Source organism: Rhinoderma darwinii, chromosome 3 (assembly GCF_050947455.1).
Source record: "Rhinoderma darwinii isolate aRhiDar2 chromosome 3, aRhiDar2.hap1, whole genome shotgun sequence".
Taxonomy (NCBI): domain Eukaryota; kingdom Metazoa; phylum Chordata; class Amphibia; order Anura; family Rhinodermatidae; genus Rhinoderma; species Rhinoderma darwinii.
The window spans coordinates 251,105,133-251,249,311 of record NC_134689.1 but is presented as its reverse complement, the minus strand read 5'-3'; the positions used below and the strand labels follow the sequence as shown (position 1 = coordinate 251,249,311).

At 42.3% G+C, this 144,179-nt stretch overlaps 1 protein-coding gene across 1 annotated transcript; it reads right to left on the bottom strand.

Moving 5' to 3' along the window:
- Positions 1-30,791: 30,791 nt before the first annotated feature.
- Positions 30,792-106,903, bottom strand: ARIH1 (ariadne RBR E3 ubiquitin protein ligase 1). Its single transcript, XM_075857723.1, has 14 exons — positions 105,491-106,903; positions 90,335-90,402; positions 88,064-88,208; positions 81,502-81,594; positions 79,946-80,001; positions 74,930-74,996; positions 72,401-72,507; positions 59,589-59,631; positions 58,196-58,267; positions 55,592-55,722; positions 55,288-55,345; positions 44,723-44,983; positions 42,899-43,011; positions 30,792-31,525 (listed from the first exon to the last, which is right to left on the bottom strand). Exons 1-14 carry the CDS (start codon positions 105,779-105,781, stop codon positions 31,441-31,443), a joined length of 1,590 nt encoding a protein of 529 aa, XP_075713838.1. The 5' UTR covers positions 105,782-106,903; the 3' UTR covers positions 30,792-31,440.
- Positions 106,904-144,179: the final 37,276 nt, after the last annotated feature.

Below are 144,179 nucleotides of genomic sequence, written 5' to 3'. Positions count from 1 at the left end.
TCAATAGCTTGGTGTGAGGGCTTATGTTTTGCGGGAGAAGTTGTAGTTTCTATTGGCACCATTTAAAGTACCATATAATGTACTGGGAAACTGGGGAAAAATGATTTGTGCTCTGAAATTGGAAAATACTGCGGTTTCTCCATAGTTTTTTGGGGGTTTTGTTATTACGGCTTTTACCGTGCGGTAAAAATTACATCTTAACTTTATTCTGCGTCTCTACGATTATGGTGATATCAAATTGATAGTTTTTTTTAATATATATTTTACTACTTTTACAATGAAAAAACTATTTGTTAAAAGAAATTATTGTTTTGGGGGGGCGGAGCCTGGACGCTGAAGTGAATGGCTGCCTGATCCTACTGCTCCTGCTGCATCACTGGCTCCAAGCGGCACACAGCATAGCTAACACAGCACCTTTACCTCTCCTGCACACCATCGACTTCAGGTACCTTGCCAGGTACTGTCCCCTGCTGTAGGGGGTGATCACTTCTCGTATTTGAAAGGACTCAGAGCGGAGACCGGAGCGGCCGCATGCACCAGGGTGTGCAGTACAAAGGTAATCCACTTCCATCTAGCGTCCCCTTCCTCATGTAGAATATATGGAGTGCCTGCCGGCAAGCAGAGCCCTTGTTTCCCAACTACCAAAATTAAAATAACAAGTTTTATTTGGTATAGACGACCATAAACAGACTACATGAAGGTTAAAATTCCTGGTCCATTGCTGATTGAGATCAGTGTAGACACTCGAAAAAGCAAGGTGCTAGCGACTGCAGACCGCAACACCACGCTGGAAGTTAAATTACTAGAGAATCAGCAAGACCAGAGATTAAAATTCAAAAAAGCCCCCCCGACATGTTTCGCTACCGACGTAGCGTCTTCAGGGCTATCGGGGCTAGTGACAGCGAGCGGCGGAATCCACAGACCTATATGCACAGGAAACCATCTACAGCTGTGCCTGCAATTAGTTGAGAGCCAATCAAAAGACGAGCGGAGGGCCACGCCTCCACTCGGCTGACTGACTGGATGCGATGCCGGCGCGCATGCGCAGTAAAGGAAAAACCGGAGATAGAAAAAATCTGGTGGTTACAAAGATGTTGAAATTCATATAGGCGCATGCACAATAAGATGCATGCAGATATCATTAGGTAAGATGTAATTGCTAAGATAGTACATGACCAGCAGTCAAGAGAAATCATTTATAAATGAATAAACAGATAGTTATGGCTGCAGTGCAATGGACTGCAAAAATGATTAGCACGAGTATGAGCGATGTGTGTATAATGCCAACCATAAAGTACCTACAATACCTAAGAGAGCCCAAACGATGGATCCAGCGTGCCTCCTCCTGTAATAACCTACGGTCTAAGTTACTCATGTATTGACATCCCTTCACCTAGGATCATTAACCCCTTCCCCCTTTAGCCACTTTTGACCTTCCTGACAGAGCCTCATTTTTAAAATCTGACATGTTTCACTTTATGTGGTAATAACTTCGGAATGCTTTAACCTATCCAAGCGATTCTGAGATTGTTTTCTCGTGACACATTGGACTTTATGTTACTGGCAAAATTTGCTCGATACATTCAGTATTTAAATGTGAAAAACACCAAAATTTAGCGAAAAATTGCATAGATTTGCATTTTTCTAAATTTAAATGTATCTGCTTGTAAGACAGGCAGTTATACCACACAAAATTGGCACTAATTAACATCCCCATATGTCTACATTAGATTGACATCGTTTTTTGAACATCCTTTTATTTTCTATGACGTTACAAGGCTTAGAACTTTAGCAGCAATTTCTCACATTTTCAAGAAAATTTCAAAAGGCTATTTTAACAGGGGCCAGTTCAGTTGTGAAGTGGCTTTTAGGGCCTTATATATTAGAAACCGCCAAAAAGTCACCCCATTTTAAAAACTTCACCCCTCAAAGTATTCAAAACATCATTTAGAAAGTTTCTTAACCCTTTAGACGTTTCACAGGAATTAAACCAAAGTAAAGGTGAAATTTACAAATTAAATTTTTTGTTGTTGCAGAAATTTATTTTTAATCTATTTTTTTTTGTAACACAAAGTTTTACCAGAGAAACGCAACTCAATATTTATTGCCCAGGTTCTGCAGTTTTAGGAAATATCCCACATGTGGCCCTAGTGTTCTAATGGACTGAAGCACCATCCGCAGAATCAAAGGAGTACCTAGAGGATTTTGGGCCTCCTTTTTATTAGAATATATTTTAGGCACCATGTCGGGTTTGAAGGGCTCTTGCAGTGCCAAAACAGTGGAAATCCCCCAAAAGTGACCCCATTTGGGAAACTACACACATTAAGGAAATTAGCTAGGCATATAGTGAGCATTTTGGCCCGACAGGTTTATTGCAGAAATTATTGGAAGTAGGCCGTGAAAATGGAAATCTACATTCTTTCAAAGAAAATGTAGGTTTAGCACATTTTTTTTCTCATTTCCACAAGGACTAAAGGATAAAAAGCACCGCTAAATTTGTAAAGCAATTTATCCCGAGTAAAAAAAGACCCTATATGTGGTAATAAACGGCTGTTTGGACAAACGGCAGGGCTTAGAAGGGAAAGAGCTGTTTGGGCACGCTGTAGGGCTTTTGAAGCGTAGATTTTGCTTGGTAGTAGGTTTGAGTATTGCTGGTGTTTCCGTTTATAATACAGGGGCATTTGAAAGCTGGGCAGAGTACATCAGGGGCATAGTCAGGTGGTATAATAATGGGGTAAACAATGAAATAATCCATAGATGTGTGTTACGCTGTGAAACAATCATTTCTGCACAGGCCGGTGTCGCACTGATAAACGGGGTCTTTACTTATCCCCCTTTTGGTCCACACTCCGCACCTTTGCAGTTTGGGGAATTTTGCTAGGAAGTGTTGACCTGGTATAATACGGGCACCCTCGCTTCTAGCAGATATGTTTGGGCCCCCCCTTCCTGGTTCCCTAATTTTAGGGCCCCGATAAATCGCCTCTTGAAACAGGCTAAATTTTCCCCTCTGATCTGCACAACTGCATTATTTCCTGACTTATGGAAGCCTTAAAGGTACAGTGTCATCACAAATTATTTTTTTATATGTTAAAGATGTTAGTGCTTTATTAAAAACGTTTATATTCATTTGTGTGTTTTGTGTTTTACTTTTTCTTATTTTTACACTTTTTCTTCCCTATGGGGGCTGCCATTTTTTGTTCCATTTCTGTGTGTCGATTAACGACACATACAGACATGGAATACTGCAGCCACAGTCCCATAGGGACTGCGAACGGCTCCCGTCCCATTGACTGCAGTGTACGGCGTCTGTGTGGGAACTGCGCATGCGCCGCTCCCACACAGTCCTATTCGAAATTGGCGCCGTCCGGCGCCATTTTCCTGTGGACCGGAAGTCGCGGCCGGACAGTAATATTACTACTTCCGGTCGCGGCTTCCGGATTTGTGCACTTGCACCAGCGGCAGCAAACGGAGCGGACGGGCCGGAGGGAGCCGCGGCGGCAGGAGCAGGTAAGAGATTTCAATGTATGTTCGTGTTTGTGTGTGTTTACTACTGTATGTAAACCTACTACACTGTGGGTTAGCTCAAAAAATGGCGACACACAGTGTAGGAGGTTACATCGTTCAAACCCCTCGTTTATCCCGGCACTAGCCAGGATAAAGGAGGGGGGGATGCTGAGAGCTCACTAGAGCGAGGGCTTTTAACCCAATGTTGCAATGCTGCAATTTTGGGAACAGCTCCATCTAGTGACCAAAAATGGGTAGTATTATAAATTAGAAATAATTTATAATATTTCCTGGACTCGTGCAAAAAAATAAAAAAAATTTGAACAATGTTTAATCACCCACACACTAAATGTTTAATTTTTTTTAAAAAAACATGTTTTTCTGGCAACACATTCCCTTTAAAGGAACAGTGTTACCACAATTTTTTTTTTAATATGTTAAAGATGTTCGTGCTTTATTAAAAACGTTTGGATTAATTTGTGTGTTTGTGTGTTACTTTTTCTTATTTTTACACTTTTTCTTCCCTATGGGGGCTGCCATTTTTCTTTCCATTTCTGTATGTGTCGATTAACGACACATACAGACATGGAATACGGCAGCCACAGTCCCATAGGGACTGCGAACGGGTCCCGTCCCATCCACTTCTGTGTACGCCGTCTGTGTGGGAACTGCGCATGCGCCGCTCCCACACAGTCCAATTTGAAATGCGCGCCGTCCGGCGCCATTTTCCTGTGGACCGGAAGTCGCGGCCGGACAGTAAGATTACTACTTCCGGTCGCGGCTTCTGGACTTGTGCACTTGGACCAGCGGCAGCAGACGGAGCGGACGGGCCGGAGGGAGCCGCGGCGGCAGGAGCAGGTAAGAGATTTCTATGTATGTTCGTGTTTGTGTGTGTTTACTACTGTATGTAAACCTACTACACTGTGTGTTAGCTCAAAAAATGGCGACACACAGTGTAGGAGGTTAGACCGTTCAATCCCCTCGTTTATCCCGGCACTAGCCAAGATAAAGGAGGGGGGATTCTCAGAGCTCACTAGAGCGAGTGCTTTTTACCCAATTTTGCAGCAAAAAGCAATGTGGTTGCTTTACCACATGCAATGCTGCAATTTTGGGAATAGCTCCATCTAGTGACCAGCAATGGGAAATATTATAAATTAGAATCTAATTTATAATATTTCCTGACTCGTGAAAAAAATAAAAAAAATTTGAACAATGTTTAAACACCTACACACTAAATGTTTAATTAAAAATAACAAAACATGTTTTGCTGGCAACACATTCCCTTTAACTAATTTTATTTTTTCATAGACGTAGTGGTATGAGGGCTGTATTTTTGCTGGATGCACTGTAATTATTATTGGTACGATTTTGTGGTACATGCGACTTTTTGATCACTTTTTATCCTATTTTTTGAGAGGCAAGGTGACCAAAAAACAGCAATTCTGGCATAGTTTTTTTTAGGGTTTTTTTATACAGTGTTCATGCGTTATAAATGACATGTTAACTTTATTCTGCGGGTCAGTACGATTCCGGCGATGCCAAAATACCACATTTTTTAACAACTTTTTGCACAATAAAATAACTTTGTAAAAAGAATGTATATTTTCTGTCGCCATGTTGTGAGAACCATAACTTATTTATTTTTTTCGTAGACGCAGCTGTATAAGGGCTTGTTTTTTTCGAGACGAGCTATAGTTTTTATAGGTACCATTGGATACATGCGACTTTTTGATCACTTTTTATTTCAATTTTTGTAAGTCAAAGTGACCAAAATACAGAAATTCTGGCATTATTTTTTACGTTCACCGCGTGGAATAAATAACATAATATTTTTATAGTTTAGGCCGTTACGGTCACGGCGATGCCAAATATATATGGTTTATTTATTTTTTTCAATAATAAAAGACTTGATAAGGGAAAAAGGGCGATAGTTTTATTTTATTACTTAAAACGTTTATTATATTTTTTACAACTTTTTTTAAACTTTTCTTTAGTCCCACTAGAGGACTTGACGGTCCAACATTTTTTTTCTAATACATTGCACTACCTACGTAATGCAATGTATTAGATCTGTCAGTCATTCACTGACAGCAAGCCGATTAGGCTTCGCCTCCAAGCGGGGCCTAATCGGCTTCCGTAAGATAAACAGGAGGCCATTGTTAGGTCTCCTGGTGTCATAATAACAGTCGGCAGTCGTGCGATTGCAAGGCACAGCTGGCGATCTGCTAGCAACCACAAAGATGCAGCGATCGGATTCGATCGCTGCATCTGAGGGGTTAATGGCAGGGATCAGAGCTAGCTCCGGTTCGTGCCGTTACTAGTGGATGTCAGCTGTAACATACAGCTGATATCCACCGCTGATGACGCCAGCTCATCTCCCGAGCCGACGTCATCTTGGCGGCTACAGAAGCCTTTCAGGCCCGCCTCCGGGTGGGGGCTGGAATTTTTCCGTGCTAGGCACACCGGGAGGCCAGTATTAGGCCTCCGGTTGCCATTGCAGCCACCGACACCCCGGCGATTTCATTGCTGGGGTGTCGATGGGCTGCAAATACCTTAAATGTAGCAATCATTTTGACGGCTGCATTTAAGGGGTTAATGGCGGGGATCGAAGCTAACTTCGGTCCCTGCCGTTACAGCAGCATGTCAGCTGTCAGATACAGCTGACAACCGGGGATGATGGCACGGACTCCATGCATTTGTCGTAAGTATACGACATTTTGCGGGAAGCACTGGTTTTCCATGTCGTATACTTACGACAAATGTCGGGAAGGGGTTAAAGATTCTCCCAACAATAATTTAGAGCTCATCTGCCCGCTTTTGAATCATATTTGTGGGACATCTTGCTGCGGCCTAGTGTGGCCTCTGAAGAACCGGTCTAAATTTCACTCTGGACCTACACGTGCTCTATACAGACTTACACTGTATAAACAAGTTTCAGTAAGACATTAATAACTTTTTCTACTCAACTTGGACAAACTTGTGCTCCTAAACTAGGTGCAGAGTTTACTGATGCAGAGTTTATTGGAATAATTGCTGAACAAACAGGCTAAAGCAGTCAAAAGAGATAACAGTACCATCACCCTTTCTTTAACTGCTTTTCCATCGAACACGAAGTTGGTGCAACACGGTCAAAGTGACTTCATAAGTAGCGATACATATCTACATTGACGTCACACTTTCTTGCTTTATATTCTTAAGTGACAGGCAGCATGACTAAACGCAAAAGTAAAATCGCTCCCCGGAAACTTATGGAATACTTTGGAAATTCAAACCAACCATTGGATGAGGTCTCTGTGTCAGCCACCTCACCTACACATACCATGGGGCCTATTTCACCTTCACAAGAATTATTCCAACAACAGGAGGTTGATCAGACACACTCTGGGGAGCAATCCCTTGACAGATGGTAAAGAGGGTCACAAAAGAAGGTCTGACCTCTCGCCTACGGTCTCTCCACTTAATAAAGGCCCGGCTGGGAAAAAAAGTATGCAACTAGACGAGGTCCTATTATCTGATGCCGCTGTACATTCTCAATGTGACCTGAGTCAGTTTCCCTCCTCTGATGCTGCTATTACAGTGGACAATCTCAAAAACATGTTGGTTCTACTGCAAAATGGTATTAACAGCAGTGTGTCTTCTCTAGTACAGAAAATGCAATCCAAAGTCAATGCGTTGGGAGATCGTACTGATCACATGGAATGTAAAATGGAAGATTTTTCAAAAGCACACAATGAACTTGTGGATGCACATAATGCCTTAGTGGAGGAGGTTAAATGGCTTAAGACCAAAGCAATTGATACTGAAGATCGTTCATGACGAAATAATATTAAAATTAGAGGCATCCCTGAGGAAATACCGCCCTCAGAACTTTCGCTTTATCTAAAACGTCTATTCCTCACTATTGTTCCTACCTTATCGGATCTGGACTTGACTATTGATAGGGCCCACCGGCCTAAATCCAAAGCGGCACCAGAGCGAGCACCAAGAGATATCCTAGCTAGGGTCCATTTCTTCCATATAAAAGAGCGCTTTATGTTTGAAACTAGAAAAATTGGTACTTTACCTGCTCCTTTTACTACAATATCTCTTTTTCCAGACCTCTCATCGGCCACCCTGCAAGCTCGCAGAGACTTCCTCCCAATAACGAAACCACTGAGAGAGCATAATATCAAATACAAATGGGGATTTCCTACTAAACTCCTTATTACACGGAATGGTACCTCCTTTACGGGTTCCTCACCAAGGGAAGGTTTGTTACTGCTGCAAAAATTGAATATCTCCACTACTGGCTCTTCCTCTCGTCAGGAGAATGCTCACCCTCCTTTGCCCCTTCCTGCAGAATGGCAATCAGTGGGATCCCGCAACCATCCCAGCTGAACAATTTCCCTAATTGTTGACAACTGATGTGGTCATCTGTTGATGTAATATATTCTGCTATGTTAGCCTACAATAATTTCTAATGTAATTTCATTGAGCCTTTTCTGATGTGTTCTCTCTCCCCCCACTGGAGACTTCAGTGCTTGATTGGCACTATGATATTTCGTTGTTTATCTTTGTTTATGTTATCTTGTTCTATATTATTGCGCAACTGATTGTATATTATGGCTGCTATTTGTCCTATACTGGATGGTTGTTCAATAGTGCTCATAAGCTGACTTACAGGTCTTTATGTTTTGCTTTTCCGGCCGTCCCGTGCTGGCATTTCCATTCATCTCCTTGGCATTTTTATTACCCTCCCCATGGTTATCTGTCTATCTTCCATGAATGTTAAGGGACTAAATAGTCCCTTTAAATACAATTTAATATCGAAAGAAACTAACAACCTTCGTTGTGATATATTATCAGTTCAGGAAACACACTTTCACAAAGATAAGACCCCTAAATTCTCCAACAAACATTTTCCCCACATTTATACCTCTTCGTGTTTAAAGACTCAGTAGCTTTCAACTTTAAATCACTGCTACAAGACCCGCAAGGTAGATACACTACCGTTCAAAAGTTTGGGGTCACCCAGACAATTTTGTGTTTTCCATGAAAACTCACACTTATATTTATCAAATGAGTTGCAAAATGACTAGAAAATATAGCCAAGACATTGACAAGGTTAGAAATAATGATTTTTATTTGAAATAATAATTTTCTCCTTCAAACTTTGCTTTCGTCAAAGAATGCTCCATTTGCAGCAATTACAGCATTGCAGACCTTTGGCATTCTAGCTGTTAATTTGCTGAGGTAATCGGGAGAAATTTCACCCCATGCTTCCAGAAGCCCCTCCCACAAGTTGGATTGGCTTGATGGGCACTTCTTGCGTACCATACGGTCAAGCTGCTCCCACAACAGCTCTATGGGGTTGAGATCTGGTGACTGCGCTGGCCACTCCATTACAGATAGAATACCAGCTGCCTGCTTCTTCCCTAAATAGTTCTTGCATAATTTGGAGGTGTGCTTTGGGTCATTGTCCTGTTGTAGGATGAAATTGGCTCCAATCAAGCACTGTCCACAGGGTATGGCATGGCGTTGCAAAATGGAGTGATAGCTTTCCTTATTCAAAATCCCTTTTACCTTGTACAAATCTCCCACTTTACCAGCACCAAAGCAACCCCAGACCATCACATTACCTCCACCATGCTTGACAGATGGCGTCAGGCACTCTTCCAGCATCTTTTCAGTTGTTCTGCATCTCACAAATGTTCTTCTGTGTGATCCAAACACCTCAAACTTTGATTCGTCTGTCCATAACACTTTTTTACAATCTTCCTCTGTCCAATGTCTGTGTGCTTTTGCCCATATTAATCTTTTCCTTTTATTAGCCAGTCTCAGATATGGCTTTTTATTTGCCACTCTGCCCTGAAGGCCAGGATCCCGGAGTCGCCTCTTCACTGTAGACGTTGACTCTGGCGTTTTACGGGTACTATTTAATGAAGCTGCCAGTTGAGGACCTGTGAGGCGTCTTTCTCAAACTAGAGACTCTAATGTACTTGTCTTGTTGCTCAGTTGTGCATCGGGGCCTCCCACTTCTCTTTCTACTCTGGTTAGAGCCTGTTTGTGCTGTCCTCTGAAGGGAATAGTACACACCGTTGTAGGAAATCTTCAGTTTCTTGGCAATTTCTTGCATGGAATAGCCTTTATTTCTAAGAACAAGAATAGACTGAAAGCTCTCTTTTTTAGCCATTTTAAGAGTTTAATCGAACCCACAAATGTAATGCTCCAGATTCTCGACTAGCTCAAAGGAAGGTCAGTTTTATAGCTCCTCTAAACAGCAAAACTGTTTATAGCGGTGCTAACAGAATTGCACAAGGGTTTTCAAGTGTTTTCTAATCATCCATTAGCCTTCTAACACAGTTAGCAAACACAATGTACCATTAGAACACTGGAGTGATGGTTGCTGGAAATGGGCCTCTATACACCTATGTAGATATTGCATTAAAAACCAGACGTTTGCAGGTAGAATAGTCATTTAGAACATTAACAATGTATAGAGTATATTTTTGATTAATTTAATGTTATCTTCATTGGAAAAAACTGTGCTTTTCTTTAAAAAATAAGGACATTTCTAAGTGACCCTAAACTTTTGAACGGTAGTGTACCTGGGGTTAATCTGTGAGATCAATAACGTACTCTACACGTTCTTTAATGTATACTTCCCTAATAGGAGACAGACTCTATATTTCCGCTCCTTGTTACCTAAGATTCGGGAATTTGCACAGGGTCTCCTGGCTATTGGAGGGGATTTTAATATGATTCCTGATGCCGCTGTAGACTCCACTTCTAGTGGCAGACAAACTTCTAATTTTTCCTCGACCTTATTGGAGGAAGGCTTGTTTGATGTGTGGAGATGCCAACATGGGGGAGAGAGGGATTATACTTTTTTTCTCTCAACTGCACATTTCATATTCCAGGATTGACATACTATTAGTGTTAATAGAACACTCGTACAATCCCAATCATCGAGTATCCATAATATCACTTGGTCTGACCATGCCCCTATATTGTTATGTCTATCTGAAAAATTCTCCTCGCCTTCTCTTTCTCAATGGAGGCTAAATGATTATATTCTACATCACCCTGACCACAAATAATTTTTACGTAACGAGTTATCTAAATTTTTCTCCACTAATTTGAACTCAGTCTCCTGGCCCCACATACTCTGGAACGCTCATAAGGCGTTCATGAGAGGACTGTTGACTAAGGCGTGCTCTTTAGTTAAACGTAAAAGGGAAAAATATGTTTTTGACTTAACAATACTCATACGGGAAACAGAAATAAGATTGCCCTCTCTCCCATTTTAGCCTCTGAACTACGATCTTTACGTTTGAAATTACAAACTATATTGGCTTCCCAACATGACATTTTCCTTAAACGTCTACAAATGCAAACCTATGTGCATAACAAAGCAGGGGCCCTCTTAGCTAAGAAAATTAAACAGACCTCCTTACGTTCTCGGATAGCATATCTCTTAGATGTCTGAGGTACTAAAATAATTGATCCTATGCAGATTGCTAATCAATTTCAATCCTATTACAGTTCCCTATATAATATAGGTCAGGACCCCTCCACAATGCAACCCTCTGAGACTGATATCAATGAATTCCTAGAATTTAGTGTCATTGCCGCAGATCACCTCAACTCGCATACAAACTGTGACAGCGCCCTTTACTGTCCCTGAAATTACTAAAGCTATCTCTTCGCTGAAGCTATTTAAGGCACCAGGCCCTGATTGTTTCACGAATAATTATTATAAATACTATGGATCTATTTTAGCCCCACACCTCCTTGAAGTATATACTAAAGCAGCTGATAGTGGTAGGTTCCCTCAGGAACTGTTGGCTGCTACTGTAGTTACTACAGGAAGGAACCTACCGACCCGGCTAATTTTCATCCAATTTCCCTCTTCAATTCAGACGTTAAAATATTTGCAAAGATCCTGTCTAATAGAATTTATCATATTATTCCCCATTTAATTGACCCGGATCAAGTGGGGTTTGTGGCTGGTCGACAGGCAGGCAAGGAAAGTTCATGAATCTTATCAGGTGGGCGGAGATTTCTCGGGTGCCTTCTTTGCTACTTGCCTTGGATGCGGAGAAGGCATTTGATAGAGTTCACTGGGGATATTTGTCTTGAATTTTGGATAAATTTGGCTTCAAAGGGTTTATTAAGTCAGCAATATTAGCATTATACTCAAATCCGTCGGCTAGGGTCTTAACCTCAGGATTCCTCTCTGATTCCTTTACAATTAGCAACGGGACGAGACAGGGATGCCCTTTGTCCCCAATTATATTTGCTATGGTTATGGAACCGCTAGCAGAACTGATCCACACTAACCCTGATATAACTGGTATTCAAATAGGCCCTTCAGTCCACAAAATTTGACTTTATGCGGACGATGTTTACTCTCAATTTCCCAACCTCTGAATCCCTTGCCTGCCATTCAGGAATCTATCTCTAAATTTGGTAGGGTTTCTTATTACAAGGTGAACTCGTCCAAATCTCAGGTCTTAAATATAGGGGTTAATCCGTGGGATAAAGCAGCACTACTTGATAAATTTCCTTTTAAATGGCAGCATAATCATATTACTTACCTGGGTGTCTCCCTCACAAGACCAAGCTCAGCTTTATTTACTAAAAATGATTTACCTTTACTCACCAAAGTTACCAAACTATTGGATAGTTTCTCTAAAAGCATGATTTCCTGGGCAGGTAAGATAGCCAGTCAAAATGATGGTTCTGCCTGTTATACTGCAGAGGAGTAGCTAGGTTCTCCTGCACCCGGGGCAAAGATTCAGATTGGCGCCCCCCCCCAACTTATTTCCCGACATCTCCTTCCCCCTCGCCATGTTTGCTTTCTCTACCAATCAATGAGGTGTAATTGTTTTTCACAATTTTTTTTAATGTAACTCGAGTATAAAAGCATTTCTAAATTTTACAAGCGATGTAGTTCTATAATGTAATTAACATAAAAATAAATTAAAAGAAAATAAATTAAAGAGGCCACACACAGCCCCCTGTAGATAGCGCCACACAGCCCCCCTTGTAGATAGTGTCACACACAGCCCGCTGCCCCTTTGTAAATAGCGCCACACTCCCCCCCCCCCTTGTAAATAGTGCCACATTCCCCCCTTTTAAATAGCGCCACACTCCCCCCTTGTACTTAGCGCCACACTGTGAACAGACCGGTGAGCGGTAGCCTACCGCTACCACTCTCCGCTCTGCCTGGTGTGACTTACCGGAGGAGCCGAGGAGGTCTTGCGGCGCAGGCAGCAGCGGAGTTCCTTCTGACTAGGGTCAGTGACAGCCAGGGCCGGCCTTAGGTTGGATGGTGCCCTGTGCGAGACTCTCTTTGCCGCCCCCTACACAAACCAAAAATTAACCACATATATGGACACGCTGGAACATATATACTGTACATACATAAAGATGGATATTTAGACATACAGACAAATATAAATACACACATTCTGGAATACATACATACAGGTAAATATATAGATGTACAGACACATATACGCACACACACCGGCAGATAAATACACAGACTGGAACATATACAAATACATAAAAGGCACATATATACAAGCACAAAGACACATTCACAAACAGACCCATATATACCCACACAGGCGCATATGTACACAGCACAGATAATGTAGTAGATGTTGCCTGCAGTCCTATGTAACACCACAGATAACACAGTGATAACTCTCTGAGTACAGATAATGTAGTAGTGTTACCTGCAGTCCTATGTAACACCACAGATGACACAGAGATAACACTCTGAGTAAAGATAATGTAGTAGATGTTACATGCAGTCCTATGTAACACCACAGATGACAGTGATAACTCTCTGATTACAGATAATGTAGTAGATGTAAGAGACAAACACATGCAGAGACAGAGACAGACAGAGACACACACACACACACACTGTAACATATACACATACTAAGACAGAGACACACATTACACACTACACACACATATACACACAGACACTCACTGTAATGATGGGGGTAGGGAAACAGACAAGTGAGCCCTAATCTACCCGCCACTCAGTCCCTGCCTACTTGCAACGACCCGCCCTAGGCGACGGGGTACAACTGGGCGACGGTCCCTACGCTCAATAAGTGCACGACAGACAAACAGACAAGGGTACACAGAAGCTAAGGGAAATAGGGCAGTTGTCCACGGCAACACCGTGAGCAACAAGAGTGGTGAACGAGCCGAGTCAAACCAGGAGTGTACGAGGTACCAAACGCAGAGCAGGAGAGTAGTGAACAAGCCGAGTCAAACCAGGAGTGTACGAAGTACCAAACGCAGAGCAGGAGGGTAGTCAATAAGCAGGGTCAGTATGAAGCAGGGTCAAATAGATCAAGAAGCTGCAGCAGGGCCAGGAAACCAAATGAGAAGAATCACAAGCAAGGAGGAACAGGAAAGGCAGGTATAAATAGACAGAGGGCGGGAGCTAGCTCCGTCTGGCCAGGCTGTGATAGGCTCTCCCACTCCTAAGCCTGCCTTCCTGAGTGGTGGAAGATGGAGTCAGTCTCACAGACATAGAAGCAGGTGCAGACTGATTACCTATGGGCGTTGACACAGATGCTGTGCCTGGCAGATCCTTTACACTCACGATGTCTCCTTGCTGACAGTTCAGGATGGGCTGTGGGCGGAGCTTCCTCTTCTGCTCGTCGGCTGTGTGTAACAGGAGAGTAGAGTAGAGGCAGATGCTGGAAGGCTGCAGCACGGGAGTGGACCTGTCCCCTGACCTGAGTCATCTGACCTCATGTCACTGACGTGAGGTCAGGTGACAGGTAAGGTGACTGGACTGGTCCACTCCCTGGCCGTCACAGACCCCAGTCAGAACGCCGCTGTGTAAACATACGGGGCGCCTATCAGCAGCGATCAGCTGCTCTTCGGCGCCCCCCTTCCCTTGCGCCCGGGGCACATGCCCCGCCTGCCCCCCCCCTAGCTACACCCCTGTATACTGTATATATTCCGTACTGTCGTAATACCAGTTGCAAATACTTACCTGGCCAAACTCCAAAGAACCCTTACAAATTCTTATTTGGGTTGGGAGAAAGCCTCGAATAAGATTTACTACTATGGTTAGACCTTGGGCATCCAGGGGCATGGGAGATCCCGATGTCAAAAAATATTATTATTTCACAATTCTCACTCATTTAAAACAATGGTGGATAGATCATAATAAACTTTGATGGGTGGAAATTGAAAGAGTGGCCACTGGGTTTCCTCTTATCTCTCTCTTGTCACTTGACAAACCCGGGCACAACGTAATACATAATTGTATCCCTTCAATTGCACCATCACTCACTGCCTCAAAATATCTTACAGTGTCTACACCTACATCAGAATGTATACAGTTGACCCAGTTACCACTCCGTTATCTTTGTTCATATTCCCCTGATCTTAATTTTGATGGTTGGGAGAAGGCAGGGATACTTAAAATTGGTTCCCTTTATGATTCCACATCCCTACTCTCATTTCAGACTTTAATGCAACAGCACAATTTACCCAAACAGGATTTTTATAAATATTTTCAAATCCGACATATCTTACAGTCTGTACGATTGGATACCCCGATGTTCATTCACTGTATAAATTGATATAAATATAATTGTGCTCCCACAATATGAAAAAATTAGAAGGTTCACTGAAGTGACAACTGAGTAAAATATACCTTTTAATAGTAACTCGTTTTAAAAACAGGGGTAACACACCACTGTGAAATGAGCCCCACCGTGAAAATTAAAAAATGTATTAAACAGAAAACACTGAGTCATTATGATAGATATATCTCAGTGTTTGTAACAATATTTGTCTGGAACCAGCATATATCCTGGGCACAACAATAGTACAATCCCCAAAAGAAGCACCAGTGTCCGAAATAAATCACCGGATCTCCTAGCGCTGGGTGTAACACAATGTTACTGTCCCCTATGCAGACATTCCATATACAATAAATGACCCTACGCGTTTCAGATACTCATCCTCAGGGGTCCGTATCTTGGTAACTCTGGCCTCATCACCAGCGATAATAATGTTCAACAGCAGATATTCTGCTGTGCGTCACGGGAAGATGCACGTATCGATGTCAACGGCATGATACCCCGATGTTCCCCTCTAGTGCCTTTAGTCTTTATCAGTATACATTCAAAGCAAGGGGGTCTCTTTATTTTACTCTGTTACACACCCTCACACATTGCTAAAACCGGTCTACCTTCAGAAATGTGAAACAGATTTAGCCCTTGATATTTCTCTTTAAGACTGGTATTCTGCAATTTATTGGGTTAAAAAAATCTCCAAAGGCGCTAGTCATTGGGAAACTGCTCATAAAATTTTACTTAGATGGTATAGAACACCCTGTCAAATTGGTAGAATTAACCCATCATTCTCTCCCTTGTGTTGGAGGGGTTGCGGTAAAGTGGTTGCTTACCTACATGTTTGGTGGGATTGCCCATTAGTATTATCCTTTTAGACAGCCACATTTGCTTTTATTGGCAAAGTAATTAATTTCAATGTTTCCCTGTCCCCGGCCCTCGCCCTTTGTTTAATTGGTCTTTGCGAAATTCCACAAGGTTTATGTTATTTAGATAGGTCATATCATTATTGCAGCTAGATTACTCATTGCTCGGACATGGAAATCCTGTGTTCCCCTGACGGTAGCAGAGCTGATTAATCTGGTTAATTTCGACTACACCATGGAAAAAATGGTGGCGATTCAGCTTAATTCTGTAGGCAAATTTACAAGTCAATGGTCTACAAGGTTTGACTTTGTGACATCGGGAGCTTCTGTGCCTGCTATTACTTCAACTTAAATGATTCGCCCTCCGCTTATATATGTAAGGCCCCATGCACACGAACGTAAAAACGCCCGTAATTACGGGCCGTAATTACGTCACGTTTTTACGGACCCATGGACTTCTATTGGCCACGGGTACCTCCCCGTATGCTTACGGGAAGGTGCCCGTGCCGTTGAAAAATATAGAACATGTCCTAATTCAGGCCGTAATTATGGCACGGGCAGGCCCATAGAAGTCTATGGGGCTCCCGTAATTACGGGTGACTACGTGTGTGCACCCGTAATTACGGGAGCGTTGCGAGGCGACGTCAGGGGATAGTCTCTGTCCAGGGTGCTGAAAGAGTTAAACGATCGGCAGTAACTTTCAGCACCCTGGACAGAAACTACCGATCACAATATAGATCAACCTGTAAAAAAAAAAGACCTTCATACTTACCCAGAACTCCCTGCTTCTTCCTTCAGTCCAGCCTCCTGGGATGACGTTTCAGCCCATGTCACCGCTGCAGCCAATCACAGGCCAGTCACAGGCTGCAGAGGTCACATGGACTGCCGCGTCATCCAGGGAGGTCGAAAGAGGGACGCGTCACCAAGACAACTGCCGGGTAAGTATGAATTTCTTTTACTTTTACTGCGGAAAGGGCTGTCCCTTCTCTCTATCCTGCACTGATAGAGAGAGGGGTTGCCGATTAGTGCAGTGCAATTTTGCAGCGAAAACGTGCCCGTAAATACAGGTGGAATACTGGTGACACCGAACCATAAATACTGGTGCAATACGGGTCGAATACGTGTGACCAAGGACCCGTATTTACGCCAGTATTTACGGGAGGAAAAAAATACGTTCGGGAGCATGAGGCCTAAATCTGTGTAGTTAAAATGCGCTCCTGCCTTCGTTCCACATATCTCCCTGTCAGATCGTACTTACACTCTCTGGGGAAGCACAGATCACCAAGCCACCTTCCGGGCGCTGAACCCGATCGACCGGTGAGTGCATGGACAGATTTGTCTCAGTAATGGGGAAATCCAAGACGCAAAGCAAATCAGGCCGCGTGGCTGAACAACCGCCCAATATGGCGGACGGACCTAACCCGCCTAGTGTCTCACCTGAACACTCGGAGCTCAGCTCCTCACAAGTACTGGGAATAGGTGACACATCCTGTGTCATTGATTATAAGCAACTGGCGATACAGGTGGCACAATTAATTACCCCGGAGCTGCAGGAATCCCTATCTAAAACGATAGAAACCTCATTGTCACATCTGCATACCTCTGTGACACAGCATGAGGAACGTCTAGATAAGCTGGAACTGGCCATTCAGAAGATGGATTCTGGACTTGTGGATTTACACCAACACGTACGAGATACCCGGTTGGAGAACAAGAAATTGTGGGAGCGGGTTGAGGATCTAGAGAATCGCTATCGGCGCAGTAATCTGCGTATCGTCGGCTTACCGGAATCGGTGCCATCTAAAGATCTGAGACGTCTATGTGAGCTGGATCTGCCGGCAGCTTTGGGCATCCACCATCCATGCAGGGTGGAAAGAGCTCATAGAATTGGCGCTGATCTGCGTGCGGCAAAGTTGGATAATCGTAGTGATGTGAATACAATGAGAGATCGTCCGAGGCAAAGTAATTGTAAAGTACCTAGATTACTCTGACAAGATGTCTGTTCTCAAATCCTTCAAGAACAGAAAAGATGGCTTAGACTACAAAGGTCATCGTATTCTTATTTTTGGAGACTTCTCGGCGGAGGTTACTAAGAAAAGGCGAGCATTCTCTCAAATTTGCTCAGATCTGTACAAACGCCAGATGAAATTTGCTTTACTGTATCCCGCGGTTCTAAAAATTTTCCAATCGGATGGATCTTTCGAATCGTTCCAGTCTCCGGAAGAGGCCCTTGCAAGCTTGAAGCCCTCGACTTCGAAGGATTCTCCTACGCCCCCTCCTCACTCGGCCCCTGGATCTCTAAGGCAGAGCGTAGAAGACAGTCGGGATATTACTACAATTCCTCCATCTTCTCCGAAGCCCCAGCGGGTGGGTCGTCTGGTTTCAGCTAATACCTGACAAGATTTAGATGTCTAACACCGAAGGACAGAGCCATTCTTCATTCACCGATGATTGCCTGATTTAAGTCGTCTTTTCTATTATCTGCCAGATCACGTGAGAATGGTCTGTATGGCGGGTATTCCCTTCTTTTGAGCCTTGTCGATATGGAAGATGTGGTATGGACATACTAACTGTTTCATGATGTTCTTTATTCAGCTACCCCAGTTGATTTTACTTGGGTAGGGGGGAACGAAAGGCTACTGAATGTAATTGTTCTATGATACATAACCTATATGCTTTTTTGGTAGTGTATTTCTGTGTGTCGGAAATAAGCGAAGTCTTATTGCACCAATGGGTGGGACATAAGGTATTAATCCACACTCTCAGTGCGGGGATTGTTCTATTGTTTCCAGTTAAAAGGTTGATCTTGCAGTTTATATTGTGGGAATCCATACTCAGGGGCACCTATATCTGTACCGTATATTTAATTGCTCTTATATGAGAATTATATCTTGGAACGTCAAAGGACTCAGGTCACCACATAAACGCATGATGGTACTGCGCCACCTGAAGCGTTTGCGTGCAGACATAGCGCTCTTACAAGAAACGCATCTGTCAGAGACAGATTTCTTTAGGATGAAACGGCTATGGGTAGGCCAAGTATTCGGATCCCCGGCTGTCGATTCGAAAGCTGGAGTTCTTGTTCTTATACACCAAAAGTTCTCCTCTACAGTGTCACAGGTGTCCAGGGACTCGGAAGGTCGCTGGGTAAATGTGCTACTTACTAGCTCCACAGAACAAATCAGTCTGTACAATGTCTATGGGTAGCTCATCCTTTTTTCATAATTTAAGCACTACAATTGGAGCAGACCGACATCCGCATAAAATTTTAGGAGGCGATCTGAATGTCGTTTTACACCCGAGTGAAGATAAGACCAATGCAGCTCAGGGCGGGAGGGTCCCCTTGCTCACAAGTGAAACGATATTAAAAAAAATTCTTACAGCCACCGATTTGACTGACATCTGGCGATTACATAACCCAGACGGCGGCGAGTATTCCCATTATTCACATCCTCATCAATCCTGGTCTCGCATTGACTACATGTTAGCATCTCCACTTTTATTGCAACGAATGCGAGGGTGTGCAATAGAGCAGATGCTTATCTCGGATCATTCTCCTGTATTATTGGAAATACATGATTGCTTCCCCCATGGTACTGATTACTTATGGAGATTTCCATCTAATCTAGCTATGGAGGAATCTTTTCAAATCAAACTTAAAGGATGGTGGCAGGAGTTTGAATTGACAAATGGAGCTCATGCAGTCAACACTCAGCTTTATTGGGATACAGCAAAGGCAGTCATGCAGGGTCACATTATGGCGTATCTCACCAATTTTAAGAAAGTTACTAAGCCAAAAATTTAGACGTACAGTGCAACTCTCAGGGCATCTTACACTCTTTTCCAGAATTCGCCTTCTCCAGTTAATAGAGAATCTTGTAAAAAAGCCAAAAGTGACTACGAGTTATGGTTAGATAAGGGTGAGAAACTGAAGCGCTCGGCCTTAGAGGCGAAATTGTTTCGATTTGGCAATAAGGCCGGCAGTCTCCTGGCTAGACTCTCAAAAGGTCCATGGTCACACTCTGTTATTGCTAGGTTGAAGGATCAATTGGGTCAGATGCAGAGTCACCCCAAACAGATCAATTCCATTTTGAGGGATTTTTATGCCAACCTATATGCCAGTCGCCAGAACACACCTGGTGTGACTCCTCTTTCTTTAGACTCCCTAAATTTACCTGTTCTTACTGAGGAAGAGAAAGTCTTGTTAGATTTCCCAATTACGGAAGATGAGCTCAAATCTGCTATCAATTCCTTGAAACTCAATAAAGCGCCAGGCCCCGATGGGTATACTGGGGAATATTTCAAAGCTCTGAGGGATCAAATGGCTCCATGTTTGCTTCAACTATATAATGGATACCTGTCCGGACAGCCGATTCCACCAGCCTCCAATGTCGCATATATAAAGGTTTTGCCGAAACAGGATAAGGATCCTGCTCTAGCATCATCGTATCGACCAATCTCGTTAATTAATTTAGACCTGAAATTGATGTCTAAAATAATGGCAGATAGACTTGCCTTCATTCTCCCCAGGTTAATTTCTCCTAGCCAGGTGGGCTTCGTTAAGGGCCGTTCAGCGGTGTCAAACATACGTAAAATTCTGCTCATCCATCCCCAGCGATCCTTACCGTGGATGCCGAAAAAGCTTTTGATATGGTGGACTGGGGATGGTTGGGCAGGACTTTAGATTCCATGCACATTGTGGGCCCTTTTCGCACATACTTGACAGCACTTTACACAGAACCGTCAGCACGGGTATACACTCCTGGTTTCCTGTCACCCCCTATTCAAGGGCACCAGACAAGGCTGTCCGCTTTCCCCTCTTCTTTTTAACATTGCCCTTGAACCTTTTATTAGAACATTGGAGGCTGATGGGGATATTCATGGTATAACAATGGGCTCGACCGTAGTTAAGGCGTCATATTTTGCGGATGATGTTTTGGTCTTTTTATCAGACCCGCTTGGGGATCTTCCTCTGGTTTTTGACCTGCTGAGGGCCTTCGAGGCCTCCTCCGGATTTAAGGTTAATGTGGCGAAGTGTGAACTCCTAGATTTGTCTCTGACACGAGCCTCATCTAACTGGTCCACCCTAAACATCCCCGTGACCATTGCCAAAAGTTCGATAAAATATCTGGGAATTCATATAGGCCTTACCCCAGACTCCATATATACTCTCAACTACCCTCCCCTGTTGTCTAAAATGGTTAATGAATTAACGAGATGGAGCAGCTTGCCCTTATCTTTTATGGGAAAATGTCATTTACTTAAGATGATAAGCTTTCCCAGATTGTTGTACCCGATGCAGACTATACCCCTTCTCCTTAGACACACTGATATTCTGAAACTTAATGCTGCCTTTACTTCCTTGATTTGGTCTCAAAAACGACCAAGGATAGCGCTGCAGAAGCTTATGCTACCCAAAGACTTGGGGGGCCTTAATTTCCCTGACCTCCGTAGGTACAATTTAGCATGCCTTGCTCGTCATGGGATAGACTGGCTGCAGGCATCTAACTACTATTCCAACTATTCCCTAGAAGCAGGATTGGTATACCCGCTGCAGTTATCATCGTTATTGCATACTGCTTTTGGTATGCTTTCTGACAATGTGAGACGACGCATATTATTACGGGACACTATAATGGCATGGAAGTCCCTTAGGTCTTCATTTAGGCTCCCTCAGCGCCTATCCCCACACATGAATCTATGGGGACACCCGGGTTTCTCACAGGGGAGAGAGAACTCTGATTTTCGGCATTGGCGCGCTTTGGGCATCACTACACTTAGGCACATTCTGCACCCTTCTGAAACTCATGTATTGAACTTTCAGGAATTAGTAGATACTTTTAATGTCCCTTTGCATCATTGCGGGGACGCTAGGTAACTTGAAGCATTTGAAGGGTTAAACGGCCAGGAACAGCGTGATCGCTTATCTTTCTGTATGGTTCATTGTGATACAAATAGACAGGAGCGTACCTAGTTGACATAGTAATGCTAGATTGTTCCGTCATTGCCTAGAAAGTGTTCGATGGTTTCATAGACAGACACAGGATTGCTACTGGTTATTTTCTGAGCATGCGCAGATAACTAGTCTGACACAGATTAATCCGACACGCACACTGTTCGCTGGTGAATGACGTAGTAGCGGTCCGTCCAGTATTCAGATGTCTGTTGGCTGACAAACTGGAAAATGCATGGTGGATGGATCTGGTATTAGTAAATCAGACATGTTCACTCTCAGGCTCTATTCACATGAGAGGGTGGGAGTGTTTTTCTCAGCCATTTTGCATCCTGAAATGTTCTGGGCCGTTTTTCTGTTTTTAACGGACGACTTTGACCCATTTTGCATCCGTTTTTTCCCTTGTCCATTTTAAAAATGGATGAACTTCATTTGTCAATGTTTTGCCACACACTTCCCTCTGTGGATAATGCCACATAGCCCCCTGTAGATACTGCCACGCCCCAGTGTAGATAATGCCACACAATGCCTCTATAATGACACAAAACCCCCTGTAGATAATGCCACAAAGCCCCCTGTAGATACTGCCACAGCCCCCCTGTAGGTAATGGCACACACTGCCCTCTGTAGGTAGTGCCGCACAGCACCCTTGTAGATAGCGCCACTGTAGGGGACTGCACCAGGAAAAGTCCTTGACTTCACTGTCCATATATGGACAGTGACTTTTCCTGGAGTAGAATCACAGGCCAAAGCTATGGCCAGTGATTCCGCTTCACGAGAATTCCCTGACGTCACTGTCCATATATGACGTTGGCCGCTGTGGCTGAGGATTCCGCTTCAGGAGTAGGGGATTGCTCCAGGAGCAGTCCCTGACATCACTGTCCATACATGGACAGTCATTTCTCCGGGAGCGGAATCACCGGCCACGTCGCCGGGGATTCCGCTTCAGGAGTAGGGCACCGCTCCCGGAGAAGCCCCAGTTGTTACTGTCCATATATGGACAGTGAAGTCAGGGACTTTTCCTGGAGCGGAATCCTTGGCCACAGCTTCGGCAACACTGTGGCCGGGGATTAGGGATTCCGCTCCTACAGGGAGCAAAAATACCTCCTCCTCCACTTCGCACTGTGAGAAGAGAGCAAGCGGCAAAAAGCACAGCCGTCACTCGGATCACATCCAAGTGGCAGCCGTGCTTTACACGGCCCCATAGACTTCAATGGGAGCCGTGAGAATGGCCCAAAATAGGGCATGTTCCATTTTTTGACGGCCCGGTTTGTGAATAGCCCCACTTGGGGTCTATTCTTCCTACTGCGGCCGTCACATGGCCGAGAATCCGTTGTGTGTATAGGGCCTGCGTATATGAACGCTGGTTTATTCAGTGATTTTTCTCCTATACAGTTCCCCAAATGTGAGTACGCTTTGGCATTAGGATTTAGTTATCTTGCCTAAAAGATAGGACTGGTCGATTATGACCTAAATCAAAATCACGATTAATTGAACATGTAACCTCAATTACAATTAATGAACGATTATAGAGGCCACGCCCTTATTTTACATACCAAAGCCATTTTCATGCCACGCCATTGAATTAATATATTTCCCTCGGAGCCTGCTGAATACTACTGTATATAAATACCCCCTGACACTAACGCTCACACAGTATTATGCCCCCATAGTTGTGCCCACAATATAGTGCCCCCATAGTTGCCCCCACACAGTATAGTGCCGCCCCAGACAGTATAATGCCCCATAGTGCCTTACACAGTTCAATGCCCCTAGTGTTTTCCCACACAGTATAATTCATCCATACCAGCCCAGAGTATAATGCCCTCATATACAGTATAATGCCCCTATTGCTGCCCCGACACAGTATAATGCTCTATAGTGCCTCACACACAGTATTACGCCCCTATAGTGTCTCCCGACACAGTATAATGCCCCTATAGCTATTCCCAGAGTATAATGCCACATAGCTGCCCCACGCAATATAATGCTCCTAGTGTCTCACCACAGTATAACGCCCCCAGAGTATACTGTACCATACAGTATAATGTCCCTAATATTGCACCCCACACAAAATACCCCCATAGCAGCCCCCCCCACACACACACACAGTATATGGCCCCCATAGCTGCCCCACACACACAGTATATGGCCCCCATAGCTGCCCCACACACAGTATATGGCCCCCATAGATGCCCCACACACAATATAATGCCCCTATAGAGCCTCCTCGCACAGTATATTGCCCCTATCGTGTCTCCCCACACAGTATAATACCCTTATAGCTGCTCCTACAGGGTATAACGCCCCCTTAACTACCCCACAGAATAATGCCCCTATAATGCTCCCGCACAGTATAATGCCACCACACAGAATAATGCCGCATAGTGCCTAACACAGTTTAATGCCTCTCTAGCGTCTCTCCACAGTATAATGCCCCATAGAGCCTCACACAGTAGAATGCCACTATAGCTGCTCCCAGAGTATAATGCTCCCATAGCTGCCACCACAGTATAATGCCCCTATAATCGCCCCCAGAGTATAATGCCCCGATTGCTGCCCCCACACAGTTTAATGGCCTCATAGCTGATCCCACACAATATAATGCCCTTATAGCTGATCCCCACAGTAAAATGGCTTTATAGCTGACACACACACACACACACACACACACACACACACACACACACACACACACACACACACACACACACACACACACACACACACACACACACACACACACACACACACACACACACACACAGTAGCTGCCCTCCACCCCTAGCATAATTCCCCCAGAATGCCTAATAAAAATAATTAAATACTCACCTAACCCCATTCCCATCATAATTGATGGAGATACCTCGGCAGGTTTTCTCCGCTCTGTGCCGTGTGTGGCAGAGCGCAGGCAGGAACGATTATGTCACTGCATCCCACCTGTATGCACCAGACCGCTCACGGTGTGTTACATGGTGAATGGTGGAGCAGATGGCTCCCTGCTCAACCATTGGATTCAACTGTATCTACTTCCTGAGGACGCAGATACAGTTGAGATCAGGAGATAACCGAAAAAAATAAAATGTGTAAGATGACGTTGATTATCTGCGCTGAAATTCGGTTTTATTTTGTTTAATTGCCCAGCCCAACTACGAGATCATAATTAAAAATGATAGTGAGGGGCTTGCCATAATGTTGTTATATATATAATTGACATGGCTGCTTTGACCTTATGACACTTTTTTAGAAAACACTTGTCTCACTTTGTCGATGTTATTACTGTGTATAACATATAGGTGCACGGTTTTGTGGCTTGGGTGTGGTCGCTGCTTGTCTTGCAGCACGGAGCCATTTTTCCTCCCTTTTGCCAGGCTGATTATTCGGCATCTTGAGTCTGGAGCACTATTAGAGGGCCAGGCTATCTCTGGATGAGGGCATTTCTGAATGGAGCGCTGTGTGCCACTGTTGTGCCTACTTACTGTGAGTGAATAGCAGCAGAGCTGCAGTAACCCAGAACAGCAGCTATATAGTGTTCGGATGCCTTCTGCTTCCAGCACCGAGGCAGCTGAAAAAGCTGATTGGTGTAGGGTTTGGGTGTCAGACACCCACCGATCATATACTGATGACCTATCCTGTAGATAGGTCATAAGCATAAAAAACAGCCCCCAAACTTGACAACCCCTTTAAGCCATGGAAGGGACACACAGCTTCTAAGAACAATTTTATTCACTTTCTTTCAAAGCAGTTTTAAGCCCTAACTGAAGACAAGGGTCATTTGTTTACTAGTAACTCTAGGAATAGAGATGCCTCTTCCAGACCGAATAGAAGATTTTCTTGTAGATTAGTGAGGCCTTTTCGTTCTGTGGAAAGGAGGTTTAGAAAGTGTAATAATGCTTCAGCAGGCCAAAAGAAGCCTGGATATCCCTTATCCAATACATTTTGGCACCAGGATCTGCCAGTTGGAGCAAGATTGTTTAATTTTATTTTTTTTTCAAGCCTGGCCAAGGTCTACTATAGATTTTTGGGTCCTTAATATTATTGAATCAGGCTACCACATAGAATTCACCTCTTCTCCACGAGCCAGGTTTCTAGTAAATACCTGAAAAAAAAAGTCCTTTAGGTGTCCTCCCTCCTAGACAAATTCCTAGCAAAGGGGCCTTAGAGATTTTTTTCATCTCATAAGAAGGGTTTCTACTAATCACATTTTTCCATTGCAGAAGTCAGATGGTAATTGCCATCTCATAATATATCTCAAGAGACCTCAACACCCCTCTAAAAAGATAGTTCAGGATGCAAACTTTGATAATGGTCGTTTCCATGGTCTAGAGGGGAGACCTTATGGCCAAACTAGACTTAGATGAATAGGCACATACAGATACGCATCCTTTTATCAGTGGTAGACTTAAAAAAATATATAAAAAAAATAAAAAAAGTGTCCGCATTCATCATCTACAGTTCAGAGCCCTGCCCTTCGGCCTCTCAGCATCTCCAAGAGTGTTCACTAAGATTTCTGTTGCAGGGAATTTTCAGATCCCCTTATCTTGACGACTGGTTCTTATAGGCTCCCTCTGAACAATTTCTCTGGGACGACATCTAGAAGTGCCTCCTTTATATTAGAGAACATGAATTCCTGATAACCCTTCAGAGCTCTCAATTGTCCTCAAAGTTTCTCTGCCTTATAAAAATAGACTCTTGGACAATGAAGTTTCCTCCCAGCAGAGAATAATTAAACAGTAACCTCTGTGGTCTCTCATCTGTTTCAGAACACTCTCCCATTGATCAGGTCGTTGATGAGGATTCTAGGGTTTCTGACTTCCACTATAGAGGCTGTACTGTGGGCCAGAGCCCCTCTGAGATCCCTTCAGACTTTCCTGCTAAGAGCTAAAGACGAAGACCGTTCAGAGAAGGTGGACTCAGAGAGCATATAATCTCAATAAGATCCTGCCTTCCAATGTTCGCAAGTTGCAGGGCGCATATGTGAAGATACAGTCAAAACAACCTAGGTTCAGGATTTTACCTGAACAAGCTGGGGGGTATCAGGAGCTCCTTACTGAACAGGAATGTGCCTTACTCATGCAGTGGGCAGAGAGGAATTTTTCAGACACTTTTGCTGTCCTTTCAAGAGGAACGAACAAGATATCTGCATATTTCTCATCAGTCTTTTGCCCAGGGAATGGGAGCAGAACTTCGAAGAATTACAGGCGATTTGCAAGTGAGGTCTTTCCGCTATAAACCTCATGGCTACGAGGTGCAAAACCAAGATCAACAGATTTTGCTCACTTTACAGGGCTGATCTCCCATTTGCGCTGGACGCATTCTTCATCTTGGAGCGGGAGTCTGATGTATGTCTTTCCGCCACTTTTGATTATCCAGAAGATTTTCAGAAAGATCAGAGAAGGCAAAGCAGATGTCATAGCAATTATTCCCTTCTGGACAAGTCTCCAGATTTGTTAGATGGCAATAGGTTCCTTTCGATAGATCTACCAGCCAGAAAGGACCTTCTGCTACGAAAAGATTTTCTTCACCAAGGCCTAGATTGTCTCCACTTGATAGTTCAGAGGTTGAGGGTGTAGCTGTCCAGCAAACGTTAATCCTAGCATGTTATTTTCTACTCTCGTCTTCGCATAGACCTACTAATAAGTTTTATCAAAGAGTATGGGACATCTTTAGTAAATGGCGTAACTAGGAGAACAAGTTACCAGACTTCAGACGTACCAGAGGATATTTTTTTTCAGCAGGGATTGATGCAGGCCTCAAAAGTAAACACCCTGCGTGTACATTTTCTACCCATTGATGCCTTTGTGGACTGTAAATTGAATGGTTCTAAAAGATTCTTCAAAAAGTTAGTTATTAAGACCAAATATTACATCTCCTGCTCCAATTTGGGATCTTGCACTAGTTCTGAAGAGACTTACTTCTCTTGTTGTGCCTTTGGATCAAGTTCATCCTAAATTCCTGTTTTGGAAGACTTATTTTAGTGGCCATCGCTTCTACTAAGAAGGTAGGAGAGCTTCAAGCTTTTTCTTTTGAAGAGCCTTATCTGAAGGTGTTTCCAAACTCTATACGTGTGAGAACTGTGCCCTTATGCTTACCTGAGGTACTCTCTGATGAGAATTTAAACCAAGAAATTGTTCTTCCGGCCTACTTCCCTAATCCTCAAAATATACAGAAAGAGGCGTCACATTTATTAGATGTCAGAAGGGCTGTTTGTACCTACCTTCAGGGAACAGGAAAACGTAGATCTTCAGAAAGACTTTCTACAATTTTGTGGATCTAGGCAGGGGCAGTATGCTAGTAAAGCTACCCCTGCCAGGTGGCTTACAGCTTCTATTTTTGAATGTTACAAGTTAGGTCTTCCTGCTCATACCACAAGATCTGCTGCAACATCCTGGGCTGAGCTTGCAGAAGTCCCTCTTCGTTACATTTGCCAAACAGAATCTTGGGCCTCAGGACATAACAGAAAGCAATAAATATGAGAGTGATTCAGCCTTCAGCACCAGAGTCATTAATAAGGCAATACCACCCCCCCCAATCATCATTCTTCGGCTACTTTAGTCCCTAGGTGCTGCCAGGGACGACAAGGAAGAAAAATGGTCTTACCTCGTTTTTGTTTTTACTCGAGTCCAAGGCAGCGCCAAATTATCCCCCCTAAAAAAAAGGTTTAAGTATCTTCTTTTACTCATCAGTTTACACCATATTGCAGGTGTGTCCTTTTTAATATAATGGCGGTGGTGGCGATGGTTACCTTTAATAAGTTAGGGTAAAGGAAAATGTAATACCCTGGGTGCTGCCTCAGACTTGAGGAAGATAATTATTTTTTTTCATGTAGACGATTTAGAAAGTTGCTTAATTTTGCATTTCGGAAGCAAATGAAAACTAAAAACATTTCAGTGTAAAAGGTGAAAATTGCCTCTTAAATCCGCTATTAACAGCATTTGTGAACTATTGGTATGCAAAGGATTCATGGGACAACCCCTTTAAATCAACAGTGCAATATTAAAAAAAGATAAAGTACTAAAAGAAATCCTGAAAACATTACGAATATTTTTTTTTGGGGGGGGCAGGGTAGTAGTGGGGAGTTGAAAAACACTGTTCTAGACAATACTGTGCATAAGAATTTCAGAAAATCTGCAGTTTGCGATCCTTAAACCCCTTTAGGCATACCATCCCACAGCCAAAATCGCTCAGGTCGCAATGTTTTCCCATTCCGGTCATTGGTCTGAAAAGCATCCTTTTGACCATTTCTGCCTGCTTCTGTGCTGCAACATGACAGAGTCCTTAGATCCATTATCAACTAGAAATATGGTCCTACCTAAGGGATTGTTCACACAGTTTTTTTGGCGCGGAAACCGTCAACTACGCTATTGATTCGGTCCAAACACCGGAACCCTGTCACAATGGTGACAAACGGAAACCTTTAGCAAAGTTTCCGGCACCATTGAGATCAATGGTATGCAAATGGAAGCTAAGGTTTCCGTTTGCCCTTTTGTTGAGGAATTAACCCGACGGAAAATCTCCGACAGAACACCCTTAACGGAAGAGCAACGCTGATGTGAATACAGCCGAATACACACAAGTTTGAAGTACTATGTAAATATAGCAGTTATACTAGTATCTTGCTTATAAACAAGTGGGGGTGACATCTCAGGTCCATAAGGCTATGTTCACACAGGGTATTTTGCAGGAGGAATATCTGCCTCAAAATTCAGTTTGGAAGTTTGAGGCCGATTTTCACTGAGTTTTTCGCCCGCGGCCATTGAGCGCCGCGGGCATAAAACAGCGCGAAATACGCTTTCTCTGCCTCCCATTGAAGTCAATGGGAGGTCAGAGGCGGAAGCGCCCGAAGATAGGGCATGTCGCTTCTTTTTCCCGCGAGGCAGTTTTTTTAAAATCAATGAGAGGCATTTTCGGGCCGTTTTTGCCGAGTTTTGTGACACGGTTTCCGCGTCAAAAAACTCGGCAAAATACCCCGTGTGAACATAGCCTAAGATAGGTTTCTGACAAAATATTGAAAATACTTAAGTAATGACCTTGAGCGGTGATCTATTGACAGCTCCTTTATTACTCCAGTCAGCTGTCATTTTGCTGTATAGAGGTTATCTGTTAATTCAGGAATATTCGGAGGAAAACAATTTTCACTTTTAGAATGTCTTATAGTGATGGCCTTCCCAAATTTAATAAAAAATATGTTAGCAGCTTTTGAAAGAAAACTTTCAACAACATATGTATTACACTTTTAACAAAATCTATGCTTTGTATTTGGTTTGATTCATCTGTTCAAATGTATGGTTTGCTTAAATATCAAAGGCAAAAATAATAATTTTTACCTGCTGTACAATGCTCACTATTCAGAATGCTGCAGGCACTCTGTAGCATCAAACTAGTAAAGTCACTCAATACAGAAACAAACTGCAAGAAAGTAATGTTCAGTTCAAGCAAAATGTCCCCTCACTCATTCCCATTTTGATCACTTCAAGTAACATAATAATAGATTACCAATATCTAGCAGAAATCCACTCAATCACACAAAGCGCTTCCCTGTAAATCACAGCCAGATATAATGCAACGTACGCAACCAACATTCTCTACCGAGTTGATATTGTGGCAACTGGGGAGATCTTTTTGGACTGTGTAGACACATTGGCCAGTCAAAAAGATCCCAGGAATAAACAGCACAGCCAGGACCAATGATCTTTAAGAAAGAATAAATATTTTTTTTTCCTGTTTTGTACTTCAACATGATGCAAACACCATGCGTCCCACCTCAACTCTTCTCATGCAGATGCACTATTTACAAGGTTGAAAAATACTGCTGTCTTCTGGTCAGTTTAATCTTGTTTTGTGTTTAAAAGTCATGTACAAAGCTATTTTTTTTTTATTTTTTTTTCTTCTATTTTTTCAACTTTTCAAAGCATTTCAGCTCCAACCCAGGAATAGAAAAGGTGCGGAGGGCAGCCTGAAGATAAAAGGAAAATCGAGAAGAAAAAGGGAAACTGGCAGAGAAAGCAGACTGGTTTAACAGGAGAGACATAGGCAAAAAAAAAAAAAGGTTGGCAAGGTGGTATGAAGAACGAAGGGAAACGTTCGAGGGGAAATCAGCCTGATTATGGCAAGCCAAAGTTAGGAGAAAGCATTTGCAAATAGCTGAGGTGCTGCACACATTTTAACCCCTTGGTAATCAAAGTAACTAGCAATGCCTTATCAAACAATTTTACATGCAGATCAGGGCTTTCCCAGTCACTATTGCCAAGGGGTTAAATAAGCCTACAATACTGTCAAACCACTGCCTCTGCTAACTGCTTTCTTTTTATTATTACAATATAATTTACTTAAACTTTCTGTTAACAAAAAAAGGGGGAAAAAAAACATTCTGGCAAGAGATGAGAGCAAGAAATTGGAAAGTAAAACGGCTGAATGTGCGAGGACCGGACTCATGGGGTAGAGATGCATTTAATTGGATTTGAAATCTAGTGTCAGGTGGCAACAGAGGTTGGTCTGTGGAGATGGATCAGTCCTCAATATATTCCCACAAGTCCTTCTCGTAACCTTCGTGCACATGAAGAAGCAGAACCCGCCTCCTACTCTCGCAGTATCTAAGGACAGAAAGCAAAATATTAGGCTCGTTTACAATGAAAGTATCTATTTAATGCATAGGGGACGAATACAAAAGCAGTACATTGTGTATTGTAAGGGGTTGTCCAAGGTTTGGCAAGATCTGCTTGCAGTGATTAGACATACATTTAGAGGATGACATATCTAGACTTGAACTCCTGCTCAAAGTAGAAGTTTGCGACGACCCATCAGTGTAGGCAAGGCTTTGGTTACACCATGCAGTGTACTCTGTTTAACCCCTTAAAGGAACAGTGTCACCAAATTTTTTTTTTTATATCAGTTTTATGTTAGGGTTTTATTAAAAACGTTTATATTTATTTGTGTGTTTGTGTGTTACTTTTTTCTATTTTTACACTTTTTCTTCCCTATGGGGGCTGCCATTTTTTTTCCATTTCTGTATGTGTAGATTAACGACACATATAGACATGGAATACGGCAGCTCCAGTCCCATAGGGACTGCGAACGGGGCCCGTTCCATCCACTTTGGTGTACGCCGTGTGTGTGGGAACGGCGCATGCGCCGCTCCCACACAGTCCGATTTGAAATGCGCGCCGTCCAGCGCCATTTTCCTGTGGACCGGAAGTCGCAGCCGGGCAGTAAGATTACTACTTCCGGTCGGGGCTTCCGGACTTGTGCACATGGAGCAGCGGCAGCAGACGGAGCGGACGGACCGGAGGGAGCGGCGGCGACAGGAGCAGGTAAGTGATTTCTATGTATGTTCGTGTTTCAGTGTGTTTTACTAGTGTATGTAAACCTTCTACACTGTGTGTTAGCTCAAAAAATGGCGACACACAGTGTAGGAGGTTAGACCGTTCAAACCCCTCGTTTCTCCCGGCACTAGCCGGGATAAAGGAGGGGGGGATTCTGAGAGCTCACTAGAGCGAGGGATTTTTTCCCAATTTTGCAGCATAAAGCAATGTGGTTGCTTTACCACATGCAATGCTGCAATTTTGGGAAGTGCTCCATCTAGTGACCAGTGCTTGGAAATATTATAAATTGAATCCAATTTATAATATTTCCTGACTCGTGAAAAAAATAAAAAAATTAGAACAACGTTTAATCACCTACACACTAATTGTTTAGCTAAAAAAAACAAACATGTTTTGCTGGCAACACATTCCCTTTAAGGACGCAGCCTAGTTTGGGCCTTAAGGCTCAGAGCCCATTTTTTTAAATCTGACATTTCAATTTATGTGGTAATAACGTCGGAATGCTTAAACCTATCCAAGCGATTCTGAGATTGTTTTCTCGTGAGGCATTGGGCTTTATGTTAGTGGTACAATTTGGTCGATATATTCAGTGTTTATTTGTGAAAAATTGCAAAATTTAGGGAAAAATTTGAAAAAATAGTATTTTTCTGAATTTAAATGCATCTGCTTGTAAAACAGATGATGGTTATACCACCCAAAATAGTTACTAGTTCACATTTCCCATAAGTCTACTTTAGATCGGCATTGTTTTTGAGCATTATTTTATTTTTCTTGGACGTTACAAGGCTTAGAACATGAACAGCAATTTCTCATATTTTTAAGAAAATTTCAAAAGCCTTTTTTTTAAGGTACCTGTTCAGTTCTGAAGGGGCCTATGTATTAGAAACCCCCATAAAACACCCCATTTTAAAAACTAGACCCCTCAAAGTATTCAAAACAGCATTTAGAAAGTTTTTTAACCCTTTAGGCATTTCACAGGAATTAAAGCAAAGTGGAGGTGAAATGTACAAATTTCATTTTTCTTGCTGTATTTCAATGTTATTCTATTTTCTTTCTGTAACACAAAAGGTTTTACCAGAGAAATACTACTAAATATGTATTGTCCAGATTCTGCCGTTTTTAGAAATGCCCCACATGTGGCTCTAGTGTGTTCGTGGACTAAAACACAAGCGACAGAAGCAAAGAAGCACCTAGTACAATTTGAGGCCTCTTTTTTATTAGAATATATTTTAGGCAGCATGCCAGGTTTGAAGAGGTGTTGAGGTGCCAAAACAGTAGGAATCCCCCAATAGTGACCCCATTTTGGAAACTATTAAACAACAAGATGCCAAAGGCAAAAACGACCCTATTTCCCAACTACCATTAAATTGTATTTAGAATCTTTAATGTGCTATTACAGCAAACAGACATACAGACAAAACCAACATAAAGGGTAAAATTATCAATGCATGGATAGGGTCAATAGCCGTTCGTGGTTGTGGCAATGTGCATATGTGTATGCCGTTTGTATAGTCCCTGTTGGTAACAGTGTGCCGATTGTATAAACAATAAATGTAGCAGTGACACGTGTGTCTATCGTCCGTGTCTACAGACAGACTGATACAGCAAGCACCGACACCGGATTTCTCGGCAGTAAGATAGTTAAGTTGCTAAATTGCCCTAATGCCAGCATGTATTAAAATAGAACAGAGAGCCCCCCCGACATGTTTCGCTACTATGTAGCGTCCTCAGGGGTTCATGGGGCTACTCATACCGTAGCCCCATGAACCCCTGAGGACGCTACATAGTAGCGAAACATGTCGGGGGGGCTCTCTGTTCTATTTTAACCCCTTAGTGACCACTAATACGCCTTTTAACGTCATTCACTACTGGGCTTTAGGCTAGGCTGACGCCTTTTCACGTCAGCCTAGTCTAAGTCCTGCACGGGTCTCCCGTGCAGGCAGGAGCCGTGGCTCTGCTGTCTGATGACAGCTGAGCTCCTGCTCCAACACCCGCGATCGAAGTTTACTTCGGTCGCGGCCGTTTAACCCGTTAAATGCCGCCGTCAATAGCGACCGCGGCATTTAACTTTGTTTACAGAGGGAGTGCGCTCCCTCTGTTACTCATCGGCGGCCCGCGAATGCAATCGCGGGTCTCCGATGGGGTGTCATGGCAGCCGGGGGACTGATAAAAGCCCCCAGGTCTGCCCTGGACATATGCCTGTTAGGACGCGCCGGAGGCACGTCCTAACAGATTGCCTGTCAGATTTACACTGACAGGCAATAATGCTCTGGTATACGAAGTATACCAGAGCATTATAGCAGCGATCGGAACATCGCACAGTAAAGTCCCCTAGTGGGACTAATAAAATCAGTCAAAGTGAAATAAAGATTATTAATAAAAAGTACAGTAAAAAAATAAATAAAACCATTTTTTTCCATAAAAAGTGGTTTTATTTAGTAAAAGTGTAAAAAAAAAAAAAAAGTACACATATGTGGTATCGCCGCGACCGTAATGACTCCATTAATAAAGTTAATATGTAATTTAAACCGCAAAGTGAACACCGTAAAAAAAAATTTTTTTTCCATTGCCCCCCCAAAAAGTCATAATAAAAATGAATCAATAAGTCCCATGTACCCCAAAACAGTACCATTCAAAACTACGTCTTGTCCCGCAGAAAACAAGCCCAAAAAATCACTACATTGATGGAAAAATAAAAAAATTACGGCTCTTGGAAAGCGACGATGCAAAAACAAATAATTTTAGTTCAAAAGTGTTTTTATTGTGCAAAAGTCGTAAAACATAAAAAAACCTCCACATATGTGGTATCGCCGTAATCGTACCGACCCATAGAATAAAGGTCACATGTTAATTACGTCGCACAGTGAACGGCGTCAATTTAAAAACGCATAGAACAATGGCGGAATTTCAGTTTTTTTTTATAATCCCCCCCAAAAAGGTTAATAAAAGTTAATATAAAAATTATATGTACCCAAAAATGGTGCCATTAAAAAGCACAACTAATCCCACAAAAAACAAGTCCTCATACAGCTATGTAGACGAAAAAATAAAAACGTTATAGCTCTTTGAATGCGACTATAGAAAAACGAATAAAATAGCTTGGTTATTAGGGCCTAAAATGGGCTGGTCACTAAGGGGTTAATACATGCTGGCATTAGGGCAATTTAGCAACTTAACTATCTTACTGCCGAGAAATCCGCTGTCGGTGCTTGCTGTATCAGTCTGTCTGTAGACACGGACGATAGACACACGTGTCACTGCTACATTTATTGTTTATACAATCGGCACACTGTTACCAACAGGGACTATACAAACGGCATACACATATGCACATTGCTATAACCACGAACGGCTATTGACCCTATCCATGCATTGATAATTTTACCCTTTATGTTGGTTTTGTCTGTATGTCTGTTTGCTGTAATAGCACATTAAAGATTATAAATACAATTTAATGGTAGTTGGGAAATAGGGTCGTTTTTGCCTTTGGCATCTTGTTGTTTAATTGTTATATTAGACCTGCCAACTACCAAGGGTCCAAACCTTTTTTCATTTTGGAAACTACAACCCTCAAGGAATTCATTTATGGTTATTGTTACCATTTTGACCCCATAGTTTTTTCACAGCGCGTATTTGAATTGGGCTGTGAAATTAAAAAAATGACCGTTTTTCCAATAAGATGTCATTTTTTATAAAAATTTCTTATTTTCAAAGGGAACAAAAGGCCCCATTTTGTTGCCCAATTTGTCCTGAGTGCGGCAATACCCCATTTGTGGTGATAAACTGCTGTTTGGGCCCATGGGAGGGCTGAGAAGGAAAGGAGCGCTATGTGTTCTTAGGAGTCCAGATTTTGCTGGATTGGTTTTCGGGTGCCATGTCGCATTTGCAGAGCCCCAGAGGTATCAAAGCAATGGAAACCCACCAAAAGTGACCCCATTTTGGAAACTACACCCCTCAAGGAACTAATTTATGGGTGTTGTGACCATTTAGATCTAACAGTTTTTTCACAATTTATTTTAATTGGGCTGTGAATTTAAAAAAAATTAAATTTTTTTCCAATAAGATGTAGTTTTGGCACAAAATTTCTTATTTTCACAATTTGTCGTGAGTGCGGAAATACCCCAATTGTGGTGATAAACTGCCGTTTGGGCCCATGGGAGGGCTCAGAAGGAAAGGACCACCATTTGGCCTACTGGGGATTTTCTGGTGCTAAGTCATGTATGCAGAAGCGCCTGAGGTACCAGTACAGTTGAAACCCCCGAGAAGTGACCCCGTTTTAAAAACTAAACCCCTTAAGACATTCATCTAGAGGTGTAGTGAGCATTTTGACCCCACAGGTACTGTGTAAAAGACAATGCGCAGCGGATGGTGCAGAGTGAGATTTGCAATTCTCTATACATATATGCCAATGCAGTGTCCTATATATTGTGCCCAGCATGTGCCACCAGAGATATACACCCCATAAACTGTAATGTAGGTTCTCCTGGGTACGGCAATACCCTACATGTGGCAGTTAACAGCTGCCTGGGCACACAGCAGGGCCCAGAGGGGAAAGATGAGGGGGGATAAGCTCTGTGGAGTGCATCAGGGTAAATAAAACTGGGGTAAATTAAAAATAAAGGGATGGATACATTTTAAAACCCTTTCATACAGAGCCCTGGTTTTTCGGGACACGTGTCATATTGATATATTGTGTCCTTCCTTATCCCCCTCTTATAGCAGACTTTGCACCTCTTTTGACTTTTTCCCTTCTAGCCAGATTGGGGAACTTCCCCTGGAAAGTGTTGCCCTGGTACGATGCGTGTGGCCTCGCTTCCAGAAGTACTGGGTGTCCCCCTTCTTGGTCCCTAAAGATTAGGTTCTTGATAACCACCTTTTGAAATTCCAGGAACGTTCCCGTCTGGCCTGAACATCGACATAGCACGTACACATTGTACAATGCCATCTGTATGATGTGCCCGGCCAGCTTCTTATACGACACCGTATGGCGCTGCAGGGCTTCAGGACTTGATCTGACTAGTCCACCAATCCCATGTACCTATTGTAGTCAAGGATGCAGTCTGGTTTGGGGGTGTCTGTACTGGTACATGGGTACTGGTGTGACATCTCTCGTCTTGTACTTGACACACAATATGTTGCTGCTAGATTGTGCCCTGCTCTCACCCCTTCTGAGTGTTTGCCCAAGCAGAGTCCTAGGGAGGCCTCTCAGATTTCGTCTAGCAATGCCGCATGCCGCAGTACTTCTGGAAACGAGGCACCTGAAGAGTGGGACGCTGGTATAAAAATTATCCAGGTAGAGGTGGTAACGCTGGTCCAGCAGTGGGTGCACCAAATCCCACACAATTTTTGCATTAACTCCCAGTAAAGGGGGGCATTCTGGGGGCTGAATACTGGTGTCCTTCCCTTCATACATCCTAAATTTGTAGGTATACCCTGATGCACTCTCGCACAGCTTATACATCTTCACGCCATATCTTGCCCTCTTACCCGGCAAGTACTGGCGGAATTGAAGCCTCCCTTTAAAATGTACCAAGGACTCATCAATAGAAATACACTTCTCGGGGGTGTATGCTTGGGAAAACCGGGCACTGAAACTGTCTAATAGGTTTCTCCGTTTATATAAACGGTCAAAACTGGGGTCATCTCTGGGTGGGCACTGCTCATTATCAGTATAATGTAAGAAGCAAAGTATTGCCTCATTTTTACTTATTTTTAGGTTCCAGTTCAGTCCTGAAGTTGCTTTGAGGGGCCTATATATTAGAAAACCCTAACACACACCCCATTTTAGAAACTAGACCCCTCAAAGTATTCACAACAGCATTTAGAAAGTTTATTAACCCTTTAGGTGTTTCACAGGAATTTAGAGCAAAGTAGAGGTGAAATTAAATTAATTTAATTTATTAGGCACCATGTCCGGTTTGAAGAGGTCTTGTGGTGCCAAAACAGTGGAAACCCCCCAAAAGTGACCCTATTTTGAAAACTAGACCCCTTGAGGAATTCATTGTAGTTTTCATGGGGTGAAATGCGACTTTTTGATCAGTTTTTATTCTATTTTTAAGTGGAGTGGTGACTAAAAAACAGCAATTTTACTATTGTTTTTTATTCTATTTTTTTTACAGCGTGCACCGTGCGCTATAAATGACACATTCACTTTATTCTGCGGGGCGATACGATTACGGCGATACCAGATGTTTATAGTTTTTTTTATGTCTTTTTATGTTTTTTTATGCACAATAAAATACATTTTCTAAAAAATAATTTTCTTTTTGTGTTGCCATATTCTAGGAGCCATAACCGTTTTATTTTTCCATCAGGAAAACCGTGTGATGACTTGTTTTTTGCGTAACGAACTGTAGTTTCGATCAGCACCATTTGACTTTTTGATCTCTTTTTATTCAATTTTATGGGAGAAGAAGTGACCAAACAATTGTGATTCTGGTACGGTTGATTATTATTTTGTTTTATGGCATTCACTGCGCGGGATAAATAACATAATTTTGTAGTTCAGGCTGTTACGGACGCAGCGAATTATGTATAGTTTATTTATATATTTTTATTAATAATAAAGGACTGATGAGGGAAAAAGGGGGATTTTTACTTTTAAAACTTTTATTTTATTATTTTTCCACAACTTTTTTTTACACTTTAACCCCTTAGTGACCAGCCCATTTTAGGCCCTAATGACCAAGCTATTTTATTCATTTTTCTATAGTCACATTCAAAGAGCTATAACTTTTTTATTTTTTCGTCTACATAGCTGTATGAGGACTTGTTTTTTGCGGGATTAGTTGTACTTTTTAATAGCACCATTTTAGGGTACATATAATTTTTTTATTAACTTTTATTAACTTTTATTAACTTTTTTTGGGGGGGATTATAAAAAAAAACTGAAATTCCGCCATTGTTCTATGTGTTTTTAAATTGACGCCGTTCACTGTGCGGCGTAAATAACATGTTACCTTTATTCTATGGGTCGGTACGATTACGGCGATACCACATATGTAGAGGTTTTTTTATGTTTTACGACTTATGCACAATAAAAACACTATTGAACTAAAATTATTTGTTTTTGCATCGTCGCTTTCCAAGAGCCGTAATTTTTTTATTTTTCCATCAGTGTAGTGATTTTTTTCGACTTGTTTTTTGTGGGACGAAACGTAGTTTTGATTGGTACTGTTTTGGGGTGCGTGGGACTTATTGATTCATTTTTATGATGACTTTTTTGGGGGCAATGGAAAAAAATTGCAATTTCGCCATTGTTTTTTGCGTTTTTATTTTACGTTGTTCACCTTGCGGTTTAAATTACATATTAACTTTATTAATGGAGTCATTACGGTCGCGGCAATACCATATATATGTGTACTTTTATTTTTACACTTTTACTTAATAAAACCACTTTTTATGGAAAAAAATGGTTTTATTTATTTTTTTACTGTACTTTTTATTATTAATCTTTATTTCACATTGGTGACTTATTTTATTAGTCCCACTAGGGGACTTTACTGTGCGATCTTCCGATCGCTGCTATAATGCTTTGGTATACTTCGTATACCAGAGCATTATTGCCTGTCAGTGTAAATCTGACAGGCAATCTGTTAGGACGTGCCTCAGGCGCGTCCTAACAGGCATATGTCCAGGGCAGACCTGGGGGTTTTTATCAAGCCCCCGGCTGCCATGACACCCCATCGGAGACCCGCGATCGCATTCGCGGGCCGCCGATGGGTGACAGAGGGAGCTCACTCCCTCTGTAAACAAAGTTAAATGCCGCGGTCGCTATTGACGGCGGCATTTAACGGGTTAAACGGCCGCGATCGAAACTTCGATCGCGGGCGTTGGAGCAGGAGCTCAGCTGTCATCAGACAGCAGAGCCCCGGCACCAGCCTGCACGGGAGACCCGTGCAGGACTTAGACTAGGCGAACGTGAAAAGGCGTCAGCCTAGCCTAAGGACCCTTAGTGACGAACGTTAAAAGGCGTATTGGTGGTCACTAAGGGGTTAATTTGTCCCACTAGGGGACTTGAGGGCAGGAGGCCCTGATCGCTATTCTATTACACTGCACTACATGCGTAGTGCAGTGTATTAGAGCTGTCAGCTATTTGCTGACAGCAAGCATAGTGGGTCCTGACTTTGTCAGGACCCACTAGGCTTCTGTCGCTGGCGTAGCCAGAGTCAAATGTTAGTACTCTGGTTGCCATAGTAGCCATCGCCGGCCGCTATCGTGTAGCGGGCCGTCGATTGTGGATTAACCCCTAAGAAGCCGCGATCGGTATTGAACGTGGCTTCTAAGGGGTTAATCGGCGGGGATCGCCGCGATCGGTCCCTGCACACTGAGCTGTGATAACCTGCTGTCGGAAACAGCAGGTATCACAGCTCAAACACGCGCCGGGGAAAGATGGCGCCGTGTTAACTCAGGTCAGTACTATTACTGAGCTGAGCGCAAACGATGTGCTCAGCGCAACGTAATAGTACTGAGCTGAGCGGGAAGGGGTTAAAAGCGTTGTATGAATACATTTTTAAGGGCTCATTCAGATGAACATGACTAACGTCCGTGTGCTGCGCATGTAAACCACACGCAGAACACGGACCCATTGATTTCAATGGGGCCGTTCACACATGGAGTTTTCACACAGCGGGAGTCCGTCGCGTGAAACTCACTGCATGTCCTATATTGGTGCGTTTTCACGCACCTACACGCTCATTTAAGTCAATGCACATCCGTGTGCGTTGCGTGATTTGCGCATTAATTCAATTGAAAATAATTTTAAAAAAGTGCTTTGCATAAGATGCATACCGCAACACACACTGACCAGATCCACGCGCGTTTTTCACAAGCGTGAATCTTATACACTCGTGTGACTGTAGCCTAACTTTGTATAAAAAATACATAAAACCTAGGTTTTGTATTAATGGACAGAATAGCACGAGATTCTTGATGTATTGGGATGTCCTTCCAATTCCCTAACAATTATTCTAAATTGTCAAGCAGTAGTTAAATATTATACTGGGTGGTAAAACCGGAATTAAAAAGGTAAAAAGTTTTTATTTTTTTGGTCCTCTTGCCTGGGTAGAGAAAAAAGAAAGAATAAGAATGGTTTAAAAATGGTGTCTCTCCTGGCTGTATAGGAGAGCAGTTAAGAAATACATTTATAAGTTTTATGATGGACAAGCTTCATGCACTGTTTTTGGACATAAACGAATAATAAAAACGAGTGAAATGAAAAATTGTCACGCAATAGGCACAGCAGGTCGCCCTGATAAAGATGGAGCTTTCAGCCTCTGTGTGAACGTGTATTCTCAACCTCCAAGTGTGCAGTAGTGCTAATGGAAATTCTCAGCTTAATTTTCAGGAATTATATTTTCAAAAAAATGTCAAAGTAATATTCCAAAGTAAGCTCACTGGATGGAAGAGGGGCTTCAGGAGAGTTCTTTATTCAGAAGTAGTTATAGGTTTCTAAATATCGACTGATTCAAGGAAAAGCCTTGATGAGTGTCAGAACACAAACTTTAGAAGTCGTTTTCCTGCTTTATTATTTTCAGTCAAGTCAGAAGGTCACATTGGTGGGCAGTCAAGGAGCTGGGAGTTACAGAAACCTATGATTGCTCTCCTAGAACCAACTGATGTGACCTCCTGACATTTGAATATTCTAAACCAAAGATTAGAGAAAGGCAGTCAATTACATTCACACAATCAAAAAACATAGAAATAACGCAATTTAGTAAGAAATATGTTTAACCTATAATTAACAGTGTTTTTGCCACAAACGACATTTATCACTTGCCCACAGGATAGGGAATAAGTGTATGATCGCTGTGGGCCCCACCAAAACTGGGAATGGGGGTCTAAGCCCGGAGCCCAGTTCTCCTGACTGCACAATGACGCACTGGCTGTCAGCCACTTTAGACTTTGAATGGAGCAGCAAGTTCAACCTCTGCTCCATTTAAACTCCTCCTCACTGCGTCGTGCAGCAAGGAGGAACGGGGGGACTCGGGACTATCGTAGGGGAGGGGGTCAAAGTGATCATACATTTATAACCTAACTTGTGGATAGGTGACAAATGTACATTGTGGAAAAACCCCTTTAACCTTCTTACAATAAGCAAATTACATCATTTGTGCTAGATAGCAAGAGTCCTAGGTAGCAAGGAAAATAAGAATGAGTAGATATTAGTCTACAAGAAAGGAGAATAAAGACAAACTCGTCTGGCTTCACACATTACTAGAGCTGGCCATACACTAGTGATTTAGGATCTCTGAAAAGGCAGATTTAGACAATTTTCCGCCACAGTTGTACTTTTTTCTTGACACATACAAGTGTAACAGACGCTGCAGACAAATAACTGTGTAAAAGTGATCTACCATATTGTATTTTTTCGGTAGTTATAGCATGCAATCCTTGGAAAGTCGTTCATCACAAACAACAAACCTGTATCGCATAAATAGATGCCCAGACCAAGCCACCGATTAAGGCAGAGATTTATCGCCGAGTTGTCGTTTTAACTGTTGGCATTGTCGTCCAGAACATTAACAGACCAACGGTGAACAAGTTATTCAGAAAACGGATGTCTAAAATGACTATTGTATGGCCAGCCTAAATGGTACTTTAGATAGAAAACACACATTATGGCAAATACCAATAGGTACCAACCTGTACTTATCTTGTACTTTTTGCTTAATGTCTTGAAGGGAATCCTGGGAAATATCCCGTTCCAGATATCCAGACAGAACTTCTGTTGCATTTTCTAAATCTGCCTGATTATTCTACCAAGAAACGCTAAATATTAGATTGTGTTAAAAAGATAGTACTTCCCAAATATAATTCACATAACACTATGTTAAAGGGAACCTGTCACCAGCATTTCACCTATTAAACCAGCACTACCTGGTGGTAGAGGGGGAAAAATCATTTCTATATAACCTATAATTGTCTTCTTAGTCGGCTCCGTAGCTTTAGTATTCAGTTTTTTAGTGTTCACACACCGTATGCTAATGAGCATAAAAGAGTCATATCTTTGTTTGAAAAAGAGTCAAATCTTCATTTGAAAAGAGTCAAATCTTTCCGAGTTTACCCCGCCTCCTTACTTTTGATTGACAGCTCCTCGCCTTCCCCCAGCACACAATATCCCGCGCTTGTGCATTGATGTCCTCTTCTGGTGTGTGCGAATAATGGGACACCGGATTATTATGATAAAAGGCGCGAAATGTCTGCAGATCGTTATTTACAGTCAGAGGAGTTTAGGAGACGCGATAACGGCAATTAACTTTTTATAGCAGCGGCCAGTGAGGGATATATAAAAGTTCAATAGGTGAAATGCTGGTGACAGGTTCCATTTAAGCTACCACTGACTTTAAAAAACATGTACATCTTCATTACCATGTATTTATTTTCTTTATTACTCCAATGCATCCAAAATGAAAAATAAATTAAGTTCAAAATCAGTCTTCATTTTAAATGTCCTATTGTTCTGTGCCTTCAGCTGTTTGTATGTGCTATACAGACCTATGCATCTCCATGGTAATAGACAACAACCCATAAGTAGTTTTCCTAACATACATATAGTATATTAATAGGGAGTATGGGACAGATAGAAAGGAGTATGACTGTAGGACAGACTATGGAGACACATGCCTGAAAGGTAGCAGTAGACAAAACCAGAACACATTTTTAGTGAAGGCTATTTGCAAATTTGCGTCATTTTTTGCATTTTAGATGCATTGGAGCAATAAAAAAAAAAAAAAAAAATGCTTGTGAAGGTGTACCTATATATTTATAATTCCATAACACGTTAATTACACTACACAAGCCACTATATAATTTTTTTTATAAGTAATATAGGGTGCGCCTGCAGCCCAGACTATAGTGCCTTGTTATGTATCTGTTCTCAAGTGTCAGTTTTTATGTTATTCAGCTCTAACAACTAGGGCAGGGTAGGATAGCTGTAGAATAACATGTAGTATATGCACTAAAACATCAACCTATTACCTATGACAGTGAGTAATAAGAGAAAAAAATAAATAAACACCAGACAAGGTTTATGCTGGATATATACAGGCAGGTCATCATATATCCAGTTCATCGGATTGAACATTCAAAAGTGTGAAAATTGAGGGAGATGACAAAATTATTGAAAAAAATTGTTTTTTTTTTAAAGCATAGTTGCACTAAAGTTAACTTCCAGTTTCTACTTAAAGCATAGCTCCACTTATGAAGCATGCTGGGTCTCCTGCAGGAGAGGCAGGTGGTGCTGGTCCCTATGCAGGTGAGTATTCAACATCCATTGGTTGCCTTAGCAAGCACAACCCCACACCCTGCCTCCCATTGTCTCCTGCCATTAGCTTTAAACTTCAGACTGGAGAATGTGTGTACTACAAGGTGGAGCTGCACTTATATAGTGACTAGAGGATAGCTTTCATATCAGTAATAATCACAAAACGCATATTTTATCCACATAACTCATGTAATATAACTAACCTCAAAGATAATTGACTGGTTGTTCTTCTTGAGGTAGAACGCGAAGACATAAGTGTACATGAGTGTGGAGCGGCACTGGCACAGAACGTCCACAGCCTTTTTTAGAAACTGCACTTCAATCCATGACATGTTATGTTGCTGCATCTCCTCCATCTTCTGCTTGACTTGGGCATATAGCTTGTGCTCAAATCGCAAGCTCTGCATGTGGTTCATGTAGCGGTTGCAGTAGAACAGATATCTTTGTAAGGCTGCTCTGGATCGCTGTGCCAGTGGAATACAGTACAATGATGAGCTCTTTCTCAAATTAAAAAATGCAAAATCATATTGGACATTTATAGGAATATTCCAGACAAAGAGAAAAAAAAACTAACATAAGCAGTGCCCATAAGACCTACCTAACCCCCCCCCCTCTCATTATTGATGTTAGTTACAGCAACTTAATTTTTCATCAGTAGGTTATGCTGGTAAAAGCGGACTTCTAGAGTTCGTTGTGTCACATCTAGGTATAGATTATACCCACAGCTCTTCTCCCTGAATACGTGGTCATGCTCCACTCGCTTGTTTCCCAAGTTCTATGCATAACATTGTCTACTTCACACTCGCTGCACAGACTCCTCGCTGCACAGACTCCTCCCTGCTCTCTTGGCACATATGTTGCATCAAAACATCCAGATGAAGCATAATTGCAGGGATGGTACTGCAGGTCCTGTATCCTGCTTCTCCCAGGTAGAGCTTCATTTATTTATGAGAAAGAAAAAAAATATTATTTTTTCTCGAACCCAGTCCAAGAGAGAGCCCAGTGACTAAGTTGAGAAATACTGTTCATGTTAAATTAGCTTGAACAGGCTTCTCTACAGTTGCAAACAGGCAAGCTGTCTTGCAGCTGCAGGTCTCCGCATAAATAGGCCTCAGAAAACCAGAAAAGTGCTGAGAGGTAATGTAGTCATTTATACATTAGTGATCGCATGCCTAACTTTGCATATGGAGACAGAAATTTTTTTATAAAAGGAAAACTACAATAAAGGGAGAAGGGAAACACAAATCCCCTATGAGATGTCCCCTTCCCCACGGCATTGTTAGGAAAAAAAAAAAAATGCCTGCTTTCGCATATTAAAGGCTATGGACACCTTTGCACTGAATTTTTTTTTAAATCGTTTATTGATTCCAGAAAATTAGACAACTTTCTAAAAGTGTTCTACCAATTTGCCGCTGTAGAGTCTGTGCAACTCCTGCAGATAACAAGCTGTGATGCTGCTCCTAACTCAAATCAGTCAGTTCACTTTTCCTGACCGGCTGACATAATCTGCTCTCTGCAGGGAGGGGGAGGTGGTTGTACACGGCAGATCAGGTAGTGTAGTGGGGGAAGTGTCCACGTTTTCAGGGGGGGGGGGGAGCACATAGGCTGTCAGTATCAGCTGATGAGTATCAGAGTGTAGATACGGAGGAAAGCAAATGGAGAATCACACAGGCTAGTGTAGAAAGAATATATTACCTATCAACTCGTCCTGAGCTGCAGGTGCTTGCCACATTAGGACAAGCATTCTCGTCCTGTGCGACAGCCAGTGTGTCCGCATGATCAGGAGAGGGCCAACAGCTGTAAATACAAAGCCGCAGCTCCGCTCTGACAGATAGAAGAGAAACCACTTCTCTCCGCCGTTAACCCCTTGAATTCCGCGATCAAAGCCGATCACGGCATTCAAAGTGAACAGGAGGAGGGGGGGGACTCCCCTTTGATACTTGTGACGTAATCGAGGACCATATTCCGTTAGGGCATACTGAGGTATGCCCTAACCACTGCCTGTGTACAATCAGTTCACAGGCTAATGCATTGGCATATAAATATATGCCAGTACATTAACGTTCAAATATAAAAATCAAAATGACAAATTCCTCCATGTAATGTTAAAAAAACAAAAGTAAAAAAAATACACAGAAACACACGTTTTTACAATTAAAAAAACAAACAAACTTATAACATATTTGGTATCCAGGACCGTAACAAATGTGTAACATTTACGATGATCGGTGTATGGTGTTAAGAAAAAAGCAAAAAAAAACTTCAGCGGAACGGATATTTTTCTGCATTTTTGCCAAAATTATTTATATAAAATTAAATAATGTATATGTACCAAAAAATGGTACCTACATGAAAGTACAACTCGTCCCGACAAAACAAAGTCTCATACAGCTACTTTGTACAAAAAAAAAATAATCTAAAAAGTTACGAGCACCAGGATGCAAAAGATAAATATAAAAAAAAAATTGTTCTGTCCTCAAGGCCAAAATTGGCCGTGTCCTTTTTTTTTTAGTTAAACAGTTAGTGTATGAATGCTTAAACACTGTCCAAATTTTTTTAATTTTTTCACGAGTCAGGAAATATTATAAATTAGATTCTAATTTATAACATTTCCCAGTGCTGGTCACTAGATGGAGCAATTCCCAAAATTGCAGCATTGCATGTGGTAAAGCAACCACATTGCTTTATGCTGCAAAATTTGGGAATACTCACTCGCTCTAGTGAGTTCACAGAATCCCCCCTCCTTTATCCTAGCTAGTGCCAGGAGAAAGGAGGGGATTGAACGGTCAAACCTCCTACACAGTGTAGTAGGTTTACATACAGTAGTAAACACACAGTAAAACACGTACATACACAGACCTAACTTACCTGCTCCTGCCGCCGCTCCCTCCGGTCCGTCCGCTCAGTCTGCTCCCTCCGCTCCTCGTGCTTGCTTCAGAACACAAGTCCGGAAGCCGCGACCGGAAGTAGTCATCTCACAGTCCGGCCGCGGCTTCCGGTCGACATGAACATGGCGCCGGATTTCGCTCTAGCGAAGACCTGACTTTTGGTCTGTGTGGGAGCGGCGCATGCGCCGCTCCCAAACAGACCCCGTACGCTATAGTGGATGGAACGGCTCCCGCTCGCATTCTCTATGGGAATGTTTGTGCCGTATTCCATCACTGTATGTGTCGTTAATCGACACATACAAAGATGGCAAAAAAAATGGCAGCCCCCATAGAGAAGAAAAAGTAAAAAAATATAAAAAAGTAAAACACAAACACACACATAAATAAAAGATTTTATAATAAAACACTAAATGCAAATTGATATCAAATTTTTTTTTTTCGTGACACTCGTCCTTTAAGGGGTTAAACCAGGAATGCCGTATACACAGAGGCGTAGCTATAGGGGTCGCAGCGGTCGCAATTGCCCCACGGCCCCCCGCACCACATCAATAAAAAGTTACTATAGTAACTCGGGCCGCGGGCCCCTGTTACTATAGTAACTGACTGTACTTCCTTTCCTGGTTCCGGATCGCAGCGGAGGTCCTGACGTCACAACGCTACGCCCTGCGCACAACATCGAGAGGACAGAACTTCCGCCGCGGCTGAAGAGGAAGGTAAAATTAGTAACCCTGACTGCTAAAACGGATTGGCGGGGTCCGACTCCCGGGAGCCGGCCAATCAGCTGTTTTGAAGGGGCCGCAGCATTCGTACAAGAGCTGCTTCCCCTTCATTCTGGTCACACTATGAATCCGTGTCGGCGATTCACAGCGTGAGCGAGTAGTGAAATGAAGGGGAAGCAGCTCTCGTACGAGTGCTGCGGCCCCTTCAAAACAGCTGATTGGCGGATCCCGGGAGACGAACCCCGACACATCAGCTATTGATGGCCTATCCTGAGGATAGGCCATCAATGTTTAGGGACTGGACAACCCCTTTAAGCCTACGATGTAGCAGGCTTAGAGGGCCTATGAGACAGGATCACAGATTGTGTGATGCTATCTGCTGGGCCCTGTATTTAAGCCAATCACATGGTAGGCTTAGATACATGGCCCATTTGTGATCCTGTCTGATGGGCCCTATATTTAAGCCTACCACACTGTAGGTTTAGATACAGGGCCACAGCACACAGTAATCTTATACTGTATAAGATTACTGTCTGCTGGACCATGTATCTAAGCCTACCTTGTGGTAGGCTTAGATACAGGGTCCCACAGACAGTATCACACATGGGCCCTGTATCTAAGCCTAACACATGTGTTGCTAATCGTTTTTTGTGTGTTTCCTTACAGGTTCGGTCGTTGGACTACGTCGGATTCGAGGACTACTTCGATTACGGCTTTTTTATTATCAATAAAATGGTTAATGAGGGTTGTGTGGTTCTTTTATTTCAATAAAATATTTTTTCTGTCTTTTTTTTAAACTATATTTCTACCGCCTTAGTAATGGCGCCGGCTGATTGACAGCATCCATTGCTAAGGCGGGTCTTCGTGTTAGCCGGTGCAGAGGCTAACACTAAACCCAATTATTACCCCGGTACCCACCGCCACCAGGGTGCTGGGAAGAGCCGGTTACGATCCAGTACCTGACCATCTGTAGTGATGGTCGGCCACTGGGGCGGCCGCAGACTGGTATTATCAGGCTGGGAAAGGCCAGAAACAGTGGCCTTTCCCACCCTGGTGATGCTAGGCTGCTGCTGCTTTATTGTATCTGGCTGGTTATGAAAAATGGGGGGAACACCACGTCATTTAAAAATAAAAATAAATAATTGGAAAGAACGATGTGGGGCCCCCCCCAATTTTCATAACCAGCCAGATACAACATAGCAGCAGCAGGCAGCATTACCGGGGTGGGTATGGGCCACTGTTTTTGGCCTTCCCCAGCCTACTACCAGCCTGCGGCCGCCCCGGTGCCTAACCGTCACTACAGATGGTCGGGTACTGGTTCATACCCGGCTCTTCCCAGTACCCCTGGTGGCGATGGGTACCGGGGTAATAATGGGGGTTAGTGTTGGCCTCTGCACCTGCTAACATTAAGCCCCGCCTTAGTAATGGAGGTTGTCAATCAGCCGGCGGCCATTACTAAGGTGGTAATAATAAAGTTTAAAAAAATACAAGCACATAGAAAAAATATTTTATTGAAATAAAAAAACACAACCCCCATTAACTATTTTATTGAGAATAAAAAACCGCTGACATTGAAGTCCTCGTATCCGAACCTGTAAAAAAACACAATCACACAAAAATAATTAGTAACACATAAAGAAGCAAAATTATTATTCTTACCTTTCCTGGGTCCTGCGCTGGAGCTGCAATGTCAGCGAGCTGGGCCCTATATCTAATCCAATCATGTGTGATACTGTCTGCTGAGCCACTGTATCTAATCCTATCATGTCTGCTGAGCGGTGTATCTAATCCTATCATGTGTGATACTGTCTGCTGAGCGGTGTATCTAATCCTATAATGTGTGATACTGTCTGCTGAGCCACTGTATCTAATCCTATCCATAGTTGATAGGGTCGTAGTGCTATAGATATGCTATGCTGTCTCACATACACACACACATTTTTTTGGGGCGGACACATATGAATTGGGGCTATTTCCCCTGCCATTTTAAGTCCTTAGTGATGCCCCCGGCTGCTAGTGCTGCATTGGTGGGTCACTTAGGAGACCCAGCAATGCAGCTGAAAGCTGCGGACCGTCCGCCATGAGAAGTTTGCGGGGGATGGGCCAATAAGAACTTTTGCATCGGGGCCCATGAGCCTTTAGCTACGCCCCTGCATATACATACTCAGTAGATTTAAAGAGGCTCTGTCACCAGATTTTGCAACCCCTATCTGCTATTGCAGCAGATCGGCGCTGCAATGTAGATTACAGTAACTTGTTTTTTTTTTTTTTAAACGAGCATTTTTGGCCAAGTTATGACCATTTTTATATTTATGTAAATGAGGCTTTCTAAAGTACAACTGGGCGTGTTTAAAGTAAAAGTACAACTGGGCGTGTATTATGTGCGTACATCGGGGCGTGTTTACTACTTTTACTAGCTGGGTGTTGTGTATAGAAGTGTCATCCACTTCTCTTCACAACGCCCAGCTTCTGGCAGTGCAGCACTGTGACGTCACTCACAGGTCCTGCATCGTGTCGGCACCAGAGGCTACAGATGATTCTGCAGCAGCATCAGCGTTTGCAGGTAAGTCGATGTAGCTACTTACCTGCAAATGCCGATGCTGCTGTAGAATCAACTGTAGCCTCTGGTGCCGATGTGTCCTCGCTCGTCCGACTTGATGCAGGACCTGGGGCAGGAAGTGAGTGACGTCACAGCGTGATCTCTCGAGAACACGCTGTGTGTCTGCACTGCCAGAAGCTGGGCGTTGTGTAGAGAAGTGGATGATACTTCTATTCACAACGCCCAGCTAATAAAAGAAGTAAAAACGCCCAGATGTACGCACACAATACACGCCCAGCTGTACTTTAACTTTAAACACGCCCAGTTGTATTTTAGAAAGCCTCATTTGCATAAATATAAAAATGGTCATAACTTGGCCAAAAATGCTCGTTTTTAAAAAAACAAAACATTACTCTTATCTACATTGCAGCGCCGATCTGCTGCAATAGGAGATAGGGGTTGCAAAATCTGGTGACAGAGCCTCTTTAAATAACAGCCTGTATACCCTCAATGGTTTAAACTTTCAGTCTAAACAAATACCAACCAACTGATGCATATTGAGCCCCACATACACAAAGGAACACCACCACAGAACCCAGACGTGTTTCACCGTCAGCTTTTTCAAGGGGTGAAAAAGCTTGAAGAAGCTAATGGCGAAATGTACGTCAGGGTCCTGTGGTGGTGATCCTTTGTGTATGTGGGGCTCAAGATATAATAATCTGGTTGGTATTTGTTTAGATTGAAAGTTTAATCCATTGAGGGTATACAGGCTGTTATTTAACCCTTTCACGACCAAGGGTCATTGATACCCGTGTTCAGGTCAAATTTTCCATTTCTGATATGCACTTCTTTAAACGATGATATCTTTGCAACCGCTTTGAATATCCTTACTATTTTTACTTTGTTTTTTTTTACAAGACTCATGAGGCTTTAATTTTCTAGATTAGTTAAATTAATTCCATGTTTTACATTTTTATTATGAACAGACAAAGCACTAAAAATGAGGAAAAAAAACACTTTTGTATTTTTTTAAATGTATTTATCTGTTATTTATGTGTGTGTGCGAGCACACTGGCTCCGTTATCTCTGGGCAGAAGCCGATGAAGGGGGGAAGGGGGAGGTGTCGACACACACGGGCAGAGATAATTGCAGACTGCTTCATTGTGAGCAGCGCTGCACTTGTAACTTTAGTTTCATAAAAAAAATTACATGTTTGTTTTATGAAACTAAGTCAAAGATAGATTAGTGCAGGCCTGCTCACGCTGATGCAGCTTCTGCACTCATTAAACCCCGATGCACGGTGCAAACGTCTATATATGTGCTAACTGCACGAAGTTAGAATGTATATAGTCATATGGAAGTAGTTAAAGGGAATGTGTCGCTAGAAATTATTATATATTTTTTTTCAGTTAAACAGTTAGTATATAAGAGATTACACATTGTTTTAATTTTTTTTCACAAGTCAGGAAATATTATAAATTAGATTCTAATTTATAACATTTCCATGTGCTGGTCACTAGAGGGAGCAATTCCCAAAATTGCAGCATTGGCAATGTGGTAAAGCAACCTCATTGCTTTATGCTGCAAATTTGGGGTAGACACACTCGCTCTAGTGTCCTCACACAATTCCCCCCTCCCTTATTCTGGCTAGTGCCAGGAGAAGGAGGGGGTTGAAACTTCAAACCTCCTACACTGTGTGCCGCCATTTTCTGAGCGAATGACCAGTGTAGGAGGATTAGATACAGTGGTAATCAGACAGTATAACAAACATACACGAACATAATACACACATCACATACACAAACATAACTGACCTGCTCCTGCCGCCGCCTCCGCTCCTATACCTTGCGTCTTCGCTGCCTTGAACATATGGCCGGAAGCCGCGACCGGAAGTCGTCATCTTACTGTCCGGCCGCGGCTTCCGGTCCACATGAAAACGGCGCCGGATTTTGCTCTGCCGAAGACCTTCCTTTTGGTCTGTGTGGGAGCGTCGCATGCGCCGTTCCCACACAGACGGCGTACGCTATAGTGAATGAAACGGCTCCCGTTCGCATTCTCTATGGGGATGTATGTGCCATATTCCATCTCTGTATCGTTAATCGACACATACAGAGATTAAAAAAAAAAATGGCAGCCCCTATAGAGAAGTAAAAGTAAGAAAAAAGTACAACACAACAACAAGAATAAATAAAATTTATTTTAATATTAAAAGCAATATTATATAAAAAAAAAAATTCCCTTCCCTTTAAGGGTTAAAGAGGACTTGTCACTAGCTTAGTAATGCTCTATCGCCTAGCTAATATAATAGGCGCTGTCCCACTGGTAATGCTAGTGAAAATTGTGTCCCAAAAAGTTTATTATTTTAAAACTTATGAGCTTTTTTTTCTAAATATATAAATGAGCCTATACTTGACAAATGGGCGTCAACATTGGTGATTCTCCTGAGATGGATCTACGTTACAGCCTCTGACACTGTCCTATCAGCATGAAGCTGCTTCACACAGTATGAGACACATTCAAGAGGGATCACTCCAAACAGCCATATCGCGGGCTGTGGACCACCTAGAACAGTGCTTCTGGTGGCATACGAAAGAGATGAGATTCTAATCTTTCATATGACACCAGGATCGCAGTGCTAGCTGTGGTTGTTTTTTTCTGTTTCCCAGTACATTATATGGTACCTTAAACAGTGCCAGTAGAAACTACAACTCCTCCAGCAAAAAAGAAGCCCTCACATTACTCAATTGACGAAAAAATAAAAAAGTTATGTCTCATAGAAGGCGGGAGTGAAAGACGAAAATAAAAAAATGGCTTGGACTTAAAGAGGCTGTCACCAGATTTTGCAACCCCTATCTGCTATTGCAGCAGATCGGCGCTGCAATGTAGATTACAGTAACGTTTTTATTTTTAAAAAACGAGCATTTTTGGCCAAGTTATGACCATTTTTGTATTTATGCAAATGAGGCTTGCAAAAGTACAACTGGGCTTGTTGAAAAGTAAAAGTACAACTGGGCGTGTATTATGTGCGTACATCGGGGCGTTTTTACTACTTTTACTAGCTGGGCGTTCTGACGAGAAGTATCATCCACTTCTCTTCAGAACGCCCAGCTTCTGGCAGTGCAGACACAGCCGTGTTCTCGAGAGATCACGCTGTGTCGTCACTCACAGGTCCTGCATCGCGTCAGACGAGCGAGGACACATCGGCACCAGAGGCTACAGTTGATTCTGCAGCAGCATCGGCGTTTGCAGGTAAGTCGATGTAGCTACTTACCTGCAAACGCTGATGCTGCTGCAGAATCAACTGTAGCCTCTGGTGCCGATGTGTCTTCGCTCGTCTGACACGATGCAGGACCTGGGGAAGTGACGTCACAGCGTGATCTGCCAGAAGCTGGGCGTTCTGAAGAGAAGTGGATGATACTTCTCGTCAGAACGCCCAGCTAGTAAAAGAAGTAAAAACGCCCCGATGTACGCACATAATACACGCCCAGTTGTACTTTTACTTTTCAACACGCCCAGTTGTACTTTTGCAAGCCTCATTTGCATAAATACAAAAATGGTCATAACTTGGCCAAAAATGCTCGTTTTTTTAAAATAAAAACGTTACTGTAATCTACATTGCAGCGCCGATCTGCTGCAATAGCAGATAGGGGTTGCAAAATCTGGTGACAGCCTCTTTAAATCTATTGAGTATGTATATGGCGTCCTTAGTGTGTATATATGCATGCATGCACGCATATATATATATATATATATATATATATATATATATATATATATATATATATATATATACACACACACACACACACACACATACACACCACATGCTTTTAATAGGTATGTTTGCCTTTAGGCCAATTGAGCTTTATTGGGTCTTAACAAAATTAGAATTTTTTGTAAGGTGCACATGGTGTACTTTGGATTATGTTCAGTATATGCACGTGCTTATACATATGTTAATAGGTAATACATTTATGCATTGATATGTGTAGATGGTTATAAGACTTGGACCTCTTTAGGTACAAGTAGTAATTGATAGTGTAGAAAGAGGCGGAGCTGATACACGAGAGCTAGTGAAGGCGGCAGCATCCTGGACGAACAAACCTCACATCCAGCATGAACTACTGTGAGAGACATGCTCACATGAGAAAAGAGCAGATTGCATACTGAATATCAGCGGGTCTGAAAATGAATAAGGGAATGTAGATAGCAGCCTGAAACTTTGTGCAACCTTTTTTTTTTATCTTTTAACTCCAGGTAACCACTAACCTATGTAAGCATAATTTTTTCCTTGTCAAATGTGTCCATAGCTTTTAAGCAGCTTTCAAACGGCCGTAATGGGGGTGCATTGTAACATCCGTACCACAGTCTAAGTACCCAGACCTCCTGCAGTTCTACTGGACCGAATGGAGATCACCATAGTACTCATTGGTAATCTAACTTCGCTTCAATAGAACTGCGGGAAGTAGAGGAATTACAGCCATTATACGTCACTCTGAAACGGCCTTGCCCAAATCGCTACCATTATATAATGGAGCAATTTGGGTAATAGATGTATATTAATGAACTGCAAAAAATGCAATTCCACAATACTCCACAAACTGTAACAACCATGTACTCACCTCTTGTGCATCTCGGGCAGCTTTTGCATCGTCTTCATTGTAGCGATTACAATTATACCTGTAATATTTAGTACTATTATTGCACTGTATATCAAATAAAAAGGGCCTCTGTCATAAAAGATAACTGAATGTTCAACAATAAAGCGTTTCTATACACAAAGTATCTCTTGCCATTCAATAAATGCTTTTAAAATTGGGGAAAAAAATACTTGTAATTCCATAGCACAAAACTATCTATATTCTCCACATATGCAAAGTTATATTCATCGAGATCAGTCAAAGCTTCCACGACTACTACTCTTACCAAGCTGATCCATGGGGCTCCCAAGGACCGAGACAAACCCAGCAGAATTCAGCCTTGCAATTTTGGTTCCGACACACCATATGATTACAGCCTCCATCTTTTTCTATGGTAACGTGACATTTAGGACACTCCTGGAGAAAAAGAAACAAAAATAAATACATTTCTTTTAATCTTTAAACCCCTTGGTGCAATGTCACATAACTGTACATGACAGCGGCCAATGGGAAGTATGAAGCGCACTGACAGGCTGTATGTTACAGCGGACACCCGACTGAAATGGGAGGAATCGAAGATCACTTAGACACCGCCTGTTTAACCACCAAGAAGACGCGGTCAATAACAACCGTGGCATCTAAGCCAATAAAATAAGGGGGGGGGGGGTCTGCTGCTTTTTTGCCCGTGGCGCTCAATGGCCACACCCGAAAAACGCTGCAAAAAAACGCAGCAAAGAGTGCAAGCAGGTCAAAATCCGCCTCAAAATTCCAGAATGAATGGAGGCAGACTTTTCCGCCACCAAAAAACTCAGTGTGAACAGGCCTTACAGTTTAATTTATAAATTTATTCCAAATATGGTATATATTCATTAAATTTGTGTACTCCAAAAATTCTATGGACTTTAGAATGGTTTCAAGCTATTTTCTATCTAGGAAAGAATGATGAATAATGTGCAGAGACTCCTTGTACATGTATAGAACAACTGAAATTGTAGTGATGACTTTGGCAGAACAGTAGGAGAGAGGGACTTGATGTAGCTGTGCAGAACAATTCAGATTAGTCCCCTTTGACAATGCGTTTTCTCTGTACATTTGATGTATGCATTAGGAAAGCTCCCGACACAGTCAAATATACCCATAGGCTCCAAATTTACAGAGGCCAAAAGTTTTTTGGGCGTTACACTTGCAGTATATGTCAGGTATATCTTTTTTTTATTTTGCTGCATAGTAAACTAAGCTATTCTATCCAGAGGCATCCAGTAAAATAACGTATGGCATTCCTCACAGGCATCCATGTAACATACACGTCACTGGCTTTTCATGATGTATCCGTTAAATGGATGCCATTATAGCACATGGGTGACGGATGAGTTAAATGAATATCTAACAGTGGCGCATCAGTCACCCATATTCTATAATGGGGATGTCATGATACCAGGATTTGGACTTCGATACCGATACTTTGTTTAGTATTGCGATTTCGATACCAAAACAATACTTTGCCAACAATAATAAATAAAAAAAAAGTTCTTCCATTTTCTGATGTGAGGCGCGTGGTGTGATGAATTTTGAATGTGCCTCACATTAATAGTAATTAACCCCATGTTTCTCAGTCATAATGGGTTAATGTGTAAGGTACATGATGGGGTTAATTACTATTAATGTGAGGCACAATGGAGGTTAAATTCATCACATCTCGTGCCTCACAATAAGTGAAAAAGCTGTTTTTTTATTTTTTTACAGCGTACACATCATAAATGATGTGTATTTTTTATTTATTTAACATCACTATGTTTTTACTTTATTTTTAAACGTTAATGTACTGGCATATATCTATATACAGATAGTACACAGGAATATATCTATATACAGATAGTACACAGGCATATATCTATATTTCAGTACATTAGCCTGTGTACGGATAGTACACAGGCAGTTGTTAGGACATACCTAAGTATGCCTTAACAGGAAATATGGTAAGAGAGCCCTGGGGTCCTTCAATGGACCGTGGGCTGTTTGGCCATATATGGTATGTCCCTCAATCGCCTCACAGGGATTCCTGTGAGGCGATCCAAGGGGCATCCCCCGTTCTCATTTTCCCCTGAATGCTGCAGTCAGCTTTGATTGCAGCATTCAGGGGAATAACGGCGGAGATAAGAGATTTCTCTGATCTCCGCCGTTATAGAGCGGAGCTGCGGCTGTGTAATACAGCCATTGCCCCGCTCCTGACATAAGGTGCGTGCGCAGTCAGCATGAGGTGATGCGGCCGGCGCTGAACTAATGAGAGCGGCGGTTCAGGCACTGAAGACAGAATATGGTGGTGTTTTGTAGTGCACCCACCATGTTCGGTTTTCAGTGCCGCCGCTCATTAGTGCAGAACTGGCCGCATCACATCATCCTGACGGCGCGCACTTGCCAGGACTCAGGAGCAGGGCAATGGCTTATCACACAGCCGCAGCCCCGCTCTCATACATTCATGTATTACTATACTTCGCTGTGCGGCCACGGAGCTTAGTATCGAAATACATGAAATAACGGTATCGAACCGTTTGGGGATGCACAGTATCGAAGTTTCGATGCATCGTGCATCCCTATTCTAGAATAGTATTTGTTTAGCAAATATATGTCATAAAAAGTATCATGACGTATACGTTGAATAGATACCATTATAGTCTATAGGTGAGCGATGCCACTGTTAAGCATCCCTCACCGCCTCTGTTTTACGCATATGTCGGGAGCTTTTAACAGCGCATACATCAAATGGAGACTAGAAATACTGTTCACTGTTTGTGGAATGCTAGTATCCTGCTACTAAATAGCTGAATCTTCAAACACAAGAACTACTGAGATCTAAAAGACCAGAGGCAAAGTCACGCATTAGGAATCTTACCTTTGTGTTCGCTGCAATCCAATTTGATGTCTCACTGTCATCATCACACTTCTTAATCCATTTTTTTAACCACTACAAGAAACCAATTATTTATCAATTACACCCAAATTCATTTATATTTCCCCCTTCTTCATGCAATACTAATCACCTGAAATTTTGCAATACTGAGCTACACCATATGGACAAATCTATAGGGATACCCAGCTTTAATGACATCCTATTCTAAATCCATAGGCATTATTATGGAGTTGGTCCCCCCTTTGCAGCTAAAACAGCTTCCACCTCTTCTGAGAGAGAAGACTTTCTACAAGAGTTTGTGGAAAGTTTTGACACTGATTTTGGACGAGAGGGTCTGGCTTACAATCTCCGTTCTAGTTCACCCCAAAGGTGTTTGATGGGGTTGAGGTCAGGGCTCTCTGTGGGCCAGTAAAGTTCTTCCACACCAAACTCAACCAACCATGCCTTTATGGACCTTGCTTTGTGCACTGGCACACAGTCACGCTGGAACACAAAAGGGTCTTTCCCAAACGGTTCCCACAAATTTGGAAGCATAAAAATGTCCATAATGTCTTGGTATGCTGAAGCATTAAGATTTCCCTTCACTGGAACCAAGGAGCCTAGGCTAGCCCCATAGCATTATCCCTCCTCCACCAATCTTTAGTTGGCGCAATGCAGTCAGGCAGGTAATGTTTTCCTGGCACTTGACAAACACAGACCCGTCCATGTTGACTGCCAGATAAAGAAGGTTGATTGATCACTCCACAGAACACATTTCTACTGCTCCAGAGTCCCATGGCTGCATGCTTTACACCACTCCATCCAACGCTTGGCATTGTCCTTGGTGATGCAAGGCTTGCATGCAGCTGTTTGGCCATGGAAACCCATGCCACGAATCTCCCGGCACACAGTTATGTGCAGATGTCAATGCCAGAGGAGGTTTGGAACTCTGCAGTTATTGAGTAAGCAGAGCGTTGGTGACTTTTATGCACTATGCGCCTCTTCACTCGCTCTGTAAATTAACATGGTCTGCCACTTCGTGGCTTGGTTGCTGTGGTTCCTAAATGCTTCCACTTAGCAATAATATCACTCACAATGGATTGTGGAATGTCTAGGAGGGAAGAAATTTGACGTACTGACTTGTTACAACAGTGGCATCCTATTACAGTACCACGCTGGAAATGAGTTAGTTCTTTAGGACAGCCCATTCTATCACAAATGTTTGTAAAGGTGACTGCATGGCTAGATGCTGTATTTTATACCTCTGTGGCAATGGGACTGAATTCAATGATTAAGTTGTCTCCCAAAACTTTTTTCAATATAGTGTATATGTTGTACTCCTGGACACCGGATTGGGCAAGGTAATTTCAACAACACGCTTACCAAATTTACTTACCTTACATTTAACAGGATCATGCCAATTCTCTCCACAATTGAAGCTGTGAAAAAAAAAAAAAAAGAAGGATCATAAATTGATACCAACTATACTGTAAGGTTTTATTTAAAAATCCATATAGCATGAACTTCCAATACAGCATATGACAATACAGTGGAACTGCAAGTGTGCCGCTATATACACACACACACACACACACACGCGCACACGCACACACTACACCCTGGAGAGCAAGTTATGTGCATAATGAGAATAGTGTTACTGTTGCAACTATCAAAATCTACTTCTTTATAATAGTGATAAAAATCAAACAAATGCAAGCTTAACCCCTTAACGCCGAAGGACGGATATATCCGTCCTCAGCAGCTGCTAGTTCGCGCAGGAGGACGGATATATCCGTCCTGTGATCGCGCGGGTACTGACAGTTTACCCACGCGATCAGCGGCAGGAGCACGGCTGTTATACACAGCCTGGCTCCTGCTGCAACTGCCGGAATCGAAGCACGCGCCGATTCCGGCAGTTTAACCCATTAAATGCCGCTGTCAACAGTGACAGCGGCATTTAATGTGTTTGACAGAGGGGGGAACTCCCTCTGTCTCCCGATCGGCGCCCCCGCAAACAAATCGCGGGTCGCCGTCGGGTTTCCATGACAGCCGGGGGTCTAACAAAGACCCCCAGGTCTGTCTTCAGCATCTGCCTGTTAGGCGATGCCAGAGGCATGACCTAACAGGTTGCCTGTCAGTTTTACACTGACAGGCAATAATGCTTTGGTATACGAAGTATACCAAAGCATTATATATGCGATCGGCATATCGCATAGTGAAGTCCCCTGGTGGGACTAAAAAAAAAAAAGTAAAACCGTTAAATAAAGTTTGTGAAAAAAAAAATAAAAAAAATTACAGTCAAAGTCAAATAAAACTACTTTTTTGCCCCAAAAAGTGGTTTTATTTAATAAAACGGTCAAAACAAATCACACATACACATATATGGTATCCCCGCGATCGTAACAACTTGACCAATAAAATGAACACATTAATTAAACCGCCGGATGAACGGCGTCCAAAGAAAACGCAAAAAACAACGGCAAAATTCTCTCTTTTCTCCCATTCCCCCCATAAAAAATAAAATAAAAGTTCATCTATAAGTCCTATGTACCCCAAAATAGTACTAATGAAAACTACACATTGTCCCGCAAAAATCAATCCCACGTACGGCCACATCGACGGAAAAATAAAAAAATTACGCCTCTTGGAACGCGGCGATGCAAAAACAAGTAATTTTTTTCTAAAAGGGTTTTTATTGTGCAAACGTAGAAAAAACATATAAAACCTTTACACATTTGGTATCCCCGTAATCGTGCCGACCCATAGAATAAAGTTAACATGTTATTTACGCTGCATAGTAAACGGCGTAAATTTATAACGTGAAAATTAATGCTGGAATAGCTGCTTATTTTCAATTCTCTCCTAAAATAAAGTTAATAAAAGTTAATCAATATGTTATAAGCATCTAAAAATGGTACAATTACAAAATACAACTCGTCCCGGAAAAAACAAGCCCTTATACGGCTATGTCGACGGAATAAAAAAAGAGTTACGACTCTTGGAATGCGACCGTGGAAAAACAAAAAATAATCCTTGGTCATTAACGTGCAAAATGGCCCGGTCATTAAGGGGTTAAAATACAACACCTGTACACAAATAAAATGACTGTTTATAATACTATTGTGAACAAAGGTTCTGAATTATTTACAATATTTAATGTTATTTTAAATAAAATGGATATTTGGTCAAATATCCTTTGCCTTCTGCAAAGAAGGGCAACTCCAGAGAATTCATTAGATCAGATTAAAGCCTCATGCACACGACTGCATTGGTTCTGCAGTCCGCAAAGCCACGGGTTTGTAGCGGTCCGCAAAAAATCCTTGTTGTGCATCAGTGTGTCACCCGGACTCATGAATCCACAATTCACTAGTATCGGTGAATCTGCAATTGCGGATCGTAAAATGACTTGTCCCAAGTTTTTGCGGTCCGCAATTGCAGCCCCGCACTGTTCCGTGTAAATAACGGTGATGTGCATGGGGCCATAGAAAAGAATGGGTCCGCAAGTTATATGCAAGAATGTGGATAAGTTGTGGCTGCAAAGATAAGGTCGTGTGCATGAGGCCTAATTATTCCAGGAGAACTACACAGAGACAGAGCTGACGTAGCTGCACAGAGAAATGCACGAATTACAGTAAATTTGCGGTCAAAACTTCAACTGATTGCAGGGGTTAAAAAAGCAAGGTTGCTTCCAACTTTTCTTCCCTTAAGAAACAACTGAAGTTGCAGGTATGACTTAAAGGAGTTCACCCACCAAAGCAACTTAGCACCTATCCACAGAATAGGTGACGTGTTTGATCGCTGGGGGTCCCACTGCTGGGACGCCCACCAATCAAGAGAACGGTGTTCGGAGTCCCCTGAATTAACACAGTGGCGGACAGGTAAGCGCGCTGCCGCTCCATTTATTCTACATGGGACTGCCAGAGATAGCCGAGCGCTGTACTCGTCTATCTCAGGCAGTTCCTTAGAGAATGAACGGACTGATATATGATAAGTTGATTTGATGGGAAAACCACTTTAAGTTTACGTATCCAGTTGCTAAAAATATCTCATCAGTCGGGGTCCGACTCCTGGGACCCCCACCAACCAGCTGTTTTGAAGGGGGTGCAGCTCTTGCACGGGCGCTGCTTCCCCTTGATTTCTTCTTGCTCACTGTGAATTGTCGACACTGATGTAGCAGCAATTCACAGGTATTGCAGCCTTTTAAAGTGAATGGGAGAAGAAGGATTAAATACCTGTGAACCGCTGCTACATCTGTGTCAATGATTCACAGTGAGCAAGTAAAAATGAAGGGGAAGCAGCGAGCTCTGCACCCCTTCAAAACAGCGGTTCGGCGGGTGTCCGCGAGTCGGACCCTGACCGCTCAGCTATTGATGGCCTATCCTGAGGACAGGCCATCAATTTTTAGCGACTGGAAAACCCCTTTAAGGTTGCCATAAAGCCCTAGTCCAAAAAATAAACAATGTGTTTAAAAAATATACTCTGCCACTACTTAATGACAAGGAATGCTGCATTTTCACCACTGAATTGAAAAACACCACAAACCAAAATGATGTGCATGTAAACTTTTCAAAATTTCACTATAAAACTTTAACCCTTTCGCTGTCAAAGGTTTTTGGAGGTTTTGCACCTCTAGTAACCAATTTTCGCGCTTTTGACATGTACAAATAAATTATATAATTTAAAAAAATAAATAAAAAAAAATCATACTAAACCCCCATACCTATATATTTTCTGAAAGTAGACACCTGGCACATTGTCCTAATGCCACTCAGCACTTTGACACAAAATTGCATTAGAGCACATGTTTGCATAATATTATATCTAAAAAAAAAAAAAAAAGACTGGAAATTGATATTTGTGGCTAAAAGTGGGACACAAGCAGAAAAATTAGACGCACCACTACATCCTATAAATACAAGTTCCATATGTGCAGAGATCATACATACCACTTATACCTATGTCTATATGCAAATGTCCATAAATCACTAGAAAATACCAAAAACCTTGTTTCAAGATGGAAATTTAAAAAAGGTAACCTATAAAAAACAGGGATTACACACCTTAAAAAGTGAGTGCACCCCAAGCCCTATATATTCCCTGAAAGCAGACAAACTGACGATTGCAATCGTTGTGATGTGCACCTGCCATGTCCACGTCATGTAACTTTGTGATAAACCAGAAATTGTTTAAAAAAAATAATACATTATAACAAACATTTGCACCTATAACACAAAAAAACAAAATGTAAAAAAAAAATAGACCAGGTGCAAAGTTCATATATACCACATATGTCGACATGAATAATAACTTGCGCTCTCAAAAACGCTGAAACAGAGGCTAGGCAATATTTGGCCATCATCCACAAATTTTGTTAAAAAAATATATATACTGCACAATGCAAACGGCTACTAGGCTACCAAAATCTACATTGTTTTGATATCATGTATAACAATACAAATTAATAAGTTATATACACAACCACCTTTCAGCAACTTGGCATGAACCTGTGATTATAAGTAAAAATTGCATGAAAAATCAAGTTTGTGACTAAAATGCATACTCAAAGAGACCCCTTATGCAAATAAAATGTACTCAGCAAAGAACTGTAAGATAGTCATACATACGGCACACGTCTACGTTCACAGGTGCGTGTGTTGAAGAAAATCCAAAACCACAAGAATACACCAACCAATTATCGCATGCAAATTAAGTTGGGAATTATATACACCGCGTTCCAAATTATTATGCAAATGTTATTTTTCGCTGAGTTTCCTAAATAGTCGATGCAAATGACAGTCAGTATAATCTTCAAGCCATCAACCGTTGGAGTATAATGCGAATTTTAATTAACAAATCTCCTAATGATAACAGATTTTTTTTTTAGAAGTAAAAAACTCAAAATGCACAACAGAGATCAAAACATTTTAAAGGTTGTAAAGAGAACTAAAATGGTAATTTGTTGAATTTGCAGCATCACGAGGTCATATTTACAGAAATCAAAAGCTCTTTCAATTAAAAAAAAACTTAACAGGGCAAGTTACATGTTAACATAGGACCCCTTCTTTGATATCACCTTCACAATTTTTGCATCCATTGAATTTTTGAGTATTTGGACAGTTTCTGCTTGAATATCTTTGCAGGATGTCAGAATAGCCTCCCAGAGCTTCTGTTTTGATGTGAACTGCTTCCCACCCTCATAGATATTTTGCTTGAGGATGCTCCAAAGGTTCTCAATAGGGTTGAGGTCAGGGGAACATGGGGGCCACACCAGGAGTTTCTCTCCTTTTATGCCCATAGCAGCCAATGACACAGAGGTATTCTTTGCAGCATGAGATGGTGCATTGTCATGAATGAAGATCATTTTGCTACGGAAGGCACGGTTCTTCTTTTTGTAACACGGAAGAAAGTGGTGAGTCATAAACTCTACGTACTTTGCAGAGGTCATTTCACACGGTCAGGGACCCTAAAGGGGCCTACCAGCCCTCTCCCCATGATTCCAGCTCAAAACAAGACTCCGCCACCTCCTTGCTGACGCCGCAGCCTTGTTGGGACATGGTGGCCATTCACCAACCATCCACTACTCCATCCATCTGGACCATCCGGGTTTACACGGCACTCATCAGTAAACAACACGGTTTGAAAATTAGTCTTCATGTATTTCTGAGCCCACTGCAACAGTTTCTGCTTGTGAGCATTGTTTAGGGGGTGGCCGAATAATAGCTTTATGCACACTTGCAAACCTCTGGAGGATCCTACACCTTGAGGTTCGCGGTACTCCAGAGGCTTCAAATAGCTGTTTGCTGCTTTGCAATGGCATTTTAGCAGCTGCTCTCCTAATCCTATTAATTTGTCTGGCAGAAACCTTCCTCATTATGCCTTTATCTCAACAAACCCGTCTGTGCTCTGAATCAGCCACAAATCTTTTCACAGTACGATGATCACGCCTAAGTTTTCTTGAAATATCCAATGTTGTCATACCTTGTCCAAGGTATTGCACTATTTCACGCTTTTCGGCAGCAGAGAGATCCTTTTTCTTTCCCATATTAAGCTGTGGCCTGCTTAATAATGTGGAACGTCCTTCTTAAGTAGTTTTCCTTTGATTGGGCATACCTGGAAAACTAATTATCACAGGTGTCTGAGATTGATTACAATGATCCAAAGAGCCCTAAGACACAATACCATCCATGAGTTTAATTGAAAAACTAATAATTAAATGTTTAGGACACTTAAATCCAATGTGCAGAATAATTTGGAACACGGTGTAGGTATATATAATTATAGGTATATATTTTAACATTATAACTTTGTCAAAAAAATACGTTTTTAAAAAAAAAACAACACATTACTTATCTACATTAAAGGGCCTGTTAGATTAGGTAGAAGATAGGGCACACTTCCGTCGGCCGTTGAACGGCCGTTATTGACGGTCCCATCACACACGGGCTGCACGTGTGCAGCCCGTTGTTTCACAAACCAAATTCAATGAGAAGGCCGATACTGTTCCGTCAAAAACGGGCAGGAGTAGGACCTGCCCTACTTTTGACGGAACGGCCGCACGGTACGGTTAAAACAACAGAAGTGTGCATGGCCCCATTGAAATAAATGGGTTCAGGGTGCTATCCGTGACAACAAGGGATAGCACCCTGAAGGTGAAATCCCTGAAGGAAAAAACTGAAGTGGGCATTGGGCCTTAGCCTGTGTGGAGGAGAGATGGGGCACAGACCGAGTAAGAGCCCTTAGTAGCAAGGACGCATCAGATATGTCTTCAGCTACTTAAAGGAACAGTGTCATCACACATTTTTTTTTCATATGTTAAAGATGTTAGTGCTTTATTAAAAACGTTTATATTTATTTGTGTGTTTGTGTTTTACTTTTTCTTATTTTTACACTTTTTCTTCCCTATGGGGGCTGCCATTTTTTGTTCCATTTCTGTATGTGTCGATTAACGACACATACAGACATGGAATACGGCAGCCACAGTCCCATAGGGACTGCGAACGGCTCCCGTCCCATCCACTTCTGTGTACGCCGTCTGTGTGGGAACTGCGCATGCGCCGCTCCCACACAGTCCAATTTGAAATTGGCGTTGTCCGGCGCCATTTTCCTGTGGACCGGAAGTCGCGGCCGGACAGTAAGATTACTACTTCCGGTCGCGGCTTCCGGACTTGTGCACTTGGACCAGCGGCAGCAGACGGAGCGGACGGGCCGGAGGGAGCCGCGGCGGCAGGAGCAGGTAAGAGATTTCAATGTATATTCGTGTTTGTGTACGTTTACTACTGTATGTAAACCTACTACACTGTGTGTTAGCTCAAAAAATGGCGACACACAGTGTAGGAGGTTAGACCGTTCAAACCCCTCGTTTATCCCGGCACTAGCCAGGATAAAGGAGGGGGGGATGCTGAGAGCTCACTAGAGCGAGGGCTTTTTACCCAATTTTGCAATGCTGCAATTTTGGGAATAGCTCTATCTAGTGACCAGCAATGGGAAATATTATAAATTAGAATCTAATTTATAATATTTCCTGACTCGTGAAAAAAATAAAAAAAATTTGAACAATGTTTAATCACCTACACACTAAATGTTTAATTAAAAAAAACAAACATGTTTTTCTGGCAACACATTCCCTTTAAGTGCCTTCCTGCCAGGACGTATGAGATAAGTCCTTGGCAGGAAAAGGGTTCAAGTAAAATCTGACCGCAGAGTTTTTCACTTTCCTTTTCACTTTCCAAAGCTCAGTGAAAAACTCCCCAAGAAATGCAGCAAAACATTACATGTCAATACAGCCTTAGGCCTCATTCCCACGACAGGGTTTCCCGGCCGTTCATAAATCGGCCGGCACCCGGCTGCATTAGGAATAATAGACCCCTAATGGGGCTATTCACATGACCGATTTTTTTACGGCCTGGAAAACCGGCCGTCAAAAAATAGGACATGCTCTATCTTCGGCCGGGTACCCGGCCGCCCGGCTCCCATAGAAGTCTATGGGGCCGGGTAATACACGGCCATCACCAGGATGTGTCCCGAGTGATGGCCGGGTTTTCCGGCGCTTGCGCTCTATCTCCTCCTCCTCACAGCGCAGCGTGCATGTGAGGAGGAGGAGTTGATGCCATTCTGACGAATGGCTGTGCGCTGTACACAGTGTGGCAGGGCCGGGTACAGCAGGTGGAAGGGAGCGCTGCGCTGGCTCCCTTCCCCTGCTTGTTTTAAAAGCGCCCTGGCCCGGCGACACCTTCCATGGCGCCGCTAGCAGCTGCGGCTGCTACTACTACTGCAGCGACGCCACTATAGCAGAGCAGGGAGGTATCTCCCCGCTCTGCTATGTGCTAGCCGCACTTTAGCTCCTTGAAGGAGCGGAATCCCCGTGTTTTCGGGGATTCCGCTCCTGGACAGAGCGCTTGATGTCTCTGTCCATATCTGGGCAGTGACATCAGGGGAAACTCCTGAAGCGGAATCCCCGAACACATGGGGATTCCCCTTCAGGAGTTGCCGCTGATGTCACTGTCCAGATCTGCCCGGCCCGGCATGGATGCAAAACTTTATGCAAACCGGCCGGGCAAAATGGCCGATTTTACCGGCCGGACCCGGTCGTGTGAATCCCGCCTTAGGGCTGGTGCAACAGCGCTTTCAGTCCTGGCTGCCAATAAAAGAAAGCAACCTGCTAAAACCTAGTATATTGTCATGGATTCATTGGTAAGTGGAATACTGTTCCAGAGAACTGACCATTTGCTTATCACCAGCCAAGATAAATGCTTTCATTCATTATAAATTATCCCCAACCTTTAGAGCTGCATTTACAAGTCACACTTTATCAAGCTGCCAACAAACGATCAGTGGTTTGAAAAATTGATATGAGTATTTGATGGACTTTACAATATTACAATTATTGGATCAATGCCACCATTTTTATTTCAAATTCAATTGTGGACGCAATGAACTTCAATAGGAAAAATCGGATATGTCTGAATTCTGCACTGTGCCGTTCCTATGTATGAATATTGACACATCGATTTAGCTCTAACTAAAATTCAGAGAGCGGACGCCAGAGGAATAATAGTACCGCATCCATGTTCCACCATTTGTAAACAGAGTTTTATCTTTGGTCCTAGGGTCATGAATATATATTCTGCCATTGCTTTCTAACAGCAAAAATATTTCATCAACTACACTCCTTGGCTCAAACGCAGTACTTCCGTACAAAATCATACTAAAGTTTTGCTTTCTTAACATTCTTTTCTGATCATATTTTGAGCTCATGGACATTATACAAAAAGCCACTCCCTGATCTCATTGAATGAGATCTATAATATCAAGTTCATCATGACAACTATCAAATCTGGCAAGAGAGTCTTCCTTCTAACCCGCTATGCATTCCTTCTAACCCGCTATGCATTCAGCAGTGGGTTCTTCCACCCAGTGTTCGATGCAGAGAGACACACTGTGCGCTCCTCTCAATCTCTTTTAGCAGCAATCATGCAAGAACAGGAATCTACATTTAGTTGCTAGTAATTGGCCAACATGCCATTTTTCATATGTGAAAGGGGCAAGGTTTTGACTACTGGGGTGCAGGGCACTATTCTGACTACTAATAGAGGGAGGCACTTTTGTTGGGTTCACAAATCCTGATTGCAGTTTGTCGTGCTCCCCCCCCCCCTTTCATGTAAGAAGGGTGAAAAAGTTTATAGCTCTCTATCCTTTTAGACCCAATTTGAGTTGTTTGTTTAAATTGTTTTGTTTTTCCCTAATATGGGGCAATTGGAATCCACCTCATGTTTTTTTTTTTGCCTTCCTCTGGATCAACATGGCAGAATTATAGGTTGGACTTGGACCTGTGTCTTTTTTCAACCTTATTAACTATGTACCTATGGATGTGTTGTAACCAAGTTATGTACGCCTCGCCCTCATCTAAGGCCTCATGCACACAAACGTGCTTTTGCGGCCACAATTCCCTCGAAGATCCACGGGAGAATTGCGGACCCATTCATTTCTATGGGCCCATGCACACAACTGTGGTTTCCACGGTCCGCGCATGGCCCAGGAGCCTGGACTGCAGAAAGATGGACATGTCTTATTACGGCTATGTCCAGGCTCATAGAAAATAATGGACGTGGCCATGGGCACATGAGATTTGCAGGCGGCTCGCGGGTGACACTCCACGGCGGGCCGACCTGAAAATCACGGCCGTGCACATGGCTACGTTCGTGTGCATGAGGCCTAACAATATCTACTTGTAGGAGCTTGTAAACCTGGAATACATTTGTCCAGGGCAGATTTTTATCCAAAACAAAAGGAGGATTTAAAACATAACAAATTAAGGTCCTGTTCACACTGAGTTTTTTTTACAAGTTTTTTGGCGCGGAAACCGCTTCGCAAAACTTGTCAAAAAACGTCCGAAAATGCCTCCCATTGATATCAATGGGAGGCGGAGGCGGTTTTTTACCGCGAGCAGAAAAACCGCCTTGCGGTAAAAAGAAGCGACATGACCTATCTTGAGGCGGTTTCCGCCTGCAAAACCCCATTTCAATCAGTGGGAGACGGAAAAAAAAAACGCCTCGACGAGTGTTTTGACATGTTTTTGTCAAACCACTGTGCAAAAAACGCCTGGAGCAGATTTTTCAGGAGGAATTTTCCTCCTGCAAAAAACTCTGTGTGAACTAGCCCTAAGCTGTTCTACTACAAAGTATGCCAGTAAAAGTCTCTATTGCATACCTTGCTTTCTAATTTAAAACTTTTGAAGTCTCCCGTTGTAAAAAAATTAAATTCAGGAATTTTAGAGAAACAGCTCAAAACTTTCAGGCAGATGAACAGATGAAAATAAGCCGTACACAACAGATCTGCTGACTTCAGAGGAAAAACAAATACTATATGTTAAACACATCACAACACTTGATTTACCCTTTCATGACCGGGGTGTTTTTGGCCTTTATGACCAGAGCAAAACATCAACTTTTTAAATGCTACATTCAAAAATATGTGTACATTGTGTAATGTATGACGTCGCTATAGCCCCGAGAACAAAGCCCCTATTTTAGCTTTAAATGTATCTCCTTCCACAGCATCTGTAAACGGATGATAAACATCGAAATACAAACATTTTTTTTTAGTAAAAAAATAGATAGGGCCAGGGTACATCAGACTAAAATTTGTGGCCAGGGGTAATTATTTCATGTTTGGCGTAACGCACATTCTGCCTGACAGGAACATATTAAACACATGTATTGAGCATCTGACGTACATGCAAAACGTGTTTGTCGCACACAGAATGTCTAAAATTGGTGTGCGTGGGTTCGGAGAGGTGTGCACTTTGTTAGGGGCATTTTCTTCTCATTTTATTAACTTTTTTACATTTTAGTGCATTAACTTATTAACCCCTTCCGGACATCTTCCATATATATATATGGTAGAGGTCTGGGTGGGGGGAGCATGGAGTGACTGTATGAAACAGATGAGCGTGTCGGCTGTATGAAACAGTCGACACTTCAGTGCAACGAGCGGGATTTTGCTTGTTTAACCTCATAGATGCCGCAGCAAATAGCGACCAAGGTGTCTAAGCCGTTAGAAACCGGGGGCACCTCCATCTGATGTCCCATCAGCCCCCTGCAATGCAATGGCGCGGTGCGAATGCTTGTCATGGCAGCCTGGGGCCTAATAAAGTGCTCCTATTAAGCCCTGTAAAAATTGCTATATACTGCAATACATTAGTACTGCAATAACATCATTTAAAGATGCATTTGCAGGGTGAACGCCGTAAAAAAAAAAAGAAAAAAAGAATTAAAAAAACACAAGAATTATCTCATCTCCTACAAAAAAAATTGAATACAGTGTGATCAAAAAGTCTTATGTTCCCAAAATATCATCAACAGAAAATACAGCTCAACCCACAAAAAATAAGTCCTCACTCCGATCAATCGACGGAACAATGAAAAAGTTATGGCTCCCAGAACATGGCGACACAAAAAAAATTGAAATTTTTAACAATTATTTTTTTCCTTGTATATATATCTGTTATTGTCATACTCATTGCCCCGCAGAATTAAGTTAACATGCTGTTAACGCCGCAAAAGCGAAACCCAAAAAACAGTGGAGGAATACGTTATTTTCCCAATCCACCGCACAAGTACATATTTTCCAGTTTCCCAGTACATTATACGGTAAATAGTGCCTCAAAAAAACAAAACTTGTCCCACAAAAAAAACAAAAAACTCTCATGACTATATTGACGGAAAAATTAAAAAGTTATGGCTTTTGGAAGGTGAGGACGAAATAGCGAAAATTAAAAAACAAAAAAATGCCTGTGGAGGGATGGGATTAAATGTATTTATTTTTACTATAGGGGCACAGGTTAGGAGGGAACACATTATCTATGTGTTCCCTGCTCCACCTATATACAGATCACTGATAAGTGACCTAATAGTAACAAGCCCATTTAGATCACGGTTACCAGTGATCTGCATGAAAAACCAGATTGTGCCTTCTCTGCATGCCTCCAAGCCCCCTCTGCACAGGGAATCCCTGTGACATCATTAATCGCGTCATGAGGTTCCATAGGAACTGCTCAAATACAGAAGCGGCGGCTTCTGCATTCAGGAATACAGCACTCAATAGGAGCGCTGTGTCTAGGGTTTTTGTGACTGGGAACTAATTATTGCAGTTCCCCGTCACAATACAGGATCCGGCTATCAGTAGGTCAGTCCAATCCTGCCATTGGCACTTATCAGAGATACTAGGGGGAATTTATCAAAACTAGTGCGACAACGCTAGCTCTAAGTTTTCCAATGGGAACTACACTTTTCCCTTACACCAGATTTAATAGATCTCACAGATATTGAGAAGGTTTTGGTAAAACAGAATAATGAAAATGTGCTATTTGGACAGCAACATTACCAGTGCTGATGCAAAACACAAATTAAATAAAACAACATAAAAGAAATGCAGTCAAAACCAGGTTTTAACACTCCCACCTCTTTTTCTTTCTTACTTTTATAACAGGTCAATCAGCAGGTTACAAAAAAAAGTTAGGTGACGGATCCAATCTCTGGGACCCCCACCGTTTCTGGAGAGCAAGATGAATTTGCGCAGTAGAAATAATTAGAGCGAAGAAATAGCCAAGTTAGATCACTCGGCTGTTTCAAATGATGTTACTTATTGTTACTGTGTAGCGTGACACAAAGAGGTGATCTCTACATATCAGTTCTTGCACCATTATCTTACCAGAACTGACGGCCACATTTGCAACGTACAGGCTTGGCATCTGGATACTGAACTTTAACAACGTGATGACAATCTGGGGCAGGGCACCACTTCAATAGTCTGTTACACTACATAGAAGAAACATTTTTGTAAGTAAATTGATAAAAAGCAATGCACAGGATAATGTAATATTGTGATGCATCTAATTAAGCAGTGCTGAAACAGATCAGATAAGAAAACATGTAAACTTCCATAAGAGTGCTTTCTAGTAATCCTAGAACCTTGCAGCCATACTGTAATTGTTTATATTTCTTCTCACTTTGCTGTCCAAGAGAAGCTACTGGAATACATGATTGTAGTTTGTAATCATGATAACCTAAATGTGAGTCTGTATACAAAATTCTCTCAAGAATACGTAGCCCATAGATAGCAATATTTCTTAACACCCCCTCCCCCCATATGCTAGCTGGGTCTCCACAATGAGAGCGAGCACCCCCCTGAGCTACACCTAAGGCATCTCATTCAGCTAACCAGTACCGTGAAACCCTAAACAGTGCAGTCTACAGCTGGGTCGCTCTTTATTTTGAAGGAGTCTTTGGTTTGGCTGATATGAGCTATTTTGCATACTATTATCCCATGGAGTATTGCATGTAAATAAATTTCCATACACCTACCGAATCTCTTCAATGAGAGTCAGTACGCCTATGAGCAATACACTGAAACAAACTGTTTTATTCCTATTATTTTCTTTACACCATTATGGGGACAGCCATCTTGCCTGAGTTGCTACCACAGCAATTTTAGAGATTTGTTTTACAGCGAGCGCCTGGATATAGAAAAACTAAGCCAGTAAAAGGACATATTGACCTCTATGGGAGAGTGTTGTGGGCATGCTCGGTGTCATGTACAGTGCTCACCATGTACAGTGGTGTAAAGAGAGGGAGGAGAGATGAACTGTATCCGTATATTGTTAGTGGTGTGATCTTCCTCCAGCTTTATAATAGAGGGGTTACCTTTCATTGTAATCCTGCCCTCTGATAATGAGATGACTGCTGACCCTGCCCCCCGTATACACAGCACAAGCTGAAAAGGGACAGGAATTGTTAACCTAGTGTGAGTGTTCAGTTGACAGTGTGACAACTGCAATATTTCAGGATTTTGTTTTACTATCAATTGTGATACGGGAAATTAAAAACAAACAGCATCAAAATTGTATAAAAAATAATCAGTTTTAACATAAAAACTTAAAGAGGCTCTGTCACCACATTATAAGTGGCCTATATTGTACATGATGTGATCGGCGCTGTAATGTAGATTACAGCAGTGTTTTTTATTTAGAAAAACAATTTTTGACGGAGTTATGACCTATATTAGCTTTATGCTAATGAGTTTCTTAATGTCCAACTGGGCGTGTTTTACTTTTTGACCAAGTGGGCGTTGTGGGGAGAAGTGTATGACGCTGACCAATCAGTGACCAATCAGCATCATACACTTCTCTCCATTCATTTACACAGCAGCACCGTGTTCTTACTAGAACACGATGTGCAGCCACATACACACACATTAACGTTAATCAAGTGTCCTGACAATGAATAGACATTACCTCCAGCCAGGACGGGATGTCTATTCATAATCCTGACCCTTCTCTAACGTTTGAGTGATACTACAGCACAGCACAGCACAGCACAGCGAGATCTCGCTGTAAATGACAGTTTACAGCGTAATCTCGCGAGACTACGCATGCTGTGCAGTAAATCTCAAAGAAACGTTAGAGAAGTGTCAGGATTCTGAATAGACATCCCGTCCTGGCGTCAGGTAATGTCTATTCATTGTCAGAACACTTGATTAACGTTAATGTGTGTGTATGTATGTGGCTGTTCTAGCAAGATCACTATGTGCTAAGTAAATGAATGGGGAGAAGTGTATGATGCGGATTGGTCAGCGTCATACACTTCTCTCCACAACGCCCACTTGGTCAAAAAGTAAAACGCCCAATTGAGCATTAAGAAAGTCATTAGCATAAAGCTAAAATAGGTCATAACTCCGACAAAAAGTATCGTTTTTCTAAATAACAAAAACACTGCTGTTCTCTACATTACAGCGCCAATCACATTTTGTACAAGATAGGGCATTTATAATGTGGTGACAGAGTCTATTTAAACTAAACAATGATCTATTTTCTGAGAAAAGATTCCCTTTAAGATACAAAACACTTGAACAGTTGGATACAAAGCATGCACTGTGCATATCATATTCATAAGTGTAAAATTTCATGAATAGTTTTTGTAATAAAAAGATAGCAGAGAGCCAGACTAGGTCAGAACAGGTTTTCAACCTCTGTATGTAAACAAGCGAGTTCTCATTCACTGACAGCAAACAAATATCTTAAAAATGGTGAGGAATTGAAACACAAAGCAGATTAGAAAATTGCATAACTTAATGTAAATAAAGCCTAATTATTATATAAATTAACCCGAAAAAAACCATTTAAATACTATTGACTAATCCCTGAGATAAGACCCGTTGAAGCAAACAAGTTCTAGCACTTACCTCTACAAAGCTATTAGTTATTAAATGCTGATACTTTAACTTCACTTTTGAATCTGTGATTAAACGCCTGATGGGGAAAAGTTTAAGAAAAAGAGTTATCATTTATAAAACATTTTATTGGTAAAACAGTTTTTGCGAATAGAATGCAAAATACTGACTGAGGCAATGTGAACGGTGAGTAAAAATAAATGACTGTCCCCAATAGTTAACCAAAACATAAAAATAATCAAAAAGGCATTATACAGTGATTTAAACAAAATATTTTCCGAAATTGGAATTATGCTGTAATTACTCAGACATTGCTATAGAGCAGAGCAATATATTAGGTCGAATAAGGAAACTCAGTCTTCAATATAAAAATAAAAAGCGCTTTAAAGAGGCTGTCACCACATTATAAGTGTCCTATCTCCTATATGATGTGATCGGCGCTGTAATGTAGGTCACTGCAGTAGTTTTTATTTAGAAAGTTATGACCTATTTTAGATTTATGCTAATGACTTTCTTAATAGACAACTGGGCATGTTTTTACTATTTGACCAAGTGGGCATTGTAAAGAGAAGTGTATAACGCTGACCAATCAGAGTCTTACACTTCTCTCCATTCATGTACTCAGCACATAGTGATCTCGCGAGATCATGATGTGCTGACACTTACTCACACATCAAGGTTACTGAAGTGCCTTCAGAGTGAATAGACATCGCTTCCAGTCAGGACGCGATGTCTATTCACAATACTGACACTTCGGTAACGTTTGTGTGGGACTTACAGCACAGCAAGCGTGATCTCGCTGTAAATAACAGCACAGCGTGATCTTGTTGTGCTGTAAGTCCCACACAAACGTTACTGAAGTGTCGGTATTGTGAATAGACATCGTGTCCTGGCTGGAGGTGATGTCTATTTACTCTCAAGGCACTTCAGTAAAGTTAATGTGTGAGTAAGTGACAGCACATCATGATCTCGTGAGATCACGATGTCTGAGTACATGAATACGCTGATTGGACTACGTCATACACTTCTCTTTACAACGCCCACTTGGTTAAAAAGTAAAAACACACCCAGTTGTCTATTAAGAAAGTCATTAGCATAAATCTAAAGTAGGTCATAACTCCGTCAAAATTGATAGTTTTTCTAAATAAAAACCACTGCTGTGATCTACATTAGTGCCGATTATGTAGGACTTCTAATGTGGTGACAGGGCCTCTTTAAGCTCTGTTCACACTACTGTTTTTTGTGTTCCCTGAGAGATTCCGGTATTTATTTATTTTTTTTAAAGCAAGAATAGATTGATTCTTGTCATTAATAACGCCGGAAACCTGAAAACCCTATTATGAATGGGAAAGCAAAAAAACAAACAAACCAGGGTGTATGAGCAGCACCTGAATAAAAACACTTTCTGGTGCACATCACCAGGCGGGTGAAGTCAAAACTGCATTAAAACATAGTGGATGGATTTGGCCTAATAGGTTTGTGAAAAGATGGTATGTAATGAATGCTGACCATAATTTTAAATAAATTAAAAGCCAAACCAAGAAAACACACACACACACACACACACACACTTTTCAATGAATTAGAATATCATCAAAAAGTTAATTTATTTCAGTAATTCAATTCAAAAAGTGAAACTCATATTATATAGATTCATTACAGACAGAGTGATCCATTTCCAGCATTTTTTTTTTATTTTATTGTTGATGATTATGGCTAACAACTAATGAAAACCCAAATTTTTGTCTCTCAGAAAATTAGAATATTGGGTAAAAGTTGAAGATTGTAAACTCATGGTGTCACACTCTAATCAGCTAATCAACACAAGACACCTGCAAAGGTTTCCTAAGCCTTTAAATGGTCCATTAGTCTGGTTCAGTAAGCTACACAATCATGGGGAAGACTGCTGATTTGACGGTTGTCCAGAAGACAGTCGTTGACACCCTCCACAAGGGGAGTAAGCCACAAAAGGACATTGCTAAAGAAGCTGGCTGTTCACAGAGTGCTGTATCCAAGCATATTAATAGAAAGTTGAGAGGAAGGAAAAAGTGTGGTAGGAAAAGGTGCACAAGCAACAGGGATAACCGCAGCCTTGAAAGGATTGTCAAGAAAAGGCCATTCAAGAATCTGGGGGAAATTCACAAGGAGTGGACTGCGGCTGGAGTCAGTGCTTCAAGAGCCAACACACACAGACGTAAAGTAAATTTTGCATTTCATTAGGAAATCAAGGTCCCAGAGTCTGGAGGAAGTGTGGAGAAGCACTCAATCCAAGTTGCTTGTGGTCCAGTGTGAATTTTCCACATTCAGTGATGGTTTGGGGAGCCATGTCATCCACTGTGTTATATCAAGTCCAGAGTCAGCGCAGCCGGCTACCAGGAAATTTTAGAGCACTTCATGCTTCCCTCTGCTGACCAGCTTTATGGAGATGCAGATTTAATTTTCCAGCAGGACTTGGCACCTGCCCACACTGCCAAAAGTACCAATACCTGGTTTAATAACCACAGTATCACTGTGCTTGATTGGCCAGCAAACCTGCCTGACCTAAATTCCTATTGTCAAGAGGAAGATGAGAGACATCAGACCCAACAATGCAGATGAGCTAAAAGGCCGCTATCAAAGCAACCTGGGCTTCCATAACGCCTCAGCTGTGCCACAGGATGATCACTTCCATGCCACGCCGCATTGATGAATTAATTCATGCAAAAGGAGCCCCGACTAAGTATTGAGTGCATATACTGTACATACTTTTCAGTAGGCCAAAATGTCGGTATTAAAAATAATTTTTTAAATTGGGCTTACATAATATTCTAATTTTCTGTGAGACAAAATTTTGGGCTTTCATTAACGGTTAGTCATAATCAAAATAAATATTCTGCACACAATGCTGTAGTTTGAAGAAAATCTTGTTTTAATTATTGAAAATAATGCCAGAGGGTAAGTGCGACTTTTCGGTCGTTTAATGACCTTCATCAGGCATAATCATGTAGTTGGCGCTCTGTTCAGAATAGCGGCTAGCCACAATAATTAAAACAAGATTTTCTTCCAACTACAGCATTGTGTGCAGAATACTTATTTTCATTACGATTGGGTTGGGACCCTATTCGTGCACTTAAAGAGGCTCTGTCACCAGATTTTGCAACCCCTATCTGCTATTGCAGCAGATAGGCGCTGCAATGTAGATTACAGTAACGTTTTTATTTTTTTAAAAACGAGCATTTTTGGCCAAGTTATGACCATTTTTGTAGTTATGCAAATGTGGCTTGCAAAAGTCCAAGTGGGCGTGTATTATGTGCGTACATCGAGGCGTTTTTAATACTTTTACTAGCTGGGCGCTCTGAAGAGAAGTATCATCCACTTCTCTTCAGAACGCCCAGCTTCTGGCAGTGCAGACAGCGTGTTCTCGAGAGATCACGCTGTGACGTCACTCACAGGTCCTGCATCGTGTCGGCCACATCGGCACCAGAGGCTACAGTTGATTCTGCAGCAGCATCAGCGTTTGCAGGTAAGTAGCTACATCGACTTACCTGCAAACGCCGATGCTGCTGCAGAATCAACTGAAGCCTCTGGTGCCGATGTGGCCGACACGATGCAGGACCGGTGAGTGACGTCACAGCGTGATCTGGCAGAAGCTGGGCGTTCTGAAGAGAAGTGGATGATACTTCTCGTCAGAACACCCAGCTAGTAAAAGTATTAAAAACGCCCCGATGTACGCACATAATACACGCCCACTTGGACTTTTACTTTTAAACACACCCACTTGGACTTTTGCAAGCCTCATTTGCATAACTACAAAAATGGTCATAACTTGGCCAAAAATGCTCGTTTTTTAAAAATAAAAACGTTACTGTAATCTACATTGCAGCGCCGATCTGCTGCAATAGCAGATAGGGGTTGCAAAATCTGGTGACAGAGCCTCTTTAAGTCTGGTGCGATCTGTACCACTACGTACCTGTTAGCCATAATCCTCAACATTAAAAGAAACAAATGCTGGAAATAGATCACTCTGTGTGTAATGAATCTATATAATATAGGAGCTTCACTTTTTGAATTGAATTACTGAAATAAATTAACTTTTTGATGATATTCTAATTCATTGAGAAGCACTAGTATATAGCAGCCGTTTTAGTTAGCAAATTTAATGAAGAAACAATGCGTTAAAAAAAAAAAAAAAAAAAGAAGAATACGGTAGCCAGTTACAGATATACCAATGCTGCCTTAAATTGGCCTCTACAAGATTTAAACCAGATAGTGACTTACTTTGGTTAGCAAAAATAACTGTGGACAGAATATCATTAAAAGGTTGCAGTGAAAGTAAGTTACACATCCCAAGTCATGGCTTTTCATCAATAACCTGTTAATTGCTTTACTCATTTAACTATTTATATACAAAGCTGGGATCATAAAACTCATAAGGGATTACTTTGTAAATATTAACAAATGCAATGTAATTCCTAGTTAAATATTTACAAAAGGTTATTTACCATACTTTCACCAACATAAGGAATAATACCTGCAATCTTAGTAGGAAATCTGGAGACCAGCTACAGACTTAAACAAGTTACCTTGATACAAACAAAACTCAACTTATGCTCTGTGCACACTATGTATTATTAGCCCTACGCTTAGCAAGCACGTAGGGACAGCTCCCGATGTACAGGCTAAGAGAGTCCATGGAGCTCATAAGCCCGAAGGAGGCCAAAAGAATGTCTTTTTGGCATTTGTTGGGCTGGCATACATCACTATACCCATTTTTTTAGTTTAGGATCCGGCAAAGAACGTATACCGTGCAGTATACTTTTTAACATGGAAGCCTATCAGGTACTTTTCCCTGCGTATACATTAAACGTAGGCCAAAAACGTGATGTGCACAGAGCCCTATTGGTCAATTTTGGACAGGAAGCATTAGATACAAAAAAGAAGGCTCAACCATTTAATATATTAATAGAATATTTTTAAACATTATATCATGCGAAGTACAAATCGAACAACAAAGAAATAACATGTAATGTATATTAGCTCACCACTTACATTACTGTATTGTCATCAACTAAAATGTCGCAGCCATGAGCAGGACAGGAGATAGTCTAAAGAAAGAGAATACATGTGACGGTAGAATCAGAAAAATTAAGATAATGAAAGTAAAACTGTTAGGCTATGTTCACATGCTTATTAAAAAACGTCTGAAAATACGGCGCTGTTTTCAAGGGAAAACAGATCCTGATTTTCAGCCGATTTTTTTTTTAGCAACTCGCGTTTTTCATGGCCGTTTTTAGAGCTGTTTTTCTATAGAGTCAATGAAAAACGGCTCCAAAAACTGCTCAAGAAGTGACATGCACTTGTTTTTTGCGACTTTTTTTTAAAAAAACGGCCCGTTGGTACAAAATGCCATATATCCCATTGAAATCAATGGGTAAACGTTTGGAGGCGTTTTGCTCCCGATTTTCCAGCCAGAAAAACAGCTGAAAATAACCCTTATGAACATACCATTAGACTAAAACTGGCCATTAATCAGTTATCGCAGACTGTGAAGGTTGTGGTTTTGGATGACAACATCATAAGTAGGACTGGGCGATTATGACCTTAATCAAAATCTCGATTAATTGAACATGTAACCTCGATTAAGATTAATGAACGATTATGTAGGCCACACCCCTTTTGCATGCCACACCCCCTTTTTTGCATGATACGCCATTGAATTAATATTTACCTCGAACCTGCTATATACTACCGTATATAATAAACCCCCTGAAACTACCCCCACAGTATATTACCACCATAGTTCTCGCCACACAATATAATGCCCCTATAGCTGCCCTCCAGACTATAATGCCCCTATAACTGCCCTCCACACAGTATAATGACCCTATAACTGTCCTCCACACAGTATAATGACCCCATAGCTGCCCTCCACACAGTATAATGCCCCCATAGCTGCCCCCACACAGTATAATGTCCCCATAGCTGCCCCCACACAGTATAATGTCCCCATAGCTGCCCCCACACAATATGTCTCCATAGCTGCACCCACACAGTATAATGCCCCCCACAGTATAATGCCCCCATAGCTGCCTCTACACAGTATAATTCCCCTTTAACTTCCCTCCACACAGTATAATGCCTCTATAACAGATGACGCAGATACAGTTGAAACCAGTAAAAAAAATACTAGGAAATGCACCAAATGACGTCGGTTAATTGCGCTGAATTTCCGTTTCGGTTATTTTTTTTATGAATTGCCCTGCCCTAACCATATGTTAATATGACAAATTGCCAATCGATATCTAACTTGATCTGAGGCCTTGTCTAGGCTTCTATTGATGGGTTACAGATTTGTTGTTTGCCATTAACAACTCAGCAAGGACTGCACCTGACAATGACCGAAAAATTCCAATACAGAAGATCAACTTTTCCACGAATATTCTGTTTTCATCAGTAGAAAATTGTCTAAATCTGCCTTTTTGGCCATTGAAAAGCTCTAGTGTATGGCCAGCGAAAATGAGAAAGTTAAATAAGGTCACAAATGAAGAGAACACAAACAATATTATTGTCCAGATTCATGTAGAATCCACTACCAAGGTTATTACCTGTCCCATTCCTTCCTCTATGATTTTGGTGGTTAAATATTCACCCCAGCACTGCATGCAGAACTTGTGCCCACACTCGAGGCCTGTGAAATACTGTAGAAAATAGAAGGGACAGAAGTTTTAAACAAACGTGAAATATATACAAAGGGGTATAAAAGAATCCCCCTAGAATTACTTTACAGAGAAAACCCAAAACATATTTCTTAACATGGAGCCTCCAAAACCCCAGGAACCTATTTGGTCTTGAACTGATAAATGCACCCTGCTGAAGACAGAAGGTAGTTGTTCTGTAAGGCAGGGTTCATACCTGCGTTGGTGTTCCAGTTGGTCTGCTCCGTCAATTGAAAATATCAGTAGAGCTGGTTCCGTTGTATGATGGACACCATCGGCAAAGGAACCGATTAGCTTTAATGGGTTCCGTCGGTTTTTCGTCAGGTTAAACGGTGATGGGGGCCCCTAACGGAGCCTCCAACGCAGACGTGAACAGGCCCGAAGCAAAAAATGATGGTTAGTGGATGGCAACTTGCAAAAATTTCTACTTAGGGTCTGGATGCTCCAGTTGTAATAGATTTTTCACAAGTAAGGTTGTCTTCACGCTACGGAAATGGTTCAAAGTACATAGGAGAGAGGAAAGATGGATTCCCTAATAAAATGTTTGGGAATGTTTCCTGAAGACAGTGTAAAGGCAGCCTTATCGACACAGTTTTCTCCTGAGCGAAATATATTTCCTATGTTGCCTAGATGGAAGTAATCTAACGAATAGATATGCCTTCCACTAGAAGAAATGAGCAAACATAAATTGTTATTTTAAAATAATCTGACACAGAACTGGTGCGTATTAGGGTGTATTCACACACAGCAGATTTTGTTGCAGAAATTTCTGCAACAGTCAGTTCCATTCATCTGAATGGAACTTGCAGAAATCCATACACCAACTGCAGATACCTCATTAAGATGAATGGAACGGATTTTCAGTTGCAGAAATTTCTGCAACAAAATCTGCCACGTGACTGCACCCTTAGGTTTAGGATTAAGAAGCACGGAATTCTGGGTAAGAATCAGAGTTGTTTTTTTCTGAGATGCATTTTTTTTTTTTGTGGTGGAACCACAGCCTTTTCCACCGAAAAAAAAACGCAACATCTGCTACTGGTTTTACCTCCCCATTATATTCAGTGGGGAAAACCTGCAACAAAAAAAGCAGCAAATACAATTGACATGCTGTGGATTAAAAAACTGCACCGCAGGTTTTTCCGCTTATTATTTATGCAGCGTGTGGATGAGATTTGTTCAAATCTCATCCACTCTGCTGCTACTGTATTATGCTGCGCATTTTCCCTTGCTCTGACCTAGAAAGTGCCATAGCAAACGATGAATGGTTCCATAAATCATGTGTTGCCAAAAAGAAGTCAACACTATATACAATATATCGACCCCATAACTCCTAAGAAAAGCACTGCAGAGCTCGTCAGGTGATCGCTTTTGGGCATTTAATAAATGCCCCAATTTAAAGAGGTCTATCTTTGTGAATAATCCTTTTAAAAAGTACTTACATTTCAAAAAAGTATCTATAGATGTATTAGCCTTTTAGAACTCTAAATTCGAAACCATGATGCTTTGCAGTGAAATGCTACATTCAACCTTGGTTTACTTTACTCAGTGCACTATGAATGTATTCCTAGGTGAGGGAACACTTCCACAAGCCTTCTATAAAACCTTGCAGCAATGGGGTCATGGGAATCCACCCGGGGGTAAATCAGACTAGAATTTGCCATTCTTGCAAGGATCGTGTGTTTCCTCCAGATACACTGATCAATTATTGGCCTCATATGAAATGGGCTCTAGTGAGTGTGCAATAGGGAGATGCAAAATATGATAGCCCTTTTAAAAGCCAGACTTTTTTTTTTCATTTATTCATAGACATAGTTCTGCGAGGGGCTGTTTTTGTGAGACGAGTTGTATTTTTAAATGGTGCCATTTTGGAGTACATATAACATTGATGAACTTTTGTTACGTTTTTGTGGGGTAATAGAAAAAAAACACAATTTCGCCATTTTTTTACACTGTTTACCGTGTAGTATAAATAACAGAACTTTATTTTGCGTGTCATCACAATTACAGCGATACCAAATTTATATTGTTTTTTTTACATTTTAACACTCTTGCATAATAAAAAATTATTTACAGAATAAAAGTGCTTTTGTGTTTCTATGAGCCATAACAAATTTTTTTTTTCTGTAGACGTATGAGGGCTTATTTTTTTTGCAGGCCGACTTGCAGCCTTTATTGGTACCATTTTGGGTTACATAAGACTACTTGATCGCCTGTTATTGCGTTTTTCTGGAAGACTGGAACCAAAAAAATAAATTGCATTTTTAATTTTATTTTTAGGGCGTGCACCGTGCGGGTTAAATAAAAGTTATAGTTTTATAGTTCAGGTCGTTATAGTTATATCAATAATGTAGCTTTTTTTTAAATTTGGTTTCATAATAAAAGCTGTAAGTTGGTTTTTAATTTTTTTACTTGGGATTTTTAATTTTTTGTTATAAACTTTATTGATCTAGGTTTACCTTTTTTTCCCGTCCCATTATGGGAATTCACGGTGTTCGTTTGAATGCTATTATAATACACTGCAATACTTCTGTACTTCAGTGTATTATGCATGTCAGTCTAAAACTGCCAGAGGCAGAACCTAATAGGCATATACTGATGGCAGACCCTAGGGCCTTTGTTAGGACACTGGCTGCCAAGGAAACCATCGCTACCCCGCAGTAGCGCTGCTAGGGTACCTATGGTGTGACAGAGGGAGCTGCAGCATCTAAGAGGTTAAAGCAGGAGCCCGTCTGTCTGACAGAACTGTGAAAAGGCGGCGCAGTGGCATAAGTACCCTTAAATTCAAATGTTTATGCTATGAGGGAACCCAGTCTTACTATAATTTACAACCGAAGCTGTAACAAAGTTATTATGAGGAAGGTGCCTCTTAATAAATTTGTCGCAACTTACTTAATTCCCATCAAGACTGGCGCTGTCCTTATACATCTCCACCTATGTACTTCACTAACACCTCTAAAATAATCTCTTCTATCTACAACTTGATCTTAAACACCCCAACTACAGTGTTTCCTACATTCCTATCCTGTTGGGATAAAGAGCGTAAATCGCACATCCTCATAAGATGATTGGGCAAAACTTTCCACCATATGCCATAATTTCCTTATTTTCTGAAAAGCAATTATAAAATCCTACCACATTGGTACAGAGTGCCTGTTGTTCTGCTCATGATATTTCATACAGTCTCAGACCAGTGCAGGCGTAGCAGCGAAGGCTCGGTGACGCACATTTGGTAGGAAGTCCTCTTCTCCAAGTTTTTTGGATCATAGTAGTGAATTTGATCAGTAAAATTACTGGTTTAATTATCCATCTCAAATGATCCAGCAGTTCTACTGCTTTCCATGATTCCAGTTCATTGAAGCTCCTCTCCCTTCTTATAGCCGCCCAAAGTATGATGCCCCGCCTCTGGAAAAGCTCACCACACCCTCCATTACGGAACGTTTTTAACCCGTTCGCGCACCCAGACGTGCCATTACGTCCGGGTGTGGGGGTGATGTTCGGAGCGCGCACCATATGCTGCGGGTGTCGGCTGTATTTTACAGCGGACACCCGGGACCAAAAGCCAGGAGCAGCGATCACGCTGTTTAACCCCTCAAATGCTGCGGTAACTCGCAACGAGATCGGGGAGAGGGGGGGGGGGGCGACGACTGTTATATTGGCAGCCCAAGGCCCACAGGGCTGCCTTCACTCTGCCTCTGCTGAGCCCTGCCCATGGCAGGGCTGTTCAGAAGCCTGTAAAAATGACGATATACTGCAACACGTCAGTATTGCAGTGTATTATACCAGCGATCTAATGGGTGTGAAAAAAAGGGTGTGAAAAAAAAGGGTGTGAAAAAAAAGGGTGTGAAAAAAAAGGGTGTGAAAAAAAAGCGTGTGAAAAAATAAATATTTAAAGTTAAAAAATGAATGTCTAAAAAAAAAAAGTAAACAAAACTGGTATCGCTGCATCCGTAAAAGTCTGAACTATTACAATACAGCGTTATTTAACGCGCACGGTGAACACAGTAAAAAATAATAAAATGTAAACCGCCAAAATCGCTGTTTTTTGGTTAACTTAGCTCTCAAAAATAAAATGTAATAATAATTGATCAAAAAGTTCTACGTACCAAAAACTTGTACCGATAAAAACGACGCCCTCAAACCGCTCAATCGGTAAAAAAAAAAATGTTAAAAAAAGTTATGGCTCTCAGAATGTGGTGACACAAAACATTTTATTTTTTTTTAGCAAAAAGTTCATCAATAAAAGTAGTAAAATATAAAAAAAAAAACTATATCAATTTGGTATCATCGTAAGTTGTCGTTTTATCGCACGGTGAAATCCGTAAAAACAAACCGCAAATAAATGCTACCAAAAGAAACTACAACTCCTCTTGCAAAAAAATAAGCCCTCACACCACTCTATTGACAGAAAAATAAAAAAGTTATGGCTCTTGGAATGCGGGGAGTGAAAAACAAAAAAATCTTAAAAATTTGCAGCTGATTCTAAGGCATCTGCATATTTGTACCTAGATATTTGAAGACCTTGGTCTGACATTCTTTCTACACCAGAACACTCACTTGACTAGGTTATGCAAGATTGATGCTGCTCCTGTATACTAGAATATACATTCACCCCAGCTGCTTCTTCCCTGTCCAACATTCCCACGGTTCTTAGCTGCAACACCATCTTTCTGTGGCCGTCGAGCAGGCCTCCTTGTTATTTATTCCATTGATCCTACTTAACTGTTGGTATGATGAAGACATTTTTGTCCTGAAATACTCTTACTCACCAACTTATATCTGACTTGGGCCTCATGCACACGAACTTATTTTTGTCCTCCCGTAAATACTGGCGTAAATACGGGTCCTTGGTCACACGTATTCGACCCGTATTGCACCAGTTACGGAGCCGTGCCAGTAAATACGGTTCCGGTGTCACCCGTATTTACGGGCACGTTTTCGCTGCAAAATTGCACTGCACGAATCGGCAGCCCTTCTCTCTATCAGTGCAGGATAGAAAAAGGGACAGACATTTCCGCAGTAAAATAAATTCATACTTACCCGGCCGTTGTCTTGGTGACGCGTCCCTCTCTTGACATCCAGGCCGACCTCCCTGGATGACGCGGCAGTCCATGTGACCACTGCAGCCAGTGATTGGCCGCAGCGGTCACATGGGATGAAACGTCATCCCGGGAGGCCAGGCTGGAGGAGGAGGAGGAAGAAGAGGAGGAGTTCTGGGTAAGTTAACTTTTAATACTATTAACTCCAGCGGTAGTCACTGTCCCGGGTGCTGAGAGTTACTGCCGATCAGTTAACTCTTTCAGCACCCTGGACAGTGACTATTTACTGACGTCGCCTAGCAACCCTCCCGTAATTACGGGTGCACACACGTAGCCACCCCTAATTACGGGAGACTCAGACTTCTCTGGGCCTGCCCGTGCCGTTATTACGACCTGAAATAGGACATGTTCTATATTTTTCAACGGCACGGGCACCTTCCCGTAAGCATACGGGAAGGTACCCGTGGCCAATATAAGTCTATGGGCCCGTAATTACGGGCGTTTTTACGTTCGTGTGCATGAGGCCTAATTGTAGATTAATATTTTGGTAACTTTAAACCTGCTGCGTCAGGTCTTTTATAGTCAGACATTTTTAATGTTGCACACCCATTCCCCCTTTTTATTTTCTGTTTCTTTCCTTCCCTCCTCCCTTTTGTTTTTCTTTCTTGTGCAATATTATATTTTGAAAAACATTAATAAAGATCTGAATGCTAAAGAATCCCTATGAAAGAATGGTATATCCTCACAGAGGCTGCCCCCAAAAATTCCAGAAGATATGGGAGAGATGGATCACATCTCCCCTTTGGCTCTCTCTTCCCCGAGATCGCAGAGAGTGGGCCTCTCCTCTGATCTTTGAGGTTCTTGGAGGGACCAACAACGTGGTATATAGATAGTCCCGTCGCTGTACATAGTTACCGATGTGATGATCTGGAGGTCTAGTATTCCATGTTCATTACTCTATTAGGTATTCTGTACGCAGTGGCATACTGTCGTGTGCAAATTTCACAATGCGTTGTTAAGTTTAACTTTGTCCAATTATGTTCATCAACAAATATGTATATCATACTACAAGCATCACTCTGATTTATACTGTACATTTTATAAATGGGAGGAAATGAGTAATGCTTCTGGTGTGACTGGACAGTCTATTGTTACTGTCCTTTATTCCATTCTGTATATGTACATATGATGTGATGCCATTGTTCTTTATTGATGTACAAATTGTATTTCATTTGCGGTTTAATAAAACAAGTTGAAAAAAAAAAAGTTAGCACTACCGGTGTAGATGTTTTACTTGATAAGGTAGGCACCCAAGTCGTAATCACAGTAGACATGAACATAAGGTATACAGAACAGGAGATGTACAGACAAAAGTCAAAGTTAGATTATAAAAACTTCATTACAAAAACACTTACTGAGTTTGGGTAATTCAAGTAGCAGATTTGACAGGGCATGTCTTGGGCAGAGGAACGTGTGTTCATCTGCCGTGTCCGAGACTTCTTACTTGGGTTTATGACATGACATTCTGAGAAGAGTTTCTCCAGGTTGCCATCAAAATACCTGTACAAGCAAAACAGAACAACTTGTCATTAACAGACTCAAGCCAAAGAGCAACAACCTACAAAGAAATGTAAACATGGTGCCAAAACTCCTCAAAAGCTTAGGCTATATATTCACATCCCCATTGGAAGCTCCGTTGCAGACGTCATCCAATTTGACGGGAAAAGTTTGACAAGAAAAATAAGTCAATTGGGCCTGTCGGGTACAACTGGTATACGTTGTGCGACAGATACAGCACTGCATTTTGGCTTCCGTTATTAACGGTTTTACTCCCAGGAGTATGTTAAAAGTACAAGGTCTGGAGGCTCATCAAATAAACACAGATCTAAAAATGTTAAAAAAATTGGCATATTCTAGAAAGAGGTTACATAGTTACACGTATTGCGATTAGAACAGACAGAGAGAGGAGTGTCTAATGATAAAAATCTTTATTTTCAATCCACTGTTTTTACACAACTTTAAATTGACATACAGAGAGTACTCTTAGGGCTTTGCATTTAAAAGAAGTGGTGTAGCTTTGGCCTATTTTGTTACCTTGCACACAAATGACAGTCTGTTTAAGGCCGCAGGGCTTCATATACATTTACAAGTTCATAAAGGAGACTGTGAAAGCTTCACATTGGATTACCCAAACATCATACATATTGGATTGACTGTTCAAATTACCTAAATTCTTCATTTTAATATTGTATTTTTAAGGGAAAACCCAATTGTCTTGTTTTCTCCCAGTAATAAGAATTTACTCCACAGATCGATGAGAATCGGTTAACCCTTTCAGCACAATGTGTGGATGGAGCAGGCTCAGGAGCTATGCCAGTGCTTCAGCACAGAAGCGGGTGTCAGTTATCGGAGAGAACTCCTATCTCGGCCGTTTAACCCCTTGTTTGATGTGGTAAATAGCTACTGCGGCACCCAAATCATTTTACAGATGGAGGGGTCCCTTCTGTAAGCCACTGGCACTCCACTGCACCTTTTAATCTCTGCCGTGCTGGCATACGTGGGTATCCCTCTTCTCTGCTGTATAGAATAGCACAGCCTACTATACTTTTCTATGCACAGGCATCCCAGAAGAAAAAAAACTAAAACGTATTCTGCGTGGTATATGGTTTTTTAATATGGGAGCCTCTGGGTGACGTATGTCACTGTATGCCTATACTGTGACATACATCAGAGCTTTCTGTCAAAGGCATACGTCGGGCAATACTCTCGATGTATACGTCTGACAGAAGTCTCAGACGTGATGTGAACACGCTGAATACACGGTAATAGAGAAGTATTGCGGTGTATTATAGAAGTGATCAAAAGGACTGCAGATTTAAGTCCCATAGTGGAACTAAAATAAATGTTAAAAAATTCAATCATGTGTACACAAAAAAGTAACCAAAGTATAAAAAAAAAATCTATTTTTAAAAAGAAAAAACACCACGATACATAATTGGTATCACCGCAACCATAAAAACCTGTATAAAATGAACACATTATTTATCCCACACGGTAAACATCATAAAAGAAACAAAAAATAAAGACAATGCCAGAATTGTTGGTTTTTTTCATCCTTCCTCCCAAAAAAAGTTATAAAAAAAACCCAAACAAACAATAAGTCCTTTGTACCCAATGGTACCAATAAAAACTACTACTCGTCCCGCAAAAAACAGGCCCTCATAAAGCTTTGTCAGAGGGAAAATAAAACCGTTATTGCTCTTGGAATGCAGCGACACAAAAAGCTATTATTTTAAGTGTTTTTATTGTGCAAAAGTAGTAAAACATAAAAAAAATATTAGAATTACAGTAATCGCTACGACCCGCAAAATAAATCCCACTTGTCATTTATACCACACGATGAAAGCTGTAAAAACAAATAGCAAAAAACAAAAGGAGGAATTGCTGTTTTTTAACCATTTCCCACCCAAAACTAATAAAGTAATTCAATAAGTTATATGCATTAAACATTGGTGCCATTTAAATTACAACTCATTAAGCAAAAAATAAGGCCTCATATGCCTAAGTCAGCTGAAAAAAAAAAAACAAAGCTTTCAGAATGCGGAGATGAAACAAAAATCACTATGTCCCTTTAGGCCCTAACTAGGCTGCGTCCTTAAAATGATTTTGCATAGAGAAGGACTCACCTCTCCATCAGCTTCTCCTTGTCCCAGTTGAAATGACTCAGAAGTATTCTCGTGATGGTAGCTGGATTCTATAGATTAAATAAAAATAAGCAGATCAGTCATGAACATCAGATATTGCATTTTTTATTTTCCGCACTTCAACTTGCAATTAAAGCAGAACTTGGTAAAATCCTTTATGTTGGCCCCATTTGGAAAGTACACCTAGTAAAAGGTAAGGTAGGTAAACTATCTCCTCCGGTCCAACGTTGTCATGTGACCAGCACCGTAAGGGTATGTTCACACAGCTTATTTTAAGCCGTTTTTTTCCCTTGAAAACCGCTCCGTATTTTCAGACGTTTTTGAGTTTGCGTATGAACATACCCTCAACTGTCTGAATCCTATAGTGTCTTCTGTGTGGACAGGTCACTTTCACTATGCATTTCTATGAGACCCACATATGAGCCGCTTATAGGAATGCAGTGAAAGTGATGACTGATCCACACCACGGACCACATAGGATTTAGACAGTCACAGCGTGGGTTAGTCACATGATGCAAAAGCACCCGGAACCGATAGGATAGTTTGCAAAATAAAGTGCCCAGTAAGAGGATTACTTGCCCTACCTTTTACCGGACGTTCTTTCAAAACGAGGTCCAAGATAAAAAAAAATTACTGGAGTGCTGCATTAATTATATTCCCTCAGTGGTATTTTCTTCCTCAAACGGTCTCTCTCCCGCATTCTCACAAAACTTAAAGAAAATTTCAAAAAGTCTGAAATTGTGACGATTTGTATTCCTAGTTACACCATTTCTTTCAAAAATATAGTACCACTTTTAGAGCAAAAATGTAAAACAATGCTGGGGTCCAGTCCACCTCAGAATGTGATTTCATATCTTCAGCTTCTGTATCACATAATTGGGTCAGAGGGCAGTTGTTGCAGGAATTTCTGTGACTGTTCCATACACCTGAAGGGGGATTACAGAAATCCAAGCACGTGCGGCAGAAACAACCCCATTTCGATATTTCAGATGTACGGAAAACACTTTCAGTTGCGCATATGTAAATTCACGCTTACGGTTAGCATTGCTGCTTTGTAGAATTTCATTACGGTGATCAGGGACATTTGCATGCGTATTTCCTAAATGTTACTCCAGTGCGGTTTCTTCCCACACCGACCCGCCAGCTGGCTTCCTATAAAAATGACCCTTCCGTCTGCCTATAAGCGCTTGTGACTAATATCAGCAATACATTATTGCCTACTGTTAATATAGAGGCCTTATTGTGCTCACTGCCCTGTCTCCTTCTCCAAATCTACGTTCATTCACAACCCAGAAAATCTGTAACAAAATCCTTTGTACTTTTGTATGAAACCGGAGGCAAGCATCCCGAATGACTAAACTCTGGTGACAATGGTCTGCGCTGCATATGAATAAGGAGTTTAAAAACCCCATTCACTTACATAGTATTGTAGTTTGTGGCTGATTTTCAGTGCAGAGAGTCTGAAACCAAAAATCGACAACAAATATACAATGTGCGAACACAGCATAATACTTTCACACTGCCTCCTCTGACCTACCTTCTACAGCCATTAGATAACTGTACACGCTACCTGCAAATAGACTCCGGAAGAATGAATACAAATTTATTGTAGAGATCATAATGCTTAGAGTCACTCCACAGCAGGGACAAGCTAAAAACATTTATTTTATACCATAAAATTGTAAAACCAAACTTGGAGATAGCTGAATATATAAAACAAGAGTAATACTATAAGTCTTCTATTTTACTAAACGCTCCCCAAGAAAGAGGCAGAGCAGTTTATGTTTTGCTGACCGATACAGAATAGAAAGGACCAAATACGTTTTCATTAACTGGTTGCCGACACAGGACGAGAATACTCGTCCTGAGCGGCGGGTACTTGGCGCATTAGGACGAGTATTCTCGTCCTGTGTGACAGCCAGTGTCCGCGCGCCATGATGAGCGGGGCAGCGGCTGTAACTGCTGTAATACACAGCCGCAGCCCCGCTCTATCGGCGGAGAGAAGAGAAAATGATTCTCTCCTCCGTTAACCCCTTGAATGCCGTGATCAAAGCTGATCACGGCATTCAAAGCTAAAGTGACAAGGGGGTCTCCCCTTTGCATCGGAAATCCCGGTGACACGATCAATGGCTATACCTGGTATAGGCAGATAGCTCAGGGTCCATTGAAGGACCCCAGGGCTGTCTGACCATATTTCCTGTTAGGGCATACTTAGGTATGCCCTAACAACTGCCTGTGTACAATCAGTACACATTATATCGAAGGTAAGAATGGGCATAGGTGTTCCCTGGAAATGAAAAAATTGTGCGCACAAGGATTGATTTGACCACTAACAGCCTAGACAACAGGTCTATGCAATAGGCTTCTAGGATATAAAATATTTGTGACAAAATGTAAAATTGGCTACATATTAGTCAATGAGAAGTTAGAGCCGTAAGGCTATGTTCACGCTGCGTTTTCCTCGTATGGCTGACACATGCATTGGGAAAGCTCCCATCACATAAGTCAAACGTACCCATAAACTCTTATTATACCAGCAGTGGACAATAGAGTCTTTCTGGCCTCCTGTCAGGCGGTATACAGCAAGTATACAGTTTTTTGCTGGATAGAATAGCGTGGTCACTAAGCGGTTAAAAGTTTAAAAAACAAAAACTTCCCATTTTCCCCCAAAAGCAATGTAAAAAAATAAATAATTAAAATTAACATAAAACTGGTATCGCCGCGTCCATAAAATCCCCAACCATCACAATATTTAACAGTATTTAACCAGCACGGTGAACGCCATAAAAATACTATTTAAAACGCCAGAATCATTGTTTCTTGGTCACCTCATCTCCGACAAAAAAATATAATAAGCGATCAGAAAATTTCATGTAACTCAAAACCAATATAAACTACAGCTCGCCCCGCTAAAAATTAACCCTCATAACAAGCGACGGAAAAATAAAGTTATGGCAACACAAGACTAATTTTATTTTTAACAATTAGTTTTTTCCTTGTAAAAGAAGTAAAACATAAAAAAACACAAATCGTATTGACCCACAGAATAGAGTTAACATGAAGTTTTTCCACATGGTGGACTTCGTAAACAAAACTCCCCAAAAAATAGAGGAATCGCTGTTTTTTCCCATTCCACCCAACAACATTTTTTTTTCCAGTTTTCCAGTACTTTTTATGGTCCAGTGAATGGTGCCATGGAAAACTGCAAATTATCTCACAAAGATCAAGCCCTTAAACTTCTTTAATGGGGAGGAAAAATACGAAACAATCTGATAAATGGCTGTGATGGGAAGGGGTTAAAGAAACTTTCCAGTCAAACCTGAAAATCTGAGTTTTACCTGGACCCCCGGATGTTTTTATCTCCTCCATTCACTAGATCCACCTCGGGTCTACCACTACATTATCCCTGACCTGAAGCTACTCCCATTGATACGAAGGGCAGGCTTGAGGAGAGTGTAACATGCTTCACCCTCTCATGCACTGTATTGTATGATTCAGAGTGTGTGGTCGAAGGAGCAAGAAAAGCTACCACGAGACAACTATGAGCGCTGCTGGAAGAGGCACAGTGTCAGGGGACCAGAACAGAGCCACGAAAAAGTTAAACAAGGGTCGACGGAGCACTAGCAATCTGGCCAATTTTTTGAGAGATTTAATTCTGAGATAAGTTAATATAGATGATAATGTACTACAAAGGCGAGGTGGTTAGTAAAATATAAGATGTATTTTTTCAAACATAGTATGAGTAGGCAGTTATGTTCACATCTGCACTAACAATTCAGTTTTCTGTTCCGTCACAGGAGCAGAAAAACAGAAATAAATGCTGTAATGGATCGGTCACGCGACAGACACGGACCCAACGGACTTTAATGGGGTCTGTTGGGTTTCCATCATTTTACCAAAAAATAGCGGAGTATTCAACATGGATGTGCACCCCGCCTTTTAAAAATGGTCATGTTCTACAAATTCCTCACTACTAGTTCATAGAGAAATAACACAATCCATTCAGGTCATATACCGGCCATGTCTGGCAGTGGAAAGGTTAATCTAATCATTCAGTGGCATTATGAGATCTTCTTTTGCTACAGACTCTCCGGTTTCAAGGACATGGTGTACACAAGTCAGAAACTTGACACAAACAGGGACATAAAATGAAGTACCTGTCCATTTCACAGGTACAACATGCAAAAACCCATGACTACCTCCAAAATTTGCAATTGCAGATATCAATAAAGCTATCCTTAAAAACTCCATGTAAAAATACTACACACTGTTCCCTTGTGACTAAAATGCAACACCTACTAGTTCATAAGAGAACAAAAAGGGGCAAAAAAAATGGTCTACTAAAAAAGTGGGCAACCTTACGTATACAACAAATCCCCGGTTGAAGTAAACGGTTTTGGTTTTTTTGTAACGTGCATAAAATAGCTCCTCAACAGGGTTGTACGAATCCAGCCTGAAATAAGACCCATAAAACACCATTATCTAACAAAAAAACAGATGCAAAAACAATCCATTATTTCTTGGGGGGCTTCCTCCATACAAGTGTTGCCTAGTCCTAAATATGTGCCTTGGTTCATTCCATCATTCACACCTCACAGCTTCTGCTAGTGAATTGGAATTGATGAATTCTAGACTAGATTAAGGACTGCCAGCGGGACCATAAATGTGCATTTAAAAGAAAACTTATTAGGATCTTTCATTTTAAATGATTCTCAACTAAAATGATACATTTCTTAGACCACAAGTGTAAACCTACATTGTATGGTTAGAGGAAGCTCATTTAATACCATTGTGAAATGTTGCCGCTGTGCCATTTGTATAGATAAATAATGTATATAAGCTGATTAAACCTGGATACCGGCTGAGTAAAACGGACACATTTAGCGGGCAGAGACAGGGACTAGTGATTAGCTTCTGCGTCACACATAAGAAGCTTGGTCTGTGGACCAGGAATTAACCTGTTTGCTGTAAAGGGGCAATAAAGCTACATCTGAAAGAGATTGTCCATACATTAGGACACATGACATTAAAAGAAACTCATAACAAGTAAATGGACAAGTTAAATATACAATATTTACACGATACATATGAGAACAGAACAATAAGCACGGTCCCAAGTTATCGATAAAAAATATTTGGTTCACATTGGCAAAATTCTAATTACAGAAACTTTCTGCAGCAGGAACATGTTGTTCACATCACTTTGTGATGTCCGTCTAGCGTGTACGTCGGGAAAGCTTTTGACGTACACGCTAAACGTGTCCATAGGACTCCATTAGCCGCACAGAAGCAAAAAGTGTGTCAGGCTGGATACATCAGTATACTTTTTTATTTTTTAAGGATGGAATAGTAGGCTACGCTAGCCCAAAAAATACACTGCGTGGTCTACGTTTTTTTTTTTTGTTTAACATGGGCGCCTATGGGTAATGTATGTTACTGTATTGAATACATCACAGGCATATGTTTAAACGCATACGTCATGGGCTTTTCAAGAGTCTATAATGGTATCTGTTTAATGGATAAGTCATTAACACTCATGACCTCAGATCACGACATATCGATTTAACGGATATCATTAAAGTCTATGGTTACATACGCCACTGTAGGCATCGTCACAGACATTTAATGTATACGTGAAAACGTTGGCAAAAAAAACCAACGTGAACATAGCCTTAATGGGGTAGAATTATTATTTATTTTTTTCCGCAACCAACCCTTAGAGGAATTTTCTGGTTTTACGTATAAAAAGCTTATTAACCATTTTTTTTTCACAATGGAGAACACTAAATAATATATATTGGAGCAGCTCACAACATACTAAACACTTACGCCACATCATGACGGTCGGATTTGTTTTAGGACAGTTTGTTGCACCAGAAAATGGCACTAGTCATTAATAACTGACTAAATTGAACTAGCCTTTTATAAATATGGCGCACGTCGCTTGCTTTACTTTTCTAACGCACATTCTGCCATTATGTTACTAGAACACATTATGCCGTTATGTTTCTGAGGACGTCCCATTATCACATTTACTTGCACACGGAGAGGACCAGAGAGACAGGAATGGAGCTGAAACAAGTTTTTCATTTTTACATCTTGTGCCCATACAGACCTAGTGTTACAACCCAGAAAACGCATTGTAAAATTTTAACCAAATGTGAGGTACACGTTCAGCTTACTATATGTACAGAAGTGCAATGTACTAGTACTGTGCATTAGTTTTAAGGAGTTGTGCCAGGATAGACATTTCTCTCTCTCTCCACAGGAAAGGTGATAAATCTCTGATCCCTGGGGGAACCAACCGCTGTGACCCCCACCGATCCCGGGAACGGAGGTCTAGAGCCCCAATGGGGAAATCGGCCAGTGTGAATCAGAAAAAAAAAGGGTGACTAGACCACCGTTCTCCTGATAAGTGAGAGTCCAAGAGACGGGACTTGGACCTATCAGGCATTTATGGCATTTCTTGTGGACATGCCATAGATGTTGAAGATGGGAATAAAACCAAGATGAAAGCATGAAACAAATGAAAATAACGCCAACAGATCAAACTATGGATGATATAAATGTGATGCATCGATACAGTAGCTTTATGAACTCCAATAGAGCCTTCAAAAAAAACATTCAGAAAATATTTTATTGGCTACTAACAAGAATGTCCTAAATGTGGACATAAGCCGGTCTGTTTCACTGCTCGCGGCAATGCCCTGCAATCAAGACGTTTTGGGAAGAATGGGTAACCCTTATACAGTGAGTCACAAGTTATATTAACATGAATGAGCTATGGTTACTTTTATTTCATTACGATCCAGAGAAATCCTGTCACCGAGATCTAAATCATTTGATATACTTGGCAGCTAAAGAGGCTATTACAAAGAAATGAATATCATCGGATCTTTAAGGTGGCCATACACCTTAGATAACCGATGGGTCAACACTTGTTCGGCAGACAACTATTCCTCCCATCCCATACATGCTCAGCCAAACGTGCATGTCTTCTCAATAGGGAGAGGGGAATAGGCCACTGACAAACACCTCTGGCAGTGGTTAATCTCCCGTTAAAGGGTAACTTAACTTTCAACAAACTTCTAGCATGTTATGGTGACACGACAGAAGTTTTGATTGGTGGGGGTCAGAGCACTGGGACCCCCACCAATCGCTAAAACGAAGAGGCAGTAACGCTCGTGTGAGCGCTGAGCCGCTTAGTTTCTGTTCGGCTTTTTCCGGAAATCGATGTAGCAGTTTACGGGCTCAATAGAAAGTCTATGAGTCCATACACTGCTACATCTGCTTTCTGGAAAAAGCCGAACAGAAACAAAGCAGCTCAGCGCTCACACAAGCGCTTCTGCTGCATCTATATAGCCATTGGTGGGGGTCGCAGTGCTCGGACCCCCACCAATCAAAACTTCTGACATGTCACCATAACATGTCAGAAGTTTGTTGAGCGTTTATAGTTACCCTTTAAGAACAAAGGATCGGGCATGTTGAAATCCAAGATACCCATCTGCCATTGGGTGGGGGGGGGGGGGGGGAGGCGGTACACCCCCCCCCCACACACATTAAAGTGTAGCTAAATATTCGACAAACTCCTGACATGTCATAGTGACATGTCAGAAGTTTGTAATGGTGGGGGTCCGAGCACGGAGACCCCCACCAATCGCTAGTCGAAACAGCTGAAGCGTTCGAGTGAGCGCTCAGCTGCTTAGTTTCTGTTTGGCATTTTCTGGAAAGCCGATGTGTCGGAGTACGGGCTCATAGACTTTCTATTGAGTCCGTACACAGATACATTTATTTCCAGAAAATGGCAAACAGACACGAAGCAGCTCAGCGCTCACACGAACGCTTCAGCTGTTTCGTTCTAGCGATTGGTGGGGGTCTCCGTGCTCGGACCCCCACCAATACAAACTCCTGACATGTCACTAGGACATGTCAGAAGTTTGTCGAACGTTTAGCTACACTTTAAATAGTTGGCTGTTCCCGCTGAAATTGGCGGATTCGGCCGACGTTTATCTAATTTGTACGAGGAGCATTTAGTTTCAAAAGTAGAGTAGAATAACCCGTGTATCCAGAGAGAGGTAGAGGGGGGAGAGAAGGAATGGAGGACGTGTAATTGTTGGTATGTGATTATGGATGTTTGTTAATTTGTATTATTTTATATAATAAATGTATGAACAATGATTTCTGCCTGGATTATCATTTCTGAAATTGACATGCTGTAGATTGAGAATCCGCACTGTAGGTCAATTTCCACATGTGTTTTCTGTGTTTTATCCGCAGCGTGTAGATGACATTTGTTCAAATCTCATTCACTTTGGTGTTGCAAAGTTTTTGCGTGGAAATTCTAGACAGAAATTCCGCAGTGTTTACGCTGTGTGGACGTACCCTTAGAATACATGCTAGTAAGTTACCGGACTACTTTTACTGGTAATTTAGCAACATTCAATACACAATACAAAAAAACACAAGAAATGCACCACATTACAAGAAATCACAGTGTGTCCTGCTGTCCTTCCCCCTGAAAACAGCTGTAAACTGTGGGGGAACCAGAAAAGTATTCTCCAGAATGAGAGATGCTGTGCTCTGGAAAGTAGTATTGGTCCTGAATGGGAGACTCTCCTATTAACACAACATTTCCTAAACCAGGCAAACCCACGTAATTTAAAAAAAAACAAAAAAAAAAACAGACAAAAAGCCAACTGAAAAGAACCAACCAATATAGCAGAGGATCCAGTTGTCACTCTCAAAAATAGGTGATAAATTAGACTAGAAAAATAACAATCAAAGTTACGCTAATCCTCTAAGGCCCCATTCACATCTCGTTGTTTGACCAGGTTTTAACATATACATCACCCATAGGCTCTCATGTTAAAAACTAACAGTGCAGTATACTTTTTTTTGTGGAATCCTGCCAGAATGAATAGCAGAGTCTACTACGCTATTCAATACCTCAAAAAAATAAATGTATTACAATGTATACCAGCCTGGCGGAGGCCAAAAGGAAACTCTTTTGGCCACTATCGGGCTAATAGGGCCCTATGGACATAACTAGCGTGTACCTCAAGAGCTTTACTGGCATACCCTGCTAGATGTAGGGGAAAAAGATGTGCAAAGGGCCTTACTTCTGATTTACCAACATGCACATTTTTGTCTCTGGTGGAAATCCTTCTTAGTGGGCAGTGATGTCATGAGAAATAAGATTCCCTTTAACTGGCATTAGCTGTGATAGATTATTTTTTAAAGGGAACCGGTCAGGAAGCGTTCCTTCCTGGGCAGACATCCACTATAGAGGGCTGAGGGGAAGTAGCTGTCTAGTATTCAGTGTACACCCCAATACTAGACTTGACCAAAGACATCTAGTCCTAACCTGAGCCTCAGTCAATTACATATTACACGAGCAATAGGCTGTATTCACACATACAGGTTTTGTCACAATCTGAATGTGGGTAAGTGCATCTTTCATGTGTTTTTTGCGACTTGTTTTGTAATAATTGCAGAAAGAAAAGTTTAAGTTTGTTGTCATTTACACCAAAAAAAAAAGTTTCATAGTTATATGTTAAATGTAAATGAGTTGATCCTGGAAGAACAGGATATTTTTTCCTGTTTTAAGTGTGGGGTGTTTTGGGCATTAAAGAGGCTCTGTCACCATATTCTCAAACCCCTATCTCCTATTGCATGTGATCGGCGCTGCAATGTAGATAACAGCAACGTTTTTTTTTTGTTTTTTTTAAAACGTTCATTTTTGGCCAAGTTATGAGCAATTTTATATATATGCAAATGAGCTTTGAAATGGACAACTGGGCGTTTTTTTCTCGTTATGTCCAACTGGGCGTTTTTTTCTCGTTATGTCCAACTGGGCGTGTATTGTTTTTAACTGGGCGTGTTTATGTGTATGACGCTGACCAATCAGTGACCATTCAGCGTCATACACTCAACATCTGCACGCTCCTCTCCTGAAATATTCTGTGCTGCTGTGAACTCTGCTCTTACCATTACGTAGCTCTCAGTCTGTTACCTCTCCTCCACTCCTGTCCTCAATAACACCTTCACATGATTGGCAAGTCACCACCCCGCACAAGATCCTACTGCACGGCTGACAGCCGTCAGCTGTATAGCTAACAGCACGGTTGTGTTGGAAGCCCACCCTGCTGTGTGTCTCACTTAGCAGCTGGGTGTGTTCCCCTCATCTAGCTGCTACGTTCTATCCTGACCGCCGGTGAATTCTCTGTGCGGTCTTCGCAGTGCTGCTACCCCGTTTACCTACGGGAGCAGAACGCGGCTCCTGAAATACTCTGTGCTGCCTTAAACTCGGTGGACAGGTCAGGATCCTGTTTTTTTTTTTAAATGCTGCTGGGGAACCCGCTCGATCCACTATATAAGGCTGCGCCTCCATCCTCTTCTGCAAGGCTGTCAGCCGTGCAGTAGGATCTTGTGCGGGGTGGTGACTTTCCAATCATGTGAAGGTGTTATTGAGGACAGGAGTGGAGGAGAGGTAACAGACTGAGAGATACGTAATGGTAAGAGCAGAGTACACAGCAGCACAGAATATTTCAGGAGAGGAGCGTGCAGATGTTGGAGTGTATGACGCTGACTGGTCACCGATTGGTCAGCGTCATACACGTAAACATGCCCAGTTAAAAACACAATACACGCCCAGTTGGACATAACGAAAAAATAAACGCCCAGTTGTCCATTTCAAACCTCATTTGCATATATATATATATATATATATATATATATATATATATAAAAAATAGCTCATAACTTGGCCAAAAATGAAAGTTTTAAAAAAAAAACAAAAAAAAACGTTACTGTTCTCTACATTGCAGCGCCGATCACATGCAATAGGAGATAGGGATTTGAGAATCTGGTGACAGAGCCTCTTTATGGCCCAAAGCAACAGTTCACCTTTTGAAACGCTGCATTCTAAAGAAGTGTTTTGTTATTTTCTTATTACTACCCCAAATTAGTTTTTCTGGCTGCATGGGGGTTTTCTTTGTATTTAACGTTGGAGCGGATACCTTTAGTCTTTAGGTCTTAGCTTTTTTTAAAGGTCTTTTTTAAATCAATATTATTTACCACAAAAATGAATCCTCTCGTCCGCCGTTTTAAAGCGATGCCAAATACGTGTACATATAACATGTCTATAGCACCAAGAATATACTACTTTAGTTTAACATGCATCTTCCTCCCTCAGCCTTAGGGCTTATTTAGACGAACGTGATATACGTCCGTGCAACGCGTGTGATTTTCACGCGCCTCGCACGGACCTATATTAGTCTATGGGGCCGTGCAGACTGTCCGTGAGTTTCACGCAGCGTGTACGCTGCGTAAAACTCACGACATGTCCTATATTTGTGCGTTATTCGCGCATCACGCACCCATTGAAGTCAATGGGTGCGTGAAAATCCCGCGCAGCACACGGACGCACTTCCGTGTGACGCGCGTGATTCGCTCAACAGCAGTAAAATGTATGAGTGAAAACAGAAAAGCACCACGTGCTTTTCTGTTTACAAACATACAGAGTGTCATAATGATGGCGGCTGCGCGAAAATCACACAGCCACGCATCATATGCTGCTGACACACGGAGCTGTTATGGACCTTTTGCGTGCGCAAAACACCGCGTTTTTTGCATGCACAAAACGCACACGCTCGTGTAAATCCGGCCTTAGATGCAGCATCTGCACAATGATGATATTCCTCCAGATACAGACATTTTTGTTGAAGGTGCAAGAGCAGATAGGGCCAGGGTAGAATTGCAGGGCAGGGGTAATTATTGTATGTTAGGGATTACATACGTTTATATTGCACAGAATGTACGATTGCCTGGGCATCTAATGCCAATGCAAAAAGCATGTGTGTCACGTAGGATGTTGTGCACTTGAATAGCCATGCAGGATTTAGTGCTTTTGTTTTTTTAACCTTTTCCATTGTTTTTTTTTTATTTTATTTCTTTTTACAATTAATTTATCATTCTGTCTGGTCCCTGCAGTTCCCATATACAGATCCTTCACAAATGTGATCTAACGGTAACTGCCCATTAGATCACTTACCAGTAATCTGTATACAGGGGACGCTGATCGCTTCTTAGCTGCATGCCTCCAAGCCCTCTCGCCACAAAGAGTCTGTGTGACGTCATCAATGATGCCATGGGATTCCCTAAAAACGCCAGAATGCAAAAACAGCGTCTTCTGCATTTGGGAACACAGCGGTCATTACAAGAACTATGCAAGTTTTTACTTACAGGGAACAGAGTTCAAATCCCTGAAACAGTACAGGCTTGTCCTGTCAGTGTGACCCTGCTGATGGCACTGCAGACAGAAGTGCACAGAGCCATCAAAAAAGCAGGGGAGATAAGGGGTTAAAGGGGTTTTCTGGAGATAGAGAAGGGTTTTTACATTGATGGCCTAGTCTGCTCTTATTTATGCTTCGATGTCTGGTATTCCAGGTCAGTCGTATTCAGTTGAATAGGGCTGACCTGTAGAACCAGATACAGCAGCACAGACATGGAGCGAAAAGGCCCCTTCATTCCATTGAACGTTGGGTGTACCAGTGTTCTCAATCTCACCGATACATGAGATAAAAGTCATCCAAATCCAATAATTTCTGCAGAATCGTCCAACAATCTAATGTCTATGGGGGGTCTATCCGCTGTCCCTCAAAGAGGAACGAACGGGAAAAGAGTGATCACAACATGCCTAATACTTTCTACCCACAAAGAGATAAGCGGCTTATACCCCTCTTCCCACTGAAATTAACATGCACACTCGGATCCGGAATCACAGATGAAATATTTGATGGTTTTTGGTGCAATATTTTGAGCCAAAGCCAGGAGTGGATCCCAACTGGTACGAAAAGTATAAGTCCTTCCTTTATAATACCAGTCCTTCTGAATTCACACGTCTAGATTTGGCACCAAAAACTGCCTTAATCTGGCCAGGAGATCTCAAACAAGAAACTTGTGCTATATAGTGAAATACATCCTCTCTGGCATTGTGCCCCTTGTATGATGAAGGGATGATAGAAGGCAGTCCATTTTTTGCAACAGAAGAAATATTTTACCCCCTTCAGTAAAACAACATTAGGGACATTCTAGTAGTTTTCTGATGTTTTAGGCCACTTGCACATCACGTTTAGGGTATGTGCACACACACTAATTACGTCCGTAATTGACGGACGTATTTCGGCCACAAGTACCGGACCGAACACAGTGCAGGGAGCCGGGCTCCTAGCATCATACTTATGTACGATGCTAGGAGTCCCTGCCTCGCTGCAGGACAACTGTCCCGTACTGAAAACATGATTACAGTACGGGACAGTTGTCCTGCAGAGAGGCAGGGAGGGACTCCTAGCATCGTACATAAGTATGATGCTAGGAGCCCGGCTCCCTGCACTGTGTTCGGTCCGGTACTTGCGGCGGAAATACGTCCGTCAATTCCGGACGTAATTAGTGTGTGTGCACATACCCTTAGGAGATCTGTTTTCCTGCAAGTCATTTTTGATCAAAAGGAGGGTAAACATTCCCTAAGGAAATGTTAGGAAAGGATTCCCCTCTTCCTTGGGCCGAGATCCAATCCCCCTTTTGATCTAAGAAGACATATGGCAGAAGTTCGAATATCTATTTTATTCTACAAGAAGGGGATAAACATTTATTTATTAATTTGTTGATATGAGATGACCAATACCCTGCTACTTGTAGTCTTCAGAGTCCTGTAGATCATGTGACAAGGATAACATCACTAAAGTCGTGCTTTCAAAATATTCCAAATATATTCATGTCACTTACATAAATATATAAGACACGCAGAGCTGGAGAGGGAGCAAGACCGATACAAATCGGTTCCCTTATTTTCTGGACATGGAAATTATTAAGATGGTAAACTTAAAGTCACATAACTGGATCCTAAAGTGTTTATTCATACCAGGTCACTGCATTGAGATCATACTTACATTCCTTCTTCTACAGACAGCTAGTGCCATCAAGCTAAAAAAAAAAACCTCCATGATAAAGTCATATATTTTGTGATTAACGGCGTCGTCTTTAAAGATTTTTTTCTCTTATCCATGTGATGGCACTATCAAACAGTCATGTGACACACCACAACCATTTATTACATAGCTTTAGGCCAGTGCAGAGAAGTACAATGAGGGTTTCTAGATAATTCTCATAGAAACACAGTGAGCCATGCTATAGGTGATGTAGTCACGTGTTATAACAAACGCTGATGCCACATGGACTAGCTGCCTCTGCTCCTGTGCTGTTTATATACGGTCACAGGTATTGATAATCTCAGGAACCTTGCAATATTAAAACATACATTAGGAAGTGATTGGGTTTCTTTGGGGGAAGAAAGCCCATATATACCAATGGGCCGAGAGGGATCCCACAAGGATATGAATGCTCTGCTTTCAAACTGGGAGTATTCATAAAATAAACATATTCGGCAGTAGTTGCATATTCCATTATTTATAAGTGTAGGTTCGCACCTTACACTGGATCTACACTTCAGGGGTCTTTTCACGAGTGTATTTTGCACTATTTAGTAAAGAGTTTCTTAGGAACCCTGATCACCTAGGTAAGACCAATACCAAAATGTCTATCCGTATACCAGCGCTACTAATATATTCACCTTCTTGTGATAAATCATTGCAGAAACCAAACTGCTATAACCATTAAAATGCATCCTAAATACCATTTGATGAACCCAGCACATCTCTGGACCTAAATACCTAAATTTACTAGCAATATATGCCAATGAGACCACTCCAGAAGTCATTTACATTTATCTTTCATAAACATTAATAGAAAACAATCCAACAAGTAAGTCTCTGTTCACATTAGCTTTGCTGGTTCTGAATGAGTTATAATAGGGTCCTCCATGTTTCCATCAAGGCTCTGGGCAAGAAAAGCACGACAGACTGCACTATTCTTGCTGTCAAAATTACCATAACTCCTGACGGTAACTATGAAAAGCTAGTGTGAATAAGGCCTTATGTACCAGTTATTCATTTCTAGTCGCACTTGTTGCCTGGCTTCTGGGATTTGCCCAGCACTGTTTTCTATATTGATCATTAGACATTATACAAGCCCAAATGTCAGACCCCCTGCTAAAAAAGATTTACATGCAACAGGAGATACCTGGATAACCTCGTTCACTTCACGAATGCATTCTACCATGTGCTGTAGAATTTGCTCAGCGGTGAGGACCTCATATCTGTAGTCATCTTCTTCCTCCCCACCAAGACCTGGCCCTAGGACACCTCCACCTCCTTCTCCACATATCCCAGCTCTTTCAGATCCACCAAGTCCAGCTTCCACCAGCTCCACATCTGCTAGTTCTAGCTCATCTTCATGTTCATCCGCTGCGCTGTCTTCACTGCACTCATCATCTTCATCAAATTCATAGTTGTAGCCTTCGTCTGAGTCCATGTTCCCAGTCGTAGGGACAAGATAAACACAACTACAAACCGATATTGTGAATTAGCTATAAAGGCTGCAGCTTCTCAGAGTCCCGTCAGAGGAGTTAGCAAAAAAACACAAAAAAAAACCATAAAACGTAAAGTAATATAAACAAACGGATCCAACGTTGCTCTTATGACCACCCTGAATGTCCGCAATTTTGTCTGGTCTGTTTATATCTAATTCAAGGCCGATATAGATGACTGGGGCTACACTGCGGTAATGCTGTCAGTAAGGCTTAAAGCCCCTTGAGGAATCTGGTCTTTGAGGGGAAGAGTATATTGTAAGACAGCAGCCTGTTAATGTATATCTCTTATAGGCAGAATAGAGATGTCACATATAAAAAAAAAAAGATCTAAAACATCTTTAACCCTGTGAGTCAATGACACTTTCCTTAGCAATTCACTGTATATATGGAACGTTCACATGCCTAATTGTTTCATTGAATGGATAACCTTACCCTGATGTAAATATTTTTAGTCTCAGCTCTACACGGGCATGGAATGGGGGGTAACTGTCTGTAGAGAAAGCCAATGAGTTCCCAGTACTAACTGCAGTATTACCATGACATGTGGCTGTCCAGTACAGCAGTGGACTCACACATCTTGTGTATAAAATACCTAATGTAGTGTGTATGATGAATGCTCCTCTAGCTCCCAATATAACCTATGAATGAGTCACTAGGTTCCACACAGGAACTGCCTCTGCTATACTGTGATGTATACGGGACAGTCTGTATCCTATATAAGGTGCGTGTCTAGCTCGCCTCCTATATAAGGTGTGTATGGGGCCTTGCTCACCGGACCTCTAGCTAAACACACACACGGGATCTCCGGTGTGTCCGAGGCAGGCAGGCCTCAGGCCCCTCTATCACCTCCCCGATGCGCGCTCCCGTTCCGGTTAGTGCGCGCTCCCGGGGTGAAGAGTGCGCTCCTCCTCCAAGCCGAGAAGCTGCCCCAATTCAGATAGTCTCACTCGCCAACTAACGGACAACCCCCCCTCCCCCGGTTCCGGTCTCCTGGAGTCACCGTGCAGCTCCCGTCGCTGAGCCAACAAAGGGGCGGTAGCGTCACGCACGGGCACGTTAGCGCATCACCACCTGAGCGACGACGTCGAGCTTCCGGCGAAGTCACTCCGCCATCTTGGTTGTGGAAAGCTTCCCTCTTACACCAGCTTGTTTGTGGCAGATTGTGCGGCTTATTGAAGGAGCCATTTTGGTTGTGGCATTCGTGTGTATGGGACAAAATTCACCTCAGTGCATAGCGGCAGTACTTTTAATTGTGTGACTAGTGAAGAATATGCAGTGAACACTAGGCAGTAGGAATGCTACGGCAAAGTCGCCATATTAAGGGTGGCATAAAATAAGTTAACATCTTCGTGACTGGAAAGTTGGTGCTACCTTAACTTTATCAAACAGACAAACAGAAAAATATGCAAAGTTTGACAAGAAAGTAGTGTGAATGGCGAGCACTGGATTTACTAGCACTACTACATTTTACTCAACACAGTAGTAATTTGCGCCATACTTTATTAGGCCCCATTCATATAAAGTTTGTGCTATCCGGAGGGCGTATACGTTGTTGAACACTAAAAAAGTATTGAGTATATAGCTCAGCATATACGTAGACTACAATGGGTCCATTTGGTCTATGTTTGTCATACTTCACATTGGGATACTGGTGTTTGGATGTACTGAAAAGCGCTATTCTGTACATCAATAAAAGGTATACGCGACGTAATGTTTTTTTAGCAGTGATCTCAATGGACGACGTATGAGAACGTAATGCTATACGTTTGTATCCGTTTACATACAGTAAACCTATCCTTTTTTTTGTTAGTTTCTCTATTAGGGTTCACTTTAAAAAATAAAAAAAAACGTATTAGTTTTTTTAGGTAAAAAATGGATAGAAACGTATACCGACGTATGACTATACGCTAAACATACACGCTATAAATAAAAACAGACCTAAATAGAAAATGGTACACGTTTGTATACGTTTTCAATGGTCCACGTTCTTTTTATTTAAAAAAACGTATACGCTGGGCGGATAGCACAAACGTGATGTGAATGGGGCCTTAAATAGAAACCTAATTTTTTTGGTGTAGAAAATTTCACATTTGTGCTCCACCAAGGACCTGTGATACAGATGAGGGAAAAATAATTATTAACCCCTTCCCACCGCAGCCATTTTTTTTTGTATTTTCATTTTTTCCATAACTTTTTTTTTTTTTCCATTAATAAAGCCGTATGAGGGCTTGATTTGTGCAGGATGAGTTGTAGTTTTACATGCCACCATTTATTGTACCATATAATGTACTGGGGAACTGGAAAAAAATCTTTGTGGGGTGGAATGAGGGGGAAAAAAACAGAGATTCCTCCATTGTTTCTTGGGTTTCGTTTTTACGGCGTTCACCGTCCAATAAAAATGACACGTTGACTCTATTCTGTGGGTCTTTAATATAGAGAGTTCTAGTGTAGGGACTCTCAAGACGATGAGGACCTTTGACATAGGTTGCGAGCTTGCGTATTTTTATACCTCATGTTTATCATTGATATATTTTTTCAGGATGCTGCCAGGCCTTGTAATGCTGGGGGAGAATAGTTTGTCAGCTTAGTGTGGCACACCTTGCATGTGCTGGGCAGCCTCCCTGATGGAATACTATGGGTATAACTAATAGGCTGTAAGCCAGCATGGTGCAATACACATTATCTTGTGACTGGCATACTTGTGGAAGCATAAAGGGGGTTTTACACTGGGCAATTATCAGGCAGACAAGCTTTCATAGAACACTCATTGCCGATAATTGCCCTGTGTAAACAGAGCTGCAATCAGCAGATGAACGAGCAAACGCTCGTTCATCAGCTGATCGTATCGTTTTAAAAAAGTAAAATATTATCATTGTCAAACAGGGAGATGCGCTGCCGACATGATAATAATGTATGGGGACAAGCGACCGGTGTAACGACCGCATGTCCCCATACATAGCTCCGTGTGACAGGAGCACACGAGCACTGATCAACGAGCTGTCTCGTTGATCGGCGCTCGCTGCATCTGCCAAAATCGGCAGGTGTAATAGGGCCTTTATTTGTGTGCAATGGTAATACTAAATAGCCACCCCCCTCATGAATAGTAGGCGTGAGAGTGACTGTTTATCAGTATTTTGCACCTATGGGATCTCTCTTTATATTGCAATTGTGTCTTGTCTGCATCCTGATGGGAAGTGTTGTTTGAACCTGCCCCTCTGTATCAAAAAGTACTTTTCTTTTTGTGCTATTCTATGGGTCAATAGTCAATACGATTACAGGAATACTAAATTTATATAGTTTTTTTTTATGTTTTACGGTAGTACTTTTACAAGGAAAAAACTATTTGTTAAAGGCAAAGGCAGAGGCAGTACCCACGAGATCAGTGGCAGGAGCACAGCTGTTATACACAGCCAGGCTCCTGCCCAAATCGAAGCGCTCTCCGATTCCGGCAGTTTAAAGCATTAGATGCTGCTGTCAATAGCGGGGATCTAACAAAGGCCAGAGGGATGACCTAATATATTGCCTGTCAGTTTTACACTGACAGGCAATAATGTTTTAATAATTAATTTAATAATAATACCAAAGCATTATATCTGCGATCAAAAGATCGCAAAGTAAGATCCCCTAGTGGGACACAAAAAAAAGGGTTTTTACTGTACAAAAGTAGGAAAACACACATATATATACACACACATATACATATATATACATATACATATATATATATATGGTATGCCCGTAATTGAGGCGACCCATAGAATAAAGGTAACATGTTATTTACGCCGCATAGTGAACGGAAAAATGATGCAATTGAAAATTACAACCCATCCTGCAAAAAACAAGCCCACGATACCACTATGTCGACGGAATAAAAAAAAGTTACGACTCTTGGAATGCGACAGTGAAAAAATAAAAATTAATCCTTGGTCATTAACGTGCAAAAAGGCCTGGTTATTAAAGGGGTTAATGTGGATAGTTGATTCCATATGCAAACGTGATGCCACCTGACATCCCGCTGTAACGGCCAGCACCGGAGCTAGGCTCCGATCCTGCCGATTAACCCCTTAGTTGCAGCGATCAAGCGATCGCTGCATCTAGGTGGTTTCTAGCCTGTCGGCATCCCTGCGTCGCCGGAATGCCGGTTGTTGCTATGGCAACCAGAGGCCTAACAATGGCCTCCGTCGGGGCCTAAAAGGCTTACTATCAGGGCCAAGAAGATGGAGCAGGCTCAGAAGCTGAGCCTGCGCCATCAATCGCGAGTTTCAGCTGTATATTAGAGAAGACATCCCACTGTAACGGCCAGGACCGGATCTAGCCTCTGATCTGGCAGATTAACCCCTTTGTTGCAGCGATCGCTGCATCTAGGTGATTAGTTCGCACCCGATGGTTGCTATGGTAACGATCGGCACCCGCGTAGGTGCCGATGGTTGCTATGGCAACCGGAGGCCTAACAATGCCCTCCTTCTCTGCCTAGTACGGAAGCCTATTAGGCCCCGCCCGCAGTTAGTGCAGTGTATTAGAATAGCGATCAGGGCTTCATGCCTTCAAGTCTCCTAGCGGTACAAAAAAGAAAGTTAATAAAAATGTGAAAAAGTTTCAAGTTAAAAAAAAAAAATAGCTGTCTTTTTCCCCATAATAAGTCTTTTATGATAGGAAAAAACTAAGAGCATTACAAAAAGTACACATATTTGGTATCACCGCGTCTGTAACGACCCAAACTATAAAGATATCACATTATTTTCCCCGCACTGTGAACACCGTAAAAAAAAAAAATTTAAAAAAATTCCAGAATCGCTGTTTTTTGTTCACCACATATAATAAAAAGTGATCAAAATGTTGCATAGTCCCAAAATTGTACCAATAAAAACTACAGCCCATCCCGCAAGAAACAAGCCCTCCCATAACTTTTTTGATGGAAAAATAACAATCATATGGCTCTCAGAATATGGTGATACAAAAAATAATTGGTTTAAAAAAAAAAGAATGTGATTTTATTGGGCAAATGCTGTAAAATATAAAATAACTATATACATATGGTATTGCCGTAATTGTATCGACCCGCAGAATAAAGTAAATATGTCATTTCTAGCCCAGGGGGAACGGCGTAAAAAAAAAAGAATAAAAAACATTGGCAGAATTGCTTGTTTTTGGTCACCTTGCTTGCCAAAAAATGGAATATTTACTGATAAAAAAATTGCATGTACCCCAAAATGGTACCAATGAAAACTACAGATTGTCCCGCAACAAATAAGCCCTCACACAGCTCCGGTGGAGAAATAATAAAAAAGTTCTGGCTCTCAGAATATGGCAACACAAAATGTGCAGAGCGTTCCAAAAGCGGATAAGATTGGGTGCCATTTATCAGTGCGACACTGGCCACACATCTGCGGATAATTATTTACTTCATTATTATACCCTCTTATTATACCCTGATGTACTCCTCACATATTACATATACCCTGATGTTCTCTGTCCAGCTCACATATGCCCCCACATTATAAACTAAAATACCAGCAATATCCCAAACAGAACAACTGCCAAGCTAAAACTGCGCTCCAAAAGCCATATGGCGCTCCCTCCTTTCTTAGCCCTACAGTGTGCCAAAACAGCAGTTTACGTCCACATATATGGCATCACCATACCCGGGAGAACCCGCTTAACAGTTTATGAGATATTTGTCTGCAGTGGCACAAACTGAGCACAACATATTGGGCACTATAATGGCATATCTGTTAAAATTGCAATTTTCACTTTGCACCATCCGCTGAGCGTTCATTCCTAATAGATAAAAAAAAAAACTGTGGGGTGAGAATGCTCACTAAACCCTTTGAAAATTCCTTGAGAGGTGCAGTTTCTAAAATAGAGGTCACTACTTGGGGATTTGTTTTACTATTTGACTCAAGGTCCTGCAATTGTGGGTCAGTGCTGTGAAAATCACCAAAACAGGCCTCAAATGCGCATGGTGCACTTCAATTCGGAGCCCTGTCATATGTCCAGGCAAATGATAAATGCTTTGAGGGGTGTAGTTTCCAAAATGAGGTCACTTCTCAGTGGTTTCTACTGTTCTTTGGTACCTCAGGGGCTGTGCAAACGCGACATGGTGCCTGTATACCAATCCAGCAAAATCTGCGCTCTAAAAGCCAAATGGCGCTCCTTCCATTTTGAGCTCTGCCATGTTCCCAAACAGCAGTTTAGGGTCACACATGGAGTATTGTCATACTCGGGAGAAATTGAGTAACAAATTGTGTGGTGTTTTTTCTCCTATTACCCCTCGTGAAAATAAAAAATTGGGAGCTAATACTATATATTTTGGGAAAAATAAAATTTTCAATTTTCACTGCCTAATTCTAATAATATCTGAAACACCTGTGGGGTCAAAATGTTCACTATACCTCTAAATGAATGCCCTGAGAGGTGTAGTTTCCAAAAATTGAGTTACTTCTCAGGGGTTTCTACTGTACTGGTACTTTAGGGGCTCTGCAAATGCGACATGGCGCCTAAAACCAATCAAGCAAAGTCTGCATGCCATGTAGCACTCCTGCCATTCTGAGCATTGTGGTATGTCCAAACGGAAGTTTATGACCACATATGGGGTATTGCTGTACTCGGCAGAAAGTGCTTTACAAATGTTGGTGTCCTTTATTCCTTGTAAAAATGTTAAAATTCTATGTTTTTTCATAAAAAAGTAGATTTTCATCTTCACAGACTAATTCCAATAAATTCAGCAAATAAACAGTGGGGTCAAAATTATCATTACACCCCTACAAAATTTTCTTGAGGGGTGTAGTTTCCAAAATGGTGTCACTTTTGGGGGATTTCCACTGTTTTGGTCCCTCCAGTGCGTTGCAAAAGCAACATGGCACCGAAAACCATTCCAGCAAAATCTGCGCTCCAAAATCCAAATGGCACTCCTTCCCTTCTGAGCCCTGCTGTTGGTCTAAACAGCAATTTTTGACCACATATGGAGTATTGCCGTAATCAGGAGAAATTGCTTTACAAATGTTGGGGTGCTTTTTCTCCTGTATTACTTGTAAAAATGTGAAAATTCTATGTATTTTCAGAAAAAAATTCATTTTCATTTTGACAGACTAATTCAAATAAATTTAGAAAAAAATGGTGGGGTCAAAATACTAACTATAGACCTAGATACATTCCTTGAGGGGAATCATTTTCAAAATGGGGTCACTTTGGGGGGTTTCCACTGTTTTGGCACCACAAGACCTCTTCAAACCTGACATGGTGCCTAAAATATATTCTAAAAATAAAGGAGGCCCCAAAATCCACTAGGTCCTCCTTTGCTTCAGAGGCCTGTGCTTCTGTCCATTAGCACACTAGGGCACATGTTGGATATTTCTAAAAACTGCAGAATCTGGGCAATAAATATTGAGTTGCGTTTCTCTGGTAAAACTTTCTGTGTTACAGAAAAAATTTATTACAAATGAATTTCGACAAAAAAATGAAATTTGGAAATTTCACCTCTACTTTACCTTCATTCCTGTGAAACCCCTGAAGGGTTAAAACACTTTCTGAATGCTGTTTTAAATACTTTGAGGGATGAAGTTTTTAAAATGGGGTGACTTATTGGGGGTTTCTTATATAAAAGGCCCTCAAAGCCACTTCACAACTGAACTGGTCCCTGAAAAAATAGCCTTTTGAAATTTTCTTGAAAATGTGACAAATTGCTGCTAAAGTTCTAAGCCTTGTAACGTCCTAGAAAAATAAAAGGATGTTCAAAAAACGATGCCAATTTAAAGTAGACATATGGGGGATGTTAATTAGCGACTATTATGTGTGGTATAACTGCCTGTCTTACAAGCAGATACATTTAAATTGAGAAAATGCTAGTTTTTGCAATTTTTCACAAAATTTTGGTGTTTTTCACAATTAAATACTAAATGTACCGAGCAAATTTTAACAGTCATTTTAAAGTTCAATGCGTCATGAGAAAACAAACTCAAAATCGCTTGGATAGGTAAAAGCATTCCGAAGTTATTACCACATAAATTGAAACATGTCAGATTTGAAAAATTAGGCTCTATCAGGAAGGTCAAAAGTGGCCAAAGAGGGAAGGGGTTGTTAAATAACTGTATGCCAAATGCTTGTTCAGTTGATAGTTATTTCTCCTGACTCCCTCACCCTGACACCGTCTTATCTCCTGTGAGAACAAAGGATCTTGCATGTTGAAATACATCTGCCGTTGGGGGAGAGTCGGGAGACCTCCCCACGCAGAGTAGATAGTCGGCCAATTCTGTGGAAATCGGTGAGTTTGGATGAGTTTTGTCTAATATGTCAATTTGTTAGACTTTTTCTAAAGGATGGACTGACAACAGGGATAAATTTGAAATCCAGGAATGAAAATGATTCTACAATTTTTTTTCAGAAAAAAAGTATAAGGGTATCTTCACACATGGCAGATTTGTTGCAGAAATGTTGCCATTCTGCTTCTTTTTCATTTTTTAAATGTCATGTGTTTGATAACATCGGACATACAATGTACAGTTACATTTTCACAGTACATATGCAATGTGTCATCTCTTAGCAGCTATTTCACCGCAAAATCCTCATGTATTATGTATGGATTTTGCTGCAGATCCTTTTACATTTAAAAGGATTAAATCCGCTGTCAACATCATTAACAGATTGAGCATGCTCCAGATTTGAAAATCCACAACATGCTCTGATTTCCGTGCGGAAAATATTCCATAGTATGTATATGAGATTTATTCAAATTTCATGTACATGACTAGTAATGTAATCCGCTGCGGACTTTCTTTGCGCAAATCCGCACAAAAAATCTGCAGCAAACCGCCCTCGAATGAATAGGGCTGTTCTCACTCGCTCTAGAGATGCCGTTGGGGTGAGTGCCATCTCTATTAATCAATGGAACCTGCCACCCTAGATAAATGGTTCCAAGAGGTTGCGTTGGTGCAGAGGATGGAGGATCTCATTGCCCATACACCAGAGGCAACTACACTTTACATAAATGCTTGGCTCCAGTGGAATAATTTCCTTTCGTCCTCCACATACCAGACATCGGTGAGCTGATGTTGTCTATACTGAATTAAACGTTCTTGTGGGAGATATTTTCCCCTGGCTGTATTCTCCCTTAAAGTGCTCATCTTCCGTTGGACCCACAGCTGCCAGATGACCGTCGGCCTTTTTCTCTATATTGTTGTCGCAAATCAGAGTCCAGGTTTGCCATGCCCTTCCTCCTCTTACCCCATTGTCTCTTGTGCTGTTTTTCTTCTCTCGGAAACAGGCAGAGATAGTTTCCTCCAAAAGTGGCTACCTGCTCTAGCGTCTACCTGTCTGCCAAGCACTTACTCTACATTGGTAGCATTGGAAGCTTTCTACACCTACCTCCCACTCCACGTCATCTCATTACTCTTGATTGATGTGTTGGACTGTCCTAATATTAGAACCACCAAGGATCCTTGCCTGTTGTTTGAGTCCCTCATTCTCTATTGTATGATTCTGACTTTTCTACATCTGTATTTTGTTTACAAATTGTTTGATACAAAATAAGAATTTTAAATTTGAAAAAGAAATCTGCAGCATTTTGCATTTGCATTGTCAATCCAGCCTAGGTCTTTTTCTTTCTTCCTTTCCTTGCCCTTAATGAACTTGTCACTTTTGGTACTTCCTCTACTTCACTCCCACTCTCTGGGTACAAGATAGTCCTAACCATGTCATCACTACCTTGGAAACCAGACAAACATTTGGCAATCTCATTCTCCCTTTATCATATTTTAGTGTGCGCTGTGAGTCACCCAGATTTATTGTTTAACGCTCTTGCTCCTAGTTTAACCCTTTATATAAAACTCATTTAAAAAAAAGAGTAATTGAAAGCAAAAAAATAAAACGTTGCCAAGAACTGCACCAAAACTCTATTTATAATGAAATATGACTTGTCCTTCATTGTATCAAAGGTCCATTCTACCATATTATTTAGCTGACTAAGTTTACACATTCCTTCAGGAATTTTGAGGCTTTTTTTCCCCATGTTTTTTTCATGGTGTTTTTTTGCTTGCGGCTCTTGAAGCTAATGCAAGCACCGTGGGCAAAAAAACGCTCAGAAACGAGTGCCGCAGGTTTTTTCTGCCTCCCATTGATTTCAATGGGAGGTCGGGGGTACATTTTTTATTTTTTGGGGGGGGGGGGGGAGTCAAATCTGACTTTTGCTATGGGGCCCTGTGATTTCTATGTACGTCCCTGTTTCCAAGCAAGTTGCTAGTTCATTATTGAAACACATCTGTCCAAGCCAGTTTCTCAGTAAATATCTCTGCAGTTTGTATTGTTATTTCTATTATGGTTGATTGTTACTATCTCAGTTCACGTTTATACACCGCGTTCCAAATTATTATGCAAATGTTATTTTTCACTGATTTTCCTAAATAGTCGATGCAAATGACAGTCAGTATAATCTTCAAGCCATCAAACATTGGAGTATAATGCAAATTTTATTGAACAAATCTCCTAATGATAACAGATTTTTTTTAGAAGTAAAAAACTCAAAATGTACTGTTTTCACATTATTATTCACAACAGAGATCAAAACATTTTAAAGGTTGTAAAGAGAACTACAATGGTAATTTGTTGAATTTGCAGCATCAGGAGGTCATATTTACAGAAATCAAAAGCTCTTTCAATAAAAAAAAACTTAACAGGCCAAGTTACATGTTAACATGGGACCCCTTCTTTGATATCACCTTAACAATTCTTGCATCCATTGAATTTGTGAGTATTTGGACAGTTTCTGCTTGAATATATTTGCAGGATGTCAGAATAGCCTCCCAGAGCTTCTGTTTTGATGCGAACTGCCTCCCACCCTCATAGATATTTTGCTTGAGGATGCTCCAAAGGTTCTCAATAGGGTTGAGGTCAGGGGAACATGGGGGCCACACCATGAGTTTCTCTCCTTTTATGCCATAGCAGCCAATGACACAGAGGTATTCTTTGCAGCATGAGATGGTGCATTGTCATGCATGAAGATAATTTTGCTACGGAAGGCACGGTTCTTCTTTTTGTACCACGGAAGAAAGTGGTCAGTCATAAACTCTACGTACTTTTCAGAGGTCATTTTCACACCGTCAGGGACCCTAAAGGGGCCTACCAGCTCTCTCCCCATGATTCCAGCCCAAAACATGACTCTGCCACCTCCTTGCTGACGTCGCAGCCTTGTTGGGACATAGTGGCCATTCACCAACAATCCACTACTCCATCCATCTGGACCATCCAGGGTTGCACGGCACTCATCAGTAATCAACACGGTTTGAAAATTAGTCTTCATTTATTTCTGAGCCCACTGCAACCGTTTCTGCTTGTGAGCATTGTTTAGGGGTGGCCGAATAATAGCTTTATGCACACTTGTAAACCTCTGGAGGATCCTACACCTTGAGGTTCGTGGGACTCCAGAGGCACCAGCGGCTTCAAATACCTGTTTGCTGCTTTGCAATGGCATTTTAGCAGCTGCTCTACTAATCCTATTAATTTGTCTGGCAGAAACCTTCCTCATTATGCCTTTATCTGAATGAACCCGTCTGTGCTCTGAATCAGCCACAAATCTTTTCACAGTACGATGATCACGCTTACGTTTTCTTGAAATATCCAATGTTTTCATACCTTGTCTAAGGTATTGCACTATTTCACGCTTTTCGGCAGCAGAGAGATCCTTTTTCTTTCCCATATTGCTTGAAACCTGTGGCCTGCTTAATAATGTGGAACGTCTTTTTAAGAAGTTTTCCTTTGATTGGGCACACATGGAAAACTAATTATCACAAGTGTCTGAGATTGATTACAATGATCCAAAGAGCCCTAAGACACAATACCATCCATGAGTTTAATTGAAAAACTAATAATTAAATGTTTATGGAACTTAAATCCAATGTGCATAATAATTTGGAACACGGTGTATATTCCCTCTGTTTTTGTATTAATATTCTGCAATATTCAAAGAATTTATAAAAGAAGCTAGAATGGGAATCAAAACATGCTAACAGGTGGTTACAAGTAAAAGCATAAACACACTGAACTGTTTTCACCATTTGACATGTTTAACCCCATTAATGACCGCCCTATTTTAAACTTTAAAGGAGTAGTGTGACGAAAAATTTTTTTTTAACATCAGTTTGATTTTAGTCTTTTATTAAAAACTTTTATATTTATTTGTGTGTTTGTGTTTTACTTTTTTTTATTTTTACACTTTTTCTTCCCTATGGGGGCTGCCATTTTTTACTCCATTTCTGTATGTGTCGATTAACGACACATACAGACATGGAGTACGGCAGCCCCAGTCCCATAGTGAATGCGAACGGGGCCCGTTCCATCCACTATGGTGTACGCCGTCTGTGTGGGAACGGCGCATGCGCCGCTCCCACACAATCCAAGTTGAACTGCGCGCCGTCCGGCGCCATTTTCCTTTGGACCGGAAGTCGCGGCCGGACAGAAAGATTACTACTTCCGGTCGCGGCTTCCGGACTTGTGCACTTGGAGCAGCGGCAGCAGACGGAGCGGACGGACCGGAGGGAGCGGCGGCGACAGGAGCAGGTAAGTGATTTCTATGTATGTTCGTGTTTCAGTGTGTTTACTACTGTATGTTAACCTTCTACACTGTGTGTTAGCTCAAAAAATGGCGACACACAGTGTAGGAGGTTAGACCGTTCAATCCCCTCGTTTCTCCCGGCACTAGCCAGGATAAAGGAGGGGGGGGATTCTGAGAGCTCACTAGAGCGAGGGATTTTTTCCCAATTTTGCAGCATAAAGCAATGTGGTTGCTTTACCACATGCAATGCTGCAATTTTGGGAATTGCTCCATCTAGTGACCAGTGCTGGGAAATATTATAAATTAGAATCTAATTTATAATATTTCCTGACTCGTGAAAAAAATAAAAAAAATTAGAACAATGTTTAATCACCTACACACTAATTGTTTAACTAAAAAAAAAAATACATTTTTTGCTAACAACACATTCCCTTTAATGACCAAGCCATTTTTTGTTTTTCCATCGCCTCATTCAAAGAGCTATACACTTTTTATTTTTGCGTCGACATAGCTATATAAGGTCTTGTTTTTTGTGGGACAAGTTGTCATTTTTAATAGCACCATTTTGGGGTACATAGAATTTATTGATTAACTTTTATGAACTTTTTTTGGGGTGGAAAAGAAAAAAAACAGCAATTTTGCCACACTTTTTTGCGTCCTAAATTTACGCCGTTTACCGTGTGGTATAAATAACACAATAACTTTATTCAGCGGGTTGTTGCGATTGCAGCGATACCAAATTTGTATGGTTTTTGTATGTTTTACTACTTTTACACAGTGAAAACACTTTTTTTTCAAAATTATTTGTTTTTGTGTATCCATATTTGAAGAGCCATAACGTTTTAATTTTTTCGCCGATGCAATTGTAGGAAGGCTTTTTTTTTGCGGGAAGACTTGTCGTTTTTATCGGTACCATTTTGGAGTAGATGCGACTTTTTGATCACTTTTTATCAAATTTTTTTTAAGGCTGGATTCAAAGAAAACAGCAATTTTTGCATGTTTTTTTATTTTATTTTTTACGACGTTCATCCTGCGGGTTAAATGATTAATACGTTTATACGGCATGACCTAGCAGGCATTCACCACAGGCAGACCTGGGGGCCTTTATTAGGCCCCCGGCTGCCATCGGAGAAGCAGACACTCAGCGATTTTATCGCCGGGTGTCAGTTGAATGAGAGGGAGCTCCCTCCCTCTCTCCAAAACCACTCAGATGCGGTGCACGCTATTGTGCACCGCATCTGAGGGGTTAAACGGGTGAGATCGATACTTATATCGATCTCACCCGGCAGAGCAGGGATGCCCCCAGCCCTCAGCTACCTCTGGCAGCTGAGAGCAGGGAGATTTGACAGCTCCCTGCTCTGTTTACTTATTCCGATGCCGCGACGTAAAAAGTCTATGGCATCGGAATAAGCCCCGTTAGTGACCGACGTAGAAACACTATGGGCCGGTCACTAACGGGTTAAAGGTATAGTCACACGCGGCAGATTGGTTGCAGAAAATCTGTCCCATACATCTGAATGGGAGTGTTTCTGCAGCACATGCATTGATTTTTGCAAGCACTTTTCTGAAGGCTACATTCACACAGCGTGTCTGTTTTGCGTGTGCAAAAAACGGAGTGTATTTCCTGAATTTCATGTCCGTGTGCCATCAGTGCGCATTGCATATGGCATCAGTGTGCTTTGCGTGTGGCATCCGTTTTTCACGTCCATGCAACCACTTTTTTTACATTTCTCTGGTTTTCTTAGCAACTGATGCGTGAAACACGGACACTGATGTCATCCGTGTGCTGTCCGTGTTTTCCACTCACCCATACACTTCAATGGGCGACCAAGTCCGCAAAAACGCAGCAATATAGGACATGCAGTGAGTTTCATGCAACGGACACTCGCTGCGTGAAAACTCATGCATGTCTGAATAGCCCCATTGAAATGGATGGGTACGTGTGCTGTCAGTTATTTCAACGGACAGCACACAGATGAGGAACACGAACACGCTCGTCTGAATGAGCCCTAAGAATGGGACAGTCGCAGAAATCTCTGCAAAACAAATTTGCTGCTTGTGAATATACCCTTAGAGAGCTTGGCAGCAGATTGCAATTACAGTAATGCTAATGTTTTACATTAGTGTCATATCCTACTATTATCAATCCCAAATATTTCTCAAGCTAGACTTATGTTGCAGTGATCTTGACAATGTAAATACAGTTTAGAGAATATGATAGCGTCACTAAGTTTTGTTTATTTAAAAAAAGGTCAGAATATTTTCAAAAAACTTTTGGTTTTATTTAACCTCTTAACGCCGAAGAACGGATATATCCGTCCTGTGATGGCGCGGGTACTGCCACTGTACCCACGCGATCAGCGACAGGAGCATGGCTGTTATACACAGCCTGTCTCCTGCTGCAACTGCCGGAATCGAAGCGCGCTCCGATTCCAGCAGTTTAACCCAATAAATGCTGCTGTCAATAGTGACAGCGACATCTAATGTGTTTGACAGAGGGAGGGAGCTCCCTCTGTCACCCCATCGGCGCCCCCGCAAAGAAATCGCGGGTCACCGTCGGGTTTCCATGGCAGCCGGGGGCCTAACAAAGACCCCCAGGTCTGCCGTCAGCAAATGCCTGTTAGGCTATGCCGGAGGCATGGCCTAATAGATTGCCTGTCAGTTTTACACTGACAGGCAATAATGCTTTGGTATACTAAGTATACCAAAGCATTATATATGCGATCAGCAGATCGCATAGTGAAGTCCCCTTGTGGGACAAAAAAAAAATGTAAATCAGTTAAATATAGTTTGTGAAAAAAAATAAAAAAAATTACAGTCAAAATCAAATAAAACTACTTTTTGTGCCCAAAAAGTGGTTTTATTTATTTAGTAAAAGTGTCAAAACAAATAACACATGCACATATATGGTATCCCCGCGATCGTAACAACTTAAACAATAAAATGAACATATTAATTAAACCGCCGGATGAACAGCGTCCAAAAAAAACGCAAAAAACAACTGCAAAATTCTCTCTTTTCTCCCATTCCCCCCATAAAAAATTAAATAAAAGTTAATCTATAAGTCCTATGTACCCCAAAATAGTACTAATGAAAACTACATATTGGCCTGCAATAATAAAGCCCACATATGGCCACATTGGTGGATAAATAAAAAAATGACGGCTCTTGGAATGCGGCGATGCAAAAACAATTATTTTTTTTCTAAAAGGCTTTTTATTGTGCAAACGTAGGAAAACATATAAAACCTTTACATATTTGGTATCCCCATAATCGTGCCGACCCATAGAATAAAGTTAACATGTTATTTACGCTGCATAATAAACGGCGTAAATTTATAACGTGAAAATTAATGCTGGAATAGCTGCTTATTTTCAATTCTCTTCTAAAATAAAGTTAATAAAAGTTAATCAATATATTATAAGCATCTGAAAATGTTACAATTACAAAATACAACTCGTCCCGCAAAAAACAAGCCCTTATATGGCTATGTCGACTAAATAAAAAAAAAGTTACGACTCTTGGAATGCGACCGTGAAAAAACAAAAAATAACGTCATTAACGTACAAAATGGTCTGGTCATTAAGGGGTTAATGGTCTGATCTCTGGAATGCCCATAAAGGAATCAACTGAATGGCACAATTCACCTATAGAATGACTTCTATTGGGATCAAAATACTTGAATGACCCCTGGACTTAAAGGGAATGTGTCGCTAGAATTTTTTTTTTCTCAGTTAAATAATTAGTATAATTAATTAGTATTTAAGTGATTACTCATTGTTTTAATTTTTTCAGGAAATATTATAAATTAGATTCTAATTTATAACATCTCCATGTACTGGCCACTAGAGGGAGCAGTTCCCAAAATTGCAGCATGGTCACTGTGGTAAAGCAACCTCATTGATGTATGCTGCAAATTTGGGGTGGACACACTCTCCTCTAGTGTCCTCACACAATCCCCCCTCCCTTCTCTGGCTGGTGCCAGGAGAAGGACGGGTTTGAATGTCTTTAAACCTCCTACACTGTGTGCCGCCATTTTCTGAGCGACTGCACAGTGTAGGAGGATTAGATACAGTGGTCAGCAGACAGTAATACACGAACATAATGCACACGAACATAATACACACGAACATAATACACATGAACATAAATTACCTGCTCCTGCCGCCGCCTTCGCTGGTCTACGCTTCTCTGCCTTGCGCCTCGCTTCGTTGAACATATGGCCGGAAGTCGTCATCTTACTGTCCGGCAGCGGCTTCCGGTCCACATGAAAATGGCGCCGGATTTCGCTCTACGAACGAGCTTTATTTTGGTCTGTGTGGGAGCGGCTCCCGTTCGCATTCTCTATGGGGTTGTATGTGCCCTATTCTATCTCTGTATGTGTCGTTAATCGACACATACAGAGATGAAAAAAAAATAGCAGCCCCCATAGAGAAGAAAAAGTAAAACATGAGAACACAATTTAATAACATTTTTGAAAATATGACATTAAAAGCAATATGATATAAAAAAAAATTCATGACACCTTCCCTTTAAAGGGGTTTTCGAGGGATACAAAATTTTTGCTCTTATACCTTATGTCAAATGTAAATAAACTTCCTAATATGCAACGCTCGCGGGAAAAAAGAAGCGACATGCCCTATCTGGAGGTGTTTTCCACCTCAAAAACCCCATTAAAAACAATGGGAGACGTAAATAAACACTTTTTTTGCAGCAATTTTTGACGCATTGTTCAGCAAAAAACGCTTGCGGTTTTCCCTTTGTCTGTTGAAGAAATAGGTTAAAAAACAAAAAGCCTCAGAAAAACGAGGAAAAAACCGCGTGTGGTGCAAAACCACTTAAAAAAAACGGAGCCGATTTTTCCAGCCAGAATTATCTGCCTGCAAAAAACTGTGTGAACATACCCTTAGAGCGGCAGTGATCAGCATGACGTCTTTGCTTGTCATGATGCAGCAACCAACCTCTTATGACAAGCATAGACATAAGTCGTCAGCAACCAGTTAAGGCTGTCACGGTCTGTGGGTATGTGGACCCACTAGGCCGCACCGCCGTAACGGGGAGGCAGCTGGCCAAACAACAGAGCACCCAAGCAATACAATGTCCTGCACTAGGGTACCTGAATAGTCCAGACAGTGGCAGAGGCATTAGCACGGATGGAGGTGGGTGCAGCAGGTTACGCCAGACGTGGCGGATGACAGCAGGTTGCGCCAGACGTGGCGGATAACACTGGACGTGGCAGATGACACTGGATGTGGCAGAAGACACTAGACGTGGCAGAAGACACAGGACGTGGCAGATGCAATAGGACACAACTCCAACACTAACAGGCTCAGGAACAAGGATACAGGATACAGGTAGCAGGGCACAGGAAACAACAGGAACAGGAACAGGATAACACTAAGGGACCATTTGCAAGACTGACATGGGAATACTAACAACACTCAGGCAATGAGCAAAGTGGCAGGGCCCTTCTTAACCCCTTAATGACCGCCGATAAGCCTTTTTACGGCGGTCATTAGTGGGCTTTATTCTAGAGCGCCGCCATTCTACGTCGCTGCTGTAGAATAAAGTAAACAGAGCAGGGAGCCGTGAAATCTCCCTGCTCTCAGCTGCCAGAGGCAGCTGAGGGCTGGGGGCGTCCCTGCTCTGCCGGGTGAGATCGATATTAGTATCGATCTCACCCGTTTAACCCTTCAGATGCGGTGCACAATAGCGAGCACTGCATCTGAATGGTTTTGGAGAGAGGGAGGGAGCTCCCTCTCATCTCACTGACTCCCGGCGATAAAATCGCCGAGTGTCTGTGTCTTCTATGGCAGCCGGGGGTCTAATAAAGACCCCCAGGTCTGCCTGGAGCGAATGCCTGCTAGATCATGCCGCAGGCATGACCTAGCAGATGCCTGTCCGTTTTAAACGGACAGGCAGTAATACACTGCAATACAAAAGTATTGCAGTGTATTATAATAGCGATCGGAGGATAGTGAAGTCCCCTAGTGGGACTAGTAAAAAAGTAAAGAAGTTTAATAAAGTTAATAAAAAAAAAAAAGTGAAACAAAAAAATGAAAAACCCACTTTTTCCCCTTACAAAATGCTTTACTATTAAAAAAAACTACAATAAAGCAAAAAAGTTACACATATTTGGTATCGCTGCGTCCGTAACGACCCCGACTATAAAGCTGTTACATTATTTAACCCGCACTGTGAACGCCGTAAAAAATAAAATAAAAAACAATGGAAAAATTGCTGTTTTCTGTTAATCCTGACTTAAAAAAAATGTGATAAAAAGTGATCAAAAAGTCGCATCTACTCTCAAATGGTACCAATAAAAACTGCAAGTCGTCCTGCAAAAAACAAGACCTTATACAGCTATGCCGACGCAAAAATAAAAAAGTTACAGCTCTTCGAATGTGACAATGGAAAAATGTAAAAAATGGCTTGGATATTAGGGCCCAGAATGCAAGCAGGGGGAAGGGGTTAAAGTCCAGGGAATCATGGGCTAGTTGATGATGATGATGATGATGATGATGATTTCCCATGTGCGGGCGCTGGCCCTTAAAGGCCTGGCACGAGCACTCGCGCGCACCCTACGGGACACAGCGGACCAAAGCGGAAGTGAGCGCTGGCGTCTCCTGGCAAGGAGATGCGAGCCAGCGCTCACAGATCCATGGCTGCGGCCGCCAGGAGGTGAGTAAATCTGACAGTCCGCGGCCATAGACGCTACAGTGGCACACAATCCAAACAGGTTACAAACACCCATAACCGGCATTGTGGCCAGCATAGGGCAAGTTTAAATAGTCCACCTCTAACTTTGATTGGCTAGATGGCCAAATGCTCTGTGCACGGGTCGTTTGCGGGCTTACTGCGGGGGAATGCAAGTGACTACTACATAAAAATTACATTTGGAATCTGTGTATTTTAAACTATTTACTTATTGCGGTGGTTAAAGAGGCTCTGTCACCAGATTTTGCAACCCCTATCTGCTATTGCAGCAGATAGGCGCTGCAATGTAGATTACAGTAAAGTTTTTTATTTTTTAAAAACTAGCATTTTTGGCCAAGTTATGACCATTTTTGTAGTTATGCAAATGAGGCTTGCAAAAGTCCAAGTGGGTGTGTTTAAAAGTAAAAGTCCAAGTGGGCGTGTATTATGTGCCTACATCGGGGCGTTTTTAATACTTTTACTAGCTGGGCGTTCTGATGAGAAGTATCATCCACTTCTCTTCAGAACGCCCAGCTTCTGCCAGATCACGCTGTGACGTCACTCACAGGTCCTGCATCGTGTCAGACGAGCGAGGACACATCGGCACCAGAGGCTACAGTTGATTCTGCAGCAGCATCAACGTTTGCAGGTAAGTAGCTACATCGACTTACCTGCTAACGCCGATGCTGCTGCAGAATCAACTGAAGCCTCTGGTGCCGATGTGTCCTCGCTCGTCTGACACGATGCAGGACCTGTGAGTGACGTCACAGCGTGATCTGGCAGAAGCTGGGCGTTCTGAAGAGAAGTGGATGATACTTCTCATCAGAACGCCCAGCTAGTAAAAGTATTAAAAATGCCCCGATGTACGCACATAATACACGCCCACTTGGACTTTTACTTTTAAACACACCCACTTGGACTTTTGCAAGCCTCATTTGCATAACTACAAAAATGGTCATAACTTGGCCAAAAATGCTCGTTTTTTAAAAATAAAAACGTTACTGTAATCTACATTGCAGCGCCTATCTGCTGAAATAGCAGATAGGGGTTGCAAAATCTGGGGACAGAGCCTCTTTAAGTGGTGGCAAGTTCTCTTTAACTGGTGATTTAAACAAAATAGCTTGTCATTGCTGACACTAGTACAGTAAACAGACATTGGTATTATGGATCTCAGCAGATAGTATTCTCTAAAAAAGCTTTGTTGATTGTTAAATTAGCACTAATAGTAGAGTAACACATATGCATGATACTCAGGCAATTTTGTGTCATTCCATTGTCTTTGCATTGGTTAAGAATCATAATCAAAGCATATCTATTGTTTCAAAATAAAACCCCAATAACTCTATAGGCAACTGTAGATGTATATTAGATGTGTAATACAGCTGGCAGTGTTGTGTAGAACCTGGATAATTTGGGTCTTTTTTCCCCCCTCTCTCTATACTCCCTGAGTGGATGGGCTCATCCTGTTGTGATGTAAGTGCTGTGCTGTGCGCTCTGATCCATCAGATCCCCCCCATTGCTGCTCCCTCTCCCCTCGCATAGGATAGAGTATCATACACAGACTGAGGAAGAGAGACTGCAGCCTCATCCCCATCCACTCTGTCTTGTATTTAATATTACTCTAGGGATTGTTAGCAGACTAAGGAGGTGTCTTTTTTTCAGACTGGCAAAAGGGGGGGAGGGTAAAGGTATCTTGAAGGAGAGGGAGATGCCACTTCCCCTTATAGGGGGTTTCCCATGGAGCATACCTCCCAACTTTTGAATTCGGAAAAGAGGGGCATTTTTAAGCCATGCCCACTAACCACACTCAATATCGCGCATAAGCACATCACATCATGGTCAGATCCTTCTTCAAATAACAAGAGCATATTCTCACTGCGGATCTCTAGACTTACCACAAAAAAAAACTATGGATATCACCAATTTTATGGATCAGGTTATGTCGTCTTTGTGTTACTTTTCCTAGCTTGGGTATAACATTTGCTCATCACGGCAGCAGAAGCTGCAGGACAAACTAAATGGCTGAGAACAATGAAAGTAAAGAGGGAGACCCTGTGGTGGATGACTTTTCAATCGACAGGTAGCAGAGTTATACGATGGTTAATTTTATTTCCAGTTGTGTAACTCTGCTACTGGTCTATGGAAAAATCATCCGCCAGAGGGAAAAATGTTTCCCCATGGCGGAGTACCAAAAAGAAACACCTGGGAATCAGACACTGTCAATCAGACTACTGCCATTACTAAGGCGCTATTAAAGGGAAAGTGTCACGAAATAATTTTTTTTAATATGTTTTTGCTTTTAGTATGTTATTAAAATACATTTTATTTATTTGTGTTTTTGTGCTTTACTTTTTTCTTTTTTCTTTCTTTTACTTCACTATGGGAGCTGCCATTTTTTTTTTCATCTCTGTATGTGTCGATTAACGACACATACAGAGATGGAATACGGCACATACATCCCCATAGTGAATGCGAACGGGAGCCGTTCCATTCACTATAGCGTACGCCGTCTGTGTGGGAACGGCGCATGCGCCGCTCCCACACAGTCCAAAAGGAAGGTCTTCGGCCGAGCGACATCCGACGCCATTTTCATGTCGACCGGAAGCTGCGGCCGGACAGTAAGATGACTACTTCCGGTCGCGACTTCCGGACATATGTTCCAGGCAGCGAAGACGCGAGGAGTAGGATTGGAGGCAGCAGCGGCGGCAGGAGCAGATAAGTTATGTTTGTGTATGTGATGTGTGTATTATGTTTGTGTAATACTGTGTGATTAGCACTGTATCTAATCCTCCTACACTGTGTGCCGCCATTTTCTGAGCGAATGCACAGTGTAGGAGGATTAGAAGATTCAACCACCTCCTTCTCCTGGCACTAGCCAGGATAAGGGAGGGGGGATTGTGTGAGCTCACTAGAGCGTGTGTGTCTACACCAAATTTGCAGCATAAAGCAATGAGGTTGCTTTACCACATTGCAATGCTGCAATTTTGGGAATTGCTCCCTCTAGTGAAAAACACATGGGAATGTTATAAATGAAAATCTAATTTATAATATTTCCTGAATTGTGTAAAAATGTAAAAAATTAAAACAATATTTAATCACTTAAATACTAACTGTTTAACTGAAAAAAATAAAAATTTCTAGCGACACATTCCCTTTAAAGTATTAAAAAAAACAGACATAAGAAAATATTTTTTTTATTGAAATAAGAACTCCCCATTTTAATTTAAAGAAACCATAGATCATCGAAGTAGTCCAATGAATCTACGACGTAGTCCAAACAGTCCAGCAGAACCTGCAGAACAAAAAAATAAAGTTAGTGATATTTACAGGGGTGGCTGTGTGTAGATAGCGCCAAACACAGCCCCCTATGGATAGCGCCACACACAGCCCCCCTGTAGATAACACCACAAATAGGCCCCCTTGGAAATATCGCCACACACGGCCCCCCTTGTAGATAGCGCCACACATTGCCCCCTTATAGATAGCTCCACACACAGCCCCCTGTAGATAGCTCCACACAGCCCCCCTTGTAAATAGCGCCACACACAGCCCCCATGTAGATAGCTCCACACACACCCCCTGTAGATAGCGCCACACACAGCCCCCCTGTAGATAGCGCCACACACAGCCCCCTGTAGATGGCGCCACACACAACCCCCCTGTTGATAGCTCCTCACTGCCCCCCTGTAAATAGCACCACGCACAGCCCCCCTTGTAGATAGCACCACACAGCCTCCCTGTAGATAGCGCCACACACAGCCCCCCTGTTGATAGCTCCACACAGCCCCCCTGTAAATAGCACCATGCACAGCCCCTCTTGTAAATAGCTCCACACAGTCCCCCTTCTAGATAGCTCCACACACAGCCCCCCTTGTAGATAGCGCCACACACAACCCCCTTGTAAATAGTGGCACGGACAGCCCCCCTTGAAGATAGCACCACACACAGCCCCCTTGAAGATAGCACCACACACAGCCCCCACTTGTACATAGCGCCACACAACCCCTCCCCCTTGTACATAGTACCACACAACCCCCCTCCCCCTTGTACATAGTGCCACACAAGCCCCCTCTCCACTTTTACATAGTGCCACACAACCCCTCTCCCCCCCTTGTAAATAGTGCCACACAACCCCCCTCCCCCTTGTACATAAGTGCCACGCAACCCCCCTCCCCCTTGTACATAGTGCCACACAACCCCCTCTCCCTTGTACATAAGTGCCACACAATCCCCCTCCCACTTTTACATAGTGCCACACAACCACCCTGAGGCCTCCCTATTGTACTTTGTACCACAATGCCGCCAGAGCAGAGAGCGGTAGAGGTAGCCTACTGCTACCACTTTCCACTCTGCCTTGACGTCCCTCATCATTAGGAGAAGGAAGGAGGTCTTGCTGCGGCATTCTGACTGGAGTCGGTGCCGACCCAGGAGTGGACCAGTGCAGTCACCTGACCGGTGAGGTCAGATGACAGGTCAGGTGATTGGACTGGTCCACTCCAGGGCCGGCATCGACCCCAGTTAGAACACCGCCGCAAGACCTCCTGCCTACTTCTTAGGCCTCATGCACACTTCAGTTTTTTCCTTCAGGGTGCTATCCGTTTTTGCCACTGATAGCACCCTGAACCCATTCATTTCAATGGGGCCATGCACACTACAGTTTTTTTGACGGTCCGTTCCGATCCAAAGTAGAGCATGTCCTACTTTGGTCCGGGATTCCGTGACCGTGAGGCCCATGCAAGTCAATGGGGCCGTCAAAAAAACTGAAGGCACACGGAAGGCATCTGTGTGCCGTCCGTGTGTGACGGAGCCGTTGCCTAGCAACCGCCGGGCGGGCAGAAAAACATTAGAAAAATATTACACTAATCGGCAGCCACTTGTCTCTATCAATCACTGATAGAGAAAAGAGGCTGCTGATTAAAAAATAAAATAAAAATCAGTTCATACGTACCAGGTCGTTGTCTTGGTGACGAGTCCCTCTTCTTCCTCCAGTCCGACCTTCTTTTGTGACGCTGCTGCCTGTGATTGGCTGCAGAGGCCGCTGCTGCCTGTGATTGGCTGCAGAGGCCGTTGCAGCCTGTGATTGGCTGCAGAGGCGGTCACGTGGGATGCAGCATCATCCCTGGAGGCCGGCCTTCTGACGTCATCCTGACGAGCGTGACCGCCACTACAGCCTGTGATTGGCTGCAGCGGCGACATGGATTGAACGTCATTGCTGGAGGTCGGACAGGAGGAATGTAAGTATGAACTTATTTATTTTTTATTTTTATTACATTAAAATTGTATTTTCCGCGCGCCGAGCATGGTACTGTCAAGGGTGCTGAAAGAGTTACCGCCGATCAGTGCAGCTCATTAACTCTTTCAGCACCCTGGACAGTACCATGCTCGGCGCACGGAAACACAGAGTGCACACGGGATTGCACACGGTCGACAAAACGGACACACGCATCCGTCAAAAACGGCCGTGAAAACCGTGTCGGAAGTGTGCAGGAGGCCTAACGCTGATCACTGCTGCAGTCGTCCGGCTTGCAGGGTGCCTGTCAGCAGCGATTAGCTGTTTTGATACAGCTGCAGCGCCCAGCGGGACATTTTTCAGACCGGCCGGGATGGTGGGACAGTGGTGAGAAACCGGTACTGTACCGCTGGATCCGGGACGGTTGGGAGCTATGCATGAAGGACATTTACGACATATCCACAGGGGCACCCTAATCCCCGTTCTTGCTTTTTGTGCTCATGCTGACTTCCGGCCACTTCCTGATTTCATGGTCGGGAGTTACGGAAACAGCGTAACTCGCTGAGCTACGCTGTTTCCATAACTCCCGACCATGTAATCAGTAAGTGGCCGGAAAGCAGCGTGAGCACAAAAGCTAGAACAAGGTTTTTTGCAAAGTTTTGTATATTCATATGTGTTACTGATTTATGTAATAAAAAATATTAAAATAGGTATGCTTTAATTTGATTAAAAACACTACATTCAATTATTGCCCTTGAAGAAAACCAACGTTGTGAATAATGTGTGAATAATCATTGGCATGTATTTATAGAAATATACTTACAAGTCTAAAGCTAAGGTCACACATTTGTGGAGGCATCATGGAAGAGAGGTATAAGGCCAATCTATATACTTTTTCTTCCTTTCTTGATCCAATTGTGATTTGACTAATAAACAAATGTAGGCTAGAAATGTGTCACATTGCAACTGCTGTTGTGTGACAATGTTGGAAAATAATGTAAAACAGGTTAAGTCAATTACTTGCACTTTTTTCAAAATTATAAAAATTCCAAATGTGAAACATTTCCATAATGCGACAGAGGTGCAATAAGGGTAAAAAAATATTTTCTCTTGAAATACAGGAAACAAAACGGGATAAAACTCCCTGAGGGCCTGTTCACATCAGCGTTGGCTTTCCATTGAGGGGTTCCGTCTGATGTTTCGGTCGAGAGAACCCCTCAACGGAAAGGCAAATGGAAACCTTAGCTTGATTTCAAGGTGACGACTGCGCTATTGATTCCGTAAAGAAAACGGATGAAATGGTGACAAACGGAAACCATTAGCAATGTTTCTGTCACCATTGATATCAATGGTGATGCAAACGGAAGCTATGGTTTCCGTTCGCCTTTCCGTTGAGGGGTTCACCGGACGGAACCCCTCAACGGAAAGCCAACGCTCATGTGAACAGGTCCTTATTCAATAATATAACTTTTACAGGCTGCAGCAAAAAATTTCCCAGGAAAATATGTAGGCCTATCCCCCAGATTTCCTCAGCCTGCTCTTTTAGGCCGGGTACCCACATAGGCGTAAACGCCGCTGAATTTCCACAATGGAATTCTCTGCTAGGGATTCCGGACCTGGAGATATGGACAGTGATGTCAGGAGCTTTCCCAGGGACAAAGTCCACGGGTAGAGCACTCGTGACGCTGCCTGGGGACTCCGGAATAGCAAAGTCTACTACGCTATTCCATCCTTCAAAAATAAGGTAAACCGATGTCTACCAGCCCGACGTAGGCTAAAAGGACATAATGGAGCCCTGTGAATTATCGTCTACGTTGTTTATAGTGTACGTGAGATTTCCTGACGTACACGATAAACTTAGGGCAACAGCATGATGTGAAGGGGCCTTAACCCCTTCCCGACATTTGACGTATCCATACGCCAAAGTCGGGTAGGGGAAGTATGGAGCGGGCTCACGCCGGGAGCTTGCTCCATACGATGCCGGTGTCGTCTGTATGTTACAGCCGACACTTCAGAGTAACTAGCAGCATCGCGCTGGAGCGCAATACCGCTAGTTTAATACCGACCGCAGCATTTAAATCGTCAGAAAGAGGGGGGCGACCCCCTCTAACAGCTCATTGCGCCCCCCGCAACGCAATCGCGGGGGAGGCGATGGTTGCTATGGCTGCCTGGGGGCTTAATGAACGCCCCCAGGTCCGCCATCTTTGTACACCTATTAAGCCCTGCCTTAGTATTGCAGTATATCATGCAAGCGATCTAACGATCGCTGGTTGAAGTCCCCTAGGGGGACTAATAAAAAAAAGTAAAAATGAGTAAATAAAGTTTTTTTTTGTGTAAAAAAAAAATTACAAAAAATTTAAAGTTCAAAAAAAAAAACCTTTGCCCATTTTCCCCCTAGAGCATATTAAAAAAATAAATAAATAAACATAATTGGTATTGCCGCGTCCGTAAAAGTCTGAACTATTACAATATATCATTATTTAACCTGCACGGTGAACGCCAAAAAAATAAAATAAATTTAAACGCCAGAATGTCTATTTTTTTGGTCACCTAATCTCCCGCAAAAAATGAAACAAAAATGTGTCGCATTTACACAAAAATGGTATTATTAAAAACTACAGCTTATCCCGCAAAAAATAAGCCCTCATACCACTTAATCGACGGAAAAATAAAAAACTTATGTCTCTCGGAATATGGCGACGCAAAATAAATTTTCTTTTTTACACTTAGGTTTTTACTTGTAAAAGTAGTCAAATATAGAAAAAACTATACATATTTGGTATCGCCGTAATTGTATTGACCCGCAGAATAAAGTGAACATGTTGTTTTAATTGAAGAGTGAATGGCGGGTGAAAAACCATTGAGGAATCGCTGTTTTTTTCATTTTCTACCCCACAAATAATTTTTTTCCTCTATCCTATTACATTATACGGCAAAATAAATGGTGCTACGAAAAACTACAACTCGTTCCGCAAAAATCAAGCCCTCATAGTACTATATCGACGGAAAAATAAAGACGTTATGGCTTCTGGAATGTGGGGAGGAAAATGAAAATGAAAATCTGAAAAAGGGCTGCGGCGGGAAGGGGTTAAGGGAGGGGGAAGCGCTTGTGAGGATGTAAGGAGAGCTAATTCTCCATTCTTACGTTGCCATTAAAGTTCAATGTGTTTGAGGAGTCTTGATGTCCCTCCGGGAGGAACTTAGATCACTTTATGAAGTGAAAGCTAAAGCCACGCTGGTTAAATGCCGTAGAATATTTTATGAATGTGGAAATAAACCAGGGAAAATTCTGGCAAATGCCCTGAGAGCCCAGAGAGCCTCCACGTATGTTCCACAGATTACTTCAAATACGGGTGTGAAGGTTACCTCCCCGAGGGATATTGCCCGCTCTTTTAGGGAGTTTTATTCGTCTCTTTACCAGCTAGAGCCGCATTCTCCACCCACTCGTGTGGCTATTCAGGACTATATATCCTCTTCGGGTCTCCCTCAACTGTCCACTGATGATTGCTCCGCTTTAGACCACCAAATAACTCTTGAAGAGCTTTCACGGGCGTTGCAAGACACCAAACCAGGGAAGGCCCCGGGTCCGGATGGACTGACGGTTGGCTATTATAAAATGTTCATGGCTCAGTTGGCGGACCGGTTTCTGGGGGCTCTCAATGCAATATCATCAGGCAGCTCAGTCCCTTCAGACTCCTTGAATGCTACTATAGTGGTTATTCCAAAGGATGGCAAAGATCCCTCCTCATGTACTAGTTATAGACGAATATCCCTGCTTAACGTAGACCTGAAATTATTTTCAAAGATATTGGCAAATCGACTAGCCCCATTGATGACCACTGTGGTTCACAGAGACCAAACAGGTTTCATTCCATCTAGTGAAGCGAGAGACAACACGACTAAGGCTCTTAATCTTGTTCATTGGGCCAACTCACAGAAAACTCCTGCGGTCGTTTTGTCTACGGATGCGGAGAAGGCCTTTGATCGGGTCGGGTGGCCATTTCTATTTGGAACTCTGGAATATCTGGGTCTGGGGCCCAACATGCGAACTTGGGTTGGTGCTCTGTATTCCTTGCCTTCGGCTTCTGTGAGGGTAAATGGTACTTATTCTTCTCCTTTCCGGATTCATAATGGTACGAGACAGGGCTGCCCACTGTCACCTCTGCTTTTTGCTCTTGTGCTGGAACCTTTCTTGTGCAAGATCAGGGGTAACGTTAATGTGCAAGGCTTAAGGCTGGGGGATAAATCTGTTAAAGTGGCTGCATATGCCGATAATCTGTTATTTTTTGTGACCTCTCCCCATATTTCTATGCCCAACCTTATGAAGGAATTTCAGCTATATGGCTCATCGTCCAATTTTAAAATAAACTTTCAGAAGTCGGAGGCGATGACGTTAAATATTCCACAGGATCAAGGGAGGGCTCTGGGTGCTAATTTTCCTTTTAGGTGGACACGTGACTCGATCAAATATCTGGGTATCAAACTACCGAGTTGTGTAGAACAGGCATTTCAACTCAACTTTCCACCGCTACTGCAGGCGTTGAGGGGTGATCTGGCTTGGTGGACAAAGGGGACCTTCTCGTGGTTCGGACGAGTGGGTATCATCAAGATGAATGTTCTACCCCGGCTCTTATATCCGCTGCAGGCACTGCCAATTAAGATACCCTCTTCCTTTTTTAAAACGGTATATCAATACCTTACTTCATTTGTGTGGGCCAACAAACATCCTAGACTTCAGAGGAGAATTCTGGTTCTTGCCAAGCGCCGTGGGGGGATTGGGCTGCCTGATGTGGAGCAATATTACCATGCCATTCATCTGGCTAGATTGGTGGATTGGTGCCGCCATGAACCCTTTAAAGATTGGATAGCGGTAGAACAAGGTTTTACAGAACTCCCACTGAAATGCTTACCTTGGATGGCTGCGGTTCATTGGAGGTCACTAAGTGACCATCCTACCATATATCCAACTTTGCAGGTGTTTCGAAAGGTGCGGAGTCGAGAAGGGATTTCACAAATGTTATCACCCCTCACACCGGTCCTGGGTAACCCGGAGTTTAGTCCGGGTCTGACTGATCAGACATTTAAGACTTGGGTACAGCAGGGACGTTTTAGACAGTGGCGGATTATCATATGGGCGGTTCGGGCGGCTGCCCGGGGCCCGAGGCTCCCAGGGGGCCCATGGCAGCCCGAACTGCACATCGTCTTATAAAACTATTCAGCACGATAGCGCTGCTAACTGCCGCTACAGAGATGGGGAGAAGGAGCAGGGAATTGGCCGGGGTAGGTTGCAGGCGTTAAGCACGTCTGCTAGTGCTTAGGACACGCCTCCCTGACAGTGCGGGCGCCGCCATTGAGTAACAGAACAGCGACGGACGGCTGTTCTGTTACTCCAAAGCTGGAAGAGAAGAGCCGGGCGGGCGGTCACCGTCGCTGAGGTTAGTACTGGCTCCCAGTTTATCCTCCTGCCCAACTGGTTCCCGACCGCTGGCTGTATTTTTACGGCCAGCGGTCAGGGTCCTTAAAACCCGAGCCATAGACTTTTTACGGCTCAGGTTTTAACTTGCTGCCCGCACGATCGGGCAGCTGAATGTCGGGTCTTCGGCTGTCAGTGACTGCCGGGGACCCAGAGGAGAAGATAGAAGCAGCTTTCGCTGCTTCTGTCTTCTCCGATGTCTTTTTACACAGCGCTCAATGAACGCTGTGTATATGAATAGAGACAGCAGCCGCACTGTCTCTATTCCTCCCGGTGATCATGTGACTGGTCACATGATCGCCGGGTGCCGTTAGTGGCAGACTGCTGCTGGGTCTTACTACTATGAGAGGGCTGTGCAGCCCCAGTTACAGTGGAAAAACATGGTGTAAAAGAAAGAAAAAATATATATAAAGTTCCCCAAAGGTCTTTTTTGACTTTTGAGGGACAGACCATAGTAATAAAAAAATAGTAAAGTAAAGTGCAAAAAAAAATTATTATAATAAATACACATAAAATACCCACCCCAGAAAAAAACGTTCCCCCGCGCCAATCATTGTTGTAACGCTAGCGCTGACCCAATTACCCTAATATAGACATGTAATATATTAAAATTTACAGTAAACAATGACGATTAGAAATAAAAGGTCTTTTTTAGGATAAAACTATTTTATTACCAAAAAAAAATAGCTGAAACGTAAAAAAGCTTATTTTTTTACTATTATTTTCAAACTTTATGAATAAAAATTCAAAAATAGCAAAAAAGGTGTGTATAAAAACGATAAAAAAAGAAACCAGCATTGTCTACGGAAAAAACGTCGCAAAACTCCCGTCGTTAGCCCAACAAATAAAAAAGTTATAGCCATTTAACTAACGTGTGCTAAAAATGTATATACGGTGTCTGGTCCTGAAGGCTCAAAATAGCCCGGTCCTGAACTGGTTAAAGTCACTGGCCGACGCTAGGTGGGGGATTATGCAGTAAGGGGGAGGGCTAACCATCTAACTGACGGCAGCTAGCTCTATGGGGGGGATAATAGTTTCCCCCCATAGAGCTCTCTTCAGTCAGACGCTCAACCCCCCCCCCCCTTGCAGTATAGTAACCACTGAGCCTTGCAGTATAGTAACCACTGAGGACCCTATGGGGGAAGGCAGGATTATTCCTAGAGCCCTCTGCTTGCAGTCAGATGGTTAGACCCCCTTGCAGTATAACTCTCCCCCCCCCCCCCATAGAGCTCTCAGCAGTTATTATATATATTTTTTTTAATAAAAATGTGTGTTTGGTGCAACTTTGTAATTATGTTTTATTAAAAAATATTTTCACTTTTTGAGATACAGCTGCTTTGTATCCTGTATCCGTCAGGTCAGCAGGACTGACGGGATCAGTGAAACGGGCCCTGCGCTAAATTATAATCATAGATGTGATAGATTTGAGGTGGATCCTGCGTGTCACTGATCCTGTCAGTCCTGCTGACCTGACGGATACAGGATACAAAGCAGCTGTATCTCAAAAAGTAAAAATATTTTTATTTTTTTTCTTTATCAAAGATTTTTATTTTGAAAATAAAACAATACAAAAACATTTCACGGTTTGTGCAAAAAAGTAGAAATTTGTACGCAGTATAATACATTCTAGTGAAGCATCATAGCATAACAACAGTATTCGTATACATATATATACAAGTATAAGAACAACAATAGGAGGTAGCCTCCTACCTATCGAAATTGAATGATAAAAGAGATATAACGGCAATAACAGTATCATGTTCGCATTAAATCAGTGCAATAGTCAGGGAGACCGCCCCCCCAGTAAAGTGAGAAGTGACACATATAAGAGCACTTTTGAGTATATGGACACACCACACATAACATCAGACCACAAAGGGAAATTACATACAGACAAAAGACAAAAGACAAAAGACAAAAGCGCCTCATGTAGGTGCTATGATTATTTCAGAACCTGCCATCCAACCAGAGAAGTAGATCAGTACCATCCCGGAATCCAGACCACACTATCCAATTCTGGACGAAAATCCCGGATTTGCCCCTATCCACGGACAGCAACTCCTCCATCCTCATGATCCCATTCACCTCTGTTACCCATTCCGCCAGGGACGGTACAGTATGTGATTTCCAGTGACGAGGAATCACCGTTCTCGCTGCAGTCAAGAAATGTCGAAAGATCCCCCTTTTGAGGTGTGGGAGTGATCCCGGGACCATAGAAAGCAAGCCTATGGAAGCCGAGGTTGGGACCTCAGTATGGAAAAGCTTGTTGCCTAGATCAAAAATCTTCCCCCAAAAGGGACGGAGCATGGGACAATCCCACCAAATATGTAACATAGTTCCAGGAGCCCCCCCACACCTCCAACAATCAGCAGACACATCGGGGTATATCCTGTGCAACAAAGTCGGACAGCGGTACCACCTGGTAAGTATTTTGTAATTCTTTTCTTATGCAAAACAAGACATCGGTAATTTATGAGCTAACAGGAAGGCGGTACCCCACTCTTCCTCAGAGTGTCTAACCCCCATTTCCTCGTCCCATGCAGCAGTGAAGGATAATTGAGAAAAAGCAAATTTCGGCAGAAGGATCCCATGTAGGTGAGACAACACATGAGAAGGGGCTGTGGGCAAGGACAAGTAGAGTTCCAGAGGAGTCTTATCCTGTAGAAAGACCATACAATCACCCATGGAAGAGATATAGGACCGTAACTGAAAATAGGACCACCAGGTTGACCTCCTTCCCGGGCAGGCAGCCGATACATCTGTCATTGGCAACATGGCACCGTCTGGAGTAAGGGTCTCAGATATACATCCACCATTTTCTCTCTCCCAACAGAGGAATGTATCAACACCCTCCGCCGGAGGGAAAGAAGGATTATCAAGTAGAGGAGTCAAGGGACCTGGGCGATGAACAAGGCCCGTAGTGCCCAAGATCCGTTCCCATACCATGAGAAACTGACGTGTGAGGAAAGGTAGAGGGAGAGTTTGTCTCTGAAGGACTGACAGCCACGGTAGAGAGGATAATGCAAGAGGAGACATAGCTTTTTCCATGCGCACCCATTGCTTACCTGACTCCGAACGGAACCAATCCACTACTCTCATAATTATCGCCGCTTGATGGTATCGTTTAAAGTCTGGGAGACCCGCGCCCCCGTCTACTTTTGGTCGGCTAAGGACAGCATACCGGATACGAGGCTTAGAGGAGCCCCACACAAACTTAGTAATGGCCCTATGTAAAACCTGGAAAAAACTGGATGGTACCGCAATAGGGACGGTCTGGAAGAGATATAAAAATTTGGGCAAGACATCCATTTTGACCGCATTGATACGTCCAAACCACGACATGCGATTCCCGCCGTATTCCGCCAAGTCCTTCATGGTGCGCTGTAAGATGGGCGTATAATTCAGAGCATACAAGTCTGACTGTTGTGTAGGGACATGTATCCCTAGATATTTTAAAGATTTAGATTGCCACCTGAACGGAAAAACCTGAGCAAGATGGGCAGCTAGAGGTTGATCCAAAGAGATATTCAAGGCCTCCGATTTAGAGTAATTGACTTTAAAATTACTTAGATGGCCAAAGCACTCAAACTCCTCCGTCAGGGATGGCAAAGAAATCATGGGAGTTGTGATGAATACCAGGAGGTCATCCGCATATAACGCCAGGTTATGATGCCGTGAGCCAATGCGTATACCGTTAATATTAGGGTTGTTCCGCAGCGCCACGGCCAGGTGTTCAATGACCAGAACATACAAAAGAGGCGAAAGTGGGCACCCAAGTCTCGTGCCATTAGCAATAGACAGAGGATCAGATAATAGTCCGTTGACACGAACTCGAGCAGAAGGCCTTTGGTACAAGGCCATTATCCTATCCACCGTGGTGGTGCCAAGGCCCACCTGTGTCAGGACACTGCGGAGGAACACCCAGTGCACTCTATCAAAAGCCTTTTCGGCATCTATCGAGAGTAAACACATCGGTATCTTACGGGACTGGCAGTACGACGTCAAAAGGAGGGTTTTGTTGGTGTTATCCCGCGCTTCCCGACCACATACAATCCCCACCTGATCATCCAAAATCAAGCCTGCTAGTGACGGCGATAGCCGAGAGGCAAGCAGCTTCGCGAAAAGCTTCACATCTACATTAATTAACGATATGGGCCTGAAGTTTGCGCACACCGTTGGGTCCTTGCCCGGTTTTGGTAGAAGAGTTATATGAGCCTCGAGGGATTGAGGCGCAAAGGGACACGAGGAGGACACCGAGTTAAAAACTTTCGGCAGAAAAGGAGCCAGTTGATCTTTAAATGCCTTATAAAATTTGTTATTAAACCCATCTGGCCCTGGGCTTTTGCCCAAGGGCGACTCTCCAATAGCACGCTCCACTTCGGTTACCAAAAAATCCTCCTCAAGCTCCAAAGCCACCCCCTCCTCCAAGGTCGGCAACGCAGTATCATGAACATAGCGGTCTATTTTATCCTGTAACGATTCTGCCTGCATATCATGAAATTGGCCTTTAATATTGTATAGCACCGAACAATAGCTTTTAAAGCAGTCAGTAATACCGACCGGGTCATGAACCTCAACACCCGAGGGAGATGAAACTTTAGGGATATATGACGCTTGTGTACGGGGATGCAGTATTCGTGCCAGTGACCTACCGCATTTATCTGCATATTCATATGCGTGCTTGCGCATCCGATCCCTGAACCGAGCATGCGACTGATCTATCAGAGAACGCAAGGATTCTCTCGCTGTAGTGAGCTCTGCAAAAATCTGTGAGGATGAAACCCGTTTATGACATGATTCCAAATCCCGTATCTGAATCAGGAGACGTGCAATAGCAAACCCCTTTTCACGCTTCAACCGCGCCCCATGTTGTATGAGTACCCCTCGAATGACACACTTCAGTGCCTCCCACTGGAGTGGCAAGGGAGTAGCTTCATGTTCATGAACCTCAAAGAAACCGGTAAGTGAATTTTTAATGGCCGCCACGCATACTGCATCCCGCAACAAGTTATCATTAAGTTTCCAGGATTGGAAATTAGGCCTTGAATTAGGAAATGTAAGGGTCAGAAACACAGGTGCATGGTCCGACCAAATCATAGGGCCCACGTCAGAGGTAGGGTGCCAGGTAAGCAAGTGGTAGCTAATCAAAAAAGCGTCTATCCTACTGTACATATTATGCAATGGGGAGAAATAAGTGTATTCTCTTACCTGAGGATGAAGGATCCTCCACACGTCAATCAACTGCATGGAATGCATCACATTTTTCAGGGCCCCCAAATGTGACTTAGGAACAACAGACCTGCCCGAGGAGGTGTCAAGTCTGGAATCAAAAGTCAGATTAAAATCACCTCCAACAATTACAACGCCCTCAGTGAACTCCTCCAATTTCCTTAAAGGGAATGTGTTGCCAGCAAAACATGTATTTTTTTTTTTAGTTAAACATTTAGTGTGTAGGTGATTAAACATTGTTCAAATTTTTTTTATTTTTTTCACGAGTCAGGAAATATTATAAATTAGATTCTAATTTATAATATTTCCCAGTGCTGGTCACTAGATGGAGCTATTCCCAAAATTGCAGCATTGCATGTGGTAAAGCAACCACATTGCTTTTTGCTGCAAAATTGGGAAAAAAGCACTCGCTCTAGTGAGCTCTGAGAATCCCCCCCTCCTTTATCCTGGCTAGTGCCGGGATAAACGAGGGGATTGAATGGTCTAACCTCCTACACTGTGTGTCACCATTTTTTGAGCTAACACACAGTGTAGTAGGTTTGCATACAGTAGTAAACACACACAAACACGAACATACATAGAAATCTCTTACCTGCTCCTGCCGCCGCGGCTCCCTCCGGCTCGTCCGCTCCGTCTGCTGCCGCTGGTCCAAGTGCACAAGTCCGGAAGTCGCGACCGGAAGTAGTAATCTTACTGTCCGGCCGCGACTTCCGGTCCACAGGAAAATGGCGCCGGACGGCGCGCATTTCAAATTGGACTGTGTGGGAGCGGCGCATGCGCCGTTCCCACACAGACGGCGTACACAGAAGTGGATGGGACGGGCCCCGTTCGCAGTCCCTGTGGGACTGTGGCTGCCGTATTCCATGTCTGTATGTGTCGTTAATCGACACATACAGAAATGGAAAAAAAAATGGCAGCCCCCATAGGGAAGAAAAAGTGAAAAAATAGAAAAAAGTAAAACACAAACACACAAATAAATAAAAACGTTTTTAATAAAACACTAACATAAAACTGACATGAAAAAAATAAATTTGGTGACACTGTTCCTTTAAGTACAATCGGCCTACTCGTGCCTGGTCCTTATTGGGGAGGTATAAATTAGCCAAAGTAAAGATCTTATTACTTATGGATAGTTTGAGAAAAACATATCTACCATCCGGGTCAACCAGAACATCCAGAATTTTATGCGAGAGTGACTTATGAATACCTATACTGGCACCCTTGGACTTGGATTCCGGGTTGGTACTGTGGAACCAGGCCGGAAAATATCGGTTCGTAAACTGTGGTGTATGGCCCATCTGAAAGTGAGTTTCTTGCAGGAACAAAATATGTACCCGCTCTTTATGCATGTTATATAAAATTTGTGAGCGTTTTCCTGGGACATTAAGCCCCCTAGCATTAAAGGTGCAAGTCTTCAATTGTGCCATTGCAACCACTCACTGAAGGAGCTCGTAGAGCAATGTGCTAAGTAGAGGAGCGACGAACAACAGGACAAGCAAGGAGGGGGAAGACAACAACAAAGACAAACAGAAAGGTGAAATAATCACCTACTCCTTTGAGCTACTCAAGGAGAAACAATCAAGAATACACCGGATATAACCAGTGAGTCCCTAAGAAGAGAAGTGTCAGGACAAGGTCTAGCCAGTGCCCCACACCCCCCAACCCAGTGCAAATATCACACATCTTAGAACCAACACTTGAACGGAAAGAACATCAAGGCAATTAGCTCAATATCATGAGAGAGTGAAATAATGGCCGACATTTGGTCTGGATCAAAACAGAGATGCCTACATAACAATACATTCCCGGAAATTTACAAAGTTACCGCATGGATGCACAGGCATGTAATTAGTAACAACGTATATAGTCACATAGCATACATGGTGCAGTAGTACTGGCAGCTGAAGAACATTAATTAATCCCGGGTAACTGATCAATCTGAACACCTGCAGCCCCTATCTAGGGCGAAAGAACAAGCATAACTGGGTATTATAAGACACACATCAGACCTTCGCCTCACAAGATATAAGCAGTAACATTAGAGCTTAACCGGCCTAGGCCGACTGATAGCTGACCAAGAAACCTCTATACAAAATCACAGCGGATCAGCATGTCGCCCCCCAGGACGACCCATAGGAGAAGCGGGAGAACGACCACGTCGGCGTGGCCTTGAGCGCTGTGGTGGAAGAGGGACATACGGCCAATCAGGCAGGGAAACTCTCGGCACCTGGAGGGCAGCACAGAAGTCCGGGACATCCCCTGGATCTCGAACACTCAGCAATGTCCCATCTCTGCGGACCTGTAGCTGGAAGGGGTGACCCCAGGAATAGGAGATCTCATTCTCTCTCAGCACATCCAGTAAGGGACGAAGCACTCGGCGTTTGTCCAGGGTCATCTTGGACAGGTCGGATAACAACTGGATCTTGACCCCTTGTAATAAGACTTCTCCTTTATCTCGGGCCTTCCTCATGATCTGCTCCTTCAGAGAGAAAAAATGGACACGGCATAGCACATCTCTAGGCCTATCAGGATCCGGGTTACGAGGGCCAAGAGTCCTGTGAGCCCTATCCAGCTCCAATGGATCATCAGCAGGACGCTCCAGCAGGGAGTTAAACAAAGACTGTAAGACAGGTATGAGTTGCCCCGAAGATATGTCCTCAGGAATGCCCCGGAGCCGAATGTTGTTACGGCGATTCCGATTCTCATGATCTTCAGCCAGGTTAAATAAAGCATGAATCTGCTGGGAGTGATGATCCAGCCGTTCTGCATGAGAAACTTGCTGCTGTGTAACAGATGAAACATCGCCTTCTATGCGCTGAACTTGATCGGACAATTGAGAGACATTAGTCGTAAGAGCCTGTATCTCTGATTTATAAGTCATCTCAAGACGATTCACATAACGCTCCATGTCCTGTTTAGTGGGCAATGTGGCGAGCTGTTGTCTCAAGCCCTGTAAATCATCGCCCATGCTAGCAGAGCCATTAATGTGAGGGGAGAAATGAGGATCCAGATCCCGAGGAGACGCAGGCATTGATGCAGACCCCAGCATGCCAGAGGATGAGGGATGAGAGACCCGGGCGCCATGACTGACCCCACGTGGCGAGCAGGACGGAGCGGGAAGCGCCATGACAGTTCCAGAAGGGCCCATCTCCACCCCCGCCAGCAGGGAAG

Coding starts and splice junctions, on each gene's coding strand:
- ARIH1 (XM_075857723.1), bottom strand. CDS start 105,781: ATGGACTCAGACGAAGGCTACAACTATGAATTTGATGAAGATGATGAG. Junction 72,508..74,929: donor TAACTAATAGCTTTGTAGAG/GTAAGTGCTAGA, acceptor TCTTCTATGTAG/TGTAACAGACTATTGAAGTG. Junction 44,984..55,287: donor CTGCCCGAGATGCACAAGAG/GTGAGTACATGG, acceptor CCACTGGCACAG/CGATCCAGAGCAGCCTTACA.